Below are 144179 nucleotides of genomic sequence, written 5' to 3'. Positions count from 1 at the left end.
TGGTGTGGAGCAAGACGCAACAGCAGAAGAGGACTCAGCCGAGGAGGTTAGCATAGAGGATGGAGTAGGAGGAGTAGAGGAGGTGGCAGCAGGCCTGCCTGCAAGTCGTGGCGGTGTCACCAACTCCTCTGCAGCAGAGCCACGCATTCCATGCTTGGCAGCCGCCAGCAGGTTTACCCAATGCGCAGTGTACGTTATATACCTGCCCTGACCGTGCTTTGCAGACCAGCTATCAGTGGTCAGATGGACCCTTGCCCCAACACTGTGTGCCAGACGTGACATGATTTCTTTTTCCACAATAGAGTACAGGTTGGGGATTGCCTTTTGTGAAAAATAATTTCGGCCGGGTACCTTCCACTGCGGTGTCCCAATAGCGACAAATTTTTTGAAGGCCTCAGACTCCACCAGCTTGTATGGTAAAAGCTGGCGGGCTAAGAGTTCCGACAAGCCAGCTGTCAGACGCCGGGCAAGGGGGTGACTCTGCGAGATTGGCTTTTTGCGCTCAAACATTTCCTTCACAGACACCTGACTGTGGGCAGGTGACGAGCAGGAACTGCTGAAGGTGAGAGGCGGAGGGGCGGGTTGTTGATAGGGGGCATGGAGGACAGCAGTGGTTGACGTGGCTGAAGATGCTGGACCAGGAGGAGGATGGTGGCTTTCAGTTTGTGTGCTGCTTTTACTCATGTGTTGATCCCATAGGCGTTTGTGATGTGAGATCATGTGCCTTCGCAAAGCAGTTGTACCTAGGTGGGTGTTGGACTTCCCACGACTCAGTTTCTTTTGGCACAGGTTACAAATGGCATCGCTGATATCAGAGGCAGACACACAAAAAAAATGCCACACTGCTGAGCTTTGCAAGGACGGCATTCTGGTGGTGGCAACAGCTTGCGTTGATTGGCGTGCTGTCTGGCTGACCCCGGGTGCCGAATCTACATGCTGTCTGACTGCGCCACTAGCTCCTTGCGATGACCTCCTCCCCCTGCTTCCAACTCGTCTCCTCCTCCTCTCTGTCTCCCCATCTGAACTTTCCCCCTCTTCTTCTGCTCTTCGAGCAGGCACCCAGGTGACATCCACAGACACATCGTCATCATCAGCCGCTTCACTTGACAACTCAGCAAAGGCAGCAGCAGCAGGTACAACATCATCATCATCATCATCACAATGTACGTCCATGTGTATAATGCTGCCTGACTGAGACATATCCCCGTTATCTACATCCTCTGGCACTAATAGTTGCGCATCACTTATTTCTTCCAACTGATGTGAAAATAACTCCTCTGACGGATCAAGTGAAGCGGCTGTGGTGCTAGTGTTGGTGGTGGTGCCGGCGGGCTGGCGAGTGGTAAATTGAGAGGTGCCCGAAGCTGAGCTGGAGGAGGATGGTGCATTAAGGTTCCGAGCGGAAGCTGTAGACGATTGGGTGTCCTGTGTAAGCCAGTCAACTATGGCCTCAGAATTTTTTGAGTTCAGGGTCTGTGGTGGCCTCTGAACACTGGGCATTATTCTAGGGCCTAAGGAAATCACAGCACCACGACCACGACGGCCCTTGCGGGGGTGGCCTGCCTCTGCCTGTCATTTTTTTTAATGTGTTGTTACTGTTGTACTATGAGTGCAAGCTGCTGTGCCACCTTATATATCAGTGGTGGGTGTGCAGTGGCACAGTACACTCTCTGTGGACCTGACAGCAGTCACTGGCACCCAGGCAACTGCAATTTAAAAAAATATATATATTTTTTTTACTTTGCAAGCTGCTGTGCCACCTTATATATCAGTGGTGGGTGGGCACACAGTGGCACTGCAGTGGGCACAGTACACTCTGTGGACCTGACAGTCACTGGCAGCCCAGGCAACTGCAATAATAAAAAATATATTTTTTTTCAATTTATTGCAACAAGATGCTGTGCCAACGTATATATATCAGTGGTGGGCAGTGCACTGCAGTGGGTACAGTGCACTCTGTGGACCTGACACAGCACTCACTGCAATTATGACAGAGAAAAAAAAAATATTTTTTAAAATGCCAGGTACTGTGCCTGTGCCACCCGAAATGAGTGTGGTGTGCACACAGTACAGTCTGTGGTAGGTCTGTGGCCTCTCACACACAGCGGGCAGGCAACTGCAGTGTACAATAGATATATATATATATATATATATATATAAAGAAAAAAATCTATTACCTTACCAGCCCTTGAAAGGGCTTTTGGGGACACTATATATATATATATATATATATATATGTATATATATATAAATAAAAAAATCCTCAATTACCAGCCCTTAAAAGGGCTTTTGGGGACACTAGATAGATATAGATATATATATATATGAAGAAACAACTCAATTACCAGCCCTTAAAAGGGCTTTTGGGGACACTAGATAGATATAGATATATATATATATATATGAAGAAACAACTCAATTACCAGCCCTTAAAAGGGCTTTTGGGGACGCTAGGTATATATATATATATATATATATATATAAAAAAAAAAAAAACCACAAATACCAGCCCTTAGAAGGGCTTTTTGGGGTGCTGATATTACAGCAGTAGTGGACCAAGAACACTGCAAGACCAGGAACACTGACTAACTGTCCCTAGCTTAACAGCAGCAGCAGCAGCAGCAGCAGCAGCAGCTCTCCCTACTCTCACTACACACACTGCTTCAGAATGATCTAAGGTGGATGCTGCCCTTGCTTATTTATAGGAGGTGGGAGGGTGTGGGAGGGAGGTACGCTGATTGGCTGGAAATGTGTCTGCTGACTGTAAAGTTCAGGGTCAAAGTTTGCCTCAATGATGTCTTATGGGGGGCGGACCGAACATGGCATATGTTCGCCGGCAGCGGCGAACGCGAACATGCTAAGTTTGCCGGGAACTGTTCGCCGGCGAACAGTTCTATACATCTCTAATAGGGAGATGGGGGAGAGCAATGGGATCATAGGCAGATGGGGAAAAGGATGGGGTAATAGGGAAATGGGGGACAAGAATGGGGTCAAAAGAAGATGGAGGACAGGAATTGGGGGATGGGGGAGAGGAATGAGGTCATAGGAAGATGGGGGACAGAAATGGGGCCAAAGGGGGAGAGGAATGAGGTCATAGGAAGATGGGGGACAGGAATGGGGCCAAAGGGGGATGGGGACAGGAATGGAATCATAGGGGGAAGGGGGACAGGAATGGTGTCATAGGGGGATGGGGGACAGGAATGGGATCATAGGGGGATGGGGGACAGGAATGGGGTCATAGGGAGAAGGGAGATGTAAATGAGGTCATAAGAAGATGGGGGACAGGAATAGGGTCATAGGGAGATGGTGGACAAGAATGGGGTCATAGAGAGATGGGGGACATGAATGGGGTCATAGGGTGGTGGGGGACAGGAATAGAGTCACAGGGGTATGGGGGACAGGAATGGTTTCAAAGGGAGATGGGGGACAGGAAGTGGGTCATAGGGTGATGGGGACAGGAATTGGGTCATGGGGGGATGGGGGATAGGAATGGGGTCACAGGGAGATGGGGCACAGGAATGGGGTCATAGGGTGATGGGGGGGGATATAAATGGGGGTCACAGGAATATGGGGGACAGGAATAGGGGTCATAGGGGGATGAAAGACAGGAATGGGGTTATAGGGAGTTGGGGCATAAATGGGGTCACAGGAAGATGGGGACAGGAATTGGGTCGTGGGGATATGGGGGACAAGAATGGGGTCATAGGGAGATGGGGGACAGGAATGGGGTCATAGGGGGATAGGGGTAAGGAATGGGATCATAGGCAGATGGGGAAAAGAAATGGGGTCATAGGGTGATGGGGGACAGGAATGGGGTCAAAGGAGGATGGGGGACAGGAATGGGGTCATAGGGAGATGGGAGACATAAATGGGGTCAAAGGAAGAAGGGGGACAGGAATGGAGTCATAGGAAGATGGAGACAGGAATGGGGTCAAAGGAAGATGGGGGACAGGAATGGGGTCAAAGGAGAATGGGGGACAGGAATGGGGTCATAGGGAGATGGGAGACATAAATGAGGTCAAAGGAAGATGGGGGACGGGAATGGAGTCATAGGAAGATGGAGACAGGAATGGGGTCAAAGGAAGATGGGGGACAGGAATGAGGTCATAGTGGGATGGGGACAGAAAAGGGGTCATAGGAAGATGGGGGAAAGGAATGGGGTCATAGGGGATGGGGGACAGGAATGGTTTCATAGGGAGATGGGGACAGGAATTGGTTCATGGGGGGATGGGAGATAGGAATGGGATTACCAGAAGATGGCGGACAGGAATAGGGACACAGGGAGATGGGGGACAGGAATGGGGTCATAGAGATATGTGGGACAGGAATGGGGTCATAGGGAGATAGGGGACAGGAAAAGGGTCATAGTGGGATGGGGACAAGAATGGGGTCATAGGGAGATGGGGGACCGGAATGGGGTCATAGGGAGATGGGAGACATAAATGGGGTCATATGAAGATGGGGGACAGGAATAGGGTCATAGGGGGATGGGGACAAGAATGGTTTCCTAGGGAGATGGGGAACAGGAATGGGGTCATAGGGGGATTGTGGACAGAAATTGGGTCATAGGGGTATGTGGGACAGAAAAATGGTCATGGGTGATTGGGGGACAGGAATGAGGTCATAGTGGGATGGGGACAGGAAAGGGGTCATAGGAAGATGGGGGAAAGGAATGGGGTCATAGGGGATGGGGACAGGAATGGTTTCATAGGGAGATGGGGACAGGAATGGTTTCATAGGGAGATGGGGACAGGAATTGGGTCATGGGGGGATGGGAGATAGGTATGGGATTACCAGAAGATGGCGGACAGGAATAGGGACACAGGGAGATGGGGGACAGGAATAGGGTCACAGGGGGATGGGGACAAGAATGGTTTCCTAGGGAGATGGGGAACAGGAATGGGGTCATAGGGGGATTGTGGACAGAAATTGGGTCATAGGGGTATGTGGGACAGGAATCTGGTCATGGGTGATTGGGGGACAGGAATGGGGTCATAGGGGGATGGGGGACAGGAATGGGATCATAGGGGGATGGGGGACAGGAATGGGGTCATAGGGAGAAGGGAGATGTAAATGAGGTCATAAGAAGATGGGGGACAGGAATAGGGTCATAGGGAGATGGTGGACAAGAATGGGGTCATAGAGAGATGGGGGACATGAATGGGGTCATAGGGTGGTGGGGGACAGGAATAGAGTCACAGGGGTATGGGGGACAGGAATGGTTTCAAAGGGAGATGGGGGACAGGAAGTGGGTCATAGGGTGATGGGGACAGGAATTGGGTCATGGGGGGATGGGGGATAGGAATGGGGTCACAGGGAGATGGGGCACAGGAATGGGGTCATAGGGTGATGGGGGGGGATATAAATGGGGGTCACAGGAATATGGGGGACAGGAATAGGGGTCATAGGGGGATGAAAGACAGGAATGGGGTTATAGGGAGTTGGGGCATAAATGGGGTCACAGGAAGATGGGGACAGGAATTGGGTCGTGGGGATATGGGGGACAAGAATGGGGTCATAGGGAGATGGGGGACAGGAATGGGGTCATAGGGGGATAGGGGTAAGGAATGGGATCATAGGCAGATGGGGAAAAGAAATGGGGTCATAGGGTGATGGGGGACAGGAATGGGGTCAAAGGAGGATGGGGGACAGGAATGGGGTCATAGGGAGATGGGAGACATAAATGGGGTCAAAGGAAGAAGGGGGACAGGAATGGAGTCATAGGAAGATGGAGACAGGAATGGGGTCAAAGGAAGATGGGGGACAGGAATGGGGTCAAAGGAGAATGGGGGACAGGAATGGGGTCATAGGGAGATGGGAGACATAAATGAGGTCAAAGGAAGATGGGGGACGGGAATGGAGTCATAGGAAGATGGAGACAGGAATGGGGTCAAAGGAAGATGGGGGACAGGAATGAGGTCATAGTGGGATGGGGACAGAAAAGGGGTCATAGGAAGATGGGGGAAAGGAATGGGGTCATAGGGGATGGGGGACAGGAATGGTTTCATAGGGAGATGGGGACAGGAATTGGTTCATGGGGGGATGGGAGATAGGAATGGGATTACCAGAAGATGGCGGACAGGAATAGGGACACAGGGAGATGGGGGACAGGAATGGGGTCATAGAGATATGTGGGACAGGAATGGGGTCATAGGGAGATAGGGGACAGGAAAAGGGTCATAGTGGGATGGGGACAAGAATGGGGTCATAGGGAGATGGGGGACCGGAATGGGGTCATAGGGAGATGGGAGACATAAATGGGGTCATATGAAGATGGGGGACAGGAATAGGGTCATAGGGGGATGGGGACAAGAATGGTTTCCTAGGGAGATGGGGAACAGGAATGGGGTCATAGGGGGATTGTGGACAGAAATTGGGTCATAGGGGTATGTGGGACAGAAAAATGGTCATGGGTGATTGGGGGACAGGAATGAGGTCATAGTGGGACGGGGACAGGAAAGGGGTCATAGGAAGATGGGGGAAAGGAATGGGGTCATAGGGGATGGGGACAGGAATGGTTTCATAGGGAGATGGGGACAGGAATGGTTTCATAGGGAGATGGGGACAGGAATTGGGTCATGGGGGGATGGGAGATAGGTATGGGATTACCAGAAGATGGCGGACAGGAATAGGGACACAGGGAGATGGGGGACAGGAATAGGGTCACAGGGGGATGGGGACAAGAATGGTTTCCTAGGGAGATGGGGAACAGGAATGGGGTCATAGGGGGATTGTGGACAGAAATTGGGTCATAGGGGTATGTGGGACAGGAATCTGGTCATGGGTGATTGGGGGACAGGAATGGGGTCATAGGGGGATGGGGGACAGGAATGGGATCATAGGGGGATGGGGGACAGGAATGGGGTCATAGGGAGAAGGGAGATGTAAATGAGGTCATAAGAAGATGGGGGACAGGAATAGGGTCATAGGGAGATGGTGGACAAGAATGGGGTCATAGAGAGATGGGGGACATGAATGGGGTCATAGGGTGGTGGGGGACAGGAATAGAGTCACAGGGGTATGGGGGACAGGAATGGTTTCAAAGGGAGATGGGGGACAGGAAGTGGGTCATAGGGTGATGGGGACAGGAATTGGGTCATGGGGGGATGGGGGATAGGAATGGGGTCACAGGGAGATGGGGGACAGGAATGGGGGGGTCACAGGTAGATGGGGCACAGGAATGGGGTCATAGGGTGATGGGGGGGATATAAATGGGGGTCACAGGAATATGGGGGACAGGAATAGGGGTCATAGGGGGATGAAAGACAGGAATGGGGTTATAGGGAGTTGGGGCATAAATGGGGTCACAGGAAGATGGGGACAGGAATTGGGTCGTGGGGATATGGGGGACAAGAATGGGGTCATAGGGAGATGGGGGACAGGAATGGGGTCATAGGGGGATAGGGGTAAGGAATGGGATCATAGGCAGATGGGGAAAAGAAATGGGGTCATAGGGTGATGGGGGACAGGAATGGGGTCAAAGGAGGATGGGGGACAGGAATGGGGTCATAGGGAGATGGGAGACATAAATGGGGTCAAAGGAAGAAGGGGGACAGGAATGGAGTCATAGGAAGATGGAGACAGGAATGGGGTCAAAGGAAGATGGGGGACAGGAATGGGGTCAAAGGAGAATGGGGGACAGGAATGGGGTCATAGGGAGATGGGAGACATAAATGAGGTCAAAGGAAGATGGGGGACAGGAATGGAGTCATAGGAAGATGGAGACAGGAATGGGGTCAAAGGAAGATGGGGGACAGGAATGAGGTCATAGTGGGATGGGGACAGAAAAGGGGTCATAGGAAGATGGGGGAAAGGAATGGGGTCATAGGGGATGGGGGACAGGAATGGTTTCATAGGGAGATGGGGACAGGAATTGGTTCATGGGGGGATGGGAGATAGGAATGGGATTACCAGAAGATGGCGGACAGGAATAGGGACACAGGGAGATGGGGGACAGGAATGGGGTCATAGAGATATGTGGGACAGGAATGGGGTCATAGGGAGATGGGGGACAGGAAAAGGGTCATAGTGGGATGGGGACAAGAATGGGGTCATAGGGAGATGGGGGACCGGAATGGGGTCATAGGGAGATGGGAGACATAAATGGGGTCATATGAAGATGGGGGACAGGAATAGGGTCATAGGGGGATGGGGACAAGAATGGTTTCCTAGGGAGATGGGGAACAGGAATGGGGTCATAGGGGGATTGTGGACAGAAATTGGGTCATAGGGGTATGTGGGACAGAAAAATGGTCATGGGTGATTGGGGGACAGGAATGAGGTCATAGTGGGATGGGGACAGGAAAGGGGTCATAGGAAGATGGGGGAAAGGAATGGGGTCATAGGGGATGGGGACAGGAATGGTTTCATAGGGAGATGGGGACAGGAATGGTTTCATAGGGAGATGGGGACAGGAATTGGGTCATGGGGGGATGGGAGATAGGAATGGGATTACCAGAAGATGGCGGACAGGAATAGGGACACAGGGAGATGGGGGACAGGAATGGGGTCATAGAGATATGGGGGACAGTAATGGGGTCATAGGGAGATGGGGGACAGGAAAAGGGTCATAGTGGGATGGGGACAAGAATGGGGTCATAGGGAGATGGGGGACCGGAATGGGGTCATAGGGAGATGGGAGACATAAATGGGGTCATATGAAGATGGGGGACAGGAATAGGGTCACAGGGGGATGGGGACAAGAATGGTTTCCTAGGGAGATGGGGAACAGGAATGGGGTCATAGGGGGATTGTGGACAGAAATTGGGTCATAGGGGTATGTGGGACAGGAATCTGGTCATGGGTGATTGGGGGACAGGAATGGGGTCACAGGAAGATGGCAGACAGGAATAGGGTCATAGGGAGATGGGGGAAAGGAATGAGGTCAAAGGAAGTTGGGGGACAGGAATGGGGTCATAGGGAGATGGGGGACATAAATGGGTTCACAGAAGGTTGGGGACAAATTGGGTCATAGGGAGATGGGGGGCAGGAATGGTGTCATAGAGAGATGGGGGACAAGAATGGGGTTATAGGGAGATGGGGGACAGGAATGGGGTCATAGGGGGAATGGGGGAAAGGAATGGGGTCATAGGTAAAAGGGTCATAGTGGGATTGGGAAAAGGAATGGGGTCATAGGTAGATGGGGGACAGGAATGGGGTCATAGGGGGTTGGGGGATGGGATTGGGGTTATAGGGAGATGGGGGACAGATATTGGGTTATGGGGGGATGGGGGGAAGGAATGGGCTCACAGGAAGATGGCAGACAGAAATGGGATCATAGGGAGATGGGGGACAGGAATAGGGTCATAGAGAGATGGGGAACAGGAATGGGGTCATAGGGAGATGGGGGACAAGAATGGGGTCATACTTAGAACTGATTCAGGGGGCGGCTCAGGAGAGGGGGATCTAACCCCCTTCTTCCCTTCATGTGGAGCTGCAATCGTGTCAGCAATCCTACCCTCTAGGCTGGCTAATGCCGATGCCAAATCGTCCTTGGTAACATAGGCTGTGGCAGAAGTACACGGAGTAGCTACTATGCCTGAAAACCGTAATGGCTCAGATTGGCTAGTTGCCTCTGGCTTATCAGGAGGAGTAGACACAGTGGAAGCATGACTAGGGCCTTCAGGGCCTGACGGTGGCATCACACTGCCCTTTCCAACTGTGCTCCCTCCAGCCCTCTATTGGGCAGACATTGCTTTATAGCACGACAAGCTTGAGGTACTACCTTTAAAGTGTACCCAAGGTCTGTGCCAAGCTTATACAGCATAATGCACACAGCACTGATTACCTAAGATACAGGACCTATCAGTGCCAGTAACATACACCCACAGTGACTCACGCAACCCAACTGCTGCTGCTCTGTGCCCCTTTCAGCCTGACAGAGGCTAGTGTGTTGGAAACAGTTCTTTGCAGAACGTGCCCCTTTATGCATGTGCGGCGTGGTGTGTGCCATCCACGTGCACGCCAAATTGCGTTAGAACACGCCCACCACGCGGGGTACGCCTGTACTTAAACGCGAAGATTCCCACGCTCGTGCAAATAGGTCTACGCCATAGACACACGATCGAGCAGAGGCGACCATGCGAAAATGGGGTGAGAGAAGTTTAGGCTGAATCTTGTTTGTCACAGCTGATACCTTTCAGGTGATCAGCTCAGCGTAAGAAACAGTGTAACAATATGCTTTAAACATACTTTGCATAAACCTGCTACAATGTAATACAAGCAGAAATACACCTGGCACAAGTCTCTGTAATCTAATTAAAGGGAACAGTGCATAAAATATTCTCAATTTTTAACTGTTTTTGTTTGCTGTGTAAATATTTAAAATGGACTCACCAGCCCTGCCGCAGGAAACTGCTATAAGCAAGAATCCAATCTTCACTCCTCACGGTGAGCATTGTTTTAGAGACCTTCAAGGACTGGGTCCCCTATATAAAAGGGGCCACGGCCTTGGACCTGTAGAGCACCCTGCACAGAGCGCCTTTGGGGTTTGGTATTCCAAGGGTACGGATCCCAGGGTCCAGCGCCTAAAAAGGACAACATTACAGGCAAAACCTTGTATCTGCTTCCCGAGGCTCGGGTGCCATCTTTTTAGTCCAATGACTGTGACTGTTATTCGATGGATCCGATATCTAACCCCTTAGATCCAGTGATCTTTGATTGGGCTATGATAGCAAAATCTTCTTACTCCTTCTTTGAAACATAACAAACATGTGGAGCTCCTCTCCACAGCGACCTTCACCTTTTAGACACTGGTGAAAAAACTGAGGTACTTCCTGTGTGGGAGGGCTTATAAAGGGGTCATCAATTCTGATTGGTTGCCAGGGTCCTTCACCTATAGGTGGCTATATAACCCATATGTTATGATTTATGGCTGTGTGTCCTGTGATGTTCAAGAAGAAGAAAGCTTTCAAGCAGACTGTGATTGGCTATAAGCAATGTACAAAGAACTGACGTTGATGATCCATCATACCAACAAGAACAGAACAGTGCATATTGGCTGCACATAGCAGGAACGGAATGCTGAAGAGAAGACAGGAAGAGATCTGCCCGGGTGGAAAGCGACCCGTCTCCCCGGTGTAATCAGCTGTGTCTCGGTGGTGTACTGCATGGCCCTCTGTGATGTCTCAGTGAGTGATGGTGGGTGCCGAGAAGGAGAGTGGCTGTGCCCCACTAGCTGTGTGTCCCTGGAGCCCTGTCCTAGATGCTGCGGCGGCAGACCCATGATGTACACTGGGGCTGGGAAGTGAGTGTGGGTGCCAGATGTCAGTGGAATTCCAGGAAGGGAATTGGTCAGACTAGACAGCTGCACCCGTGCTCGCCAGTGAACATGCAGTGTAGGTCAGGGATGATGGATCCAATGCCTAGCCGTCTGTCACAAGGCCTTCACCATAAGTCTATTGACACAGAAAGCTGAACTCAGCTCCCCAGCGTCACAGAAATGTATTGCGAGCAGCAGGAGCCAACGGCATCTGGGGGAAGAGCTGCAGCACAGAAGGTTTTTTCACCTTATTGCATAGAATACACCCCTTGAGACTTTACAACCACTTTGAATAAGCAGCTGAATTTTTTTCAGCCCTGGCCAATCCCTGGGGAGAGGTGCCCAGATGGTGGTGGGGAAAGAGTATACATACTCTGAGACTGGAAAAAGAGGGGTTCTTGTCCTAGAGGAAGAGATCCCGGCCTGTAAGGCTGCTGCCCTTCCAGGCAGGCTTGCTGTGAGTCTAAGGGACTCGGGAGCAAGCACACACAGGTGCCCCCAGGTAAAGCGGCTTTCCGCTGGGGCACCCAATGAAGAGGAGGGGCTTGGAGTGCTGGCAGGGGATCTCAGAAGAGGAAAAATGGGGCTGTTCTGTGCAGAACCATTACACAGAGCAGGGGAGTATAACATGTTTGTTATTTCTATTAAAAAAAATAAATCGATTGAGTGTTCACAATCACTTTAATGCCAATGCTGAAAAAGGGTGGAAACGTTACAACTTTTTTGGCAGAGTGTAAGAAGAGGTTTTGTCAGAAAGGCTCTGGCAGAGGATGAGTTAAACTCACAGGCTAATCCTGGCTCCACCCTTCTCATCAGGAAGAGCACTATTTAAGCTGGATCAGCACACTGGTTCAGTGCTGCTTTGTCTTCAGCCTTGTTGACCTGAACCTGCTACCTGTATCCTGTTTACCAGTACCAGACCCGGCTTGTCCTGACTATCCTCTGCTCTCCGCCTGCACCGACCTCGGCTTGTCCCTTGACCTCCGCTCCAGTCTGCTCCTTCTGGCTCCTGTATGACCGTTTGGCTTCTGACCCGGCTTGTCTCACTACGCTCCTGCCACCCGCACTAGTTGCCTGCATACCTGCTCTGGACCTACCCAGCTATCCCTGTCTGTGGACATCAGCCTGCTTCCAGCTACATCAGGCACTCGTGCTACTCTATACTCGGCACCTCCTGTCTGCACTATCAGGGGTCCCGAGTCAGAGGCGTAAGAGAGGCCTTCCTCACCGTTCAGGCTCACCTCCGGGTACGTGATAGTACAAAGCAGCCAATGTCAGAGCCCGAACGAGGAACCTCTCCAATGGACGAATTATGCCATCACCTGGCAGCACTTACACAGTCTGTCAAGGACCTGCAAGAGGGCTATAACCGACTTGAGGGACGTGTCCAGTCATTAACCTTGTCATCTCCTGCAGCTACTGCATCTCCTGCTCCTGGAGGATCTTCTGCCTCACCGGCTGTAATGTTTTTGCCACCAGAACCCCGGGTACCAACCCCGGAAAGGTTTTCAGGCGATCGCAGCAAATTTAGATCCTTCCATAATGCCTGTGAGCTATACTTTGCCCTACAGCCCCGTACCTTCTCCCTGGAGGCTACCAAAGTAGGCTATGTTATTTCTCTTCTGCAAGGAGAACCCCAGTCCTGGGCCCACCGTCTACTTGAACATAAGGATCCTTGCCTATCAAATCTGAACTTATTCTTCGGAGCTATGGATGAGTTGTATGAGGACCCTCAGAAGACCAATGCTGCCGAAGCGGTCCTTCATACCCTTCAGCAAGGCCGCAGAACGGCAGAAGATTATGCGTCAGACTTCAGACGCTGGAGTGCTGACACCGATTGGAATGACGCCGCCCTCTGCTATCAATTCCGATTGGGACTTTCCAATCCTCTAAAGGACGAATTGGCCCGTGTGGGGGTGCCAGGTTCTCTGGAAGCTCTAATTAATCTGGCTATCCAGATCGATCGGCGCCTAAGAGAACGCCATTCAGAAAGGGCTGGTGAGCAACTTCGACCTATGTGGATGATGCCGCGAGTCTTCCGCCCTTCAGGGCCTACACCCTCAGTCTCTGCCACACCTGCTGCTGACACTCCAGAGCCGATGCAGCTCGGCATGCTTCGGCCTTCTCTCTCTCCAGAAGAACGCCAACGCCATCGGTTGAACAATCTATGCCTGTACTGCGGAGATAGTGGACACTATGTGAGATCCTGCCCCGCCAAGAGCCGTAAGTGCTTAACTCTCTCTTCTATCAACCAGGAATCGAGTTCCCATAACTCCTCTCACCTGACTGTCCTTGTCTCCTTACAGCTTCCAAAAGGGGCTATCCGGGTACCCGCCATTATTGACTCTGGAGCCTGTAGCTGCTTCATCGACCAAGAATTTGCTAACCAACTCAAGGTCCCTTTAAAGCTGAGATCTAATGGAATGGCAATCCATTTGGCAGATGGGTCACGTATAAAATCTGGGCCTGTCACTCAAGAGACTTTTCCCTTACCTGCCACCATATCTGGCAACCACAAGGAACTTCTACGCCTGGATGTTATCACTTCCCCCTTATTCCCTTATTGGGAATGCCATGGCTACAGGCGCACAACCCCTGTATCAACTGGAAAACAGGAGAAATTGAGTTCCTATCCCCTTACTGTCGACAGCTTTGCTTCTTCCAACAACCTCTTCAACCACCTTCACTGCTATGCATGGAGTCTGATAAAGAAGTTCGTTCCTCTGTTCCTGTGGTCTATCATGACTTTCTAGACGTCTTCAGTAAAAGAGGAGCAGAGACTCTTCCTCCCCACAGACCATACGACTGTCCAATCGAGCTCCTCCCTGGAGCCGAAATACCTTTTGGATGAATTTTTCCCCTCACAGAGCTTGAACTCACAGCTTTAAAGGAGTACATCGATGACAGCCTGAGGAAAGGTTTTATTTACCCTTCCACGTCCCCGGCAGGAGCAGGGATTTTCTTTGTGGAGAAGAAAGACCACTCTCTCCGACCCTGTGTGGATTACCGGGACTTAAATAAGATCACAATCAAAAACCGTTACCCCTTACCCCTGGTACCAGAACTATTCCAGAGACTTCGTTCTGCTACCGTGTTTACCAAGTTGGATCTACGTGGAGCATATAATCTGGTGCGAATCCGGGAAGGTGACGAGTGGAAGACTGCATTTCGCACTCGTTTTGGGCACTTCGAGTACCTTGTAATGCCCTTCGGACTCTGTAATGCCCCGGCCACCTTCCAGCATTTCATAAATGACATTTTTCGAGACTTTCTGGACTTATTTGTCATTGTATATCTTGATGATATCCTGATCTTTTCTGTTACCTTGGAGGATCATCATGGGCATGTAAAGAGTGTTTTGGCCCGACTTAGGCAACATGGCTTATATGCAAAATCCGAAAAATTTGAGTTTAGCCGACAGGACATTCAATTCTTGGGTCTGGTTCTTTCCACAAAGGGCATCAAGATGGATCCGCAAAAAGTGTCTGCCATTTTAGACTGGCCAACCCCCACAGACAAGAAAGGGGTACAGCGGTTTGTGGGTTTTGCAAACTTTTATCGGAAATTCATCAAGAACTTTCCTGCAATTATTTCTCCTATCACCCAGTTGACCAGACAGGGTATTCGGTTTCAGTGGACTCCTGAGGCACAAGCCGCTTTTGAAACCCTGAAGACCCTATTTACCTCCGCACCTGTGCTCCGACATCCTGACCCCGCTCTACCTTATGTCCTGGAGGTAGTCAGCGGTTGGAGCAGTATTATCCCAACGCCAAGGAGCCAAGGCCCTGTTGCATCCCGTTGCCTTTTTCTCATGTAAACTGTCTCCTGCAGAGAGGAATTACAACGTGGGTGATCGTGAACTCTTGGCAATTAAAGCAGCTCTAGAAGAATGGAGGTATCTTCTAGAAGGAGCAGCTCATCCAATCCTGGTATACACAGACCATAAAAATCTGGAATACCTGCGAGCTGTGAAACGTTTAAGACCACGTCAGGCCAGGTGGGCTCTTTTTTTTTCAAGATTTTCTTTCCACGTTACCTATAGGCCGGGATCAAAGAACACTAAACCCGATGCGCTCTACCGCATGTTCTGTGAGGCGGAAGAATCTGTGATTCCAGATACGATCCTGTCTTCGGGGAACTTCCTGTTGCTACAAGAGGACTTACTATCCCAAATCAAACAGGCGTCTAGAGGAATGCCGCCTCTTCCCGGAATTACTCTACAAATTAAGGATGGACTTCTTTGGCACAACAATAAAATCTTTATTCCCGAAAGATTCCGGGTCAATATTCTGGGCCTCTGCCACGATCACACACTCGCTGGTCACTTTGGTATCCACAAGACTACTGAACTGCTCCAGCGTACCTTCTGGTGGCCTAGCCTGGAGAAGGACTGTAGGAAATATGTTGAGACCTGTGTCACCTGAATTCGGAACAAGACAACCAGAACTAAGTCTTGGGGTCTACTCAGACCTTTGCCAATTCCAGACAGGGCCTGGAAAATGATATCCATGGATTTCATTGTGGAACTGCCCCCATCCGAGGGTCACACTACCATCTTTGTAGTCGTAGATCGACTATCCAAGATGGCACATTTCCTGCCAATGAAGGGTACACCATCAGCCGCAGATACTGCCAAAATGTTCATCAAGGAGATTGTAAGATTGCATGGAGTTCCTACTAACATAGTGTCTGATCGTGGGGTCCAATTTACCTCCAAGTTTTGGAAATCCCTTTGTGAAAAATTGAGAATTCAACTATCCTTTTCTTCAGCTTACCACCCACAGACCAATGGCCAGACAGAAAGGACTAATCAGACCTTGGAGCAGTATTTACGCTGTTTTTCCTCTTATTCACAGGATGATTGGGTAACGCTGTTACCACTGGCCGAGTTTGCCTACAATAATTCTGAACATTCTGCTATTAAGCAAACCCCGTTCTTTGCCAATTATGGCTACCATCCTTCCTTCCTGGTCACCACAGTTCGCGAAGGCCCTGTTCCTGCTGTCCAGGACACGGTTAATTTTTTTACTTCCAATAACAGATTACTACAGGAAACTATGGCCAAAGCTCAAGAATGTAACAAGAGGTTCTATGACAGAAAGAGAAGAGGAGAACTGATCTTGGAACCTGGTGACAAGGTATGGCTGGCCACAACCAACCTAAAACTAACCTGCCCGTCAAGAAAACTTGGGCCCAAGTTCATAGGCCCCTTTCCAGTTAAAAGGAAAATTAATGATGTGACCTATGAATTACTGTTACCTGAGTCTTTTAAAATCCACCCTGTCTTCCACGTATCATTTCGGAAATCTACATTTCCGGACCCTTTCCCTGGACGGATCAATGGGCCTCCTGAACCCGTGCTAATCGATGGAGAAGAGGAATTCGAAGTAGAATCCATTATTGATTGCAGGAAAAGGGGCAACCTAGTCCAATACTTAATTAAATGGAAAGGTTATGGACCTGAAGATAATTCCTGGGAGCCAGTAACCAATATTCATGCAAAGGACCTAATCCAACCATTCAAACATAATCACCCTGAGAAACTAGCCCGTTTGGGCATTCGGAGGCTGCCACTTGGGAGGGGGCAATGTAAGAAGAGGTTTTGTCGGGAAGGCTCTGGCAGAGGAGGAGTTAAACTCACAGGCTAATCCTGGCTCCACCCTTCTCATCAAGGAAGAGCACTATTTAAGCTGGATCAGCACACAGATTCAGTGCTGCTTTGTCTTCAGCCTTGTTGACCTGAACCTGCTACCTGTATCCTGTTTACCAGTACCAGACCCGGCTTGTCCTGACTATCCTCTGCTCTCCGCCTGCACCGACCTCGGCTTGTCCCTTGACCTCCGCTCCAGTCTGCTCCTTCTGGCTCCTGTATGACCGTTTGGCTTCTGACCCGGCTTGTCTCACTACGCTCCTGCCACCAGCACTAGCTGCCTGCATACCTGCTCTGGACCTACCCGGCTATCCCTGTCTGTGGACATCAGCCTGCTTCCAGCTACATCAGGCACTCGTGATACTCTATACTCTGCACCTCCTGTCTGCACTATCAGGGGTCCCGAGTCAGAGGCGTAAGAGAGGCCTTCCTCACCGTTCAGGCTCACCTCAAGGTACGTGATACAGAGTTTATAGAAGCCCCAACTAGAAATGCTGCTCTACTGGACCTGATAACCTCAGAATTAATCATAAATCTTTATAGAAAGGAAACTGTGACAGGACTTTAATTCATCTGAAGCCGAACTCCAGGTTCACTTTCACTTTAAATAGTTTGAAGGAAATTGGTCATTTCGGTATACATTGTATAAAGTGTAGCACTGTCCCCATACGGCTTCATGGGGTCTGCTCTGATTACCTGCAGACAGTTGCTGGGGATTTTTCACACTTCCATCCTTGCCTGTTGGTATTGGGAATTGGATAGCCTGGAATCCTCCTGTGTGTGCTCCGTTTTCTCCTCCCCAGGGTTTAGTAGAGAAGTGGAGTCCTAGTGGCTCCAGATCATATGCAAAAAGAGGCCATCATGGTGTAGTATATCGATTACTTTTTTATAAGAACATTAAAACCACTCACATTTTAGTCTCTTAGCCAGCGATTTTGCATAGAGGACACTCCGTTCATGTCCCGATACGTGACTTCTGGTATCTTGTAACCGCTCTACGCGTTACGTCACGGGTCAGGTGACTTCCTCAGGAGATTTTTCACACATCCATCCTTACTCCATCTTTACACCTTTACAAAACGGAAAAAACTTTGAATGAACAGAGAAATCCTAAAAAGTGTCAAATAAAACCCCCGCATTGTGAACTCACCTTCTTCAGTTGTGGGTAAGGGGGTCCCAAAAACACAAGGAATGGCCCGCTGGACTTTTAAAGAGACAGATACCAAATATTAATTACACAAATTTATTGCACATCATAATTTAAAAATAATGATAACAACATGGTGAATTCATCAGAAGAGAAAACATCAATAAATAATGAAATAGACATTCATACTATATACAGCTTCATATGCGGATAATGATTTGCATTGTATAGATTCTGTTGTACCCAAAATATATAGAAGCGACAGTCTGTGCCGCATAAATACCAATGCGTCTGCCCAAATGTTAAATTCGCCTCATTAGTGGAAGCAGAGATGTGTATAAATAATGCAGCAATACGGATCTTTGCAAATGACCCAACAAGAACTTTGTATTATTTTAATATTTGGTTTCTGTCTCTTTAAAAGTCCTTCAGGCCATTCCTTGTGTTTTTGTGTTCACATTTGGGACTGAGACACATTCCACATATATCAGCATTTTTCTCTTATGTGTAAGGGGGTCCTCCGCCCATGCTGTTCACTACACGTCTTCTCTTCTTTCAGTACCGAGGAGTCACAAATATTCACCCATTGTCTCGGGTTACACTGAGGGGTTCATCCTCCCAGGGACCCATTGTCTTAGGTCACACTGAGGGGTTCATCCTCCCAGGGACCCATTGTCTTAGGTCACACTGAGAGGTTCATCCTCCCAGGGACCCATTGTCTTAGGTCACACTGAGGGGTTCATCCTCCCAGGGACCCATTGTCTCGGGTTACACTGAGGGGTTCATCCTCCCAGGGACCCATTGTCTCGGGTCACACTGAGGGGTTCATCCTCCCAGCGACCCATTGTCCCAGGTCACAAAGAGGGGTCTATCCTCCCAGGGACCCATTGTCCCGGGTCACACAGAGGGGTCTATCCTCCCAGGGACCCATTGTCCCGGGTCACACAGAGGGGTTTATCCTCCCAGGGACCCATTGTCTCAGGTCACACTGAGGGGTTCATCCTCCCAGAGACCCATTGTCCCGGGTCACACAGAGTGGTCCATCCTCCCAGGGACCCATTGTCCCGGGTCAAACAGAGGGGTCTATCCTTCCAGGGACCCATTGTCCTCTGCTGCATAGGAACCAATCAGAAATAGGAAGGGACTGGTAGTGGGAGGTTGCACCTGAAATTACGTATATGGAGTGCACCAAGTTAATGGCGTAAAAAGGTGACTCCATCCGAGTTCATCCATCTCATTTAATCAGCTAATCTGAGAACCCTTCACTGGGCTGGACATTATCCAAGATGTTGGTATGTTAGGACTTAGTAGGTTAAAGTCCAACTCCAGTCCAAATGTGTTCCTCTGTTTGGATGGAGTGAGGGTTGGATGGAGCAAGGGTTGGATGGAGCGAGGGTTGGATGGAGCGAGGGTTGGATGAAGTGAGGGTTGGATGGAGCTAGGATTGGATGGAGCGAGGGTTGGATGGAGCGAGGGTTGGATGGAGAGAGGGTTGGATGGAGCGAGGGTTGGATGGAGCGATGGTTGGATGGAGCGAGGGTTGGATGGAGCGAGGGTTGGATGGTGTGATGGTTGGATAAAGCGAGGGTTGGATGGAGCGAGGATTGGATGGAGCAAGGGTTGGATGGAGCGAGGGTTGGATGGAGCGAGGGTTGGATGGTGTGAGGGTTGGATAAAGCGAGGGTTGAATGGAGCGAGGGTTGGATAGAGCGAGGGTTGGATGGAGCGAGGGTTGGATGGAGCGAGGGTTGGATGGAGCGAGGATTGGATTGAGCGAGGGTCGGATGGAGCGAGGGTTGGATGGAGCGAGGGTTGGATGGAGCAAGGATTGGATGGAGCGAGGGTTGGATGGAGCGAGGGTTGGATGGAGCGAGTGTTGGATGGAGCGAGGATTGGATTGAGCGAGGGTCGGATGGAGCGAGGGTTGGATGGAGCGAGGGTTGGATGGAGCGAGGGTTGGATGGAGCGAGGGTTGGATGGAGCGAGGATTGGATTGAGCGAGGGTCGGATGGAGCGAGGGTTGGATGGAGTGAGGACTGGATGGAGCGAGGATTGGATGGAGCGAGGTTTGGATGGAGCGAGGATTGGATGGAGCGAGGGTTGGATGGAGCGAGGGTTGGATGGAGCGAGGATTGGATTGAGCGAGGGTTGGATGGAGCGAGGGTTGGATGGAGCGAGGATTGGATTGAGCGAGGGTCGGATGGAGCGAGGGTTGGATGGAGCGAGGACTGGATGGAGCGAGGATTGGATGGAGCGAGGGTTGGATGGAGCGAGGACTGGATGGAGCGAGGGTTGGATGGAGCGAGGGTTGGATGGAGCGAGGATTGGATTGAGCGAGGGTCGGATGGAGCGAGGGTTGGATGGAGTGAGGACTGGATGGAGCGAGGATTGGATGGAGCGAGGTTTGGATGGAGCGAGGATTGGATGGAGCGAGGGTTGGATGGAGCGAGGGTTGGATGGAGCGAGGATTGGATTGAGCGAGGGTTGGATGGAGCGAGGGTTGGATGGAGCGAGGATTGGATTGAGCGAGGGTCGGATGGAGCGAGGGTTGGATGGAGCGAGGACTGGATGGAGCGAGGATTGGATGGAGCGAGGGTTGGATGGAGCGAGGATTGGATGGAGCGAGGGTTGGATGGAGCGAGGGTTGGATGGAGCGAGGATCGCGGTCAGGACAGATTCTTCCACATTTTATTGCTCTCTGTGTCACTATTTTCCCTCCAGTTCCTGTCTGGGCTCTGACCAATCAGGGACACAGACAAAAAAACAATTTTTTGGTGGTTGGTGAAAGATTAGAACTCCTAACAATGTTTTTACTGCCCCAGAGCCAACCACACCCTTCACTTCTAGGTTACCCTAATAAGAAATCCAATTTTGGCTAGAGTCGCTCTTTAATAAAGTTTTGTCATGTGGATTGTGAATCTGGGGTTTTATTGACCAAAGAAACCGAGGGGCACCAGAGTTCCCTCAGAAGAATGTGGAGAGCCTCTTTGGTATCGGGGGGAATAGAGAGACCCAGGTGTGGGGGAGGGTAAAACACATCGGGTTTCACAGCTACAGAGAGACCTCCTATTCTGTATCCTTCAATCCATGGACGGCTCCCGGAACCGATAGAGGACTCCAGCATTCATGGGCTCCAGTCTCTATGTTTTGTGGTCCCAATATACTTGTGCAGCAGTAGTAGTTGTAGGGGAAGTTCCCTGGATGCCAGGGGGTAGGGATACCTATAATCAATACACAGAGGGTCTGATAGGTAAATGGCAAACTGCAATACACCCAGAATTCAGCATGCAGGACATTCGGTCGATGCAATCGGTGTGAAGAGACTCTGCTGATCTCATAGATTTTATCATTTTCATGTACTTTGTCTGCACTGGAAAATAAATGATGTGATTTGGTGTTCTTCGGCACCAAGTAATTCTTCTCCCACAGACATTGGTGGATTGTTGCCTCCAAATGATGACCTTCTATCTCTTGTACCTCAGGTTACCTAAAGGGACTCTCCTAAGGAGCTGGCTCACCAAATCCCGTCCGCGGCTTCTCCTGTTCATTGCTGGGCTAAAGAGACCTCAAGTCACCCTTATGAGGAGGAAGAGGATGAAACGTACCAAAGTTGCAAAGGCCACGTAAGCGGTAAATAGAGTAATGGTTAGAGGAAGAACTAAGGCTATGCCAAGAGTGGCCCACATGGTAAAGAGAGTCATGGTTAGAGGAAGAACTAAGGCTATGCCAAGAGTGGCCCATATGGTAAATAGAGTCATGGTTAGAGGAAGAACTAAGGCTATGCCAAGAATGGCCCACATGGTAAAGAGAGTCATGGTTAGAGGAAGAACTAAGTCTATGCCAAGAGTGGCCCTCATGGTAAAGAGAGTCGTGGTTAGATGAAGAACTAAGGCTATGCCAAGAATGGCCCACATGGTAAAGAGAGTCATGGTTAGAGGAAGAACTAAGTCTATGCCAAGAGTGGCCCTCATGGTAAAGAGAGTCGTGGTTAGATGAAGAACTAAGGCTATGCCAAGAATGGCCCACATGGTAAAGAGAGTCAAGGTTAGAGGAAGAACTAAGGCTATGCCAAGAGTGGCCCACATGGTAAAGAGAGTCAATGTTAGAGGAAGAACTAAGTCTATGCCAAGAGTGGCCAACATGGTAAAGAGAGTCGTGGTTAGAGGAAGGACTAAGTCTATGCCAAGAGTGGCCCACATGGTAAAGAGAGTCGTGGTTAGAGGAAGAACTAAGGCTATGCCAAGAGTGGCCCACATGGTAAAGAGAGTCGTGGTTAGAGGAAGGACTAAGTCTATGCCAAGAGTGGCCCACATGGTAAAGAGAGTCATGGTTAGAGGAAGAACTAAGTCTATGCCAAGAGTGGCCCACATGGTAAAGAGAGTCTTGGTTAGAGGAAGAACTAAGTCTATGCCAAGAGTGGCCCACATGGTAAAGAGAGTCGTGGTTAGAGGAAGGACTAAGGCTATGCCAAGAGTGGCCCACATGGTAAAGAGAGTCATTGCTAGATGAAGGACTAAGTCTATGCCAAGAGTGGCCCACATGGTAAAGAGAGTCATTGCTAGATGAGGGACTAAGTCTATGCCAAGAATGGCCCTAATGGTAAAGAGAGTCTTGGTTAGAGGAAGAACTAAGGCTATGCCAAGAGTGGCCCACATGGTAAAGAGAGTCATTGCTAGATGAGGGACTAAGTCTATGCCAAGAGTGGCCCACATGGTAAAGAGAGTCATCGTTAGAGGAAGGACTAAGGCTATGCCAAGAGTGGCCCACATGGTAAAGAGAGTCATTGCTAGATGAAGGACTAAGTCTATGCCAAGAGTGGCCCACATGGTAAAGAGAGTCATCGTTAGAGGAAGGACTAAGGCTATGCCAAGAGTGGCCCACATGGTAAAGAGAGTCATGGTTAGAGGAAGAACTAAGGCTATGCCAAGAGTGGCCCTCATGGTAAAGAGAGTCATGGTTAGAGGAAGAACTAAGGCTATGCCAAGAGTGGCCCACATGGTAATCCCAGATGGGCCAGAGACAGCTGGAGTGTAGAAGAGGGGCTCAGGACTGAAATATTATGGGAGGGGGGGGGGGAGAATGGCCAGAACATGAATTTGTGAGTAATTTCTGGGAATTGTATTCTCTTTGATCTGACAAATTTTGGACAGGTTAGCAGTTAGAAAATGTTGGCATTCACCCCTAATGCCCCACACAGCCTTTGACTCTTATCAGCAGCCAATATTTGGTGGGGGGGGGGGGCAATAACCCAACAACCCCAAGTATAAAAGGGACAGCTGAGCACAGTTTATTGCTGGCCATACATGGTTCATGGTTTCTACATTCCACCAGCCAGTGATTGGATGTGGATGGGGGATTCCTCCCCGCTGTGTCATTGTATTCTGACAGTGAGACTCCCCCCTCCCCCCTCCACCAGAATACACCGATTAATCAAACATTTACCAACAAGCCGATTCATGAGAAGTCAGTCGATAGATAGATGAACGGCTGGCTATTCGTGGTTTAGGATTTAGGTGGTTCCTGCGGAGTTCATGAATGTATGGTCAGTGTGCTGGAGCCACGCGTTTTATTTAACCACTTGCCGACTGCCGCACGACTATATACTGCGGCAGTCAGCCCCCTACAGGCAAAGTGACGTACCGGTACGTCGCTCGCCCATGAGCCTGTAGGGGGCGAGTGCACTCCGCCGGCGGCACACTCCCACCCCCGCTCGTTCCCTGCCATCCCCACGCGTGTGACTGGCGGCTCCGATGTCCGCCGGCCAATCGCGATCTCCCGCAGGAGAGGGAGAAAGACAGACGGCTGATGTAAACACAACCATCTGTCATTCTCCCTTAGATCATCACTGAGGCTATGTGATCCTGCTATATAGAATCGTATGTCTCTGTAATGATCTAACAAGCCACACCCCCTGACAGTTAGAATCACGCCCCTAGGGACATACTTAACCCCTTCATCACCAATAAAGTTAACCCCTTCCCTGCCAGTGTCATTAGTACAGTGACAGTGCATATTTATAGCACTGATTACTGCAGTAATGTCACTGGTACCCCAAAAGTGTCAAAAACGTCCGATCTGTCCGCCGCAATGTCGCAGTCCCGTTAAAAAAAAATTGTAAAAATGACAGAAATCTTTCCCTTAGTTAGTAAACGCAATAACCTTTGCGCAAACCAATCAAAATACGCTTATTGTGATTTTTTTACGAAAAATATGTAACAGAAAACAAATTGGCCTAAAATGTTAAAAAATTAGATTTTTACATTTTTGTTTTTGAGAATTTCATATAGAAAAATGTGAAAAATATTGTTATTTTTTCAGAATTGTCGCTCTTTTTTTGTTTATAGCGCAAAAAATAAAAATCGCACAGGTGATCAAATACCACCAAAAGAAAGCTCTGTTTGTGGGAAAAAAGGACGTAAATTTCGTTTGGGCACAGAGTCGCACGACCGCGCAATTGTCAGTTAAAATCACGCAGTGCCGAATCGCAAAATAGGGCCTGGTCTTTGAGCAGCCAAATCCCTTGGGGCTGAAGTGGTTAAGGAACTTCAGTCTCTTTGTTTTTTTTTAGTCAGCTGCTACAAATACTGGAGCTGGAATTTGGATACTGGGTGACTTTTATAAAATAAGGTACTCAGCAGTTCCTGGGATCCAGCGCTGTCTTTCTGCAGTTTTCAGTCTGCTGTGGGCCTCCAGTGCCACCATTTTGGATACGGATGCCGGCTTTTCCATCCTGAGGAATCCCAGCCGTCTCCCAATCATGCACACATAAGATGGGGGGCTGATCCTGCAGCCTCCGAGTTCTGGGACATGTCCTAGAAGGCTGTGGGTGTGGGGGGGGGCATGCCTAAATGTATGTCTTTCTTGTCTAGGTGGTGAGAATTGAGGAAGTAGGAGAGGGTAGGAGAGGGTACCGGTCAGAACAGATACCCACTCCCCTTAAAAAATTGTGAAGTGTGAGGGATGGTGGTGGGGAGTTTCACCTTTGAGTGAGGGACGAGCTGTAGTACTCAGAAGTCTAGAAATCTGCATCCTCCATCTTTCTGCCTCTATCCGGGTTTTCAGTTAGAAAGTTGGAGGAGTGACAATGGACTACAAGGGTGCTGACCATTGACCTCGTAGTCCGTTGAGAACTGCAAGTCACCTGCCGTGGTGACAGACGGACTTGTAGTTTATTCATTCACAGATCCCACTGAATTACTAGACTGCAGGCGGAGCCCCACACAGCCTTGTCCATTTTAAATGCGACAGCAGCTGCATGGGAGAGGACCCCCTTCCCACTGTCACAGGAGATGGGGGGGCTCAGGGTGTGAGGGAGAGAATTTTGGAACTTGATGCATGTTACTCCCTAAATACAGGTGTAACTTGTTCCTTAAACCCTCTGTATAAAAAATATATATATATATATATATTATATTGTCGAGGGGCTCAGACTTGGCTGCTTACTCTTCCTTCCATCCCTTTCTGTTTAAACAGTCATTTCAAACTAGCTAGACAAGTTAATTAGCTTAAAAAAAAAAAAGATGAAGCCCAGCCCACCTTAACCCTTTACCTTACAGATAGCAACTAAAATGGTATTTCATACACCATAATAACAAAAGTGTTGGGACGCCAGCCTTTACACACACATGAATTTTAATGACATCCCAGTCTTAGGCCGTAGGGTTCAATATTGGGTTGGCCCCGCCCTTTGCAGCTATAACAGCTTCAACTCTTCTGGGAAGGAGGTCCACAAGGTTTAGGAGTGTCTATGGGAATGTTTCACCATTCTTCCAGAAGTGCATTTGTGAGGTCAGGCACTGATGTTGGATGAGAAGGCCTGGCTCACAGTCTCTGATCCAATTCATCCCAAAGGTGTTCTATCGGGTTGATGTCAGGACTGTGCAAGCCAGCCAAGTTCCTTCACCCCAAACTCGATCATCCAAGTCTTTATGGACCTTGCTTTGTGCATTGGTGGGCAGTCATTTCGGAACAGGAATTGGCCATCCCCAAACTCCTCCCACAAAGTTGGGAGCATGAAATTGTTTAAAATGTCTTGGTATGCTGATGCCTTAACAGTTCCCTTCACTGGAACTAAGGGGCCAAACCCAAATCCAGAAAAACACCCCCACACCATATTCCCCCCTCCACCAAATGATTTGGACCAGTGCTGCAGCTGCAAAGGGTGGAGCCAACTCAATATTGAACCCTGCGGACTAACACTGGGATGCCATTAAAATGTATGTGTGTGTAAAGGCCGGCGTCCCAATACTTTTAGTAATATTGTGTATTTGCTCCAAAAAAAATCACTAACATGGCCATAACACATTGCTTTGGTGAGGGGATGGGGAGAGCAGATTGGCAGCGGAGGGGAGATTTGATTGGTTGGTCAGTTGTACTTGAGTCCTGTGAATTGGATTGTAATCGGCCAGCCTAAGGCACACCTGTGCAATAAGCATGCTGTCCAATCAGCATCTTGATATGCCACACCTGTGAGGGGGACGGATTATCTCAGCAAAGGAGAAGTGATCACTAACACAGATTTACACAGATTAGTGAAGAATATTGGGGAGAAATCGGCCTTTTGTGTACATAGAAAAAGTCTGAGATCTTTGAGTTCCGCTCATGAAAAATGCGGGCAAAAACAAAAAGTGTTCATTTATAATGTTGTTCGGTGTATCTAAAATATGAACGTAAGAAAACAGCTTATGGGACATTTCTGGTGCTGTAGTGATATGCCAGAGGAACTAGTTTGCAGGGGATGATTTGTTGCAAAAACACCACACCAGCCCCCGCCCCACCCCACCCCAATATTACCCCATACCCTACTATCCATAATCCTTTCATTGAAAATAAACCCAAAATGGCAGACAGACCTAACAGAGGGGGTGGCACTGAGTCTGGAAGTAGTAGTGAGCAATTGGCCCCACAAGCTGCCATTACATGACAAAGCAGTGGTAGGGCCGGGTAGGAATATCTGCAATTCCTTGGCCCGGGAGGCGAACCTATCCAGCCACAGCAGAGACTGGCTGGCTCCAAAGCCTGCTTTTCCTTTCTTCTCAGGAGGAGGATTGGCAGTGGCAAAGGGAGGAAGAGGGCCGGTTATGTGAATCACAGAAATTGATGCCCCAGGTTGGGGACAGCAGGCATGCAGTAGCAGCAACAGGCATTGGAGTGTGACTTTCTGCAAAGTCGGCTCCAGTGAGGAAGGGGCGGTGGAATATGACGTGGCAGACCATGTTGTGCCATGGATGGGATAGCTGGAGGATTCTGAGGGAGAGGTAGAAGCGTGAAAAGCAGAGACCCTTTGCAACAGAGAGATGGGAACAGGTCTAAAAAATCATCTGATAGGACAGGCAAAGCAAAGAAGCTCCACATTAGGGCTGACTTGGACCCTAGCGCTATGGTTCTCTGGGAGCACCGCCTTGCAGAGAGAACTTGGCTGAACAATAAAGCCATCCTCTTCCTGCTGCATTTAATGAGCGTCAGACAAGGTATACTGGGGGGCTCAAACAAGGTATACTGGGGGGGCTCAGACAAGGTATACTGGGGGGCTCAGACAAGGTATACTGGGGGGGCTCAGACAAGGTATACTGGGGGGGCTCAGACAAGGTATACTGGGGGGCTCTGACAAGGTATACTGGGGGGGCCCTGGGAGGGATCCCCCTGATGACACGGGGCCTAGTGAGGAGGAGGTGGAGGACCTGTCTGTGGGTCCAGGCCCCGGTGAGAATGCGGATGTCTTCAGCCAGAAGATTATCAATCATTTTAGGGCAATTGGAAGAGCTGAAGAAAAACTCAAAGTTTTGAAGGCTGAACACAAATCCTTCTGTGACGGGAGTCACTTTGGGCATAGGGGTTGTGGACCCCAAATTCCTTTAGAGAGGTCAGGGGGCACCATGCCCAGCCTTATGGGGTTCTCTTATGTTTAAGTCACCCTGCATCTGTTATGGATGCAGGGTGACCAGGAGGGTGGTGAACACTGAAAATATGGTTTGGACTACTACAAATGGGACAGTCATATTCAGGAATAATGTCTCCCTTGTAATATGACGATTTTATTCCCTGTACAGTATGAGGTCTCTGACCAGGAAGTCCAACTCCTAATATGGTCATTCCAGGAAGTTCAATGTGGAGACGGGCTGGCTAACAATGTTGCTTTTTGTCTGAGGTGGCTTTCCATTCACCTATTGTCAGGTGTGCTAATGACCTCACCTGTTGTCTGCTAAGGGATGTATTGACACTCAGAGTAATGTGTATTGAGGGCTCGTTAGGGAACCATTGTTCTGCGTCTGACTATTGTGTACATTGATTGTCACCCTGGGGCTTCTGTCTCATGGCAGTCCTTCTGGTCAACCTATCTGACCAATCACTGCTGACTCATTTTCAATTCCTCATTTGCATGGCTAAGGAGGACCAGAAGGGGAACTGCAGGTACTTTACAATTGACCAATAGGAAAGCGGTTGTTGGGGGCAGGATGTTCCAAATTCTGTATAAAAGTGTGCTGTGTTCTTCCAATAAATGGTCTTCCTGTTTGAACTTACATTCAGCCTGCTTGGTGTTTGTTATAATGGATTCCGGATGGCACATAGCTGTAGTTCGGATCCCGGAGCCTTGGTTGACCGAACCTTCAGACGTTGTGATCTGCAAGCTGACTGACTAGAAACAGAGGAGTGTCGGGAGAGCGGAAGCGAGCGAGCAAGGGTCTCGTCACACCTTCAAAACCAAGTATTTCCAGGCCTGGAGTAAAAATCGCACAGCCATGAAGCCTGAGTTACAGGAATCGGAGGAAAAGGTAAAGAAGCAATCTTTATTATTGGAAAAGCTGAAAGACAGAAGTGGAGCATTTAAAGAAAAGTTTGACAATGAGAGGAGATTTACCAGCCAGACACCAGCAAGTTCCATGGATCAGCAGTCTCAGTTAATGGATGACCAGGCTCCATCTGCCTCTGCACCTCTCCCCCCATGTCAGGCCTGGGAATCGCCAGCGGCAACCAGCCAGGGGGTTGAGAGTGGACATGGATCCCTGACATTCATCCAGGAGATGGAGTCACCCCTGAGAGCAGAAAAGTTTGTCTTTTCTGATGATCCATCAGAAGTCCCTGAGGATGGGCAGAGGAGATTCAAGCCAGCAAAGCCAGTTCTGGTGGAGAAATCCCAGTACACCATGCTGCCTTCCAGCATGTCTGCCCCATCTGCTGTAGTGGATGGTGTCCCAGGTGAGAAGGAGCTCTGCAAACAGCTGCCTATTGGAGATTCTGCTGTGGAGAAATCCAGTGCAGACATGCAGGGAAAACCCCTGACAGAGGAGTCACCAGACCATCAGAGGAATGTGGATGGACCTGCATCTAACACCCCAGGCATGGATGTTCAAGGTCCTGTTGGGACCAGTAGTCCCTCTGAAAGCAAAATGGCTGCCAGCTCCAAAGAGCCTGCTTCATGTTCATCTGAGCCTCCCAGTCTTCCAGTGCTGATTGACCAGCTGATTTCTGGTGGGGGAGGGGATCAACATGGTGCTGCAATTGGAGTGGAAGCAGCTATGGAAGTCTCCTGCAATGTTTCACCTGTTGCTGTGTTAAAACAGAATGCCATTTCCACAGCAGAAAACCCTGTCTTAGTGGAAGAGAAGATGACCGCTGAAACTCTTAACAGTGCAGCAGCGACTATGGATTCTGCTGTGAAGACAACAGGAATAATAAATATCCCAGCAAGTATAAAAAATGACATTAATGTTAAAGCAATGAATGTGGTGGGTGGTGGTGAAGGGGTTAGTAATGCTGGGAAAAATAGAAATTACATTTCTCCCCCTGCTCAGCAAAGGAAAGATTAATCGATTGCACAGATCAATCCCGAATCTGTGCAATCGTTATCTGCTAAGTCTGTGTCAGATAATTTAAAACAAACTGATGGATTTTCTGCTGGAAGGAATGTTGGCAGCTATGCTTCAGTTTTGGGGAGTTGCACCAGGGTGGGTGGTGGGAATTCTGTTAATAATCACAATTCAGGGAGGTTTATTGGGGGGCTGGTTAGTGGGTATAGGAGGAGGAATGTGGTTCAGTTGAGGTGGGACGGGATGGGGGGATGGAACTCCACCAGTAAGGGGGAGGGTGGCTGAGTTAATTTTGGAAATGGGGTTTAAAGCTTGTGATATTTTTGCTTTGATTTGCCCGGTGGGGAGTTATGAATTTGATTTGTCTTTTGTAAAACCTGAAAGTTTGGATCTCTTCTGGGAGAGATATAGGAGGTGCAAGGGCCTTCAGCAGTGGAGTGGTTTGGTGCCAAAGGTGATTTCAAGGCAGCCTTTGATAAAACCAGTGACAATCTTGGTGCGTAACGAATCCATACCAGAGGCTGATTTAATGGTATGGCTACGCCGATATGGTGAGGTCCTCACTCCACTGCGGAAGGTCCTTGATGAGCATGGGATATGGACAGGGGCCTGGACAGTGTCATTAAAATTGGGGGTGCTGGGCGATGTAGTTCAGCACCTTCCCTGCTCAGCCTTTCTGGGTAGGGATAGGCTGACCATTTTCTACCAAGGTCAGCCTAAGGTGTGTAATAAATGTGGTGATAAAGGCCACTTTGCATCGTCCTGCACCCACAAGAAGTGCTCACTGTGCCAGGATTTAGGCCATTTGGCCAGAGAATGCACCCAGATTCGGTGCAATTTGTGCCAGCAGCTGGGTCATCCATATAGCCAGTGCCCAGAGGCACTGCATAACTTGCCAGGATTGGAGACTGAGCTGCAGAGGCTTAATAAAGAAGATGAAGCAGCTGAAGTTAGGGAGGAAATTGTTGTTGCCCCTCCTGTGTCTGTTGTGTCAGATTCTGTTTCCCCTGGTGATGTGGTCCCTGAGTCTGTCCCTCCTGTTGTTGTTCCTACATCTACTGTACGTAGATCCTCCAGACTAGCGGAAGCTGCTGGGGGGGCAGGTATAGTGGATCTTCCCCCTCTGCCTACTCCACCTCCAGTCCCTGTCTCTCGACACCGCAAACGTGGCCAAGAGGGTGCAGGGGTGCTGGATGGTGGTGGGGTCGATGGGGTTGAGGGAGGGGTGTCCATGTCCCATGTCTCACCCTCTGTTGTGGAGGATTCAGATGAGGAGGGGTGGGAGAGGACTAGGAGGAAGAAAAAGAAGAAGAGGAAGACCAGTAAAGCGGTCGTTTCCTCCTTACAGTCAGACCCAGGAGAGGTTCCTCTTGGCAACACATTTTCTGTTTTATCAGGGGAGGAGTTGGTGTTGGATTTATCTATTTCTTTATCATCTATGGATGAGGGGGAGTCACATAGTGTAAAGAGAGCTGTTTCGGATGATGAGAGTGTGGTAGAGGTTAAGAAACGACTACCCCAATCATTCTGATGGCAGTTCCCGCTCTGATAAAGGTGGCGACCATTAATGTCGCCAGCGTGAAATCTGCAAGAGCTCGTGATATTGCCTTATTTTTGCCCAGTGAGTTTGATGCTGAGATTTTATTTTTGCAAGAGACCTGGCTCAATACTTTGGCCGATGTCCATCTAGCAAAAAGGGAGTGGAGATGCGGTCCCTCCTTTTGGTCTCTTGCGGCTGAGCCTTGCAGCGGAGTTGCGGTTCTTTTTAAAACCGATATGGTAACGTGCCGGCGGGTAATTGAGGTAGAAATGGGGAGATGCATGGTCTTAGACGTCTCTGTTAGGGGGCAGGACCTGCGCCTGATCAATATCTATGGACCGCAGTCAAAATGGGACAGGAAATGCCTCCTCACAAAGATCAAGCCCTTCCTTTTTACATCCCAGCAGGTTGTCTTTGGAGGTGACTTTAACACCATAATTAGGCCTGAAGACAGGAGGGTCTCCATAGACAGGCTGGGTTATGATAGCGTTTTTCTTATGGTTATATATATGGTTAGACAAGCAGGCCTGGTAGATGTGCACATTAAGCACTGCCCTGGCAGCACGGGATTCACATTTCAGAGAGGAAATAGTCAGAGTAGGATAGACAGGTTTTTTTTAAAGGAGAACTCTGCTTTCTCGGGTCCTGAGTTGAGGGCGGTGGAGTTCTCTGACCACTGTGTGCTGTCTGTGACTCTGAATGCCTCGGACACTCCACCCAGGGGAAGGGGTACCTGGAAACTGAATTCGGCTCTCCTGGAAGATGTAGAGGTAAGACAATCCTTTGAGGATTTTTTTCAGGCACAGGTTTCTATTCTGGACTTTTGCAGCAGTAAGTCAGAGTGGTGGGAGCTTGTGAAACAAAGGGTGATTGGACTTTTCAAGGCCATAAGTAAGAAGAAGCAGCTTGGTATGTATATTGCCTACCAGCATTTGCGGAGGAAGCTTGATCGTCTTGTCTCGTATGGAGGAGATCCAGGGGAGATCTCGGAGGTAAAGCTTCTTCTTAGGAAGTGTCAATACGACCGGCATGCCTCCTTGGTTCTGGAGAGAGATTATGGGAAATATCACTCGCCTGATCCTTACCAGAACTGTAAGAAAGGCATAGCAGTTAAGACAGTCATAGGTCTAAAGGGATAGTACAGGTTCCCTGGTGAAGTCCAGATCAGGGATCCTGGAGATCTTCAGGTCATATTACGCAGACCTTCTGGGAAGAAAGGACCTTAGTCGGGACAGGATGGAAAGCTTTCTGGATTCTACTCCAGGATTGGGAAATGGTACATTGCCTTTGATGGATTTGACAGAACCAATTTCAGCGGATGAGGTAGTTCGTGCTATAGAGAAGCTGGCTACAAAAAAATTGCCTGGGCCAGATGGGTTGACAGCTGAATTTTACAAGTGTTTTAAGTCCATTCTGGCTCCCTTTTTAGCGGAGGTTTATAACAGCTGTTTAGAAGAGGGTTCTCTCCCTCCCTCCATGAGGCAATCCGCTGTGATTCTTCTGTCAAAAGGTAAAGACCCCTCAATAATTGAGAACTGGCGCCCCATCAGTCTTCTCAATGTTGATAGAAAGATCTTGGCGAAGATTCTTTTTTGTGCTTGTCGTCAGTAGCAGGCGATTTGTTGTCCAATCATCAGCACTGCTCGGTCCAGGGCAGAAGTACCTATTCAGCAGTTTTAGTAGTCAGGGAGGCTTTGGAGCGATGCAGGGCTGCTGGATGGAGAAAGTACTTGCCGGTATTTGATCAGGCGAAGGCTTTTGATCGAGTCAATCATGAGTACCTGTATTTGCTACAGCCCCCTGCTATATGCATTTGCAATCGACCCCTTCATAAGAAGGTTAGAGGGTGGATCATTGTGTGAAGTGCCTTTGGGCACTGCTGGTGTGCTGCCTTTGAAGGTCGTGGCCTATGCCGATGATATGACTGTTATTATCTCTGGGATGGAGGAGGCGCAGGAGGTGATCTCTGTGATAGAGCAGTACACTGAGGCTTCTGGCTCTAAAGTCAACCATGAAAAGAGTGAAGTTTTCTGGATGGGTGAGGAGGGTGAAAGCTTCAAACTTCCGGATGCCTTTCCAGAGCCCCAGCAGGAAGTGTTGGGCATCAAATTTGGTCCTGGTGACTATGGTCATCGAAATTGGGAAAGCAGGTTGTTGAATGCCAATGCCAAAGTAGCAAGCTGGAAGAAATGGAAACTTTCTTTGAGGGAAAGGGTTAACTTGATTAAAACTTACCTGATCCCAATCTTTATTTGTCAGCTTTGTCTGTATCTTGCCGGAATCTCTCTATGCAAGGGTGTACAGCTGCTTTTTCCAACTGTTATGGGGAAATAGGCTGAACCTGATAAAACGCTCTTTTCACTGCTCTTTTTAAAGTACAATCTTAGTAATATGTTAGCAGAGACCCAGCCGGGATGGGTGGGAAATTTTCAATCTTGGTTTAGGCCTTTTCTGTGATGCTGGGAAGATGGCGGGCCAGTGAAAAGTCTGACAGTCCGACATGGCAAGCTTCCGGCTTATGTTCCCCCATGTCTGAAAATGATTCGGCAGTGGCAGGTGACAGTGGGGGATATCAAGTCCCTTCCAAGGAAGCTTCTGGAGAAGAGGATTTTGGGCTCTGCTTTCAGTATGTCACTGACCTTAAGCATCGCCCTGTGGATGATCGGGATTGTGTTAAAGCATAATGTGTTGGTAAAGTGGATTCTATGGACCATTTTTGCTCCAGGGTCCCTTTGTATAAAAGGGTGGGGAGGGCTTCTCAGCATCCCCTTTCTCCATCGCATGAGTTATGCAGAGTGGGTGTATGGGGCATTCCTAACTGAGGTTGGGAAGATTCGGGGTCTTGAGAAGGGCAGGGAGCCTTGAGTGGTCTGGATAAGGGCGTGGAGGAATATCAGACCTGCCTTTGGTGAACTGTCCATCTCTGGGTGAGGAGCTCTTTTCCTATGCTATTTCTTTCACGCCCTTAGCTTTTGTTGGTTAATATCTTCTTTTTGAAGAAGGGCTGCATGCATAATGGGGGTGGTTTTGTTTCTTGACCTCGCAGGTTGGATGTCTGGTGTGGTGGTGTGAGTCTTACTAAGATTATTTTCCCCGGGGGCGTGGCCTGAAGCGCGATGGAGTAAGACGCACTGACCGAGAGCTCCGCCGGCATCATCCTGTCTCCGTGATCCTGACTTTTACCAGACCCAGTACTTACCTTCCCTTGGCCCCGGTTCTCTTCTGGAGTTGGTGGCGGTATGTCTCCTCCTGGTAAGAAGTCCGAGGCGGTCGTGAAGCTGGAGAAATTTAGGCACAAAGACAAGAGAGCTCCGTCGGAAGATGGCGCTGGCCAGTCTGGGCCGCCGTAAGTTCCCGCCGCTACCCTTGCTCAAATCCTGGATGCCATCTCTAACTGCCAGGTGACGCTGACCGCTAAAATCGAGGAAGTAAAGGTAAATGTGTCCCTTATCCGCCAAGATTTGCAGCGGCTGCGAGACCGGGTGTCCGAGACCGATCGCCGCTTGGGCCATGTAGAGGACGCGGTTCCTCTCCTGCAGGCATCCTCCGACCAGGCCGAGCGCCATATTGCCCAGCTCCTTGCCAAGTAGGACGATCTGGAGAATCGTATGCGCCGCAATAACTTGCGGTTTGTCGGCCTTCCTTAGGGCGCAGAGGGTGCATCTCCAGCCACCTTTTTAGAAAACCTGCTCATCACTACCTATGGCCATGAGCCCTTCTCCCAGTCCTTCGTGGTGGAACGGGCTCATCGCGTACAAGCTAAACCGCCGCCCCCGGGGGCCCCTGTGCTCATTGCCAAATTTCTCAACTACAGGGATCGGGATGCTATCCTCCGCTTGGCTTGTGATAAGGGGAATATCCCTCAGCTCAACACCCAGGTGCTTGCCTTGCCAGGTTTTTCCGCAGAGGTCCAGAGGCGTCGGGGCAAGTTTACTGATGTTAAACGTAAATTGCGCGCTCGCAACCTTAAATACGCCATGTTGTTCCCGGCCCGGCTCTGTGTGGTTGGTGAGGACAGGGTGCATTTTTTTGAAGATCCGGATGAGGCTATGATGTGGCTGGACAGACCGCTACCTGCATAGGGTGTGAGTACTCTCCCTCTGGGCCACATTTCCTACTCTGCCATGCATGTGCTCCTTTGTTGCTGGCCCATGAAAGAGATGGCCCTTTACCGCCCTGTGTACTTGGCTTTGTGTGGCCCTCCTATGTGCCCCTGTTCCCCCTTCTTCCCCTCGTATCCTGCCGCATTAATATTACTGCCCATTGTTATTTTTATACTGGAACAGTTCTGGGTGGACTAATCTCCCCGCTTGCTTTTTTTGTACTCCTGCTTTGATGGAACTTTATCAGACTGCCGTGCGGCTACCTTCTCTCACCTGATCGGCTCCTGGATGTTCTGTCCCCTGGTAGTTGATTGCCGGTTGCGTCACATATACTCTTTTGACCTTCAGAGATAGGTTGTCCCCGCACTACATGACAACCATGCTGTTCATATTGGTTCTGATGTCTGTTTTTTTATGCCTGGTACCCCAGCTGTGGTTGAGAAAGGTTGTTAGGCCGCTCTGCCATGGCTGGTGCAATTTTTGTCATGTTTTTGCAACTTTTTGTTCGGGGATATATGCTCGCACAAGTTGGAGTCGGTGCAGAGCTGGGTGGGTTGGGGTTATGTTCTCTGTGGTTCTTTTTTGTGTACTGCATACAATATTTTTCCTTTGCTGCTATATTTGCTTATTATGTTTTATGGAGCTAATTCTGTGTTTCCTATATGCCTTTTCTGTTTTTTCACTATTTTACGGTCTATTCCTCTGCTGTATGTTTGTGCAGGCTTGGTCTCCACTAACGCTTATTGCCCCTGTGATATGATTTTTTCCCTCTTGCCATGGCTCCCCTGAAGCTGTTACTTTGGAATGTCCGTGGCGCTAGGGACAAGGTTAAACGTACGGCCCTTTTCATTTTTCTAAAGGCCCAATCTGCTGATGTTATAGTGTTAGTTGAAACTCATGCCACTGGTTCCCTGGTCCGAGCTCTCCGGAAACCTTGGGTGGGGTGGGCGTATCATGCCACGTATAGTTCCCATTCCTGTGGTGTTTTGATTTTGGTTGCCAAGTCCCTCCCCTTTGCCGTTTGCTCAGTGGAGACCAATCCGCAAGGTCGATATGTATTTATCTGTGCTACTATAGCTGGGTCACCTATTTTGTTATTGGCTTATTATGTACCTCCCCCGTTCACTGGTGCAAGTTTGGCGCCGGGTTTTGATTATTTGGCCCGACACCCCTCGGTACCCGCTGTGTGGTTGGGGGTTTTCAACATGATGATTAATCCCGCCATGGACAGGGTTGGCTCAGATCCCTCCACGCTCCCTTCGGGCGGACTGACCCGATTCGGTCGGGTTATGGCTCAATTTTCCCTGATTGACACGTGGCGCCACTTGTAACCTGAATGGAGGGCTTATTCCTGCTTCTCCGCTTCGCATGCTATAGACTATATATTTGTTTCTGCCCAGCTTACTCCTCAATTGAGTGCGGCAGGTTTTTGCTCCCGCATCCTATCGGATCACGCCCCCTACTGGGTGGTCCTCGATGTTTTGTCGAGGCCTCCACGCGGTAATTGGCATCTCAATCCGTTCTGGCTCACCGTGCTCCTGGACTCTGCGGCCATGGAGGAGGAGTGGGATTCTTTCTTTGCGACGAATGACGGTACCTCAGATACTCTAACGGTGTGGGATGCGTTTAAGTCGCATCTGTCCGATTGCATATCAAAATTTAAACGACAAACACGGGCCTCCTATACGCAGGTGTTGGGGAATCTGACCTCTTTGGAGGATACATATGCCCGTGCGCCGTCCCCAGAGGCTCTCGCTAGACTTTGCCTGCAGACGCGGGTGGCTGGGCAGCTTAGTTATGAGAGGGCCCGACACAAACTGTTTTTTGCCAAGCAGCGTATATTTGAGCAGGGGGACCGCCCGGGTAGGCTGTTGGCCTATTTGGCGCATTTGGACACTCGCCCCCCCCCCCGTTGTAATTTCCTTGGCTGTCCCGGATGGTTCTTTGGTCAGTGATGCTGCTACGGTTGCCCGTATGTATGCTGACTTTTTTCGGGACACTTATTCCTCTAGGGGAGCATATGAACCCCCTGAGCTTGCCGCTCTAATGGCTGACCTTCTACTTCCCCAGTTGTCGGCGGATCAGGTGGAGGCCTTGGAGGCTCCCCTCACCGCTGAGGAGGTCCAGGCTGCCATTTCTAGCTTTGCCCGTTGTAAGGCCCCAGGCCTTGATGGGCTCCCCACCGAATTTTACACGCATTCTTCCTCTGCCCTTGTCCCTCGACTCCTGGCCCTTTATCAGACAATCTTTGAGGAGGGAGCCCTGCCGGACTCTATAAGTGAGGCTCTTATTGTGCTGCTTCCTAAGCCAGGGAAGGATCTACTTCAACCTGAATCGTACAGACCCATCTCGCTGTTGCAGACTGATGTTAAAATTTTGGCCAAAATTCTGGCTCTCTGCCTGAACAAAGTGATCCTCACATTGATACACTCTGATCAGACGGGTTTTATGCCCACGAAAAACACTGCGTATAACACTAGACGACTTTTCATGAATCTGCAGGCCTCACATGTTCACATCGGTTCTCGGGTGGTGGTTGGACTTCAGACGAGTTTCCCCTATCTCGGGGCACGCGTCAGGGGTGCCCCATTTCCCCTTTACTGTACGCCCTTGCGGTTGAACCGCTAGCGGAGGCACTTTGCTCCCATCCGGGGGTTGAGGGTCTCTGTGCTGGCCCTTTGGTGGAGAAGATTATTTTCCCCGGTAATGATGTGTTTCATGATGTGAGTTTTGTTTTTGCTGTAAAGCCATTCTTTATTTGAGAGCAGAATTTGCTATGTATTTTTTTTCCCCTTTTCATGTAAATATGTATATATTTATTTATGTATATTGATTTTATGCTTACTGATTGCATGACTTTTAATAAACAAAAATTGAGAAGAATGCCCCTTACATTGGTGGTCAGTGGGAAGAATGTTCCTTACATTGGTGGTCAGTGGGAAGAATGCTCCTTACATTGGTGGTCAGTGGGAAGAATGTCCCTTACATTGGTGGTCAGTGGGAAGAATGCTCCTTACATTGGTGGTCAGTGGGAAGAATGTCCCTTACATAGGTGGTCAGTGAGAAGAATGTTCCTTACATTGGTGGTCAGTGGGAAGAATGTCCCTTACATTGGTGGTCAGTGGGAAGAATGTCCCTTACATTGGTGGTCAGTGAGAAGAATGTCAATTACATTGGTGGTCAGTGGGAGGAATGTCCCTTACATTGGTGGTCAGTGGGAAGAATGTTCCTTACATTGCTGGTCAGTGGGAAGAATGTTCCTTACATTGGAGGTCAGTGGGAAGAATGTCCCTTACATTGGTGGTCAGTGGGAAGAATGTCCCTTACATTGGAGGTCAGTGGGAAGAATGTCCCTTACATTGGTGGTCAGTGGAAAGAATGTCCCTTACATTGGTGGTCAGTGGGAAGAATGTCCCTTACATTGGTGGTCAGTGGGAAGAATGTCCCTTACATTGGTGGTCAGTGGGAAGAATGTCCCTTACATTGGTGGTCAGTGGGAAGAATGTTCCTTACATTGGTGGTCAGTGAGAAGAATGTCCCTTACATTGGTGGTTAGTAGGAAGAATGTCCCTTACATTGGTGGTCAGTGGGAAGAATGCTCCTTACATTGGTGATCAGTGAGAAGAATGTTCCTTACATTGGTGGTCAGTGGGAAGAAGGAGGAGGACACACCCAAGGAGCTCTCTGAGAACCAGCCCTTTTCAAGCCTGGGCCTTGCTTGCTAGCTTGGCCCAGGAACAATGCCTGATCCTGGGGGAGGCCCTGGGAGGGACCCCCCTGATGACACGGGGCCTAGTGAGGAGGAGGTGGAGGACCTGTCTGTGGGTCCAGGCCCTGGTGAGAATGCGGATGTCTTCAGCCAGAAGGTTATCAATCGTTTTAGGGCGATTGGAAGAGCTGAAGAAAAGCTTAAAGTTTTGAAGGCTGAACACAAATCCTTCAGAGCCAAATACTGCCAGGCCTGGAGTAAAAATCGCACAGCCATGAAGCCTGAGTTGCAGGAATTGGAAGATAAGGTAAAGAAACAATCTTTATTATTGGAAAAGTTAAAAGACAGAAGCGGAGTGTTTAAAGAAAAATTTGACAATGAGAGGCGATTTGCCAGCCAAGCATCAGCATCTGTGGATCAGCAGCCTCCGTTAATGGATGACCCGGCTCCATCTGCCTCTGCACCTCTCCCCCCATATCAGGACTGGGAATCGCCAGCGGTAACCAGCCAGGGGGTTGAGAGTGGACATGGATCCCTGACATTCATCCAGGAGATGGAGTCACCCCTGAAAGCAGACAAGTTTGTCTTTTCTGATGATCCATCAGAAATCCCTGAGGATGAGCAGAGGAGATTCAAGTCAGCAAAGCCAGTAATGGTGGAGAAATCCCAGTACATCATTATGCCTTCCAGCATGTCTGCCCCACCTGCTGTAGTGGATGGTGTCCCAGGTGAGAAGGAGCTCTGCATACAGCTACCTATTGGAGATTCTGCTGTGGAGAAACCGAGTGCAGACATGCCAGGAAAATCCCTGACCAAGGAATCCCTGGACCATCAGATGAATGTGGATGGACCTGCATCTAACACCCCAGGCATGGATTTTGCTGGTCTGGCTGAGACCAGTAGTCCCACAGCAAGCAAAATGGCTGCCAGCTCCAAAGAGCATGCTTCATGTTCACCTGAGCCTCCCAGTCTTCCAGTGCTGATTGACCAGCTGATTTCTGGTGGGGGAGGGGATCAACATAGTGCTGGAAGTGAAGTGGAAGTAGCAATGGAAGTATCCTGCAATGCTTTACCTGCTGCTGTGTTAAAACAGAATGCTATTTCCACAGCTGAAAACCCTGTCCTAGTGGAAGAGAAGATGACAGCTGGAGTTCTTACCAGTGCAGCAGCAACTATGGATTCTGCTGTGAAGACAACAGCAATAATAAATATCCCAGCAAGTATAAAAAATGACATTAATGTTAAAGCAATGAATGTGGTGGGTGGTGGTGAAGGGGTTAGTAATGCTGGGAAAAATAAAAATGACATTTCTCCTCCTGCTCAGCAGAGGAAAGATTCGATTGCACAGATCAATCCCGAATCTGTGCAATCGTTATCTGCTAAGTGTGTGTCAGATAATTTAAAAAAAACTGATGGATTTTCTGCTGGGAGGAATGTTGGAAGCTATGCTTCAGCTTTGGGGAGTCACACCAGGGTGGGTGGTGGGAATTCTGTTATTAGTCAAAATTCAGGGAGGTTTGGTGGGTATAGGAGGAGGAATGTGGTACAGTTGAGGTGGGTGGGGGATGGAACTCCACCAGTAAGGGGGAGGGTGGCTGAGTTGATTTTGGAAATGGGGTTTAAAGCCTGTGATATTTTTGCTTTAATTTGCCCGGTGGGGAGTTATGAATTTGATTTGTCGTTTGTAAAACCTGAAAGTTTGGATCTCTTCTGGGAGAGATTTAGGAGGTGCAAGGGCCTTCAGCAGTGGAGAGGTTTGGTGCCAAAAGTGATTTCAAGGCAGCCTCTGATAAAATCAGTGACCATTTTGGTGCGTAACGAATCCATACCAGAGGATGATTTATTAGTATGGCTACGCCGATATGGCGAGGTCCTCACTCCACTGCGGAAGGTCCTTGATGAGCATGGGATATGGACAGGGGCCTGGACAGTGTCACTAAAATTGGGGGTGCTGGGCGATGTAGTTCAGCACCTTCCCTGCTCAGCCTTTCTGGGTAGGGATAGGCTGACCATTTTCTACCAAGGTCAGCCTAAGGTGTGTAATAAATGTGGTGATAAAGGCCACTTTGCATCGTCCTGCACCCACAAGAAGTACTCACTGTGCCAGGATTTAGGCCATTTGGCCAGAGAATGCACCCAGATTCGGTGCAATTTGTGCCAGCAGCTGGGTCATCCATATAGCCAGTGCCCAGAGGCACTGCATAACTTGCCAGGATTGGAGACTGAGCTGCAGAGGCTTGATAAAGAAGATGAAGCAGCTGAAGTTAGAGAGGAAATTGTTGTTGCCCCTCCTGTGTCTGCTGTGTCAGATTCTGTTTCCCCTAGTGATGTGGTCCCTGAGTCTGTCCCTCCTGTGTCTGTTGTGTCAGATTTTGTTTCCCCTAGTGAGGTGGTCCCTGAGTCTGTCCTTCCTGTGTCTGTTGTGTCAGATTTTGTTTCCCCTAGTGAGGTGGTCCCTGAGTCTGTCCTTCCTGTGTCTGTTGTGTCAGATTTTGTTTCCCCTGGTGATGTGGTCCCTGAGTCTGTCCTTCCTGTGTCTGTTGTGTCAGATTTTGTTTCCCCTAGTGAGGTGGTCCCTGAGTCTGTCCTTCCTGTGTCTGTTGTGTCAGATTTTGTTTCCCCTGGTGATGTGGTCCCTGAGTCTGTCCTTCCTGTGTCTGTTGTGTCAGATTCTGTTTCCCCTAGTGAGTTGGTCCCTGAGTCTGTCCTTCCTGTGTCTGTTGTGTCAGATTTTGTTTCCCCTGGTGATGTGGTCCCTGAGTCTGTCCTTCCTGTGTCTGTTGTGTCAGATTCTGTTTCCCCTAGTGAGGTGGTCCCTGAGTCTGTCCCTCCTGTGGTTGTTCCTACATCTACTGTGCGTAGATCCTCCAGACTAGCAGAAGCTGCTGGGGGGGGCGGGTATAGTGGATCTTCCCCCTCGGCCTACTCCACCTCCAGTCCCTGTCTCTCGACACCGCAAACGCGGCCAAGAGGGTGCAGGGGTGCTGGATGGTGGTGGGGTCGATGGGGTTGAGGGAGGGGTGTCCATGTCCCATGTCGGCTACTGGCTCTTTAGTAAGGATGGGCTGCACCTTAATGGGGACGGTACAGCTCTTTTGGGGAGAAAGATGGCCACCAAGTTGGAGGAGCTTTTAAACTAGGAGACGGGGGGGAGGGCTCAGAAGTAGAGTCAGTCAGGAGGGAGCAGAGGACTGAAGGCAGCTGTAGGGTCAGCAGCGACAGTAGGTCCACAATGTCAATTGACAGGTCTGTGCAGGAAAATCTCAGACCAAACAGGAATAAACATAACCGCCAATTGCGCTTAACTTCCGTAAAACTAAGAGGGGTATATGCTAATGCCAGGAGCCTAGCTAATAAAATGGATGAGTTGGAAATATTGGTACATGAGGAGGACATAGACCTTGTGGGAATAACAGAGACTTGGTTCGACCCCTCACATGACTGGCTGGCCAATATCCAAGGGTATTCGGTGTACCGGAAGGACAGGGTAGGAAAAAGAGGGGGAGGGGTATGTCTCTATGTCAAGAACAATATAAAGGTGATAGAAAGGAGTGACATTACGGATGGGATGAGCATAGATTTAGAATCTGTGTGGGTTGAACTCCATAGGGAAGGAGAAAAGGGGAAAGTAATTGTGGGGGTTTGCTATAGGCCACCTAACCAAGGGGAGGAGGTAGAGCTGGAATTCTTAGCACTAATGAGTAAAGTGGCAAAATTGGGATCAGTCGTCATATTGGGGGACTTCAATTATCCCGACATTGACTGGGACGAGGGGACTGCACACTCACAGAAGGCCCGCCTATTCACTGAAACCTTACAGGATAATTACATGTCACAGTTGGTGGATTCTCCGACTAGAGAAAATGCAGTCCTGGATCTATTGATCACTAATGACCCAGACCTAATCTCGCAGGTAGGAGTCCAGGACAATCTGGGCTCTAGCGATCACAGGATGATCACATTTAGTATAAATAACAATATAACAAGGCAAGTGGGGAACATAAGAACCCTAAACTTCAGAAGGGCAAACTTTCCAAAATTGTACTCATTGATGGAAAGGGTAAACTGGGACCAAACCCTGGGATCCCTTACCACAGAGGAAAAATGGGAATGCTTTAGGAACATATTAGGCAAAGGCATCTTGCAGTGCATTCCTATGGGAAATAAATTTAGAAGAGACAAAGCCAAACCTGGCTGGCTAAACCGTAGCGTCAAAAAACTTATTAGGGGAAAAAAATTGGCCTTCAAGAAGTATAAATCAGAGGGCACAGTATCGGCTTTCGAGCAATACAAGGAGGCAAATAAGAAAAGTAAACAAGAAATCAAGATGGCTAAAATCAACTTTGAGAGACAAATAGCGGAGGATAGTAAAAAAAACCCAAAGAAATTCTTTAAATATATCAACAGCAAAAAAACTAGGGCAGAGCATATTGCACACATAATTAACAATGATGGGAGGATGGTTACAGAGGACACTGAAAAAGCAACCGTGCTGAATGCTTTTTTCTCGTCAGTCTTTACACAGGAAACGGCGGGGTACACTGACCATGACTGTATGGGGTACACTGACCATGACTGTATGGGGTACACTGACCATGACTGTATGTTTAGTAGTAATGCACAGGACTTGCCACTATGGCTAACAGAGGGTGAAATCAGGGAAAGGCTGGATAAACTCAACACAAACAAATCACCAGGCCCGGATGGCGTACATCCGAGAGTACTCAAGGAACTCAGTAAGGTTATATCCAGACCACTGTTCCTGATCTTTGCTGACAGTATTAGGACAGGAGATGTACCAGGGGATTGGAAGAAAGCTAACGTGATTCCGATATTCAAAAAGGGCCAGAGGCATATCCCGGGAAATTATAGGCCTGTCAGTTTGACATCAATAGTATGTAAACTTCTGGAGGGGATGATAAGGGACTATATCGTAGAGTTTGCTAAAGACAACAACATCATCAGCAGTAATCAGCACGGGTTTACAAATGGGCGTTCTTGTCAAACCAATCTATTAACATTTTACGAGGAGGTGAGCTGTGAGCTAGATAGGGGGAGACCAGTGGATGTGGTGTACTTGGATTTCGCTAAGGCGTTTGATACAGTTCCCCACAAGCGCTTAATTTATAAAATAAGATCTGCAGGTATCGACAGCAGGGTTTGCTCTTGGATACGGAATTGGCTTAAAGGGCGTGTCCAAAGAGTGGTAATAAACAGCGCATACTCAGACTGGGCTGAGGTAGTAAGTGGGGTCCCCCAAGGCTCAGTCCTGGGACCAACCTTGTTCAATTTATTCATAAACAACATTGAGGTCGGGATCAGTAGTTCGATATCAGTTTTTGCAGATGACACAAAATTGGCCAGAGCAATAACTGCACAGCATGAAGCAGATATCCTACAGAATGACCTGGACAAAATTACAGAGTGGGCACGGACATGGCAAATGAGGTTTAACGTGGAGAAGTGTAAGGTTTTGCACTTGGGGACTAAAAACATAAAAGCACAATACACGTTAGGAGGGGAACCCTTGGGGGAATCAAAAATGGAGAAAGATCTGGGAGTCTTGGTTGATGATAGATTAGGCAACAGCATGCAATGTCAAGCGGCAGCTGCCAAAGCCAGCAGAATATTGGCATGCATAAAGAAAGGGATGTATTCCAGAGATAAGACTATAATCCTTCCACTTTATAAAACTCTGGTCCGACCGCATCTGGAGTATTCTGTCCAGTTCTGGTCGCCAGTCCTCAGGAGGGATGTGTTGGAGCTGGAGAGAGTCCAGAGAAGGGCAACTAAACTAATTAGGGGATTGGAGGACCTTGACTATGAAGAGCGTCTACAATCGCTCGATTTATTCTCCCTGGAGAAGAGACGTCTGAGGGGGGACATGATAGCAATTTATAAATATCTTAATGGGGATCCCAGCTTAGAAAAAAAGCTGTTCATTCGAAGGGATTGCATGAGGACTCGAGGGCATACAATGCGATTAGAGGAGAAGCGTTTTAACCTCAGGCAACGTGGGGGGTTCTTTACTGTTAGGGCTACAAGATTGTGGAATTCTCTACCACAAGAGGTGGTTTCTGCGGGTAGTATGGTGGCTTTCAAAAGACTCTTAGACTTACATCTCAAGGATCAGAACATTCAGGGGTATGTGAGATGATTACAGCCACACACACCTACACAGGTTGAACTGGATGGACTATTGTCTTTATTCAACCTCACCTACTATGTAACTATGTAACTATGTAACTATGTCTCACCCTCTGTTGTGGAGGATTCGGATGAGGAGGGGTGGGAGAGGACGAAGAGGAAGAAAAAGAAGAAGAGGAAGACCAGTAAAGCGGTCATTTCTTCCTTACAGTTAGAGCCAGGAGGGGTTCCTCTTGGCAACACATTTTCGGTTTTATCAGGGGAGGAGTTAGTATCTGATTTATCCATTCCTTTATCATCTATGGATGAGGGGGAGTCACATAGTGTAAAGAGAGCTGTTTCGGGTGATGAGAGTGTGGTGGAGGTTAAGAAACGACTACCCCAATCATCCTGATGGCAGTTTCCGCTCTGATAAAGGTGGCGACCATTAATGTCGCCAGCGTGAAATCTGCAAGAGCTCGTGATATTGCCTTATTTTTGCTCAGTGAGTTTGATGCTGAGATTTTATTTTTGCAGGAGACCTGGCTCAATACTTTGGCCGATGTCCATCTAGCAAAAAGGGAGTGGAGATGCGGTCCCTCCTTTTGGTCTCTTGCGGCTGAGCCTTGCAGCGGAGTTGCGGTTCTTTTTAAAACCGATATGGTAACGTGTCGGCGGATAATTGAGGTAGAAATGGGGAGATGCATGGTCTTAGACGTCTCTGTTAGGGGGCAGGACCTGCGCCTGATCAATATCTATGGACCGCAGTCAAAATGGGACAGGAAATGCCTCTTCACAAAGATCAAGCCCTTCCTTTTTACATCCCAGCAGGTTGTCTTTGGAGGTGACTTTAACACCATAATTAGGCCTGAAGACAGGAGGGTCTCCATAGACAGGCTGGGTTATGATAGCGTTTTTCTTAGAGATATGGTTAGACAAGCAGGCCTGGTAGATGTGCACATTAAGCACTGCCCTGGCAGCACGGGATTCACGTTTCAGAGAGGGAATAGTCAGAGTAGGATAGATAGGTTTTTTTTAAAGGAGAACTCTGCTTTCTCGGCTCCTGAGTTGAGGGCGGTGGAGTTCTCTGACCACTGTATGCTGTCTGTGACTCTGAATGCCTCGGACACTCCACCCAGGGGAAGGGGTACCTGGAAACTGAATTTGGCTCTCCTGGAAGATGTAGAGGTAAGACAATCCTTTGAGGATTTTTTTCAGGCACAGGTTTCTATTCTGGACTTTTGCAGCAGTAAGTCAGAGTGGTGGGAGCTTGTGAAACAAAGGGCGATTGGACTTTTCAAGGCCATAAGTAAGAAGAAGCAGCTTGGTATGTATATTGCCTACCAGCATTTGCGGAGGAAGCTTGATCGTCTTGTCTCGTATGGAGGAGATCCAGGGGAGATCTCGGAGGTAAAGCTTCTTCTTAGGAAGTGTCAATACGACCGGCATGCCTCCTTGGTTCTGGAGAGAGATTATGGGAAATATCACTCGCCTGATCCTTACCAGAACTGTAAGAAAGGCATAGCAGTTAAGACAGTCATAGGTCTGAGGGATAGTACGGGTTCCCTGGTGAAGTCCAGATCAGGGATCCTGGAGATCTTCAGGTCATATTACGCAGACCTTCTGGGAAGAAAGGACCTTAGTCGGGACAGGATGGAAAGCTTTCTGGATTCTACTCCAGGATTGGGAAATGATACATTGCCTTTGATGGATTTGACAAAACCAATTTCAGCGGATGAGGTAGTTCGTGCTATAGAGAAGCTGGCTACCAAAAAGTCGCCTGGGCCAGATGGGTTGACAGCTGAATTTTACAAGTGTTTTAAGTCCATTCTGGCTCCCTTTTTAGCGGAGGTTTATAACAGCTGTTTAGAAGAGGGTTCTCTCCCTCCCTCCATGAGGCAATCCGCTGTGATTCTTCTGTCAAAAGGTAAAGACCCCTCAATAATTGAGAACTGGCGCCCCATCAGTCTTCTCAATGTTGATAGAAAGATTTTGGCGAAGATTCTTTTTTGGCGCTTGTCGTCAGTAGCAGGCGATTTGTTGTCCAATCATCAGCACTGCTCGGTCCAGGGCAGAAGTACCTTTTCAGCAATTTTAGCTGTCCGGGAGGCTTTGGAGCGATGCAGGGCTGCTGGATGGAGAAAGTACTTGCTGGCATTGGATCAGGCGAAGGCTTTTGATCGAGTCAATGATGAGTACCTGTATTTGCTACTTGGTAGATACGGTCTGCAGGGGAGGTTTATTGATTGGCTGAAAACATTATATAAAGGGGCTGAGAGCTTCCCACTTGTTAATGGTTGGGTTGGACGGCCTTTTGAGGTTGGCTCTGGTGTGCGCCAGGGGTGTCCTTTGAGCCCCCTGCTATATGTATTCACAATCGACCCCTTCATAAGAAGGTTAGAGAGTGGGTCGTTGTGTGGGGTGCCTTTGGGCATTGCTGGTGTGCCGCCTTTGAAGGTTGTGGCCTATGCCGATGATGTGTCTGTTATTATCTCTGGGATGGAGGAGGCGCAGGAGGTGGTCTCTGTGATAGAGCAGTACACTGAGGCTTCTGGCTCTAAAATCAATCATGAAAAGAGTGAAGTTTTCTGGATGGGTGAGGAGGGTGAAAGCTTTGAACTTCCGGATGCCTTCCCAGAGCCCCAGCAGGAAATTAAAGTGTTGGGCATCAAATTTGGTCCTGGTGACTATGGTCATCGAAATTGGGAAAGCAGGTTGTTGAATGCCAATGCCAAGGTGGCAAGCTGGAAGAAATGGAAACTTTCCTTGAGGGAAAGGGTTGACTTGATTAAAACTTACCTGATCCCAATCTTTTTATATGTCAGCTTTGTCTGTATCTTGCCGGAATCTCTCTATGCAAGGGTGTACAGCTGCTTTTTCCAACTGTTATGGGGAAATAGGCTGAACCTGATCAAACGCAATGTAACTTACCTGTCCAGGCGGGAGGGTGGTCTAGGAATGGTCAACCCTATAGTTTTCTTTTCTCTGCTTTTTTTAAAGTATAATCTTGGTAATATGTTAGCAGAGACCCCGCCGGGATGGGTGGGTATTTTTCAATCTTGGTTTAGGCCTTTTCTGCGATGCTGGGAAGATGGCGGGCCAGTGAAAAGTCTGAGAGTCCGACATGGCAAGCTTCCGGCTTATGTTGCCCCGTGTCTGAAAATACTTAGGCAGTGGCAGGTGACAGTGGGGGATATCAAGTCCCTCCCCAGAAAGCTTCTGGAGAAGAGGATTTTGGGCTCTGCTTTCAGTGTGTCGCTGACCTTAAGGGATTGCCCAGGCCCCGTAATGAGGGAGGGGTTGCGTTTAATTAACTTAGGAAGAATCCCTTTGAAGTTTAGGGATCAAGCCTGGCTCGCTTTCCATGGAAGGCTCTATGTGAGAGGGAACCTGAAGCATCGCCCTGTGGATGATCGGGATTGTCCTAGAGCGGAGTGTGTTGGTAAAGTGGAGTCTATGGACCACTTTTTGCTCCAGTGTCCCTTTAACATAGAGGTGTATAAAAGGGTGGGGAGGGCTCTAGGCATCCCCTTTCTCTATCGCATGAGTTATGCGGAGTGGGTGTACGGGGCATTCCCGACTCGCTGGGATTTTGATTTGGATACACTTTTTCTAGTTAGTATAGTTGTCCGTTACTTCACGTGGAATGCACGGTGCCAGATCACCCTGCGGAAGAAAGTCCTCCCTGTCGAGGTGGTGGTGTACGATATTCTGGGTGAGGTTGAGAAGATTCGGGGTCTTGAGAAGGGCAGGGAGCCTCGAGCGGTCTGGATAAAGGCGTGGAGGAATATCAGACCTGCTTTTGGTGAACTGTCCATCTCTGGGTGAAAAGCTTTTTTCCTATGCTATTTCTTTCACGCCCTTAGCTTTTGTTAGTTAATATCTTCATTTTTGAAGAAGGGCTGCATGCATAATGGGAGTGGTTTTGTTTCTTGACCTCACAGGTTTGATGTCTGGTGTGGTGCTGTGAGTCTTATTAAGATTATTTTTCCCGGTAATGATGTGTTTCATGATGTGAGTTTTGTTTTTGCTGTAAAGGCAGTCTTTATTTGAGAGCAGAATTTGCTATGTATTTTTTTCCCCTTTTCATGTAAATATGTATATATTTATTTATGTATATTGATTTTATGCTTATTGATTGCAAGACTTTTAATAAACAAAATTGGGAAGAATGTCCCTTACATTGGAGGTCAGTGGGAAGAATGTCCCTTACATTGGTGGTCAGTGGGAAGAATGTCCCTTACATTGGAGGTCAGTGGGAAGAATGTCTCCTTACATTGGAGGTCAGTGGGAAGAATGTCCCTTACATTGGTGGTCAGTGGGAAGAATGTCCCTTACATTGGTGGTCAGTGAGAAGAATGTCCCTTACATTGGTGATCAGTGGGAAGAATGTCCCTTACATTGGAGGTCAGTGGGAAGAATGTCCCTTACATTGGAGGTCAGTGGGAAGAATGTCTCCTTACATTGGAGGTCAGTGGGAAGAATGTCCCTTACATTGGTGGTCAGTGGGAAGAATGTCCCTTACATTGGTGGTCAGTGGGAAGAATGTCCCTTACATTGGTGGTCAGTGGGAAGAATGTCCCTTACATTGGTGGTCAGTGAGAAGAATGTCCCTTACATTGGTGGTCAGTGGGAAGAATGTCCCTTACATTGGTGGTCAGTGGGAAGAATGTCCCTTGTACAGGTCCCTCTCAAAAAACTTGCATATTGTGATAAAGTTGATTATTTTCTGTAATGTACTGATAAACATTAGACTTTCATATATTTTACATTCATTACACACAACTGAAGTAGTGCAAGCCTTTTATTGGGTTAATATTGATGATTTTGGCATACAGCTCATGAAAAACCAAAATTCCTATCTCAAAAAATTAGCATATTTCATCCGACCAATAAAAGAAAAGTGTTTTTAATACAAAAAAAGTCAACCTTCAAATAATGATGTTCAGTTCTGCACTCAATACTTGGTCGGGAATCCTTTTGCAGAAATGAATGCTTCAATGCGGCGTGGCATGGAGGCGATCAGCCTGTGGCACTGCTGAGGTGTTATGGAGGCCCAGGATGCTTCCATAGCGGCCTTCAGCTCATCCAGAGTGTTGGGTCTTGCGTCTCTCAACTTTCTCTTCACAACATCCCACAGATTCTCTATGGGGTTCAGGTCAGGCCAATTGAGCACAGTAATACCATGGTCAGTAAACCATTTACCAGTGGTTTTGGCACTGTGAGCAGGTGCCAGGTCGTGCTGAAAAATGAAATCTTCATCTCCATAAAGCTTTTCAGCAGATGGAAGCATGAAGTGCTCCAAAATCTCCTGATAGCTAGCTGCATTGATAAAACACAGTGGACCAACACCAGCAGCTGACATGGCACCCCAGACCATCACTGACTGTGGGTACTTGACACTGGACTTCAGGCATTTCCCTCTCCCCGGTCTTCCTCCAGACTCTGGCACCTTGATTTCCGAATGACATACAAAATTTGCTTTCATCCGAAAAAAGTACTTTGGACCACTGAGCAACAGTCCAGTGCTGCTTCTCTGTAGCCCAGGTCAGGCGCTTCTGCTGCTGTTTCTGGTTCAAAAGTGGCTTGACCTGGGGAATGCGGCACCTGTAGCCCATTTCCTGCACACGCCTGTACACGGTGGCTCTAGATGTTTCTACTCCAGACTGGCAGGTAGGCAGTTCTATGGCAGGTAGGCAGTTCTATGGCAGGTAGGCGGTTCTATGGCAGGTAGGTGGTTCTATGGCAGGTAGGTGTTTCTATGGCAGGTAGGCGGTTCTATGGCAGGTAGGTTGTTCTATGGCAGGTAGGTGGCTCTATGGCAGGTAGGCGGTTCTATGGCAGGTAGGTGGTTCTATGGCAGGTAGGTGTTTCTATGGCAGGTAGGCGGTTCTATGGGAGGTAGGTGGTTCTATGGCAGGTAGGTGGTTCTATGGCAGGTAGGCGGTTCTATGGCAGGTAGGTGGTTCTATGGCAGGTAGGCAGTTCTATGGCAGGTAGGTGGTTCTATGGCAGGTAGGTGGTTCTATGGCAGGTAGGCGGTTCTATGGCAGGTAGGTGGTTCTATGGCAGGTAGGCGGTTCTATGGCAGGTAGGTGGTTCTATGGCAGGTAGGTGGTTCTATGGCAGGTAGGCGGTTCTATGGCAGGTAGGCCATTCTATGGCAGGTAGGTGGTTCTATGGCAGGTAGGTGGTTCTATGGCAGGTAGGCGGTTCTATGGCAGGCAGGTTGTTCTATGGCAGGTAGGTTGTTCTATGGCAGGTAGGTGGTTCTATGGCAGGTAGGCGGTTCTATGGCAGGTAGGTTGTTCTATGGCAGGTAGGTTGTTCTATGGCAGGTAGGTGGTTCTATGGCAGGTAGGTTGTTCTATGGCAGGTAGGTGGTTCTATGGCAGGTAGGCGGTTCTATGGCAGGTAGGTTGTTCTATGGCAGGTAGGTTGTTCTATGGCAGGTAGGTGGTTCTATGGCAGGTAGGCGGTTCTATGGCAGGTAGGCGGTTCTATGGCAGGTAGGCGGTTCTATGGCAGGTAGGTGGTTCTATGGCAGGTAGGTTGTTCTATGTACATCTTGGAGAACTAAGCACTGATCTTTTGTGGTTATTGGCTGCTTCCAATCCTTCATCCCTGACAGATTTCATGATGGTGAGATCAGGGCTCTGTGGGGGCCAAACCATCCCTTCTAGGACTCCTTCTTTACACTGAAGATAGTTCTTAATGACATTGGCTGGATGTTCTGGGGGGAGGGGGTGTCCTGCTGCAGAATAAATTTGGGGTCAATCACACGTCTCACTGATGGTATGGCATGATGGAGAAGTATCTGCATGGATTCCTAGAATTGATGTTGTTTTGAAGGGGGTGGGGCGGGGGGGCTCCCCAAATATTGATTGGATTTCTCTTCATTTACTTTCAATTTTGTTCATTGATAAAAATAATCTATTAACTCTTCGATGTCTGGAAACATTCTTCATTTACAGCACCACACCTGCCTAAGACTTTTATAATGCGTTCCAATGACAGATCATCGCACACAGAAATCCGCGGGTGTCATATAATGGAGGGTAGTGTGTGTGAGTATTGTTACCTTTGTTATATAACGTATGGTCTCAGAATAGAATTGTCTCCGCAGAGTCAGCGCCCGGTCCCCACATTTTCCGGAAGAAGTGCTGGCGAGGCCCCGCGGAGATGTCTGCAGCTGCCACCAGAAGACCAGAAGAGAAACCTGAAGGACAACCTGGAGCCTGGACTTTTCACTCCCCAACCTTTGTCTGAAACCCAAATAATACAAATCTATTCTATGTACTTCAGCCTGAGAGGAGTCATTACTGCACTCTGGAAAGAGTGGGGGGAGGGGAGGGGAGGCGGCATTAAGGTGTAAAAAAATTAATCTGTTTGACACCAAAAATAAAGTTTATTAGAGCCCCACAGAAAGGGTCCAAACAACGGCACCAGAGAAAGATGGCCGCTCCTTGACATCAAGACACGCCTATAACCGCCTATAACCGCCTATAACTAGAGATGGTCTGCTCAAACTTTGCAAAGTCAGTTAGAAAGCGTAATACGCTCCTCTCCAGATTCCTCTCCTACATCCACCCGATACGTTTACAGCGCTCCTCTCACACGCGCCCAATACGTTTACAACGCTCCTCTCACATGCGCCCAATACGTTTACAACGCTCCTCTCACACGCGCCCAATACGTTTACAACGCTCCTCTCACACGCGCCCAATACGTTTACAACGCTCCTCTCACACGCGACCAATACATTTACAACGCTCTTCTCACACGCGCCCAATACGTTTACAACGCTCCTCTCACACGCGCCCAATACGTTTACAACGCTCTTCTCACACGCGCCCAATACGTTTACAACGCTCTTCTCACATCCACCCAATACGTTTACAACGCTCTTCTCACACGCGCCCGATACGTTTACAACGCTCTTCTCACACGCGCCCAATACGTTTACAACGCTCCTCTCACACGCACCCAATACGTTTACAACGCTCATCTCACACACCCAATACGTTTACAACGCTCCTCTCACACGCACCCAATACGTTTACAACGCTCCTCTCACACGCGCCCAATACGTTTACAACGCTCATCTCACACACCCAATACGTTTACAACGCTCCTCTCACACGCACCCAATACGTTTACAACGCTCCTCTCACACGCGCCCAATACGTTTACAACGCTCCTCTCACACGCGCCCAATACGTTTACAACGCTCCTCTCACACGCACCCAATGCGTTTACAACGCTCCTCTCACACGCACCCAATGCGTTTACACAATGCTTCTCAAGTTTTCCTTCTTAAACTACTCAAAAGTGTCTTTTACTTTTCACAGCAGTTTGGATCACAATATGCAGGAACCCAATGGCGTCTGTTCTCCTGCCGCTCTCCATGCTTTAATGGCACCAGGGCTGCAGCAATGTTTATTGGAGGGATTAAAAGCCCCCAGAGTCTGATGAACCTAATCAAACTGAGAAAACAGGAAAATGGTGACTGGAATCCAGGAGTGAGGACATAATACCCCTGTACCCTGCAATCCAGCACCATCGGTTGTTGGGCTGCTCTTGTATCTATTACAATGATGGGCATGCGTTGTCTACCACAAATTCCAATTTCAATGTAATAATACACGGAGAGCGTATGTTTCCCAACATAACATTCTACGATAGTGAAGATCTGCAACATTTCCCTGGTGCCCCTACTTGAAGTTGTGTCCCAAATGCTGCACACCCCAAATCTACAACTATAAAAGAGGATTAGGACATGGTGGAGGATTAGGACAGGGTGGAGGATTAGGACAGGGTGGAGGATTAGGACATGGTGGAGGATTAGGACAGGGTGGAGGATTAGGACATGGTGGAGGATTAGGACATGGTGGAGGATTAGGACATGGTGGAGGAATAGGACATGGGGGAGGATTAGGACATGGTGGAGGAATAGGACATGGTGGAGGATTAGGATATGGTGGAGGAATAGGACATGGTGGAGGAAGGACATGGTGGAGGATTAGGACATGGTGGAGGATTAGGACATGGTGGAGGAAGGACATGGTGGAGGATTAGGATATGGTGGAGGATTAGGACATGGTGGAGGATTAGGACAGGGTGGAGGATTAGGACATGGTGGAGGATTAGGACATGGTGGAGGATTAGGACATGGTGGAGGATTAGGACATGGTGGAGGATTAGGACAGGGTGGAGGATTAGGACATGGTGGAGGATTAGGACATGGTGGAGGATTAGGACAGGGTGGAGGATTAGGACATGGTGGAGGATTAGGACATGGTGGAGGATTAGGACATGGTGGAGGAATAGGACATGGGGGAGGATTAGGACATGGTGGAGGAATAGGACATGGTGGAGGATTAGGATATGGTGGAGGAATAGGACATGGTGGAGGAAGGACATGGTGGAGGATTAGGACATGGTGGAGGATTAGGACAGGGTGGAGGATTAGGACATGGTGGAGGATTAGGACATGGTGGAGGATTAGGACATGGTGGAAGATTAGGACATGGTGAAGGATTAGGACATGGTGGAGGAATAGGACATGGTGGAGGATTAGGATATGGTGGAGGAATAGGACATGGTGGAGGAAGGACATGGTGGAGGATTAGGACATGGTGGAGGATTAGGACAGGGTGGAGGATTAGGACATGGTGGAGGATTAGGACATGGTGGAGGATTAGGACAGGGTGGAGGATTAGGATATGGTGGAGGATTAGGACATGGTGGATGATTTGGAAATGGTGGAGGATTAGGACATGGTGAAGGATTAGGACATGGTGGAGGATTAGGACATGGTGGAGGATTAGGACATGGTGGAGGAATAGGATATGGCGGAGGAAGGACATGGTGGAGGATTAGGACATGGTGGAGGAATAGGACATGGTGGAGGAAGGACATGGTGGAGGATTAGGACATGGTGGAGGATTAGGACAGGGTGGAGGATTAGGACATGGTGGAGGATTAGGACATGGTGGAGGATTAGGACATGGTGGAGGAATAGGACATGGTGGAGGATTAGGACATGGTGGAGGATTAGGACATGGTGGAGGATTAGGATATGGTGGAGGATTAGGACATGGTGGATGATTTGGAAATGGTGGAGGATTAGGACATGGTGGAGGATTAGGACATGGTGGAGGATTAGGACATGGTGGAGGAATAGGATATGGCGGAGGAAGGACATGGTGGAGGATTAGGACATGGTGGAGGAATAGGATATGGTGGAGGAATAGGACATGGTGGAGGATTAGGACATGGTGGAGGAATAGGATATGGCGGAGGAAGGACATGGTGGAGGATTAGGACATGGTGGAGGAATAGGATATGGTGGAGGAATAGGACATGGTGGAGGATTAGGACATGGTGGAGGAATAGGATATGGCGGAGGAAGGACATGGTGGAGGATTAGGACAGGGTGGAGGAATAGGACATGGTGGAGGAATAGGACATGGTGGAGGATTAGGACATGGTGGAGGAATAGGATATGGTGGAGGATTAGGACGTGGTGGAGGATTAGAACGTGGTGGAGGATTAGGACATGGTGGAGGATTAGGACATGGTGGAGGAAGGACATGGTGCAGGATTAGAACGTGGTGGAGGATTAGGACATGGTGGAGGATTAGGACATGGTGGAGGAAGGACATGGTGGAGGAATAGGACATGGTGGAATGGAGAGAGATGCGCTAATAGTAAAATGTTTTACCTTCTCAGATCTACAGGTGGTTGAGCTGTATTTTACATTGTGTTAATGATTCGCGTCAACATTCAGGACAGTATTCACCCCGGGTGAAAGCCCAGAACACAAGAAGTTCCCGTTCTGGACGTTCCTCCCTGGACGCTGCCCTCAGTGTTCATAGCGCCGGGTCCCCTGTCCTACGCAGCAGTTGTTAGAGTTTCAGGTTGCCAGCAGTGGCCCTCACAGGACACGTGTCCCCTCCATAGATTCAGAAGACCCCCGCTGAGGCAACTCATCACATCCCATTGGTTTATTCCAGGTATTTATACACTGAACAAAATTATAAACGCACACTTTTGTTTTTGCCCAATTTTTCATGAGCTGAACTCAAAGATCTCAGACTTTTTCTATGAACACAAAAGGCCGATTTCTCTCAAATATCGTTCACAAATCTATTGAAATCTGTGTTAGTGATCACTTCTCCTTTGCCGAGGTGTGGCATATCAAGATGCTGATTGGACGGCATGATTATTACACAGGTGTGCCTTAGGCTGCCCACAATAAAAGGCCGCTCTAAAATGTGCAGTTTTATCACCCAGCACAATGCCACAGATGTCACAAGTTTTGAGGGAGCGTGCAATTGGCTGACTGCACTCCCGGCTTCATAGAAATAAAGAGCACCTTACTCCATCCTTATATGGACTATAGAACTTTATGATTTCTGTACCAGCTCTGATTGCACTATTTTTGGACAATTTTAAAATACACAGAACCTGCTTTTTGAGCCTTTGAATTTATATGGTTCTCACTTTCACAATTTATATAGTTATTTGCACGGCTGCACTTATTTATTTACTAGTGTTTATATTGTCACCAGTGTGGGATGCACATAGTTCACCCACTTATTTATTTTCATTGCTTATGAGTATGCAGTTGCACTTTATTGAATAGATGGTTATGACTATTCGGAATGCACTTTATTTAGTGTGATTAGTGCACTATATTTATTTTTCAGCACCTTTGCACACTAACTCTCTATATCACCATAATTTATTAATACTATCTTTATATGCTTTTATATTTTTATACCTACATTTACATATATTTGCATATTTATGTTGAGTCTCAATAAGCCGTTTAGGTATTGAACACATTTATTTATTTATTGATTTGGTATCAGCACATAGTGTTAATTTTACACACATATTACACACCCATTGTGTTTTTATATCCTATTACTTATATAGTTCTCATTCCCACATACATTCTATGTGCATTTGCATGTGTTGAACTTGGTCTTGAACTATAGGAGCCTAACCCAGATTTCCCACTTCCCTTTTTGACATTTGCTGCAACAATTGGTTTGCATAACCAAAGAATTTCTGCACAAACTGTCAGAAAGCGTCTCAGGGAAGCTCATTTGCACGCTCTCCTCCTCATCGGGGTCTCCACCTGACTGCAGTTCCTCGTCCTAACCGACTTGAGTGGGCAAATGCTCACATTGGATGGGGTCTGGCACTTTGGAGAGGTGTTCTCTTCACGGATGAATCCCAGTTTTCACTGTACAGGGCAGATGGCAGACAGCGTGTATGGCATTGTGTGGGTGAGCAGTTTGCTGATGTCCACGTTGTGGATGGAGTTGCCCATGGTGGCGGTGGGGTTATGGTATGGGCAGGCGCACGTTGTGGATGGAGTGGCCCATGGTGGCGGTGGGGTTATGGTATGGGCAGGCGTATATTGTGGATGGAGTGGCCCATGGTGGCGTTGGGGTTATGGTATGGGCAGGCGTACGTTGTGGATGGAGTGGCCCATGGTGGCGGTGGGGTTATGGTATGGGCAGGCGTATGTTATGGATGGAGTGGCCCATGGTGGCGGTGGGGTTATGGTATGGGCAGGCGTATGTTATGGATGGAGTGGCCCATGGTGGCGGTGGGGTTATGGTATGGGCAGGAGTACGTTGTGGATGGAGTGGCCCATGGTGGCGGTGGGGTTATGGTATGGGCAGGCGCACGTTGTGGATGGAGTGGCCCATGGTGGCGGTGGGGTTATGGTATGGGCAGGCGTATATTGTGGATGGAGTGGCCCATGGTGGCGTTGGGGTTATGGTATGGGCAGGCGTACGTTGTGGATGGAGTGGCCCATGGTGGCGGTGGGGTTATGGTATGGGCAGGCGTATGTTGTGGATGGAGTGGCCCATGGTGGCGGTGGGGTTATGGTATGGGCAGGCGTTTGTTATGGATGGAGTGGCCCATGGTGGCGGTGGGGTTATGGTATGGGCAGGCGTACGTTGTGGATGGAGTGGCCCATGGTAGCGGTGGGGTTATGGTATGGGCAGGCGTATGTTATGGATGGAGTGGCCCATGGTGGCGGTGGGGTTATGGTATGGGCAGGAGTACGTTGTGGATGGAGTGGCCCATGGTGGCGGTGGGGTTATGGTATGGGCAGTCGCACGTTGTGGATGGAGTGGCCCATGGTGGCGGTGGGGTTATGGTATGGGCAGGCGTATATTGTGGATGGAGTGGCCCATGGTGGCGGTGGGGTTATGGTATGGGCAGGCGTACGTTGTGGATGGAGTGGCCCATGGTGGCGGTGGGGTTATGGTATGGGCAGGCGTATGTTATGGATGGAGTGGCCCATGGTGGCGGTGGGGTTATGGTATGGGCAGGCGTACATTGTGGATGGAGTGGCCCATGGTGGGGGTGGGGTTAGGGTATGGGCAGGCGTATGTTGTGGATGGAGTGGCCCATGGTGGCGGTGGGGTTATGGCATGGGCAGGCGTACATTGTGGATGAAGTGGCCCATGGTGGCGGTGGGGTTATGGGATGGGCAGGCGTATGTTGTGGATGGAGTGGCCCATGGTGGCAGTGGGGTTATGGTATGGGCAGGCGTATGTTATGGATGGAGTGGCCCATGGTGGCGGTGGGGTTATGGTATGGGCAGGCGTACGTTGTGGATGGAGTGGCCCATGGTGGCGGTGGGGTTATGGTATGGGCAGGCGTATGTTATGGATGGAGTGGCCCATGGTGGCGGTGGGGTTATGGTATGGGCAGGCGTATGTTGTGGATGGAGTGGCCCATGGTGGCGGTGGGGTTATGGTATGGGCAGGAGTACGTTGTGGATGGAGTGGCCCATGGTGGCGGTGGGGTTATGGTATGGGCAGTCGCACGTTGTGGATGGAGTGGCCCATGGTGGCGGTGGGGTTATGGTATGGGCAGGCGTATGTTGTGGATGGAGTGGCCCATGGTGGCGGTGGGGTTATGGTATGGGCAGGCGTACGTTGTGGATGGAGTGGCCCATGGTGGCGGTGGGGTTATGGTATGGGCAGGCGTATGTTATGGATGGAGTGGCCCATGGTGGCGGTGGGGTTATGGTATGGGCAGGCGTACGTTGTGGATGGAGTGGTCCATGGTGGGGGTGGGGTTATGGTATGGGCAGGCGTATGTTGTGGATAGAGTGGCCCATGGTGGGGGTGGGGTTATGGTATGGGCAGGCGTACGTTGTGGATGGAGTGGCCCATGGTGGCGGTGGGGTTATGGTATGGGCAGGCGTATGTTATGGATGGAGTGGCCCATGGTGGCGGTGGGGTTATGGTATGGGCAGGCGTATGTTGTGGATGGAGTGGCCCATGGTGGCGGTGGGGTTATGGAATGGGCAGGAGTAGGTTGTGGATGGAGTGGCCCATGGTGGGGGTGGGGTTATGGTATGGGCAGGCGTATGTTGTGGATGGAGTGGCCCATGGTGGCGGTGGGGGTTATGGTATGGGCAGGCGTATGTTGTGGATGGAGTGGCCCATGGTGGCGGTGGGGTTATGGTATGGGCAGGCGTACGTTGTGGATGGAGTGGCCCATGGTGGCGGTGGGGTTATGGTATGGGCAGGCGTATGTTATGGATGGAGTGGCCCATGGTGGCGGTGGGGTTATGGTATGGGCAGGCGTATGTTGTGGATGGAGTGGCCCATGGTGGCGGTGGGATTATGGGATGGGCAGGAGTAGGTTGTGGATGGAGTGGCCCATGGTGGGGGTGGGGTTATGGTATGGGCAGGCGTATGTTGTGGATGGAGTGGCCCATGGTGGCGGTGGGGTTATGGTATGGGCAGGCGTACGTTGTGGATGGAGTGGCCCATGGTGGGGGTGGGGTTATGGTATGGGCAGGCGTACGTTGTGGATGGAGTTGCCCATGGTGGCGGTGGGGTTATGGTATGGGCAGGCGTATGTTGTGGATGGAGTGGCCCATGGTGGCGGTGGGGTTATGGAATGGGCAGGCGTACGTTGTGGATGGAGTGGCCCATGGTGGCGGTGGGGTTATGGTATGGGCAGGCGTATGTTGTGGATGGAGTGGCCCATGGTGGCGGTGGGGTTATGGTATGGGCAGGCGTATGTTGTGGATGGAGTGGCCCATGGTGGGGGTGGGGTTATGGTATGGGCAGGTGTACGTTGTGGATGGGGTGGCCCATGGTGGCGGTAGGGTTATGGTATGGGCAGGCGTACGTTGTGGATGGAGTGGCCCATGGTGGGGGTGGGGTTATGGTATGGGCAGGCGTACGTTGTGGATGGAGTTGCCCATGGTGGCGGTGGGGTTATGGTATGGGCAGGCGTATGTTGTGGATGGAGTGGCCCATGGTGGCGGTGGGGTTATGGTATGGGCAGGCGTACGTTGTGGATGGAGTGGCCCATGGTGGGGGTGGGGTTATGGTATGGGCAGGCGTACGTTGTGGATGGAGTGGCCCATGGTGGGGGTGGGGTTATGGTATGGGCAGGCGTATGTTATGGACAAGGAACACCGGTGCATTTTATTGATGACATTTTGAATGCACAGAGATACTGGGACGAGATCCTGAGGCCCATTGTTGTGCTCATGTCACCCATTGAGCATGTTTGGGACGCTCTGGATCGGCGTATAGGACAGCGTGTTCCAGGTCCTGCCAATATCCAGAAATTTTGCACAGCCATTGAAGAGGAGTGGACCAACATTCCACAGGAACCAATCACCAACCAGATCAACTCTATGCCAAGGAGATGTGATGCACTGTGTGAGGCAAATGGTGGTCACACCAGATACTGACTGGTTTTCGGACCCCCCCCCCCCCTCCCATACAGTAAAACTGCACATTTTAGGCTCCTTTCACACGGTCTGCATTCCGTTGCGGACCGTTCTCTTCTCAGCGGGGAATGATCCGCCAATCACCGCTGAGCAGGCGGATGACAGCTCTGTCTCCGCACTGTGTGCAGAGAGGGAGGTGTCAGACCCCAGCTGCTCTCTATGGGGAATCGGATGAGAGCGGACCGCCTGCCCGCTCTCATCCGATCCCATCTCCTGGACGGATGGAAAAAAGGGTTTCCCTCTGTCCGGATTTCACGGACAGGATCGGAGGCGGATGCAGCGGACCTGTCTCCACTGACATCCGCTCCCCCATAGGGATGCATGGAGGATCTGATCGGATCCGCCTAAAAAACTGACAGGCGGATCTGATCAGATCGTTCGTGTGAAAGGACCCTTTTATTGTGGCCAGCCTAATGGTCGGAATACACAATTAGAATATCGCCCGATCATTCGACCACCGACTTATGAAAAAGTGTTCGTTGCCAACATACACGGTCCGCATATCACCCGACCGTTGACTGCCGACCATCGAAACAGTCTTCATCGGTCGAAAACGTTGCCAACATTACCGATCCAAAAAAAAATATTTACGGGCATGCGTGATGAGGTTCTACAGATTTCAAATGACCGACCTCAACACCAACGTATAGAACAGGGGTCCTCAAACTTTTTAAACAGGGGGCCAGTTCACGGTCCCTCAGACACTGTTGGGGGCCGGACTATAGTTTGAAAAAAAATATGAACGAATTCCAATGCGCGTATTTTTTTTGTAGTGCACAAAAAAACAGGAAAAACAATACAATATTTATTGTTTTATTTATATATATATATATATGACCACAGCGTGCCCCCTTTCAATGCAGAATGACCACAGTGTGCCCCCATCAATGCAGAGTGACCACAGCGTGCTCCCTTTCAATGCAGAGTGACCACAGCGTGCTCCTTTTCAATGCAGAGTGACCACAGCGTGCCCCCATCAATGCAGAGTGACCACAGCGTGCTCCCTTTCAATGCAGAGTGACCACAGCGTGCTCCTTTTCAATGCAGAGTGACCACAGCGTGCTCCCTTTCAATGCAGAGTGACCACAGCGTGCCCCCATCAATGCAGAGTGACCACAGCGTGCTCCCTTTCAATGCAGAGTGACCACAGTGTGCCCCCTTTCAACGCAAAGTGACCACAGCGTGCCCCCGTCAATGCAGAGTGACCACAGCGTGCCCCCATCAATGCAGAGTGACCACAGCGTGCTCCCTTTCAATGCAGAGTGACCACAGCGTGCCCCCTTTCAACGCAAAGTGACCACAGCGTGCCCCCGTCAATGCAGAGTGACCACAGCGTGCCCCCTTTCAATGCAGAGTGACCACAGCGTGCCCCCATCAATGCAGAGTGACCACAGCATGCCCCCTTACAATGCAGAGTGACCACAGCGTGCCCCCTTACAATGCAGAGTGACCACAGCGTGCCCCCTTTCAATGCAGAGTGACCACAGCGTGTCCCCTTTCAATGCAGAGTGACCACAACCTGCCCCCATTAATGCAGAGTGACCACAGCATGTCCCAATCAATGCAGAGTGACCACAGCGTGCCCCCTTTCAATGCAGAGTGACCACAGCGTGCCCCCTTTCAATGCAGAGTGACCACAGCGTGCCGTGCCCCTTTCAATGCAGAGTGACCACAGCGTGCCCCCTTTCAATGCAGAGTGACCACAGCGTGCCCCCATCAATGCAGAGTGACCACAGCGTGCCCCCTTTCAATGCAGAGTGACCACAGCGTGCCCCTTTTCAATGCAGAGTGACCACAGCGTGCCCCCATCAATGCAGAGTGACCACAGCGTGCCCCCATCAATGTAGAGTGACCACAGCGTGCCCCCTTCAATGCAGAGTGACCACAGCATGCCCCCATCAATGCAGAGTGACCACAGCATGCCCCCATCAATGCAGAGTGACCACAGCGTGCCCCCATCAATGCAGAGTGACCACAGCGTGCCCCCATCAATGCAGAGTGACCACAGCGTGCCCCCTTCAATGCAGAGTGACCACAGCGTGCCCCCTTTCAATGCAGAGTGAGCACAGCGTGCCCCTTTCAATGCAGAGTGACCACAGCGTGCCCATTTCAATGCAGAGTGACCACAACCTGCCCCCATTAATGCAGAGTGACCACAGCATGTCCCAATCAATGCAGAGTGACCACAGCGTGCCCCCTTTCAATGCAGAGTGACCACAGCGTGCCCCCTTTCAATGCAGAGTGACCACAGCGTGCCCCCTTTCAATGCAGAGTGACCACAGCGTGCCCCCTTTCAATGCAGAGTGACCACAGCGTGCCCCCATCAATGCAGAGTGACCACAGCGTGCCCCCTTTCAATGCAGAGTGACCACAGCGTGCCCCTTTTCAATGCAGAGTGACCACAGCGTGCCCCCATCAATGCAGAGTGACCACAGCGTGCCCCCATCAATGTAGAGTGACCACAGCGTGCCCCCTTCAATGCAGAGTGACCACAGCATGCCCCCATCAATGCAGAGTGACCACAGCGTGCCCCCATCAATGCAGAGTGACCACAGCGTGCCCCCATCAATGCAGAGTGACCACAGCGTGCCCCCATCAATGCAGAGTGACCACAGCGTGCCCCCTTCAATGCAGAGTGACCACAGCGTGCCCCCTTTCAATGCAGAGTGAGCACAGCGTGCCCCTTTCAATGCAGAGTGAGCACAGCGTGCCCCCATCAATGCAGAGTGACCACAGTGTGCCCCCTTCAATGCAGAGAGACCAGTGCACTCACCTGCAGCGGCGGCTTCTCCTCAGTCACCTGCATCTCCTCGAGTCCTCCAGGTTCCTCCTCGGCCAATAGCATGGGTTCGTCTTTCGGCCCGCTTCTTGATTGGCCAGGAGGAGGATCCATGTGACAATAGGGAATTTTCATTCCCTATTGTCACACAAATGGGTGGGCTAGGGCGCAGTGCTCTGTGCCCCGGGTCCACCCTTTTCTGAAGCCTATTAGAGCTTCAGTGAGTGACAGGCAGTCAGCCCTATGCCGATCCCGGCCGGTGGGCCGCATGCGTAGTTTGAGGACCCCTGGTATAGAATATCATTCATTCGCAAACGAGACAATAGAACTTTTCAGGTTTTTCAAACTGCATTTTTCGTTAACAATATCGATATCGTTTATTGATGGCTGGGCATTACTGAGTAGAATATTGGCCGATCGCTCGCGGAGCGGAAATTTTAGGCCGATTTTCTTATCGTGTATTCCAGCCATAAGGCATACCTGTGCAATAATCATGCTGTCTAATCACCTGTGAGGTGGGTGGATTATCTCAGCAAAGGAGAAGCGCTCACTAACACAGATTTACACAGATTTGTGAACAATATTTGAGAGAAATCGGCCTTTTGTGTTCATAGAAAAAGTCTGAGATCTTTTGAGTTCAGCTCATGAAAAATGGGGGCAAAAACTACAGTAATGTGTTTATAATTTTGTTCCAAATGTAAACCATCAGCTGTTCCTTCTACGCAGGAGCACATCCAGTGATTCGGAACCCGAGACAAGGGACAGCTGATGGTTTACAAACTGGAGAGTGTCCAAGTTCCAAATGTAAACCATCAGCTGTTCCTTATACGCAGGAGCAGATCCAGTGATTCGGAACCCGAGACAAGGGACAGCTGATGGTTTACAAACTGGAGAGTGTCCAAGTTCCAAATGTAAACCATCAGCTCTTCCTTCTACTCAGGAGCAGATCCAGTGATTCGGAACCCGGGACAGGGTGATAGAAAGCAGAGCCATGCATTCAAATGTATACAATACAGATGGGGAGATTTACTAAAACTGGAAAGTGAAAACCTGGTGCAGCTCTGCATGGCAGCCAATCAGCTTCTAACTTCACCTTCTTCAATTAAGCTTTGAAAATAAAACCTGGAAGCTTATTGGCTGCCATGCAGAGCTGCACCAGATTTTCACTTTCCAGTTTTAGTAAATCTCCCCATCTGTATTGTATACATTTGTATGCATGGCTCTGCTTTCTATCACCCTGTCCCGGGTTCCGAATCACTGGATGTGCTCCTGAGTAGAAGGAAGAGCTGATGGTTTACATTTGGAACTTGGACACTCTCCAGTTTGAGTAAATCAATCCAATTGCCATGGATGGAAAGTTGCTAACACTAAAGAGAAGAGAAGAGTTTGCACATGGCTTAGGATCTCTCACACTAGGAGGCCATCCTGAGATAAATGACCAATCCTACCACACAGTCTATAGGAGAATGGAGCCGTCATCTACTGCTCAGTTCTTCAGGTCTAGCGCAGCAGTAAGAATTTTCCATTGTGGTCGTATGAAGTCACTCAGCTAGAATGAGAGCTTCCATAGGTGGGATCAGTATAATATGGAAAGAGACAATACAGATTCATCTATTATATGAGCGAAAAAGCTTCAGAGGAACTGTAAGAGCCAACAGAGGAAAGGGGTATCAGTGGAGTGTAAGCTCCTGTGCATTCATCATTAAATTATGAATTCAGTAACTTAAAACCTCAAACTGGCATCTAATGGGGACTCAATATCCAAAATGATTACAATTCATCTTCCAAAACACATTCCTTGCATACACCCTCATCTCATTTTTCTTCTGGTTCCAATGGCCACAGTGCCCTATGGACGATCCCACTTTTTTATGTTACCCATAATTCTCCCAACAATGAGCTGTCATCCCACAAAGTGACACTTACTCCACCAGCAAGGTGCATGGACCAGGCTATATACACCTGTATAGAATACCCACAAGGAGATTATATCCCCTTATTACATTCTACAGACAAATGGAGGTAAAGTAGTTGTAAAAATGGGATTTTTGACTTACCATAAAATCCATTTCTCTGATGTTCATTGACGGACACAGCTCCTCATCTTCTTGACTACGTGGCTTATACTGCCCCCTACAGGAGTAAAACACTAGCTAGAAAAGAACCTGACAACGCTTATGGGGCAGTGCCAGGGGGTATAATTCCACTCTTGCTATAGGTACTCAGTTTTGTTAGAAGCAGTGTCAGAAGAAAAAACCCAACTCCATAGAGGGGTGAGTGCTATATCCGTCAATGAACATCAGGGAAATGGATTTTAAGGTAAGTCAAAAATCCCATTTTCTCTTTAGTTCCTTGATGGACACAGCTCCTCATCTTCTTGACTATGTGGGACGTCCCAAAGCAGTGTCAAACATGAGGGGTGGGAACAGCAAGAAAAAAATACTTCCCAAGGCTAAACATAGCCAACCAGGTAACATGGAGCTCAACCATAAAACAACTGGAACTCACCTGAAAAAAATTAAAAACACCCTCAAATGGGACCAAGTCCTCTAAACAGCAGCCTGTAAAACTTTGCGTACAAAGGAAGCATCTGCAGATGCCAACACATCCACCTTATAAAACGTTGTGAACGTGTGCACAGACGACCAGGTAGCCGTTTTGCAAACCTGAATCACAGACCTGATGGTGGAAGGCCCAGGAGGCACTAAGCACCCGAGCAGAATGCGCCTTAACAAGGAAAGGAGGAACCTGACCTTTAATGGAATAAGCCTGAATCACAGTCTATCTGATCCATCTGGAAATGGTCGCAGCAGAAGCAGCCAACCTTTTGCGAGGTCCATCCGTGAGGACAAATAGTGAGTCTGACTTCCTAAAAGACTCTGTAGCTGCCAGGTACACCCTGATTGCCCGAACCACATCCAGGGAATGCAAGGCAATTTCCTTAGGATGCTGAGTCCTGGGACACAGGGAAGGCAACACAATGTCTTCATTCAAATGGAAATCAGAAACGACCTTTGGAGGGAACGCCGGACAGGGACAAAGAACCATCTTATCCCTGTGAACCACCAGGTAAGGTGAATGCCAAGACAGCGCCGACAGCTCCGACACCCTGCGCGCAGAAGTAATAGCCACCAAAAAGGCCACCTTCTGGGACAACCTTAGCAGAGGAACCTCCCAAATATTTTCAAAAGGAGGCTTCTGGAGAACTGACAACACCAAATTGAGATCCCATGACGGCAATGGAGACCGCACTGGAGGAGCCAAGTGTCGAACTCCCTGAATAAAGGTACGCACCAAGGAATGTGTGGCCAATGGACGTTGAAAGAACCGCTAAGGCCGAAACCTTGCCCCTGTTGGTACACAAGGCCAGGCGCTGTTCAACCCCCCATTAGAGGAAAGCCAAGATCCGATCCGCCGAAAAGGAGAGAGGGTGAACCCCAAGAGACTCACATCACACAATGTACGTCTTCCAAGTGCGATGGTAAATATTCCTAGAGGTAGATTTTCTAGCCTTTACGAGAGTAGGAATCACAGATTCAGACAAACCTCTATCCTTCAGCACCTGGCTTTCAACAGCCAAGCCATTAAAGCTAGCGACTGTAAAGCAGGATGGAAGATTGGCACTCGGGCCAGCAGATCTTCCCTGAGAGGAAGTCTCCAAGAAGCATCGGCGAACAACCATACCAGGAATGGCATACCAAATCCAGTGAGGCCAGTCTGGAGCCACTAGAATGACCGCAATCCCTTCTGCCTGGATCCTGCACAGAGAAGGGCAACAAAAATAATTAGAGGAATGGAGGATATCAGCTATGAGGAAAGACTACAAGCACTGAACTTATTCTCTCTGGAGAAGAGACAATTGAGGGGGGATATGATATCAATGTACAAATACTGTACTGGCAACCCTAGCATAAGGAACAAACTATTCAGAGTAAGGGAATACAATAAGACATGTGGCCACTCACTAAAACTAGAGGATGTGGAATTCTCTTCCACAAGCAGTGGTATCAGCGGGGAGCATTGATGGTTTCAAAAAACTATTAGATGGGCACCTTAAAGACCACAACATACAGGGGTATACAATGTACAACATACAGGGGTATACAATGTACGGTTAACAGCAAACACACACACACATCATAGGTTGAACTGGATGGACTGATGTCTTTTTTCAACCTCACTAACTATGTAACTATGAAGTTTGAGAAGAGGAAAGGAAAGGCCTAAATCAGACGATACCAATGCCAAGGAGCCACTAAGGCTAGAGGATCCCGAGACCGTGCCACAAACCTCTGTACTTTCCTGTAGAGATGAGCGGCCAACAGATCAGACCTCGGGAGTACCCCACTAGAGACACAGCTGATGAAACACCTCCAGATGAAGTGACCATTCCCCTTCTCCAACACCTGTCTACTGAGGTAATCCGCTTGCCAATTTTCCACCCCTGGAATGTGCACAGCAGGAAGGGCTGGAACGAAACGGCCTGCCCACCTTAGAATACCGGCTTCTTCCCGAGCCGCCAAGGCACTTCTTGTGCCCCTTTGGTGATTGACATAAGCCACGGCCGTGGCATTGTTCTACTGAATTCGTACCTGACACCGCTGAAGACAAATCATCCAATGATCCAGACAATGTCTGATCGCTCGGAGTTCCAGTACATTGATCGGTAGCCTGGACTCTTCCTAAGTCCAGACCTCCAGAGCACAATCTGTGCCGAGGACGCCTCCCCACCTGGACAGGCTGGCATCCGTGGTGATGACCATCCAGTACAGGGGAAGAAAAGATTTTCCCTGACAAAGTGCCAGAGAACAAAGCCACCAAATCAGGGACCCTCTCATACTCCAGCTCAACAGGATCAGATTGTCTAGAGACTGAGGATTCTTGTTCTATTTTACCAGGATCTCTTTTTGCAGAGATCTCGTGTGGAACTGAGCAAACTGAACCGCCTCGAAGGTAGACACCTTTAGGCAGAGCACCTGCATGCAGGTTCGAAGAGATGACCGTCTGCTGGACAGCAGAAGCTGAATTGCCTCATCCGGCTTCAAAAACATGGCCGCCGCTATTTTCAATGGGAAACCACAAGAAAATGCCTGCCTGAGGCTACACAAACATGGTCGCCGATCTGTAGCATAAAAAGCTACACGAAAATGGTGGCACCATGCGCCTCCTGGGGGGGGGGACCCCAGGAGCATTTTTAAATGATCGCAACAGGAAGGGGGCCCTGGAAGGCGCTCCCAATAGGCCCAGCCCCTCCCAAAGTTCGATCGTCTGGTCACCGGCGGTGCGCTCCCCACCCACCCCCATCGCTAGCTCAACACCCCAGACCGACCTAAAACGGTATGTCCACCCCATGGGGGGGGGGGTCAGATGGGGGGTGACCAAGGCCTGCGGAAGACCACAGAGAAGGGGGGCACCCAGGGGTCGACCATCCCAGGGAGGGGCCCACATCCACCCCAAAACCCTCCAGGAACAGGATGGGCACCTCTCCGGACAGACCACCGCTCCATCGTAATGTGGGTGCTGTCGACCAGGAGGAACACTGTGACTCAGGCCAAAGCCAGGTCGTATGCGCCCTCGCGAGAAGTTTAACTGACAGGCCAGCCCCTGTCCAGTAATGCTATGTCATGGCCTACCTAGCGTGGAGCTGCTGTCTGCACGCGCTCACTGGCCAGACTGGGAGGACCCTCTAGATTATCCAGTCTGTCGCCCAGTCCGGCAATTAATTGTAGATTCTCATCAGGAACAAAATAATAAAGAGAGGAAAAAATTAAATTTAAAAAGAAAAACAAACATCGCCAGGACCAGAGATCCCAGCAAGGAACTGAGTACCTATAGCAGAGAGTGGGAGTATACCCCCTGGGACTGCCCCATAGGCGTAGTGAAGTTCTTTTCTGCCTATCTTTTCTGTTCTCTCCTGTAGGGGGCAGTATGACCAACGTTGTCAAGAAGATGAGGAGCTGTCTCTGTCAATGAACGAAAGAGAAAACTGAGTGGCTATAGCAGAGAGAGAGTATACCCCCTGGCACTGCCTATGGGAGAAGCCAGAATTTTTTTCTGCCTAGTGTCCTACTCCTGTAGGGGGCAGCATAACCCAATGACTATGAATACCAGGAGATGTGTCCGTCAATGAACGAAAGCGAAAGTATTATTTTTGATAAAATAATAAACATGTTATACTTACCAACTCTATATAATGGGACTGCACAAATCGGCCCTGAACCTTCTCTTCTCCCTCCCCCCGCTGGCTCTCACCACTCTTCTTCTCTGTGCTCCCCTATAGGAAGCCGCTTACTTTGGGGGCACTTATGTGGGCGTGCTCCCAATTCAGCTGTGTGCATCCATAGATAGACAAAGCGTGTCTTGACGCTGCTCCCTCCTCACAGAAAATGATTGACAGCTGCAGGAGCCAATGGCTCCCAATACTATCTCTGCGTCCTGTGAGGAGACAAAGAGAGAGCAGCACTGCTGCAGATGGGCACAGTGCTGAAGCCAAGTAAGCATGTAAATGGGTCTCGGGGGAGCTGTTCATGGAAGGTTTTTTACCTTAATGGAGAGAATGTATTAAGGTAAAAATCCCCCCTATGCCTTTCGAACCACTTTAACAAATCAACACCCAGCAACAATGATTCACACTCAGAGCACATAAAAACAAACCTGAATTCCATGCAGATGGTAATCTACCATTTCATCTAGTTCTGTATAAACCAAAAATTATTAAAACACAATTTTGACTTATCGTAAAAAAATTATTTTCTTGGAATATATTAGGAATCCAGGATAAAGTATTCAAATATGCCAGGTTCTTCAGGGGATTGGACACTGGCAAACAAAGCTGGAAGGTGGACCCAGTAAAACCCCTCCTAACACCAGAATTTCTCAGTTTTGAAGCAAACAATAGTAGGATTGGATCAAAAGAACAGAAGGGAGGGACCCATGTCCCTTAATGTACTCCAAGAAAAGGATTTTATGGCAAGTCAAAAATCTTTTTTTCCTAATCGTACATCAAAGGACACGAGACAAAGTATTCAGGTAAATCGGGAAATCCAAAAGCAGTCCAACTGAGGGGAGGGTGGACAACGCAGTAAGAAATTCTAACAAACACAATAGCCAACAGGTTAAAGAATAGCTCAGCACAACCTACAGAGATGCCTAAAGAACCTTCTGATCGAAGCCAACATAAGCTGAGGCCTGAACATACACCTGGGGAAACCAAAGAAAGGTCTGGACGGAAGACCAGATATCAGTCTTGCATATCTGAGAAACAATGCTTTTGGGATTTCAGCATCAGGCATCTAGGTGATCTGGTGTAATGACAGGGAATGATGGAACCTTGCTCTTGAGGTCATAGGCTTAAATGAGATCTCAAATCCATCTGATGATCGTGGAATATGAAGCAGGTTGTTCCCTATGGGGACCCTCAGGAATGAAAAACAAACAGTCAGACCATTAAAAGGAAGCCAAAGCTGAGAGATTAACTCAAACAGTGTGAACTACATCCAGACAACATATAAACCAAATCATCTTAGAATGTTTAGGAGTAAGACAGAGATATGGTAGAAAATGTCCTGGTTAACGTGAAAGGAAGAAATAACCTTGGAAAGAAAAGAGGTCTTAGAGGGCCTTAAGACAACATATGTGTATCACAAGAAAGGGTTCTTTACAAATTAAGGCCACCGACTCACAGATTTGCTATGCTGAAGTGATGGCAATGAGAAAGGAAACCCTGCATGTAAGGGAAGATAAAGGAATATCCCTAATAGGGTCAAAGGTGAAGTATCTGAAGAACCAACAGAACCAGTTTGAGATCTCACTGAATCACTGGGGAACATACAGGAGGGATAATGTAAGTGTAACCCTGTTCCAAGGCCTTCACTAAGAAATGAGAGGCAATCAGGTTCTGAAGATAACTGCTAAAGCTGAAATTTGACCCTTGATGATACTCAGCTGTTGATCCAGAGCAGACTGCACAAACACAGGATTTGTCCAATGGAGAACTTCCTGTGATGGAATTTCCTTGTCTTCCACCAAGAGAAATATGCCTTCCAGATGCAATGGAAGACTTCGCAAGAAGTCGATTTCCCAACCTTAGGAGCAAAGGCTTACCAAACCCAACAGGCTCCCATCCTTTGGAGACTTGAGCTTGAACAGCTAGGTCATTAAGCCAGTAACTGAAAAGTAGCGTGTTGTTGAAACTAAAAGCAAGGAGGTCCATGTCGAGCATCTCTTACCCGTGACAGAACTCCTAAAGCACCTCAGGGTTAAGAGACCCATCTCTGGAGTCCAGTCCTTGGCAACTGAGGAAGCCTTATGGTGCCAATTTTTCACACCTGGAATATGCATGGTAGACAGGACTGTAACGTGAATTCTGCCAAAGCCAGAATCAGATCTGCTTCTCTGTGACACCTCTGCTTCCTTCCTGGTGATTGCTATTAGCCACTGCTGTGGTGTTGTCCAGCTGAATCCTGATTCAATGACAAAGCCGAGAGGTCCAGTGTTGAAGGGATAACTAAATCATCCTAAACCCAGAATATTGTTTGGGAAGAGGGTTGTCTCTGATGACCAAGTCTACTGAGAGAGTATCTAGCACTCCACCCAGGTCCAACAGACTGGCATACATTGTGAGAAACTGCTAAACCATTGGGAGGAAGGAAGGATTTTCCTAATTCCAGTGCAGAACTTGTGACACAATGTGCCAGGGCAAGCCTAGTTTTGCTGGTCAGATGTACCAGATGATCCAGAGACTACACCCTCTTGTCTCACACTGACAAAACATATGAGTTGCAACAGTCTGAAGGGAAATTGGGCATATGGAACTACCTCGAAGGAGACTATCCTGTAAAAGGGAATGCTTCATTGGCTCCCGAATTGTACACTTTGAACTTGGGAGTGGACTCTGGGGTTTGCACAAGGGACAGAAAACCTTGGAAAGGCCATATCTAAGTTCTGACCCAGACACTCAAGCAATGAGACAGTTGCAGTGCTGATGTCTGGATAGTTAGGATCCCACTGAACCTCTGAGGGGTCTAGCACCTTGGGGAAGACTTGAGGTGCATTGGACAGGCCAAAGATAAAGGGAAACAAATTGGTAATTGTCGTGTACCTACAACAAAACACATGTAGTTTAAATGAAGTAGGTAGATGGGGATATGCAAGTAGGCATCCTTGATGTCCCCAGAGGCTGGAAGGTCTCCTGGGTAGAGGGAAGCAATGACCGACCTTGCAGATTTCATGTAAAATTACTGCCCATGGAGGAAGGTGCTGAGATCCTTTAGGGGACAGTGAACAGTTTTTCATAGAAACCTTGGAAACTCATGTTTTCTGGGACAATGGGCATGACACCTTGGGAGAGAAGCTGTGCCACAGCAGCATGAAGATACACCAATCTTTCTGGGGATGCTAGAAGGTTTGACACCATAAAACAGGGTGAAGGTAGAGACTGAAATTCCAGCTTGAAGCCTCTGGCTACAACATTTTAGACCTAAAGGCCTATAATGTCCCCTGGTGACCTCCTTGATAAATGTATCTAGGGATTCCCTGCCAAACAGCATTCACAAGAAGAGTTTTTTTGCACTGCTGCTGACCAACATTTGAGCCAAAGAATCCTCCACATGTGATGGATAAACCCCTTAGTGGGTAATTGTGCACAAGCAGGGTCATTGTATGTAAGGGCCAAAGTCCTACTCACTGCAGATGGCATTGACAGGGTGCCCAGGAGGGCTCTATCAGGGGATAGAGGGGAAGGATCCCATTGCCGCTCCCACTGGTCTTTGTCCCTCTTCAGCTTCTGTAGAAACTTGCTGGATAAAAAAGGAATCTTGAAACGATTTTTGTTATCTCACAGAGAAGGCGCTTGTTCTCCTAGAACACCAACAAAAAAATGTAGGCAGGATGGGAGAGGTTACACTGGGCTCTCCTTACAGCTTTGTTTGCTAGTGTCTACTCTCCTGAAGGCAGCAGCATAACCCAATGTTCCTGATTACCTTGTTAATTGTCCCTTAATATATGATTAAAAAATGTGCCTGAATATGAATCAATATCAACCTCCTGAAAACACCTTCATAGCAGGACTCACAATGGGAAGGGAGTGGCAACATTCTGAGCCAATCAGACTCTACTGCATTGCACAGTTCTATCAATCTCCAACAAGAATATGAATGATGATCCCACCACAGTGCTGCTGCTCCTCCTCACTGTCCAATCAGTAATCTGATCCAGACTGGTGAACACATTCTATTGCTTATATACAGGGACGTTATCAACATTGCTATGCTGTCTGGTAGGGGTGTCAAACACAAAATTTGCTAAACAATTTCTGCAGGAAAGGCAAATCACGCACATGTGTTTCCACTTTGCTTTTGGCAGATTATATATACAAATGGGTATCTCCCACCTACAAAAATAACACCTCTACATGTGAAATATCACATCTGGATGCCAACAAGGTCGATTAGGACATCCAGATTACATACAGCCATAGTGTCTAATACAGGTCTCCATCAAAGCATTCAATTTGATATAACACATATAGTAGACAATGGATCACCAAAGCAAAGGGTTATGGGACATTTTCTGGCAGCAGTGCCTCGGTTCAGTTCAGTGCTGCAAACATTTCTGGAGTCGGATCTATAGGTCACCTACAGAGTAAAGCTGCATATGACAGCTTTAGGCCTTTTCTATTGTCCTGGGAAGCTTGCCCCTATGACTTACTAAAACTGAGTTAACCAACTGGCTCCCGGATTTTACTTCAATTTGCTCAGCAATTATACGTGTGGCGCAGGGGGGTGGTAAAAAATGTCATTAATAAAAACTCCCAAACCTAAATCAGAAGATTGTGAATTAAATGTGAATTCCTTAACAGCAAGCAACATAATCTGCCGTTATCCATGAAACCCTACCAGGCCTTATGAATCTATGGGAAACGGGCCTTGGATAGACAGTAATGTATTGAACAGTAGTTGCATTTGATTCCCATGAGAGCCCTCTAGGCTTCCAGGTGGCTGTCCGTTCTCACTCTGATTGGACCCTGTTACCTACCTTTGCCTGATACCCTGGATTTGATCACTTGCTTGACCCAAACTTACATTTGCAGCTGGAGGTATACCCAGGGTGAATGGGGCTGCACTGCAACCACCCCACAACTGTGTGCATTGCATGGTTGCGATGCGGTAATGCTGCATTTATGGGCTTAAAACAGGTGGTGAGGAGGCAACATATTGCCTCTTTACTACCTGTTAATGCTTCTGAAAAGTGATCTGAGCATGGATTGCTTTTCCGAGTAGCAGCAGTCCTTGCTGCTATCACAAACAAGCCCTACAAAAGCAGTTCTGACGGTACAGGAATAGGGGGGTCAGGATTAAAACATACACACACACACAAACACACACATGTACACATACATACACACACAAACATGTACATACGCACACACATGTACACACACAAACATGTACATACGCACACACATGTACACATACACACACAAACATGTACATACGCGCACACATGTACACACACAAACATGTACATACGCACACACATGTACACATACACACACAAACATGTACATACGCACACACATGTACACACACACACACAAACATGTACATACGCACACACATGTACACATACATACACACAAATATATAAAGCCTTTTGAAACATTCTAGTACAGTATCTTTTTCATTTAGCCGGGTTCTGCACTGTAGGGGGAAGCAGAGAGCACAGAATACTCCCCCTCCCTTTACTTTCACTTTTGAGACTGACCGAGCTCTCAGTGCCGATATACCGGTCGGCAGGGGATCGGGAGATCGGGCTCATCTGACAGCCCTTCTCTCCCATGATCCCGTGGCACCTGAGGACCTCTGGTGGTTTACTAGTGTGCCGCGGCACACTGGTTGAGAAAGGCTGATTTCGATGATAATCTCTTTCATTTGCTGTTGGTTACATAGAACATAAACTCCTTCACAGCAATCCATCTACATGGAGTGAAATTTATGGTAAGGAATCTGCCAAAATGTGCGGTTTGAATTTCCATTTACTTCATGACAGTCATTCCACCTGCTGTATAAAATGTCTCCAAAGCCTGGAGGATAGATACCTCATTAGATGCCTCCTAAGACAATACTAAAAAAAATCCCCAGAGCACTGAGCCTACAATCTCTTCTTCATACAGCCGTCTTCTACTGTTTAGTTTCTCCTTTCAGCCTAAAATATACAATCTATAGAGAGAACATACGGCTACAAACCCAGACTCCGGCCACAGTCATAAGTGATTGGTTATGTGAGTCCATGCCTAATACTTTTGGGGGAGAAGTCACAATTGTGCGTCTGGCATCTTTGTATAATAGATAGGTGATATATAATAGCCTACTCTATGACATGGCTGCATATTTCATACTGACACCTAATAGCGGCACCTGCTGAACAACGTTGTTCTATAGAGCAGTGGTCTCCAAACTTTCTAAACAAAGAGCCAGTTTACTGTTCTTCAGATTTTGGGGGGGCGAGTGTGGTGTAGAAGTAGAAAGTGGGGGTAAACAATAATCAATCTTTAGTATTAGGGGGAGGAATAATGCTTCAAGGGGGTGGATAAAGGCAAGCAAAGGGCTGCAGCCGCCTGTTATAGAGTGATGTGAGACAACAACCCCCTTTGTGTGTTGTCTTTTTTCTCCTATTCAATCACCAGAATGTGGTGGAATCCCTTCTCACGTTATTTGGAAGAGAGGTGGGGTTCCTGGGAGGAAGAGAGAAGGAGCTCCCGGCACTCACTGTGGCCTGAGCGGAGATATTGCCATCTTCCAGCAAGTTCTCTGATCTGCGCCATGGTCCCAGCATGCTACATTCAGATTGTAAAGGTGAACTTGAGACAAAAGTATTCAGAAGAAAGGACACAAAGATCTATACAAGAATGCCATAATGGGGAACCAGAAACCCCTCACATCTACAGGGCACTACAGGTTTTGTCTTTTTAGTCGGTCACTGCCACTGTCAGCTGCATGGACATAGAGACTGACGATCCACCTACCTATATATCTATTCTCATAGAGTGACCGACGATCCACCTACCTATATATCTATTCTCATAGAGTGCCCGACGATCCACCTACCTATATATCTATTCTCATAGAGTGACCGACGATCCACCTACTTATATATATATTCTCATAGAGTGACCGACGATCCACCTACCTATATATCTATTCTCATAGAGTGACCGACGATCCACCTACCTATATATCTATTCTCATAGAGTGACCGACGATCCACCTACCTATATATATCTATTCTCATAGAGTGACCGACGATCAACCTACCTATATATCTATTCTAATCTGTTTTCAACATTTGTTGAAGTGGAAATAAAACAACATGAGAAAATGTAGATACTCTCCTTTAAGATTTAGGAATTCCACAGTTAGGGTTTGCATGACACATCCACAATCCTCCAGGTATGGCTCAGGGCTCTGAATGTGACATTTTACTTTATCATGGAATGTTGAAAAAACAACACAAACACGGGCGATTGGTGATAAGATGATGACCTGTCTATGGAGGCGCTCCACTATGAGAGGTTCTGAGGTATCTCTGGTAAGATGATGACCTGTCTATGGAGGCGCTCCACTATGAGAGGTTCTGAGGTATCTCTGGTAAGATGATGACCTGTCTATGGAGGCGCTCCACTACAAGAGGTTCTGAGGTATCTCTGGTAAGGTGATGACCTGTCTATGGAGGCGCTCCACTGCTGGAGGTTCCGGGGTATCTCTGGTAAGATGATGACTTGTCTATGGAGGCGCTCCACTACAAGAGGTTCTGAGGTATCTCTGGTAAGATGATGACCTGTCTATGGAGGCGCTCCACTGCTGGAGGTTCCGGGGTATCTCTGGTAAGATGATGACCTGTCTATGGAGGCCCTCCACTATGAGAGGTTCTGTGGTTTCTCTGGTAAGATGATGACCTGTCTATGGAGGTGCTCCACTACAAGAGGTTCTGAGGTATCTCTTGTAAGATGATGACCTGTCTATGGAGGCGCTCCACTGCTGGAGGTTCTGAGGTATCTCTGGTAAGATGATGACTTGTCTATGGAGGCGCTCCACTGCTGGAGGTTCTGAGGTATCTCTGGTAAGATGATGACCTGTCTATGGAGGCACTCCACTGCAGAAGGTTCCGGGGTATCTCTGGTAAGATGATGACCTGTCTATGGAGGTTCTGAGGTATCTCTGGTAAGATGATGACCTGTCTATGGAGGTTCCGGGGTTTCTCTGGCAAGATGTTGACCTGTCTATGGAGGTGCTCCACTACAAGAGGTTCTGAGGTATCTCTTGTAAGATGATGACCTGTCTATGGAGGCGCTTCACTGCTGGAGGTTCTGAGGTATCTCTGGTAAGATGATGACCTGTCTATGGAGGCGCTCCACTGTGGGAGGTTCTGAGGTATCGCTGGTAAGATGATGACCTGTCTATGGAGGCGCTCCACTGCTGGAGGTTCTGAGGTATCTCTGGTAAGATGATGACCTGTCTATGGAGGTTCCGGGGTTTCTCTGGTAAGATGATGACCTGTCTATGGATGTGCTCCACTATGAGAGGTCCTGAGGTATCTCTGGTAAGATGATGACCTGTCTATGGAGGTTCCGGGGTATTTCTGGTAAGATGATGACCTGTCTATGGAGGTTCCGGGGTATCTCTGGTAAGATGATGACCTGTCTATGGAGGTTCTGAGGTATCTCTGGTAAGATGATGACGTGTCTATGGAGGTTCTGAGGTATCTCTGGTAAGATGATGACCTGTCTATGGAGGTTCCGGGGTATTTCTGGTAAGATGATGACCTGTCTATGGAGGTTCCGGGGTTTCTCTGGTAAGATGATGACCTGTCTATGGAGGTTCCGGGGTTTCTCTGGTAAGATGATGACCTGTCTATGGAGGTTCTGAGGTATCTCTGGTAAGATGATGACCTGTCTATGGAGGTTCCGGTGTTTCTCTGGTAAGATGATGACCTGTCTATGGAGGTTCCGGGGTTTCTCTGGTAAGATGATGACCTGTCTATGGAGGTTCTGAGGTATCTCTGGTAAGATGATGACGTGTCTATGGAGGTTCTGAGGTATCTCTGGTAAGATGATGACCTGTCTATGGAGTTATTGAATATTATAAAATAATGTTTGGTAAAGATCTCCACAGAGTCCGGAAGTTTTAGGAAATAAAAACTTTATACAGAATGGGATGGCAGTTCCTGGAATTTTTGAAGGCAGTAACCATATATCTACATCATAAACCGCAGGAATAAAAGACCTCACACAGGTTCTGCAGGTAGCCGAGCCCCAAATATTACCAAATAATATATTTGATTATTATAGATATTTAGACATAAATTAACATCTGAGTTCATTATAATACAGAATATCCAGATCCACAAACATTTCTATTCGGCACCTCACCAGTCCTTAGATGCGATGGCTGCATTGGTTTTCAGTTTTTAGGCTAAGGACATATTCTACAGAAAATTATTTATTGATCACAGCAGAATCTTTATTCAGCAATCCACCGCGTAATGGAGATGAGGAAAGGTGGAAATGGTAAAAGTCCAGCCAGGAGCCCCTCCACAGAGAAAGGATTGGAGACATAATGGAAGTGTGTTATACACAGAACCACCAGGTGAAAATGAAAACAAGCCTGAAAAAAGAAAGCCAATGCAGCCACCACATCTAAGGACGGGTTAGCTGCAATATATGACATTTTATGTTTTAATTGTGAACTCCAGGGAAATAAAAAACTAACATATCTGTTCTCAGCAATGGCAGTTTGGTGTAAGAAGTTTCTGCTGCGGAGTGCCTGGCTCTGAGGACCAGTGAGAATGGTGGATTGCCAGGATTTCCTCCTCTACACAAGGGGCCTCAAACTTTCTAAACAAATGGCCAGTTCACTGCCCTGGGGGGGGGGGGGGGGCAGACTGTGGCCAGGGAGAGTGTTTACTCTTACTGACAACTGATGATGGGGCATTTTCCAAAGCCATGTGCTCAATGGGAGCGATCAACAAGCCAGGCTTGATGGTCGGTGGAAGTAAAAGAATGAACGAGAACCTGGTTAGTGAGAGCAGACATCGTGCCCCATTGTTGGTCTAAGTGGGAGGAATTATGCCCCAATAATGGTGTCAGTGAACTAAAATGTGCCCCACGGCCAGCAAGGTGTTGCAGTTTGGGGACCACTGCCATAAACTAAACCAAATCCCAAACTGGACACTTACCCCACCAAAACTGAATACAGTACTTACCCCTTTACTACCTGAACACTTCCCCCAGCATGTGATTGGGAACATGTGGTCTATACATGTCATGGTGGTATGTAATGGTCTACATGGAGATTCACTTTTAGTGTTACAATGTAATTATTGAGAATCACAGAGATGAGTTCAGCAGAGAAAGGGTCTCCTATAAATTAGGGGGGGATGAGGCCGAGAACTGCGCCCGGATCTTCTCATATCGCTGTAACTCCTGCTGGGACACGGATGACTGAAGACGACCGGCCGCCTGTAGCAAATGCTCCATGCGCAGCACCAGCTCTGTAGAATGTTCCTTGGCACCTACAGGATGAAAGGAGAAGTAACAACGTAACACCCACTTCTATCATCTGATCCCGAGGGTCAAAGATACCATGAGAAGATATCTGATTCTAGAGAGAGCACAACCGGCCTTTCAGTCCTCAGAAATAATCAGATAACCCAGAGAAGTCAATTTTACTCTTCCATTCCCATATTATGCACGAAAAGTAAGACAAAGACTGCAGTCCTCACAATGACCTCTCCCATTCATTGTCACCTCTTCTGTAACCTCCATCCACTTTGACCTCACCAAGACAAGTCCTTTCAACTTTCCCCTCTCCCCTTCCACTGTGTACTTCACAATGACCTCCTCATCTGACATCTCCCATTCCATCGTCCTCATCTACCACAGCCTCTCCCCCCTCATCATCCTCCTCTGCCACAGCCTCTCCCCCCTCATCTACCACAGCCTCTCCCCCCTCATCGTCCTCCTCTGCCACAGCCTCTCCCCCCTCATCTACCACAGCCTCTCCCCCCTCATCGTCCTCCTCTACCATGGCCTCTCCCCCCTCATCATCCTTATCTACCACAGCCTCTCTCCCTCATCGTCCTTATCTACCACAGCCTCTCCCCCTCATCGCCCTCCTCTACCATGGCCTCTCCCCCCTCATCTTCCTCATCTACCACAGCCTCTCCCCCTCATCGTCCTTATCTACCACAGCCTCTCCCCCCTCATCGTCCTTATCTACCACAGCCTCTCCCCCTCATCGTCCTCCTCTACCATGGCCTCTCCCCCCTCATCTTCCTCATCTACCACAGCCTCTCCCCCTCATCATCCTTATCTACCACAGCCTCTCTCCCTCATCGTCCTTATCTACCACAGCCTCTCCCCTCTCATCATCCTCATTTACCACAGCCTCTCCCCCTCATCGCCCTCCTCTACCATGGCCTCTCCCCCCTCATCTTCCTCATCTACCACAGCCTCTCCCCCTCATCGTCCTTATCTACCACAGCCTCTCCCCCTCATCGTCCTCCTCTACCATGGCCTCTCCCCCCTCATCTTCCTCATCTACCACAGCCTCTCCCCCTCATCGTCCTTATCTACCACAGCCTCTCCCCCCTCATCGTCCTCATCTACCACAGCCTCTCCCCCTCATCGTCCTCATCTACCACAGCCTCTCCCCCTCATCGTCCTTATCTACCACAGCCTCTCCCCCTCATCGTCCTCCTCTACCACAGCCTCTCCCCCCTCATCATCCTTATCTACCACAGCCTCTCCCCCTCATCGTCCTCATCTACCACAGCCTCTCCCCCTCATCGTCCTTATCTACCACAGCCTCTCCCTCTTATCGTCCTCATCTACCACAGCCTCTCCCCCCTCATCGTCCTCCTCTACCATGGCATCTCCCCGCTCATCGTCCTTATCTACCATGGCTTCTCCCGCTCATCGTCCTTATCTACCATGGCCTCTCCCCCTCATCGTCCTTATCTACCACAGCCTCTCCCCCTCATCGTCCTTATCTACCACAGCCTCTCCCTCTTATCGTCCTCATCTACCACAGCCTCTCCCCCCTCATCGTCCTCCTCTACCATGGCATCTCCCCGCTCATCGTCCTTATCTACCATGGCTTCTCCCGCTCATCGTCCTTATCTACCACGGCTTCTCCCCCTCATCGTCCTTATCTACCACAGCCTCTCCCCCTCATCGTCCTTATCTACCACAGCCTCTCTCCCCTCATCATCCTCATCTACCACAGCCTCTCCCTCTCATCGTCCTCATCTACCACAGCCTCTCCCCCTCATCTTCCTCATCTACCACAGCCTCTCCCCCTCATCGTCCTCCTCTACCATGGCCTCTCCCCCCTCATCTTCCTCATCTACCACAGCCTCTCCCCCTCATCGTCCTTATCTACCACAGCCTCTCCCCCTCATTGTCCTTATCTACCACGGCTTCTCCCCCTCATCGTCCTTATCTACCATGGCTTTTCCCTCTTATCCTGCTCATCTACCAGGGCCTCTCCCCCTCATCGTCCTTCTCTGCCACAGCCTCTCCCCCCTCATCTACCACAGCCTCTCCCCCCTCATCGTCCTCCTCTGCCACAGCCTCTCCCCCCTCATCTACCACAGCCTCTCCCCCCTCATCGTCCTCCTCTACCATGGCCTCTCCCCCCTCATCATCCTTATCTACCACAGCCTCTCTCCCTCATCGTCCTTATCTACCACAGCCTCTCCCCTCTCATCATCCTCATTTACCACAGCCTCTCCCCCTCATCGTCCTCCTCTACCATGGCCTCTCCCCCCTCATCTTCCTCATCTACCACAGCCTCTCCCCCTCATCGTCCTTATCTACCACAGCCTCTCCCCCCTCATCGTCCTTATCTACCACAGCCTCTCCCCCTCATCGTCCTCCTCTACCATGGCCTCTCCCCCCTCATCTTCCTCATCTACCACAGCCTCTCCCCCTCATCGTCCTTATCTACCACAGCCTCACCCCCCTCATCGTCCTCATCTACCACAGCCTCTCCCCCTCATCGTCCTCATCTACCACAGCCTCTCCCCCTCATCTTCCTCATCTACCACAGCCTCTCCCCCTCATCGTCCTCCTCTACCACGGCCTCTCCTCCCTCATCGTCCTTATCTACCACAGCCTCTCCCCCCTCATCGTCCTTATCTACTATGGCTTCTCCCCCTCATCGTCCTTATCTACCATGGCTTCTCCCCCTCATCGTCCTTATCTACCACAGCCTCTCCCCCTCATCGTCCTCCTATACCACAGCCTCTCCCCCCTCATCATCCTTATCTACCACAGCCTCTCCCCCTCATCCTCCTTATCTACCATGGCCTCTCCCCCTCATCGTCCTCATCTACCACAGCCTCTCCCCCTCATCTTCCTCATCTACCACAGCCTCTCCCCCTCATCGTCCTCATCTACCACAGCCTCTCCCCCTCATCGTCCTTATCTACCACAGCCTCTCCCCCTCATCGTCCTTATCTACCACAGCCTCTCCCCCTCATCGTCCTTATCTACCACAGCCTCTCCACCTCATCCTCCTCATCTACCATGGCCTCTCCCGCCTCATCCTCCTCATCTACCACGGCCTCTCCCCCCTCATCTTCCTCATCTACCACGATCATTCCACCTCATCGTCCTCATCTATCACAGCCTTTCCACCTTATCTTCCTCATCTACCACGGCCGCTCCCCCTCATCCTCCTCATCTACCACAGCCTCTCCCCCTCATCTACCACAGCCTTTCCACCTCATCCTTATCTATCACGGCCTCTCCCCCTCATCCTCCTCATCTACCACAGCCACTCCACCTTCTCTTCCGCATCTACCATGGTGTCTCCACCTCATCTACCATGTGCTGGTGACGTCACCGGCTGCTGCTCACTGGAATATTTCCTAGATGTTTAGGAGATAATCATTTTACCTTCCTTTATTTTAAGCTTACCTGTAGGTAATGATCAAAATGTGGATTTTACTACCACTTTAAATAGCTGCAAATGGGGACAGCAGTAAGAAAACACTAAAAATAATCCATGAACTCGTGTTAAATCTCACCTCTCCCCCTCATCCTCCTCGTCTACCACAGCCTTTCCACCTCATTGTCCTCATCTACCACCGCCTCTCCCCCTCATCCTCCTCATCTACCACAGCCATTCCACCTTATTATCCTCATCTACCACAGCCTCTCCCCCTCATCTACCACGGCCTCTCCCCCTCATCGCCCTCATCGTTCTCATCCACCACGGCCTCTCCCCCTCATCGCCCTCATCGTTCTCATCTACCACGGCCTCTCCCTCTCATAATCCATGAACCTGTGTTAAATCTCACTGGTGTTCAGTGCATCGGCCTCCGCTCACCTTCTTGAAGGCGTTGAACCTTCTCTTTAATGGCCGCCATCATGGCATCTGCACACAGAGCATAGAGGTCGGCTCCAGTCAGGGCAGGTGGACAGTATTCTAATACAAGAGACAATTCCACTGCTGGGTCCAGACAGAACCTATAAAACAGGACGCAGAGAGGAGATCACCAAACCCGCAGCAAGCCCAGGGACAACCATTACTCATTAAGGTGATAATATATAACCGACCACCAGAGGAGGATTATGGGGCCCCAACTCTGGCTATCAGGATTCCACATTTTATCAAATGGCTCTAGAAGGGAACTTGTCAACATTCAAAACACATTTATTACAATCCTCTAAGCTGCTTCTCCGTGGATCCTTGGGAGAGAAAATGGCGTCTTGGACCGGGGGCTCCACTATCAGAAATGAAACGCGTTACCTTCGAGCCATCAGCTCATTCATAGCTGTGTGTCGGGATCACTCTTCTCCAGAAAAGGCTCTTCACTGCTTCATCTCACACAGCTTTCAGCTTGCTATAGCTACTCGACCCCCCCCCCCCACATGAGAAGCGAGTCCTTCTGTCCAATGACAGTGCATCTACCACCCATAAGGGACATCTCCATGGAAGGGGGATTGGTAGGGTGATGGGGAAAAGTGCTGAGAGAGGTTGGAGCTTAAGCCTAAGTGGAAGAATTCATGACTAAAGTCAGTGAGGGGCCGTCTCTGGATGAGGAACCTCCCACTGCCAGCTCTGGTCACATGGCCAATCTCAGTCACAAAAAACAATTCTAAACAGCGTTAAATACGAATTACAACTAAACGGATGAGGTCCACCACCATCTATACCTAAAAATGGTGGAGGTAGGCCACGTTGCCATGGTGAGTGGGATGAAGGTGTCGGAGATCCTCCTTTCAGGTTGACTTTATACCTGGATATCACTGATATGAAGACATAATAATGGGAACTCACTTGTGTGTTATGGCTTCCAGGACCCGCAGCTGGGACTCCCGATTATCATTAATGCCAACATAAACTAATTTATCAAACCTGGAAGAGAAGACACCAAATATTGAACGTGTCAAATTCCTAGAATGTTCTGCAGCAGAAAAATGTTTAATATACAATGAGCCACGAACTGCGCTCAACTGGTGGGTTAGAATCTGCCATTTGTTAGATGTTGGTTCCCCACTGGGGAATATGGGGTCTCTGAATGGATCTTCATTATTATAAATCTGAAGCCCTTTCATTGTATTTCAGTTGAGCAGAGGAAGGCTGAATCGGCTGCCACCTTTGTCTCATTGGGGAGATTTCCCTTCACTTCCTGTCCTGTACACAGGAAGTGAGCGCAGACCTTTCCAATGTGAGGGAAATGTCCTCAGTTGTCACAGGAAAAAGTGTCCCCATTGGAAGATTCCCCCTGTATTTCTGGTCTGGTGGCAACCTGAAATAAAGATCTTACCCTCACTTCTATAACGGGAGACATTGGTAAACCGGACAATTGGAGAGAGTGAATCCCCCTACTGAGGACAGAGACTGCAAAATAAAGAGCTGACAGTGGTTCTAACCCCCCCCCCCCCCCCATACAAATCTAGAGGAAATGGTTTGCCCTTAGTTAAAGTATCACTCGGAGTGTCCAGTGGTGCGGATGTGTGCCGCCCCTGGTGTGCCCGGCACCGCTTCATTACCATCACTAACCCTGGATGGGTATAGAGTTGTCTATTGGAATTCCATCAGAGAGATGCACAGAGTGGAGGAATTGGGTCACCTCTTCATTATATTTCAGGTGGGGGTGGAAGAATAGGGTCATCTCCTCATTATATTGCAGGTGGGGATGGAGGAATGGTGTCATCTCCTCATTATATTGCAGGTGGGGGTGGAGGAATGGTGTCATCTCCTCATTATATTGCAGGTGGGGTGAAGGAATGGTGTCACCCCCCCATTATATTGCAGGTGGGGGTGGAGGAATGGTGTCATCTCCTCATTATATTGCAGATGGGGGGTGGAGGAATGGTGTCATCTCCTCATTATATTGCAGGTGGGGATGGAGGAATGGTGTCATCTCCTCATTATATTGCAGGTGGGGGTGGAGGAATGGTGTCATCTCCTCATTATATTGCAGGTGGGGATGGAGGAATTGGGTCACCTCTTCATTATATTTCAGGTGGGGGTGGAAGAATAGGGTCATCTCCTCATTATATTGCAGGTGGGGTGAAGGAATGGTGTCATCTCCTCATTATATTGCAGGTGGGGGTGGAGGAATGGTGTCACCCCCTCATTATATTGCAGGTGGGGGTGGAGGAATAGGGTCACCTTCTCATTATATTGCATGTGGAGGGTGGAAGAATAGGGTCACCTTCTTATTATATTGCATGTGGAGGGTGGAAGAATAGGGTCACCTTCTCATTATATTTCAGATGGGGGCGGAAGAATAGGGAAATCTTCTCATTTTATTGTAGGTGGGAATGGAGAAATGGTGTCATCTCCTCATTGTATTGCAGGTGGGGGTGGAGGAATGGTGTCATCTCCTCATTATATTGCAGATGGGGGTGGAGGAATGGTGTCATCTCCTCATTATATTTCAGGTGGGGTGGAGGAATGGTGTAATCTCCTCATTATATTGCAGGTGGGGGTGAAGGAATGGTGTCATCTCCTCATTATATTTCAGGTGGGGTGGAGGAATGGTGTAATCTCCTCATTATATTTCAGGTGGGGTGGAGGAATGGTGTAATCTCCTCATTATATTTCAGGTGGGGTGGAGGAATGGTGTCACCCCCCCATTATATTGCAGGTGGGGGTGGAGGAATGGTGTCATCTCCTCATTATATTTCAGGTGGGGTGGAGGAATGGTGTAATCTCCTCATTATATTTCAGGTGGGGTGGAGGAATGGTGTCACCCCCCCATTATATTGCAGGTGGGGGTGGAGGAATGGTGTCATCTCCCCATTATATTGCAGGTGGGGGGTGGAGGAATGGTGTCATCTCCTCATTATATTGCAGGTGGGGGTGGAGGAAAGGTGTCACCTTCTCATTAGAAGAATCTCTTTATATTGCAGGTGACAGTCTGAACCTAGGTGGACCGGTTTCTTGTCTAGGGATGGACATGAATAGCTCAGGACCATCTCACCCCCCCCCCCCCCCCTACCAGCATGCCTCAGTCTTGTAGTAAAGCAGCTCTGACCAGAACCACATGGTGGTAGGACCGGCAAACTCAACTAGAGAAGTACAAAAATCCTATTTCTTTATCATCCATTGAGGGGCACCGGGGTCACAGAGGAACGGACGGGGGAGCTGCATAAGAGACCCCCTGTACAAAGGTCTTACAGTCAGTGTAAACCCTCCATATCTCCAGTAAAGGGACTATCCTCAGGTGATACACAGAGATGAACCAGATCCTCCTACAGAAGTTGTATTTGTTTGTCTGCAGCCCTCTCTCCTGTAGACGGGAGTCACTTTGGTTGGGGGGCCTGTGGAACACAGCTTACCTTAGAGAGGTTGGGGAATCCCTGTCTCAGCTCCCTAGACCCCTCTTATGTGTAAGTCACCCTGTGTCTATTATGGGCACAGGGTGGCCAAGAAAATTATACTCAAATGGGAGAGTAATATTTATCAACAATATATCTCAAGAAATATGAAGATTTAATCCCACTTTACAATGTGAGACCTATAGCCTGTTGCCATGAAGTCTGTGACTCCTAATAATCAAAGCAATGCTTAGATGTGTATTCCATGTACTTCAATGAAGGAGACAGACAGTCTGTCACTGATGGTCTCTTCCTATTGTCTGTATAATAAGGTGTTCTGTTTTTATACTTATAATAATGTGTCATTTTGTATTTTGTTTTAGCCTTGTTGCCGGCAGTCTGGTCTTCCAGTCTGGTTTAAGTGTGCTGAGTCAATTCGCATGTGAATGATAACCTTGTCTAGATGGGATTAGCCATGAGTCAGCTGGACCTCATTATCTAACCATTGTGTGATGTTTTGGGTAAATATTCGGCTCATTGTTCATGTAGTGACTGACATACTTCTCAAGTGTATAAAAGTCTGTTTCTTGTTCAATAAAGGAGTTGTTGTTTTCAGACACATACAAGCTAAGTTGTCGGCTAGCTTTGTATGTAGGGTGGAATCTCTATATATGTTCAGACTGTAGGAAGCCATATACTGACGGAAACCCACAAACACGGTGTGGGTCAGCGATTCTGTTACACTGGTTGGCAGCGGTCCCAACAGCACTGGGAGTGGAGACAGTCGGTCCCACTACCCAGCACCAGCCAGCGTTACGAGGAGATTGTAGGTCTCTCGTTCCAGCTGCAGCCAACAGCACTGGGAGTGGAGATGGTCAGTCCCACTACCCAGCACAAGCCAGCGTTACTGGGAGAGGAGATTGTAGGTCCCTCGTCCCAGCAGCAGCCAACTGAACTGGGGGTGGAGATGGTCAGTCCCCCTACCCAGCCCCAGCCACGGATTACAGATTTAATTGACTTTTCATCGGAGGATGATATGGATGATAAATCCCCTGCCAAAGTGTTGGCACTGGGCCCGAGTGCAACCAGCCCATGCCCTGGACTTTCAGCAATTCCAGAGACTGAGGATTTAATAGACTTTTCTGCTGAGGAGGAACCTCCCAGTGAGCTTACAGCAGAAGAGCGGGCATTCAGGCATAGCGCTGCTGACCTCTGCCTGCAACAATTGGTGACCCAGGAAGATGTGTGCAAGGCCACTGACTTTTCAGTTTACTTCCCTGCAGAACAGCTGGCATCAGGGCCTAACATCACTGAGCTCTGCCCAACACCAACAGCAGCTTCAGAATCCCTGAGAGAAGAGGCAGCCGGCCTTTCTGCTACACCACTGACAGGGACCTGGGATTTCCTGCCAGCAGCATCTGTGGAGTTAAAAAAAAATTTCTCCAGCTGAAGCGCTGACAACTTATGCGTAAGTCACCCTGTGTCTATTATGGGCACAGGGTGACCAAGAAAATTATGGACTTAATGGACACAGAATATGGTTTGGATTACTCTAATTGCAGAGTAATATTTATCAACCATATATCTCAAGAAATATGAAGAGTTAATCCCACTTTACACTGTGAGACCTATAGCCTGTTGCCATGAAGTCTGACTCCTAAATAATCAAAGCAATGCTTAGATGTGTATTCCATGTACTTCAATGTAGGAGACAGACAGATGATACTGGTGGTCTCTTGCTATTGTCTGTATGATAAGGTGTTCTGGGTTTATACTTAGGATAATGTGTAATTTTGTATTTTGTTTTAGCCTTGTTGCCTGCAGTCTGGTCTTCCAGGCTGGTGTAAGTGTGCTGAGTTAATTAGCATGTTAATGATAACCTTGTCTAGATGGGATTAGCCATGAGTCAGCTGTACCTCGTTATCTAACCATTGTGTGATGTTTTGGGTAAATATTCGGGTCATTGTTCATGTAGTGACTGACATACTTCTCAAGTGTATAAAAGTCTGTTTCTTGTTCAATAAAAGAGTTAGTTGTTTTTCAGACACATACAAGCTAAGTTATCGGCTAGTTTTGTATGGGGGGCGACTGGAATATCTGATATCTAAGTTCTAGACTGGAGGAAGCCGTATACTGATGGAAGCCCACAAACACAGTGTGGGTAGCGGTTCTGTTACAACACTGATCAAAGGATTTTTCTCAGCTCTAAAAGAAGGGGGTGGGGATCGGATGTCGCTGAGTGTAACCTGAGAACTGAGTGAAGGGAAAGGAAACATAGAAACTCACAGAGCTGAGAGGTAAGGAGTCCCCTTCTGTGTGCTGGGGAGGGGGGAGGGGCATCTCCCTTGAGACAGTTGTGTCAGCTTAGAGCTGTGATGGAACCGCTTGGGCACCCCGACTACGTGCTTCCGTCCGTCAAACAGCGCCTCCTGCCCTTCAAACCGTTCTGAGCAGATCGAGAACGAATACCAGCCATTTTTACCCCACTCATTGTACACAGACAAGATGTGAGGTAAAAACCAAAGGAAAGACTGTTTACTGAACAAGAATACAGGCTTTTATACACTTGAGAAGTATGTCAGTCACTACATGAACAATGAGCCGAATATTTACCCAAAACATCACAGAATGGTTAGATAACGACGTACAGCTGACTCCTGGCTAATCCCATCATACAAGATCCTCCAAGAGTTCATCAAATTAGTCAACATATACTAGAAACATTATGGTAAACAACGAGGCACCTGGACAATCAGATATCCCCACTTCAGATCAGACTGTCCGGCATCGAGCTCACAAAGTACAATACACATTATCACAAGTACAAACCCATCCCCCAATACTTTGCTAGCAGACAATAGGTGAGTTAATTAGCACAATTAACAATACAAACAGTGATCTCCCCCCTCCTCAGACTAGTAGGGAACAGACTATAGCAGGAGACCTACTTACAATAAACACATTATGGCCGGGGACCCCAGTGGTCTGAGCGGATTACATCTACAGTCATTGCTGGTTTGAGGCCCCCAAATATGGAACTTCCAGGTCCCAGAGTCTCTGTGTTTCGGGGAGACATGAACTTAAATCAGCAACAAGACCACTCCACGAATCCTCCAGGCATACACCTTCCAAAGAGCGGCGTTCCCTTAAATGTCAATGCCCATAGTCAGTGGGTAAGAGGCTTTCTCCCAGTCCTCCCCAAAAGTCTCTGTCCTGGCGAGGTCTGTCACACATGAAAGTCTCTGCCCTGGCTAGGTCTGTCTCACATGGAAGTCTCTGTCCTGGCTCTGTCACACATGAAAGTCTCTGCCCTGGCTAGATCTGTCACACATGGAAGTCTCTGTCCTGGCTCTGTCACACATTAAAGTCTCTGTCCTGGTTAGGTCTGTCACATGAAAGTCTCTGTCCTGGTTAGGTCTGTCACACATGGAAGTCTCTGTCCTGGCTAGGTCTGTCACACATGAAAGCCCCTGTCCTGGCTAGGTCTGTCACACATGAGAGCCCCTGTCCTGGCTAGGTCTGTCACACATCAAAGTCTCTGTCCTGGCTAGGTCTGTCACACATGAAAGTCTCTGTCCTGGCTAGGTCTGTCACACATGGAAGTCTCTGTCCTGGCTAGGTCTGTCACACATCAAAGTCTCTGTCCTGGCAAGGTCTGTCACACATGGAAGTCTCTGTCCTGGCTAGGTCTGTCACACATGGAAGTCTCTGTCCTGGCTAGGTCTGTCACATGAAAGGGAGAAGACAATGACTCGGCAGGAGGGATTCCCCTGTCAGCGCTGTCTGTGCCGATGGGAGAATCCTGCAGTTTTATTTCCTGCAACATGTGGCTGCAGGAAAGAAATGTGCACCGTCTATGCCCAGCCTAAGCCAAAAACACAGCCGGATCCCCCGAGGGGTTTGACAACTTCTGCACAAAATCCTCACCAAATTAATACAAGGCTAATACGTGTTAAGGGGGTCAAATAAAACGTCAGGATGAAGAAAGAAACACAGTTGAGAGCAAGGGAAAGTCTTTGTGGTCTTATGAGTTTGAATGGACCGAGGACTGGAATGGACCGAGGACTGGAATGGCCCCAGCAGGAGAAATTGGCTGATCCTCGAGTATCAGAACGGTGTGCACTGCATAAATGACATGGACTCCTTTCATCTGGGAGACATAGGACTACGACTCCTCAGAGGAACTCATTACTCAAGGACTGAAGTGAATGAGAGTCAGAGTCTCTGCAGGTGATGGCTCAGAAGTCACTAAGGTCAGATAAAGAATCCTAACCCTAAATATCCCATCCCCCAGCTAATAAAATCCACCCCCAGTTTTTATATCCTACCACCATCTTATTTATTACATCCCCACTTCATATGTATTACTCCCTCAGCAGATATCCAACCGGGACAGGGGCTTTTGGAGAGGACTACAGGGTAGCCTCTTGCCTATTGACTATGGGGCCTGGTTTTTGAGCGCTGGCAGCCGCACAGAGGGTCCACAACCTCTGCCCCACAGCTACTGATGACAACCCTTCCCTGCGGCCCAGAGGGTCGAGACCAAGTGGGGGTCTGGGACCTTGTTAGTCTCATTTTGCAGCGGAAAAAATGTGACAGACCTAACCTGGACAGGGGCTTTTGGAGGGGACTACGGGGTGGCCTCTTACCCACTGACTATGGGTCGGGGCTCTATTCTTTAGGAGGCGTGTTTGCCTTGAGGACCTTTGTAGTGGTTTTGCTTCGGATTTGGGTCCTGAAACACACAGACTCCGAGAAATTGGGGACCTGGATACAGATTTGGGGCCTTTATGCCCAAACCAGCATTGACTGTTTTAACCCCCCTTCCCTAGACTCAGAGCAGATGTTAACATAATCAGCTCAAAAGCAACCTGAGGCTGGGGTCTCTTGCTATAATCTGTATAGGAAGGGGTCTTTCTCTCATAGTATAATTCCCCCATTATGTGCCTTCTAGGTGTGCATTCCCATTGGTAATTGGGTCACCTATTGCTTCTGTCTGTCTGCTAGTATTGTGTGCACTCCGCCTTGTTAGCAAACTATTGTGGGATGTTATATGTTTATGTACTGTTTATGGTAGCTGTTCAGATGTCAGATATATTGCTATTACCGTTTACATATATAGTCTGTATGAATTTACAATAAGAAGTCAGTTCCAGTTTGCACCTAAGCTAGTGTCATCTAGTTCTTGGGTGCAATTCTCAGCTATAATATCTGGTTCCTACTTCCAGCGTGGAGGAAGCTGTATACTGACAGAGGCACCCAGGCTGGCGGCCAGGCGGTTTTTCACACATATATAGTTTCTCACAAAAGTAAGTACACCCCTCATATTTTTTAAAAAAAATTATTCTAACTTTTCATGTGACAACACTGAAGAAATGACGCTTTGCTACAATGTAAAGTAGTGAGTGTACAGCTTGTCTAACAGTTTAAATTTGCTGTCCCCTCAAAATAACTCAACACACAGCCATTAATGTCTAAACCGCTGGCAACAAAAGTGAGTACACCCCTAAGTGACAATGTCCAAATTGGGCCCAAAGTGTCAATATTTTGTGTTGCCACCATTATTTTCCAGCACTGCCTTAACCCTCTTGGACATGAAGTTCACCAGAGCTTCACAGGTTGCCACTAGAGTCCTCTTCCCCTCCTCCATGATGACATCACAGAGCTGGTGGATGTTAGAGACCTTGCGCTCCTCCACCTTCTGTTTGAGGATCCCCACAGATGCTTAATAGGGTTTAGGTCTGGAGACATGCTTGGCCAGTCCATCACCTTTACCCTCAGCTTCTTTAGCAAGGCAGTGGTCATCTTGGAGGTGTTTGGGGTCGTTCTGTTGGAATATTGCCCTGCGGCCCAGTCGCTGAAGGGAGGGATCATGCTCTGCTTCAGTATGTCACAGTACATGTTGGCATTCATGGTTCCCTCAATGAGTTGTAACTCCCCAATGCCGGCAGCACTCATGCAGCCCCAAACCATGACACTCCCACCACCATGCTTGACTGTAGGAAGACACACTTGTCTTTGTACTCCTCACCTGGTTGCCGCCAGACACGCCTGACACCATCTGACACCAAATAAGTTTATCTTGGTCTCTTTAGAGCACAGGAGATGGTTCCAATAATCCATGTTGTTAGTCTGCTTGTCTTCAGCAAACTGTTTGCAGCTTTCTTGTCCATCATCTTTAGAAGAGGCTTCCTTCTGGGACGACAGCCATGCAGACCAATTTAAAGCGGTGTGCGGCGTATGGTCTGAGCACTGACAGGCTGACCCCCCACCCCTTCAACCTCTGCAGCAATGCTGGCAGCACTCATACGTCTATTTCCCAAAGACAACCTCTGGATATGACGCTGAGCATGTGCACTCAACTTCTTCGGTCCACCATGGTGAGGCCTGTTCTGAGTGGAAGCTATCCTGTTAAACCGTTGCATGGTCTAGGCCACCGTGCTGCAGCTCAGTTTCAGGGTCTTGGCAATCTTCTTATAGTCTAGGCCATCTTTATGTAGAGCAACAATTCTTTTTTTCAGATCCTCAGAGAGTTCTTTGCCATGAGGAACCATGTTGAACTTCCAGTGACCAGTATGAGAGAGTGAGAGCGATAACACCAAATTTAACACACCTGCTCCCCATTCACACCTGAGACCTTGTAACACTAACGAGTCACATGACACCGGGGAGGGAAAATGGCTAATTGGGCCCAATTTGGAGATTGTCACTTAGGGGTGTACTGACTTTTGTTGCCAGCGGTTTAGACATTAATGGCTGTGTGTTGAGTTATTTTGAGGGGACAGTAAATTTACACTGTTATACAAGCTGTACACTCACTACTTTACATTGTAGCAAAGTCTCATTTCTTCAGTGTTGTCACATGAAAAGATAGAATAAAATATTTACAAAAATGTGATGGGTGTACTTACTTTTGTGAGATACTGTATATACCATTGCAAATTGAAATCCGATCTATTGAAACCGGCACAGGAGTTTTTGTACGAATTCTCCAAATTCTGTCCGGGATCAGCAAAAACAATAAGAGACGATTGCTCACCTCCCCGGTCGTAGCAGAGCAGAGTCCAAAAGATCCGGCCGATTCGTGGCTCCAATAACAAAGACATCATTTGAGGAGTGCAATCCGTCCATCTCTGCCAGCAGCTGGGACACCACCCTGCAAGAAAAATGGGATTTTTGACTTACAATAAAATCCATTTCTCTGATGTACATTGACAGACACAGCTCATGATCTTCTTGACCATTGGGGTTATACTGCCCCCTACAGGAATAGGACACTAGGCAGAAAAATAACTTGACTACGCCTATGGCAGTCCCAGGAGGAATACTTCCCCCTCTCTGCTATAGGTACTCAGTTTTGTTACAAGCAGTGTCAGAAGTAATACTCCACAGAGGGGTGGGTGCTGTGTCCACCAATGAACATCAGAGAAATGGATTTTAAGGTAAGTTAAAAATCCGATTTTCTCTTTCATTCATTGACGGACACAGCTCCTGATCTTCAAAACCATTGGGACGTCCCAAAGCAGTATTAAACATGAGGGGTGGGAACAGCAAGATAAAAATTCCCAAGGCTAAACATTAGCCAACCAGGTAACAGGAGCTCAACCAAAACAACTGGAGCTCACCTGAAAAACATTACCCCCCCCCCCCCAAAGAGGGAAGAAGCCCCCTAAACTGCAGCCTGCAAAACCTTGCGGCCAAAAGAGGCATCTGCAGATGCCAACACATCCACTTTACAACATTTTGTGAAAGTGTGCAACGACGACTAAGTAAGAGCCTTGCACACCCGCGTCACTGGCGCCTGATGATGGAAGGCCCAAGAAGCATTAATCGCCCTCATAGAGTGCGCCTTCACAGGGAAAGGAGGAACCTGACCCTTAAACGAATAGGCCTGCACCACCGTCTGTCTGATCCATCTAAAAATGGTTGCAGATGAAGCGGATAGTCCTTTTCAAGGCCAATCTGTGAGCACAAATAGGGAGTCTGACTTCCTAAAACACTCCGTAGCTGCCAGGTACACCTGAATAACCCGAACCACATCCAGGGAATGTAACGCAATTTCCTTAAGATGTTTAGGCCTGGGACACAGGGAAGGCAACACAATGTCTCTGATTTCCATCCGAATGAACGGACAGGGACGAAGAACCACCTTATCCTTGTGGATCACCAAATAAGGGGAATGACAAGACAACGCCGCCAATTCCGACACCCTGTGTGCAGAGATGATAGCCACCAAAACGGTTACCTTCTGAGACAGCATAAGCAGGGGAATCTCCTGAATGTTCTTAAAGGGAGGCTTCTGGAGAGCTGAAAGCACCAAATTGAGATCCCAAGGCAGTAGTGGGGACCGCAATGGTGGAGTCAAATGTCGAACCCCTTGAATAAAAATATGCACCAGGGAGTGCGTGGCCAAGGGTCATTGAAAGAAGACCGCCAAGGCAGACACCTTATGCTACTCAAGGCCAATTTCTGCTCAACCCCTCATTGAAGAAAGGTCAAGACCCAAGCCACAGAAAAAGAACGAGGATGAACACCACACCACGAAATGTGTCCTTTCCATGTACAATGGTAGATCTTCCTAGAAGAAGACTTCCTAGTCTTCAGTAGTGAGGAAATAAACGACCCAGACATACCTCTATCCTTCAACACCTGGCTTTCAACAGCCAAGCTGTCAAAGCCAGCAACTGTAAAGCAGGATGGAAGATCGGTCCTTGGGACAGCAGATCCTCCCTGAGAGGAAGTCTCCAAAGGGACGTCGGCGACCAGCCACACCAAGTCAGAGTACAAAGACCGGCAAAACCAATCCGGGACCACTAGAATGACTAGAATTCCTTCTGCCTCGATCCTGCGCAAGAGTCTCAGCAGGGGGCCACCAGTGTGTCTATGGTGTCTGCTAGCAGATCCTGTGACAGTGCCACAAACCTGTGCACCTTCCTGTTGAGCCGAGACACCAACAGATCCACCTCAGGGGGGGGTGCCCCTCCGGAGACACAGCTGATGAAACCCCTCCAGATGTAGGGACCACTACCCTTGGTGCAACACCTGCTGACTGAGATAATGCCAATTTTCCACCCCTGGAATGTGTACGGTGGAGAGGGCCGGAACAAAACATGCTGCCCACCGAAGAATGCCGGCTACCTCCAGAGCTGTCAGTACACTCCTTGTTCAACCCTGGTGATTGACATATACAAAAAGAGTTCCCCTTGTGGTATGGGACTATAAATGCCGCTGAGCACTGTATACTGCATAAAATAATCTTTATTGATACAAAATAGAACAAATCATAAAAAACAATATATAGAAAAAGACACAATTGCACATACAGGGCATTAAAATTGCATGCATTTGACAGACCGAATACCGAACCAGGATGGGGACGCTAGGTACATAGGGCAATCGTGGAACCGGAACCGACCCTACGCGTTTCGGGCATGGAATCAGCCCTTCCTCAGGGGTCACCCAGAGTTCCAGGTAGAGCGCCTAGTGTATCTAAAAAAGTAAAGCGATTTAATATATTGTAAAGCAAATATCTATGTGGCTGTATTTCGCCTAGTATATCTAGGAAAACAATTGTTTCGATATGCTTTAGAACAGACATTTGTACAATTGTATATTTACAAGCCGACAGTTGTGTACTCTGTCTTCTAACATACGCTCTATATCAATCAACCTACCCTTTGTGTCCAACCAGTGGATTGTATCGGTCTGTCGAATAAAAACGGTATTGCTACCGTGTGGAGGGATGCCCAAGTTTCCCAGAGCCCGTTCAGGGCAAGAGAACTCCGTGAGAGTATGGAAAGTATAGTAGCAGTAGCTGCCCGGAGGGACCAGCAGGGCACCACGATGACCAGTCAGTAATGGCTCAGCATGGACCGCTCACATAAAAGAGAGTATAATCATTTGTGATACCTAATGCAAAAAATATAAAAATATAAAACACAAGGGTTGAAATGACCAGGGGTAATAATTCCCTGTAGATTGGTCACTGATCCCTTTAAGACCATGAAAACATTTACCTTTAGTATGTGAAGTAAATGTGACCGCAGAGGGTCAAATGAAGTGGCTATGGTACAGGTCTTATGTTGGCGTAGACATAATTGTGATAGTTGTCTGAAAAATATTAAGGGGGGGGTATGGAGGCTGTTACAACCCCATTAAATTGCAGAAAAGTGCAAATAGAAAGAGAGGGGGGGAGGGGTTTGTGATGTGATCAAATCCCAGATCCGTGCAAAGAGCCGAGGAATCCATGAAAGACACACAGTAATGCAAACAAGTGAAAAAGATGCAGAGAAAGTGCATTAAATTTAGTTTTGTATAGGTATATATATCATGCACACAGCAGGGGGCATGGACGCATACATGCCTATGTGAATCCACAGTATACAGCGTAATAATGTGCTATATGCCATATTAACATGACTTACAGGTAATAAGAGAAGAAAAAAAAACTGAAACTGTCCACATTGATGTGTGCCATAAAAACGTGACCAGACCGCCGTGGACAGTCTTAGAATTGGTTTTTCGGCAGTGTGCATATATAACCACATACAAATAAGGCGTGCCATATACCTATATAGTGGTGAGAAGATAGCCCATAAGATAGATAAGAATATGGGGAGGAAGGTGTGTTGGGCAATTGCAGGGGAGAGATTATATGGTGAATGAGAGAATGCATGGTAAGTAGTGGTAGAGAGCTTATACCAGATCGTGCAAATAATCAACATGCAGAAATATAGTAGGAACGTATAAGTGAAGGGCAAAGTTAATGGCAAAATGACATGCAGCAAAGAAGTTTATATAGCTTACTGTCCCTGAGTGTTCGTGGGCTTGGCATCCTCTGCGGATAGCCATAAGCCCAGACTGTTTTAAAAGGCATCGTATGACGCCGGCGCCTGCGCAGCAAGGACGTGTGACGTCAATGAGAGCAGTCCCGAGAGCCAATCCGGTCATCCGCCCGGGGAGCGCGGGCCCCGCCCATCCCGGAAGGAGAGGCCGGGTCCGCGCTCCACGGGCACCAGCGCGGGAAACCAGCTACTCAGGAAGAGAGCTGGAGTAAGTGGGGAGCCAGCACAGCTAGCGCCCCCTACCCGCGCCGGGGGAGCCTGCAGCCATCGAGGGCAGCCAAAGTAAAGCCAGCGAGACGCTGGTGAGCAAAGAAGAGCGACCAAAGAAACGGAAGTATAGAAAGAGAAGGGAAGGATATAGGAAAAGCCACAGGGGGAGATGAAAAGGAGAGAAGGGAAAAAGGAAAAAGAAAAGGATAATAAGAAAGAAAAAAGAAGAAAATAGGTGAGCAGGGAGAAGGAACCCCGAAAGGAATAAAGTATATGGAGCTAATATGACAAAAAGTTAATATGAAGAATTGTATAAAGGAAAAAGCAAATTTGACTCCATTAACCCCTACTAAGCAAAAATGAAGAAAAAAGGGGAGGGAAAAAAAGGACAAGATATATATGTATATATACTTGTCCATCGCGGTGGCACAGTATTGGTCTCTCAATTGCATGTTACAACCAATATACATCGTATAAACATAGCCTGTGTGATGATGAATAAGGCCGTATTTCCACACCATATACTAGCCAGAAGGGTCCATTAGACCATCGTAGATAAAATTGTACAAAACCCTGCTTAAGGTCAAAGCAGAACATGTCAGGTCGTCCACAAAAAATATGGCATATTATGTCTATCTTAATATAGAGTCCTGGACATGAGTACTATATCATAGACCTAATCTTTAACCCCATAGAATTATATGATACTATTCGTTTAGCCACACCCAGAACCATCTACCTGGGCGGTCCATTTGAGATTTGATGATAAAAGTTGGGTGGTGAAGGAAATGGAGCTGAGTAATAGGGGGTTTGTGGTTAGTCATCTTAACTGGAAGTGAGAACACAGCCTTTAGAGGGGGACATAGTCGTGATCATTGTTCCCAGCCGCCTGAGGAGAAACCCTCCAAAAATGGTCTGAAACTGATCACGTCGTTCAGGCCCGGGGCTGTGGTGGCATTTAAGTCCAGGATCCAACGTGTTTCCCGCTGTAGAAGGGTCTTATTCCAGTCCCCACCACGGGGACTGGGGTGGACCCTATCTAGAGCGAAAAACTTTGGAACAGGGGGGATACCTGTGTGCATATCACGTACGTGTCTACCAAGTGGTAGATCAGGATCTCGTTTTTGCATACTCAATACGTGTCGGTAGATGCGTTTATGGAAGGGCAGTTGGGTCTTCCCTACATAGTAGGACCCACATGGACAGGAAAGCAAATACACCACCCCTGCCGTTTTGCAATTAACGAAGTGGTGTGCCTTGAATGTCCTTCCATTGGGGAGACAAATGTTGGAGTCTCTATTAATATACTGGCAATAATTACACCCCCCACATGTAAACGTTCCGAATCTTTTACATGGGTCTTTACGATATTTGCCAACAAATTCACTCCGTGTAAGATAGTCTTTTAAAGCTTTGGTTCTACGATACGTAATAGCCGGTCTCTGTGTAATATGTGGGCTGATATTGGGGTCACAACTCAACATATGCCAATATTTTTGGATCGCTTTAAATACCTGTTGGTGCTGTTCTGAATATTGCATTATGATGCGAGGGAAATTCGCATCCACAATGCCTGATTTGGTTTTATTCTTGTTTTTAAACAGCAGTTCTTGTCGCGTAAATGAGTTTGCTCTGTTAAACGCTTTTTTGAGGCAAGTTTTCAAATAACCTCTTTTTCGTAGGCGTGCCCTCAGGTTATTTGCCTCGATATTGAATTGTGTATCATTTGAGCAAATTCTACGAATACGGAGGTATTGGCTGAAGGGTATAGATCTGACTAGTGGTGCCGGGTGTGAACTGGACGCATGCAGGATAGTGTTCGCGGATGTGGGCTTGCGGTATGATGGTGATTGACATAAGCCACGGCCATGGCATTGTCTGATTGGATTTGCACCAGACACCCCTAATGACGATCCGTCCAGTGATTCAGGCACAGCCTGATCGCTCGGAGTTACGGGATATTGATCGGGAGTCTGGACTCTTCCAGTGTCCAAACTTCCTGAGTGGAGTTCTCACCCAGGACACCTCCCCACCCGGACAGACTGGCATCTGTGGTGACCACTGTCCAATACAGGGGGAGAAAAGATTTACCCTGGCGAAGAGCTGGAGAGCTAAGCCACCAGATCAGAGACTCTTGTTTTTCGGCTGTCCAGAGACTTCAGACACTTGTCCCATTTGGCCAGTTGGTTGGTTAGTTTTGTATGGGGGCGGCTGGAATATCTGATATCTATGTTCAAGACTGTAGGAAGCCGTATACTAACGAAAGCCCACAAGTTGCAGAACACTTGTCAGCCGACTCTGAGGGGCAAAAAAACTTCTTGTGAGCCGAGAAGGACAGGCCAGGTCTGAGATGAGGTTCCTTACCCTTACTAGCCTGCATAAGAAAGGTGCTCTTCCCCCCTGTGAGACTCTTAATGATGTCATCCAGGGTAGCTCCAAACAGGCGATCTCATTGAAAAAGAAGATGAGTTAAGGCTTTTTAGAGGTCTGGTCTGCAGACCAACATTTGAGCCACAAAACACGCCTAAGGACCACTGCCGAAACAGACAGTGTAGAAATCAGGGGAGCCGCATCCCAGATAAACTGCAGCCCCTGGACCAGCTGGTCCACCATCTTCACAAAGGCAGGGGGGAGCTGCTCACCCTCCAGGTCACAGCGTAAAAGCTTAGCCCACTTGGACAGAGTTTGTGACACCAGGGCAATGGTGAAGACCGGCCTGAGTGCCGAGCCGGCCACAGCGTACATACTGCAAGCCACAGCCTCCGCCTGTCAACCAGATCCTTAAAATCCGGCAATCCTTCTACCGGAACCATGGTTGCCTTATTCAACCTGGAAAACGGGGGATCCACCACCAGTGGAACAGTCCACTTTTTAAGGAGGGACTCTTCAAATGGGTACCTCATTACGAAATGCTTAGGGACCACAAAGAGGCGTTTTGGATGTTCCCACTATTTTGCGACAAATCTGTCAAAATGTCTGTCAAACAAAAATCAGTGCGTCCACCAGCGGCTTTTCGTGTGCAGCTACAGGTGGAGGGATCATCCTCACTATCTGAGAACTCAGGGCGCATGGCTGCAGACCCCTCAGGATGGGCCCCCGTTTGCGATCAGATTCAGAATCTGAGGAGACAAATGAATCAGGGGAAGGCGGGGGTTGCTTTTTACTACCCCATCACCCAAAGGCCACCTCCACCCGGGACACAAAGGACTCCAGGACTGTGGGCAGTGCATTAATGAATGGTTGGGACCCGGAGGGCCCCGCAGGCTCTGAGAGGGGGTTAGGTGTGGAAATGTGCTCCAAGGACTCCATTAGGAATAAGGGTACCCCACAAAAGTGCAAAAAAACACTGCTAAGGGACACCCCTACCGCTCTGGTTGCCAGCCTCAGAGCACCCCCTGATCCTGCAGCAGAGAGAGGGAGAGAACCCCACCAGACTCACCACCCCACCTGGCAATCACCGGGAGCACCAGGATCAAAGCACTCCACATGCGGCATCCGGGAAGGAAAGAGACCCAGGAGTCAGCACCAAGGGATAAGGAGGGACTCCCACAGCTAAAATGAACACCCAGAAGGCTCAACAATAATGGCCGCTATTCAATTCAATTCAATTCAATGCAATGCCGGGCTATCGCAAAATGGGCGCCACGGCTACACAAACATGGCCGCCAGCCTATACAGTTAATAGGCTACAACAAAATGGCGGCCCCGCGTGGCTCCAAAGGACCCAGGAGAGATCCCTGGGCCCAGGCAAGACACAGAACAAGAAGAGGGGGCCGTGGCAGGAGCCCCCCCACAGCCGGTCACTGGCGGTGCACCCCCCGCCAGTATGGCATACTGCCCCAGCCCCAGGAGGCAGACAGACCACCATACAACCCCAGTATAGGTGGAGGGGGGATAGATGACCCACAGGACCATCAGACACAAGGGGGGGCCTAATGGGAAGAAGGGGAACCCGGGGTCCGACCGTCCCAGGGAGGGGCCTGAATCCACCCCAAATCCCTCCAGGGGGAGAGGGGGGTCACTTACCATACCAGGCGGGCACTGCTCCAGACAGTACCTCCTTGTCATCGAAATGTGGGTGCGGTCGGCCAGGTAGATTATCCAGCCCATCGCCCAGTCCGGCAGTTGATTGTAGTTTGTTGTCTCACAGGAAAAAAAAACAGCAGAAAAAAGAAAAAAATCTAAGAAAAGAAAGAATTGCCGGGATCTGAACTCGGGTACCTATAGAAGAGAGGGGGAGTGTACCTCCTGGGACTGCCCATAGGCGTAGTCAAGTTCTTTTTCTGCCTAGTGTTCTATTCCTGTAGGGGGCAGTATAACCCCAATGGTCAAGAAGATCAGGAGCTGTGTCCGTGAATGAACGAAAGGGAAACGAAAAATTATCAGAGGGCACAGACGCTGAGCACCCCTCATTACACTGGGGCACCACCCTGTACACCCCCCATCATACTGAGACACCACCCTGTACACCCCCCATCATACTGAGACACCAACCTGTACACCCCACATCATACTAGGACACCACCCTGTACACCCCACATCATACTAGGACACCACCCTGTACACCCCCATCATACTGAGACACCACCCTGTACACCCCACTTCATACTGGGGCACCACCCTGTACACCCCCCATCATACTAGGACACCACCCTGTACACCCCCCATCATACTGAGACACCACCCTGTACACCCCACTTCATACTGGGACACCACCCTGTACACCCCACTTCATACTGGGACACCACCCTGTACACCCCACATCATACTGGGACACTACCCTGTACACCCCCCATCATACTAGGACACCACCCTGTACACCCCACTTCATACTGGGGCACCACCCTGTACACCCCCCATCATACTGGGACACCACCCTGTACACCCCACATCATACTGGGACACCACCCTGTACACCCCACATCATACTGGGACACCACCCTGTACACCCCACATCATACTGGGACACCACCCTGTACACCCCACATCATACTGGGACACCACCCTGTACACCCCACTTCATACTGGGGCACCACCCTGTACACCCCACTTCATACTAGGACACCACCCTGTACACCCCACTTCATACTGGGACACCACCCTGTACACCCCACATCATACTGGGGCACCACCCTGTACACCCCACTTCATACTGGGGCACCACCCTGTACACCTCACATCATACTGGGACACCACCCTGTACACCCCCCATCATACTGGGACACCACCCTGTACACCCCACATCATACTGGGACACCACCCTGTACACCCCACATCATACTGGGACACCACCCTGTACACCCCACATCATACTGGGACACCACCCTGTACACCCCACATCATACTGGGACACCACCCTGTACACCCCACTTCATACTGGGGCACCACCCTGTACACCCCACTTCATACTAGGACACCACCCTGTACACCCCACTTCATACTGGGACACCACCCTGTACACCCCACATCATACTGGGGCACCACCCTGTACACCCCACTTCATACTGGGGCACCACCCTGTACACCTCACATCATACTGGGACACCACCCTGTACACCCCACTTCATACTGGGACACCACCCTGTACACCCCACATCATACTGAGACACCACCCTGTACACCCCACATCATACTGGGACACCAACCTGTACAACCCACTTCATACTGGGGCACCACCCTGTACACCCCACATCATACTGGGACACTACCCTGTACACCCCACATCATACTGGGACACCACCCTGTACACCCCCCATCATACTGGGACACTACCCTGTACACCCCACATCATACTGGGACACTACCCTGTACACCCCCCATCATACTGGGACACTACCCTGTACACCCCACATCATACTGGGACACCACCCTGTACACCCCACATCATACTGGGACACCACCCTGTACACCCCACATCATACTAGGACACCACCCTGTACACCCCACTTCATACTGGGACACTACCCTGTACACCCCCCATCATACTGGGACACCACCCTGTACACCCCACTTCATACTGGGACACCACCCTGTACACCCCACATCATACTGGGACACCACCCTGTACACCCCACTTCATACTGGGACACCACCCTGTACACCCCCCATCATACTAGGACACCACCCTGTACACCCCACTTCATACTGGGACACCACCCTGTACACCCCACATCATACTAGGACACCACCCTGTACACCCCACTTCACACTGGGACACCCCCCTGTACACCCCACTTCATACTGGGACACCACCCTGTACACCCCACATCATACTGGGACACCACCCTGTACACCCCACTTCATACTGGGACACTACCCTGTACACCCCCCATCATACTGGGACACCACCCTGTACACCCCACATCATACTGGGACACCCCCCTGTACACCCCCCATCATACTGGGACACCACCCTGTACACCCCCCATCATACTGGGACACCACCCTGTACACCCCCCATCATACTGGGACACCACCCTGTACACCCCACATCACACTGGGACACCAACCTGTACACCCCCCATCATACTGGGGCACCACCCTACAAATCAGAGGAAAAAGAACGATGAGTGTGACAGACCCACTCAGGACAGGGGCTTTGGGCCCTGGCTTTTAAGGGGACACTACTCTTTGGGAGGTGTGTGCCTGGGAGCCCCCTGGAGTTGTCTTTCTTCTGATTCAAGTCCATGTCTCCTCAAAACACATAGACTCTGGGAACTGGAGGACCCAGATACATACAGTGCATTGCGAAAGTTTTCAGCCCCCTTGAACTTTTCGACCTTTTGCCACATTTCAGGCTTCAAACATAAAGATATAAAACTGTAATTTTTTGTGAAGAATCAACAACAAGTGGGACACAATCATGGAGTGGAACGAAATTTATTGGATATAACAAATAAAAAACTGAAAAATTGGGTGTGCAAAATTATTCAGACCCCTTAAGTTAATACTTTGTAGCGCCACCTTTTGCTGTGATTACAGCTGTAAGTAGCTTGGGGTATGTCTCTATCAGTTTTGCACATCGAGAGACTGAAAGTTTTGCCCATTCCTCCTTGCAAAACAGCTGGAGCTCAGTGAGGTTGGATGGAGAGCGTTTGTGAACAGCAGTTTTCAGTTCTTTCCACAGATTCTCGATTGGATTCAGGTCTGGACTTTGACTTGGCCATTCTAACACCTGGATATGTTTATTTGTGAACCATTCCATTGTAGATTTTGCTTTATGTTTTGGATCATTGTCTTGTTGGAAGACAAATCTCCGTCCCAGTCTCAGGTCTTTTGCAGACTCCATCAGGTTTTCTTCCAGAATGGTCCTGTATTTGGCTCCATCCATCTTCCCATCAATTTTAACCATCTTCCCTGTCCCTGCTGAAGAAAAGCAGGCCCAAACCATGATGCTGCCACCACCATGTTTCACAGTGGGGATGGTGTGTTCAGGGTGATGAGCTGTGGTGCTTTTACGCCAAACATGAAGTTTTGCATTGTTGCCAAAAAGTTTGATTTTGGTTTCATCTGAGCAGAGCCCCTTCTTCCACATGTTTGGTGTCTCCCAGGTGGCTTTTGGCAAACTTTAAACAACACTTTTTATGGATATCTTTAAGAAATGGCTTTCTTCTTGCCACTCTTCCATAAAGGGCAGATTTGTGCAGTATACGACTGATTGTTGTCCTATGGACAGAGTCTCCCACCTCAGCTGTAGATCTCTGCAGTTCATCCAGAGTGATCATGGGCCTCTTGGCTGCATCTCTGATCAGTCTTCTCCTTGTATGAGCTGAAAGTTTAGAGGGACGGCCAGGTCTTCGTAGATTTGCAGTGGTCTGATACTCCTTCCATTTCAATATTATCGCTTGCACAGTGCTCCTTGGGATGTTTAAAGCTTGGGAAATCTTTTTGTATCCAAATCTGGCTTTAAACTTCTCCACAATAGTATCTCGGACCTGCCTGGTGTGTTCCTTGTTCTTCATGATGCTCTCTGCACTTTAAACGGACCTCTGAGACTATCACAGTGCAGGTGCATTTATACGGAGACTTGATTACACATAGGTGGATTCTATTTATCATCATTAGTCATTTAGGTCAACATTGGATCATTCAGAGATCCTCACTGAACTTCTGGAGAGAGTTTGCTGCACTGAAAGTAAAGGGGCTGAATAATTTTGCACGCCCAATTTTTCAATTTTTTATTTGTTAACAAAGTTTGAAATATTCAATAAATTTCATTCCACTTCATGATTGTGCCCCACTTGTTGTTGATTCTTCACAAAAAATTACAGTTTTATATCTTTATGTTTGAAGCCTGAAATGTGGCAAAAGGTCGAAAAGTTCAAGGGGGCCGAATACTTTCGCAATGCACTGTATTTGGGGCCTGTATGACCAAAACCAGCAATGACTGCTTTAGACTGTGAGACTCACAGCAGATGTTAATATAATCAACTCAAGCAACGTGATACTGGGGTCTCCTGATATGTGTTTATGGTAAGTAGGTCTCTCCCATTGTGTGCCTCCTAGGTGTGAATTCCCATTGTTAATTGAGTCACCTATTGTTTCTGTCTGTCTGATCATTACTTGGAGATGTGATTAATAGTGTGTCCACTTTACCTTGTCATGGAACTGAAGAGGCATGACAGGCATGTGCGCCTCCATTTTGTTTTTTGCCACCATTTTCTAGCTTGACCTGTGACACACATTTCATTATATATTGTTTCAGGAACCATTGTGTGGTGTTATGTGTTTATGCTTATAATAATGTGTAATGTACTTTGTATTCAAGGTTGTAGGTGCCGGGTGGCCTGGTCACCTAGGCTGGTTTAAGTGGGTAGTTGTTAATTAGGTAATGTTAATTAGATCACTGTCAGCTATTAGTTGGTAGAGGTGGATTAGCCTTATGTGTATGTTGGCTGTTCCTTCGTTTTGGTAATCATCTTACTATTTGCATAATGTGATCAAATTCTTATACTACCTGGTGTGCTAAAAATTCTGTGTGAGTTTTCAATGAAGAGTTCCAGTTTGCATCTAAGCTATTGTGGGCTATTCTTGTATGGTCAGCTATAAAATCTAGTTCCTGGTTCCAAACTGGAGGAAGCTATATCTCGATGGAAGTACCCAAGCTGCGTGCTGGACGGTTCCATCACAATGAGCACCCCACATCACACTGGACACCACCTTGTACATAGAAGACCCATCATCACACTGGGGCGCCACCCTGTACACAGAAGACCCATCATCACACTGGGGCACCACCCTGTACACAGAAGACCCGTCATCACACTGGGGCGCCACCCTGTACACAGAAGACCCATCATCACACTGGGGCACCACCCTGTACATAGAAGACCCGTCATCACACTGGGGCGCCACCCTGTACACAGAAGACCCGTCATCTCACTGGGGCACCACCCTATAAACAGAAGACCCCGTCATCACACTGGGGCACCACCCTGTAAACAGAAGACCCCGTCATCACACTGGGGCACCACCCTGTATACAGAAGACCCGTCATCACACTGGGGCACCACCCTGTACACAGAGGACCCGTCATCACACTGGGGCACCACCCTGTAAACAGAAGACCCCGTCATCACACTGGGGCACCACCCTGTATACAGAAGACCTGTCATCACACTGAGGCACCACCCTGTACACAGAGGACCCGTCATCACACTGGGGCGCCACCCTGTACACAGAAGACCCGTCATCACACTGGGGCACCACCCTGTAAACAGAAGACCCGTCATCACACTGGGGCACCACCCTGTAAACAGAAGACCCCGTCATCACACTGGGGCACCATCCTGTAAACAGAAGACCCCGTCATCACAATGGGGCGTCACCCTGTACACAGAAGACCCGTCATCACACTGGGGCACCACCCTGTACACAGAAGACCCGTCATCACACTGGGGCGCCACCCTGTACACAGAAGATCAGTCATCACACTGGGGCACCACCCTGTAAACAGAAGACCCCGTCATCACACTGGGGCACCATCCTGTAAACAGAAGACCCCGTCATCACACTGGGGCACCATCCTGTATACAGAAGACCCGTCATCACACTGGGGCACCACCCTGTACACAGAAGACCCCGTCATCACACTGGGGCACCACCCTGTATACAGAAGACCTGTCATCACACTGGGGCACCACCCTGTATACAGAAGACCTGTCATCTCACTGGGGCACCACCCTGTACACAGAAGACCTGTCATCACACTGGGGCACCACCCTGTATACAGAAGACCTGTCATCTCACTGGGGCACCACCCTGTACACAGAAGACCCCATCATCACACTGGGGCACCACCCTGTATACAGAAGACCCGTCATCACACTGGGGACACCACCCTGTATACAGAAGACCTGTCATCTCACTGGGGCACCACCCTGTACACAGAAGACCTGTCATCACACTGGGGCACCACCCTGTATACAGAAGACCCGTCATCACACTGGGGACACCACCCTGTATACAGAAGACCTGTCATCTCACTGGGGCACCACCCTGTATACAGAAGACCCGTCATCACACTGGGGCACCACCCTGTATTCAGAAGACCCGTCATCACACTGGGGCACCACCCTGTACACAGAAGACCCGTCATCACACTGGGGCACCACCCTGTATACAGAAGACCCGTCATCACACTGGGGCGCCACCCTGTACACAGAAGACCCGTCATCACACTGGGGCACCACCCTGTATACAGAAGACCTGTCATCTCACTGGGGCACCACCCTGTACACAGAAGACCTGTCATCACGCTGGGGCACCACCCTGTATACAGAAGACCTGTCATCACACTGGGGCGTCACCCTGTACACAGAAGACCCGTCATCACACTGGGACACCACCCTGTACATCATCATGCAACCATTTGTATTTCTACCATGGAGAGGGATAAAGAAGCCATGCAGATGAGACGCGTATCACCAACAGATAAAGTACATCCATTAGACAGGAATAATCAATGTTAGAGCTATACGGCACATCCACCAGAGCTATATAGTGCATGCTGTGAGATCTGATGTCCGACTTTCTGGATGGAAGAATTCAGAGGTTCTATTAGACAAAGTTGATCAGCTCACCGGTCCATGACACCTCCGGAATCTCCACTCCTTCCACGATTGGGAGCCAATGAATCCAGTTCATCAAAAAATATAATACACGGAGCAGCAGCCCGAGCCCGGGAAAATACTGAAACCACAGAATAAATCAGGATGATGGTTAGGGGGTTGTATTGAGGGAGGGATGAGAAAGAGAGACAGAGAGAAGAAATGGAAAAGAGAGAAGAGAGAGTGACAAGGACAGAGATATGAAACAGATGGAGAGAGAGAAGAGAGAGGAAGGAAGACTGGGGAAGAGGAGAGACGAGAGAGAGAAGAGAGAGGAAGGAAGACTGGGGAAGAGGAGAGAAGAGAGAGAGAAGAGAGAGGAAGGAAGACTGGGGAAGAGGAGAGACGAGAGAGAGAAGAGAGAGAGGAAAGAAGACTGGGGAAGAGGAGAGACGAGAGAGAGAGAAGAGAGAGGAAAGAAGACTGGAGAAGAGGAGAGACGAGAGAGAGAGAAGAGAGAGGAAGGAAGACTGGGGAAGAGGAGACACGAGAGAGAGAGAAGAGAGAGGAAAGAAGACTGGAGAAGAGGAGAGACGAGAGAGAGAGAAGAGAGAGTGACAAGGACAGAGATATGAAACAGATGGAGAGAGAGAAGAGAGAGGAAGGAAGACTGGGGAAGAGGAGAGACGAGAGAGAGAAGAGAGAGGAAGGAAGACTGGGGAAGAGGAGAGACGAGAGAGAGAAGAGAGAGAGGAAAGAAGACTGGAGAAGAGGAGAGACGAGAGAGAGAAGAGAGAGAGGAAAGAAGACTGGAGAAGAGGAGAGACGAGAGAGAGAGAAGAGAGAGGAAAGAAGACTGGAGAAGAGGAGAGACGAGAGAGAGAGAGGAGAGAGAGGAAGGAAGACTGGAGAAGAGGAGAGACGAGAGAGAGAGAAGAGAGAAGAGAGAGGAAGGAAGACTGGGGAAGAGGAGAGACGAGAGAGAGAGAAGAGAGAGTGACAAGGACAGAGATATGAAACAGATGGAGAGTAGGGAAAAGAAAGGCAGAATGAGGTGAGGGAAGGAAGAGGAGACACGAGAGAGAGAGAGAGAAGAGAGAGGAAGGAAGACTGGGGAAGAGGAGACACGAGAGAGAGAGAGAGAGAGAAGAGAGAGAAAGGAAGACTGGGGAAGAGAAGACACGAGAGAGAGAGAGAGAGGAAGGAAGACTGGAGAAGAGGAGAGATGAGAGAGAGAGAGAAGAGAGAGGAAGGAAGACTGGGGAAGAGGAGAGAAGAGAGAGAGAAGAGAGAGGAAGGAAGACTGGGGAAGAGGAGAGAAGAGAGAGAGAAGAGAGAGGAAGGAAGACTGGGGAAGAGGAGAGACGAGAGAGAGAGAAGAGAGAGGAAGGAAGACTGGAGAAGAGGAGAGACGAGAGAGAGAAGAGAGAGGAAGGAAGACTGGGGAAGAGGAGACACGAGAGAGAGAGAGAGAAGAGAGAGAAAGGAAGACTGGGGAAGAGGAGACACGAGAGAGAGAGAGAGGAAGGAAGACTGGAGAAGAGGAGAGATGAGAGAGAGAGAGAAGAGAGAGGAAGGAAGACTGGGGAAGAGGAGAGAAGAGAGAGAGAAGAGAGAGGAAGGAAGACTGGGGAAGAGGAGAGAAGAGAGAGAGAAGAGAGAGGAAGGAAGACTGGGGAAGAGGAGAGACGAGAGAGAGAGAAGAGAGAGGAAGGAAGACTGGAGAAGAGGAGAGACGAGAGAGAGAAGAGAGAGGAAGGAAGACTGGGGAAGAGGAGACACGAGAGAGAGAGAGAGAAGAGAGAGAAAGGAAGACTGGGGAAGAGGAGACACGAGAGAGAGAAGAGAGAGAAAGGAAGACTGGGGAAGAGGAGACACGAGAGAGAGAGAAGAGAGAGGAAGGAAGACTGGGGAAGAGGAGAGACGAGAGAGAGAGAAGAGAGAGAAAGGAAGACTGGGGAAGAGGAGACACGAGAGAGAGAGAGAGAGAGAAGAGAGAGGAAGGAAGACTGGGGAAGAGGAGAGACGAGAGAGAGAGGAAGGAAGACTGGGGAAGAGACGAGACGAGAGAGAGAAGAGAGAGGAAAGAAGACTGGGGAAGAGGAGAGACGAGAGAGAGAGAAGAGAGAGGAAGGAAGACTGGAGAAGAGGAGAGAGACGAGAGAGAGAGAAGAGAGAGGAAAGAAGACTGGGGAAGAGGAGAGACGAGAGAGAGAAGAGAGAGAGAAGAGAGAGGAAGGAAGACTGGAGAAGAGGAGAGACGAGAGAGAGAGAAGAGAGAGGAAAGAAGACTGGGGAAGAGGAGAGACGAGAGAGAGAAGAGAGAGAAAGGAAGAATGGGGAAGAGAAGACACGAGAGAGAAGAGAGAGAAAGGAAGACTGGGGATAAGGAGAGACGAGAGAGAGAGAAGAGAGAGGAAGGAAGACTGGGGAAGAGGAGACACGAGAGAGAGAGAAGAGAGAGGAAGGAAGACTGGGGAAGAGGAGAGACGAGAGAGAGAAGAGAGAGGAAAGAAGACTGGGGAAGAGGAGAGACGAGAGAGAGAGAAGAGAGAGGAAGGAAGACTGGGGAAGAGGAGAGACGAGAGAGAGAAGAGAGATGAAGGAAGACTGGGGAAGAGGAGAGACGAGAGAGAGAAGAGAGAGGAAGGAAGACTGGGAAGGAGGAGAGACGAGAGAGAGAAGAGAGATGAAGGAAGACTGGGGAAGAGGAGAGACGAGAGAGAAGAGAGAGAAAGGAAGACTGGGGAAGAGGAGAGACGAGAGAGGGAAGAGAGAGGAAGGAAGACTGGGGAAGAGGAGAGACGAGAGAGAAGAGAGAGAAAGGAAGACTGGGGAAGAGGAGACAGGAGAGAGAAGAGAGAGGAAAGAAGAACGAGGAAGAGGAGAGACGAGAGAGAAGAGAGAGGCAGGAAGGAGAGATGAGAAAGACATGATAGAGAAGAGAGAGAAATGAGAGATGAGGAAGAGGAGACACGAGAGAGAAGAGAGCGTCAGAAACAAGAGATGAGGAAAAGGAGATGGTGGGAGAGGGTGGGGGATGGTGGGAGATGGTGGGAGAGGGTGGGGGATGGTGGGAGATAGTGGGAGAGGGTGGGGGATGGTGGGAGATAGTGGGAGATGGAGGGAGATGGTGGGAGATAGTGGGAGATGGAGGCAGATGGTGGCAGATGGTGGGAGATGGTGGCAGATGGTGGCAGATGGTGGCAGATGGTGGCAGATGGTGGTCGGTGGTGGGAGATGGTGGGAGATGGTAGGAGATGGTGAGAGATGGAGGGAGATGGTGGTAGGTGGAGGGAGATGGAGGGAGATGGTGGTAGGTGGTGGGAGATGGTGGGAGATGGTGGGAAATGGTGGGAGATGGTGGCAGATGGTGGGAGATGGTGGTCGGTGGTGGGAGATGGTGGGAGATGGTAGGAGATGGTGAGAGATGGTGAGAGATGGAGGGAGATGGTGGTAGGTGGAGGGAGATGGAGGGAGATGGTGGTAGGTGGTGGGAGATGGTGGGAGATGGTGGGAAATGGTGGGAGATGGTGGCAGATGGTGGGAGATGGTGGTCGGTGGTGGGAGATGGTGGGAGATGGTAGGAGATGGTGAGAGATGGTGAGAGATGGAGGGAGATGGTGGTAGGTGGAGGGAGATGGAGGGAGATGGTGGTAGGTGGTGGGAGATGGTGGGAGATGGTGGGAAATGGTGGGAGATGGTAGGAGGTGGTGGGAGATGGTGGTAGGTGGTGGGAGATGGTGGGAGATGGTGGTAGATGGTAGGAGGTGATAGGAGATGGTGGGAGATGGTAGGAGATGGTGAGAGATGGTGAGAGATGGAGGGAGATGGTGGTAGGTGGAGGGAGATGGAGGGAGATGGTGGTAGGTGGTGGGAGATGGTGGGAGATGGTGGGAAATGGTGGGAGATGGTAGGAGGTGGTGGGAGATGGTGGTAGGTGGTGGGAGATGGTGGGAGATGGTAGGAGATGGTAGGAGATGGTAGGAGATGGTGGGAAATGGTGGGAGATGGTAGGAGGTGGTGGGAGATGGTGGTAGGTGGTGGGAGATGGTAGGAGATGGTAGGAGATGGTAGGAGATGGTGGGAGATGGTGGGAAATGGTGGGAGATGGTAGGAGGTGGTGGGAGATGGTGGTAGGTGGTGGGAGATGGTGGTAGGTGGTGGGAGATGGTGGGAGATGGTGGTAGATGGTAGGAGGTGATAGGAGATGGTGGGAGATGGTGGGAGATGGTGGGAGATGGTGGGAAATGGTGGGAGATGGTAGGAGGTGGTGGGAGATGGTGGTAGGTGGTGGGAGATGGTGGGAGATGGTAGGAGATGGTAGGAGATGGTAGGAGGTGGTGGTAGGTGGTGGGAGATGGTGGGAGGTGGTGGGAAATGGTGGTAGGTGGTGGGAGATGGTGGTAGGTCAGACTTACCTTCTCGGACGTTTTCCTCACTTTGACCCACATACATGTTGATGAGCTCCGGCCCTTTCACACTGGAGGAAGAGGAGAAGGGACACCATTGGACATCTTATATTTCTATTTATGGATGAGCTTTGGGTTTGGGTCAGCAATGAGTTGGACCTGTTCTGCTAACTCTGTCCAACATACAGGATTAGCTCCGCCCACGGGTCCCGCATTTCTCTGTGTGGGTGGTTTTGGCTGCTGGTATTTGTGTGGGGAGGGGGAAGTTCCGGAGTCCCTTATAAAGGACTCTATGTGGAAGTGGCATGAAGGCGTGTGATGGGAGGAGGGGTGGAATATCTGGGGCTAAGCTCTGATTGGTGGACATTTTACCACCAAATCCGACAATTTATACCCTCCATCAGAGAATACAGAAACCCGAATCCTGGAATTCTCATCTGTTTAATGTCCCTGTATAAGTCCTGACTCCTCCTATCACAGCGAGTGTTCTATGTCCCTGTATAAGTCCTGACTCCTCCTATCACAGCGAGTGTTCTATGTCCCTGTATAAGTCCTGACTCCTCCTATCACAGCGAGTGTTCTATGTCCCTGTATAAGTCCTGACTCCTCCTATCACAGCGAGTGTTCTATGTCCCTGTATAAGTCCTGACTCCTCCTATCACAGCGAGTGTTCTATGTCCCTGTATAAGTCCTGACTCGTCCTATCACAGGGAGTGTTCTATGTCCCTGTATAAGTCCTGACTTCTCCTATCACAGCGAGTGTTCTATGTCCCTGTATAAGTCCTGACTTCTCCTATCACAGCGAGTGTTCTATGTCCCTGTATAAGTCCTGACCCCTCCTATCACAGTGGGTGTACCCCCAGAGAGGTCGGCGGGGGACCCCCAGGATTGGACCTGTATAGGATGGTGCCAGGGGTCCCGAAGTAAGCACTCAGGCAGGACTCAGTACATGAAGCCACATTACAGGCCACTCCCTCAGTACGAGGTCTGGGTTCCAATGGTTGTCCCGGTCCGGATACACGGCTTCCATTCTTGTAGTGGAAGGCAGTGAAGGGCTGACTGAGCAATATACATTTCCATTACCTGCAGGACACCCGCACTGAGGTCTCCCAGGATAAAGGGTATAGCCAAAGAGAAAGGGGGGATATCCAAAGAAAAATGGGGGGAGGGTATATCCAAAGAGAAATGGGGGGTATATCCAAAGAGAAATGGGGGGTATATCCAAAGAGAAATGGGGGGTGAAGAATATCCAAAGAGAAATGGGGGGGGGGGGAATATCCAAAGAGAAATGGGGGGTGGGGAATATCCAAAGAGAAATGGGGGGGTATATCCAAAGAGAAATGAGGGGTATCCAAAGAGAAATGGGGGGTATACCCAAAGAGAAATGGGGGGAGGGTATAGCCAAAGAGAAATGGGGGGAGGGTATAGCCAAAGAGAAATGGGGGGTATATCCAAAGAGAAATGGGGGGGGAATATCCAAAGAGAAATGGGGGGGAATATCCAAAGAGAAATGGGGGGGGGGGAATATCCAAATAGAAATGGGGGGGGGGAATATCCAAAAAGAACTGCGGGGTATATCCAAAGAGAAATGGGGGGTATACCCAAAGAGAAATGGGGGGAGGGTATAGCCAAAGAGAAATGGGGGGTATATCCAAAGAGAAATGGGGGGGGGGGGGAATATCCAAAGAGAAATGGGGGGGGAATATCCAAAGAGAAATGGGGGGGAATATCCAAAGAGAAATGGAGGGGGGGTAATATCCAAAGAGAAATGGGGGGGGAATATCCAAAAAGAACTGCGGGGTATATCCAAAGAGAAATGGGGGGGGAATATCCAAATAGAAATGGGGGGGGGGAATATCCAAAAAGAACTGCGGGGTATATCCAAAGAGAAATGGGGGGGGGTATATCCAAAGAGAAATAGGGGGATATATCCAAAGAGAAATGGGGGGGGGATATTCAAAGAGAAAGGCGGGGGGGATATGTCCAAAAGCTTTGCTAGTGTCCAATCTCCTGAAGGTAGCAGCCTATAACCTGAGGTTCATGAATATTTGGCCCTTACTCCTTGATTTACATAGGAAATATTCCTCCTAGGTTTGCTTCCAATGCCCAGTCTATTAAACCCAGAAGATTGGCACATTCAGGGGCCCCATAGTCACCCATCCCCCACAGCTCCACATACCTGACGAATGTCATGACACATTCAGGAGCCCCATAGTCACCCATCCCCCACAGCTCCACATACCTGAGGAATGTCATGGCAAATTCAGGGGCCCCATAGCCACCCATCCCCACAGCTCCACATAACTGAGGAATGTCATGGCACATTTAGGGGCCTGTAAGGGGTTGGCTCGGTAGCGGGTGTGGGTGACCCCTTGGGGGGGTTCGTTACACAGAGAGATAGCCGAGGAGTGGTTGAAAACAACGGTCTATGGTTTATTCTTCCAATTTGCTGGAAACAAGTGCAAGCATCCAAACAGCATAAATCGAACAAACATAAAATAAACCCTGGCCACTTGGGGCGTCTACCTTCACAAACACAGGAACCTACCTATGGAGTCTGTCCCAACCTACTGCTGGGCAGACACTGCTGGTCATACAGCAGAAGACCAATAGTCTATTTGTTTTTCTTTTCACACAGAAAAAGTCACCACCACCTCACCTTCAGAAGTCTCTCAGCTCACTGCTCTCCTTAACACACACAGCCTCAGGATGCAGCAATCAGGAGTCATCCTCTGGATAACTTATAGAGGCCTTAATTGTCTCATTCTGAATAGCTGAAGCTTTCCAACGTCCTTAAACCTTTCTGGCTACCTCTGCAGCCGACACCTGATAGTAATTGGTGAATTGTCTAAACAAGGCAGAAATGTATCTCACGTCTGTGACAACACCCACAGATTTACCTGACTTCCTGTCACAGGCCCCATAGTCACCCATCCCCCACAGCTCCACATACCTGAGGAATGTCATGGCACATTCAGTAGCCACAGCTTTAGCAAGCAAAGTTTTCCCAGTTCCTGGTGGCCCATAAAGTAAGACTCCAGACCTACGAAGACCCAGGGAAAGTATCTCGGGGTGCTCAAGAGGAAGCTGTACTGTGTCCAAGAGCTGACGCTTTGCTTCATTAAGTCCTCCGACATCCTTCCAACGCACTGAAGGGACCTGGAGGATCAGGGAGACAGTTCAGTGACTAAGAGTGACACTTTATGACCCTCCACCCTCAGCAGGACCTTCCCCTCTATGACCTTCCATCCCCATCAGGAACTTCCCTTCTATGAATCACCGCTCCCAGCAGGACCTTCCCCTCTATGATCCTCCATCCTAGCAGGAACTTCCCCTCTTTGACCCTCCACTCCCAGCAGGAACTTTCCCTCTCTGACCCTCTGCTCCCAGCAAGACCTTTCCCTCCATGACTCTCCACTCGTAGCAGGACCTTTCCCTCCATGACCCTCTGCTCCCAGCAAGACCTTCCCCTCCATGACTCTCCACTCGTAGCAGGACCTTTCCCTCCATGACCCTCTGCTCCCAGCAAGACCTTCCCCTCCATGACTCTCCACTCGTAGCAGGACCTTTTCCTCCATGACCCTCCACTCCCAGCAGGACCTTCCCCTCCATGACCCTCCACCCCTAGCAGGACCTTCCCCTCCATAACCCTCCGCACCCAGCAGGACCTTTCCCCTACATGATCCTCCGCTCCCAGCAGGACCTTCCCCTCTATGACACTCCACTCTATGACAGGACCTTCTCCTCTATGACCCTCCACTCCCAGCAGGACCTTCTCCCTTATGACCCTCTGCTCCCAGCAAGACCTTCCCCTCCATGACTCTCCACTCCCAGCAGGACCTTTCCCTCCATGACCCTCCGCACCCAGCAGGACCTTTCCCTCCATGACCCTCCACTCCCAGCAAAACCTTCCCCTCCATGACCCTCGGTTCCCAGCAGGACCTTCCCCTCTTTGATGCTCCACTCTATGCCATGACCTTCTCTTCTATGACCCTCCGCTCCCAGCAGGACCTTCCCCTCTATGATGCTCCACTCTATGCCATGACCTTCTCTTCTATGACCCTCCACTCCCTTCAGGACCTTCCCCTCTTTGCACCTCCATGCCCTCTGCGACACCACTCTGTGGGTTTCTTTGTGGCTGGTGTGCATGACCATTCCTTTCGTATTTATCAATATAAAATATAAAATCAAAAAGAAGTACCGCCTGTGGATCTATACATCCAGCTGCTACCTCCCTGTTTGGTTCGGAACTATTGATAAGGGACTGACAAGTCGGAGAATTTTCACCTTTTTGGCAGAACAGAAATATTAGCTCTGTTTGCTCGATTACACTGAGAAAGCCTATGGGGCGAATATACACCGTGGATGCGACTTCACTGCGACACTTGTAGCTACTTTTTAAAACCTTACTTCAATACCTTCATCCTCCGGAGGAAGTCGTATTCTGGGGAATTTCAGACTTCCCCCTAGTCTCTTATTTCACCATCTGAAGTAATGGCCGATACGGCCTTTGGACGTGCCTTGGGATCTCTCATACAGGGGGACCTACATACACTATTTACACATTGAGGAAGGAACGTCAGCTTCTTGTTTGTAGCTTGAATCATTTGGACTGAGATTTTTACATGTGACCTGGGTCTTTTACCTATCTACATACCACACCTGTGACCTGGGTCCTCCCACCTATCTACATACCACACCTGTGACCTGGGTCCTCCCACCTATCTACATACCACACCTGTGACCTGGGTCCTCCCACCTATCTACATACCACACCTGTGACCTGGGTCCTCCCACCTATCTACATACCACACCTGTGACCTGGGTCCTCCCACCTATCTACATACCACACCTGTGACCTGGGTCCTCCCACCTATCTACATACCACACCTGTGACCTGGGTCCTCCCACCTATCTACATACCACACCTGTGACCTGGGTCCTCCCACCTATCTACATACCACACCTGTGACCTGGGTCCTCCCACCTATCTACATACCACACCTGTGACCTGGGTCCTCCCAGCTATCTACATACCACACCTGTGACCTGGGTCCTCCCACCTGTCTACATACCACACCTGTGACCTGGGTCCTCCCACCTATCTACATACCACACCTGTGACCTGGGTCCTCCCACCTATCTACATACCACACCTGTGACCTGGGTCCTCCCAGCTATCTACATACCACACCTGTGACCTGGGTCCTCCCAGCTATCTACATACCACACCTGTGACCTCCCACCTATCTACATACCATACCTGTGACCTGGGTCCTCCCACCTATCTACATACCACACCTGTGACCTGGGTCCTCCCACCTATCTACATACCACACCTGTGACCTCCCACCTATCTACATACCACACCTGTGACCTGGGTCCTCCCACCTATCTACATACCACACCTGTGACCTGGGTCCTCCCACCTATCTACATACCACACCTGTGACCTGGGTCCTCCCAGCTATCTACATACCACACCTGTGACCTGGGTCCTCCCACCTATCTACATACCACACCTGTGACCTGGGTCCTCCCACCTATCTACATACCACACCTGTGACCTGGGTCCTCCCACCTATCTACATACCACACCTGTGACCTGGGTCCTCCCACCTATCTACATACCACACCTGTGACCTGGGTCCTCCCACCTGTCTACATACCACACCTGTGACCTGGGTCCTCCCACCTATCTACATACCACACCTGTGACCTGGGTCCTCCCACCTATCTACATACCACACCTGTGACCTGGGTCCTCCCACCTATCTACATACCACACCTGTGACCTGGGTCCTCCCACCTATCTACATACCACACCTGTGACCTCCCACCTATCTACATACCACACCTGTGACCTGGGTCCTCCCACCTATCTACATACCACACCTGTGACCTGGGTCCTCCCAGCTATCTACATACCACACCTGTGACCTGGGTCCTCCCACCTGTCTACATACCACACCTGTGACCTGGGTCCTCCCACCTATCTACATACCACACCTGTGACCTGGGTCCTCCCACCTATCTACATACCACACCTGTGACCTGGGTCCTCCCACCTATCTACATACCACACCTGTGACCTGGGTCCTCCCACCTATCTACATACCACACCTGTGACCTGGGTCCTCCCACCTATCTACATACCACACCTGTGACCTGGGTCCTCCCACCTATCTACATACCACACCTGTGACCTGGGTCCTCCCACCTATCTACATACCACACCTGTGACCTGGGTCCTCCCACCTATCTACATACCACACCTGTGACCTCCCACCTATCTACATACCACACCTGTGACCTGGGTCCTCCCACCTATCTACATACCACACCTGTGACCTGGGTCCTCCCACCTATCTACATACCACACCTGTGACCTGGGTCCTCCCAGCTATCTACATACCACACCTGTGACCTGGGTCCTCCCACCTGTCTACATACCACACCTGTGACCTGGGTCCTCCCACCTATCTACATACCACACCTGTGACCTGGGTCCTCCCACCTATCTACATACCACACCTGTGACCTGGGTCCTCCCACCTATCTACATACCACATCTGTGACCTGGGTCTTTTACCTGTCTATATACTACACCTGTGACCTGGGCCCTCCCACTTACCTACATACCACACCTGTGACCTGGGTCCTCCCACCTATCTACATACCACACCTATGACCTGGGTCCTCCCACCTATCTACATACCACACCTGTGACCTGGGCCCTCCAACTTACCTACATACCACACCTGTGACCTGGGTCCTCCCACCTATCTACATACCACACCTGTGACCTGGGTCCTCCCACCTGTCTACATACCACACCTGTGACCTGGGTCCTCCCACCTATCTACATACCACACCTGTGACCTGGGTCCTCCCACCTATCTACATACCACACCTGTGACCTGGGTCCTCCCACCTATCTACATACCACACCTGTGACCTGGGTCCTCCCACCTATCTACATACCACACCTGTGACCTCCCACCTATCTACATACCACACCTGTGACCTGGGTCCTCCCACCTATCTACATACCACACCTGTGACCTGGGTCCTCCCAGCTATCTACATACCACACCTGTGACCTGGGTCCTCCCACCTGTCTACATACCACACCTGTGACCTGGGTCCTCCCACCTATCTACATACCACACCTGTGACCTGGGTCCTCCCACCTATCTACATACCACACCTGTGACCTGGGTCCTCCCACCTATCTACATACCACACCTGTGACCTGGGTCCTCCCACCTATCTACATACCACACCTGTGACCTGGGTCCTCCCACCTATCTACATACCACACCTGTGACCTGGGTCCTCCCACCTATCTACATACCACACCTGTGACCTGGGTCCTCCCACCTATCTACATACCACACCTGTGACCTGGGTCCTCCCACCTATCTACATACCACACCTGTGACCTGGGTCCTCCCACCTATCTACATACCACACCTGTGACCTCCCACCTATCTACATACCACACCTGTGACCTGGGTCCTCCCACCTATCTACATACCACACCTGTGACCTGGGTCCTCCCACCTATCTACATACCACACCTGTGACCTGGGTCCTCCCAGCTATCTACATACCACACCTGTGACCTGGGTCCTCCCACCTGTCTACATACCACACCTGTGACCTGGGTCCTCCCACCTATCTACATACCACACCTGTGACCTGGGTCCTCCCACCTATCTACATACCACACCTGTGACCTGGGTCCTCCCACCTGTCTACATACCACACCTGTGACCTGGGTCCTCCCACCTATCTACATACCACACCTGTGACCTGGGTCCTCCCACCTATCTACATACCACACCTGTGACCTGGGTCCTCCCACCTATCTACATACCACACCTGTGACCTGGGTCCTCCCACCTATCTACATACCACACCTGTGACCTGGGTCCTCCCACCTATCTACATACCACACCTGTGACCTGGGTCCTCCCACCTATCTACATACCACACCTGTGACCTGGGTCTTTTACCTGTCTATATACTACACCTGTGACCTGGGCCCTCCCACTTACCTACATACCACACCTGTGACCTGGGTCCTCCCACCTATCTACATACCACACCTATGACCTGGGTCCTCCCACCTATCTACATACCACACCTGTGACCTGGGCCCTCCAACTTACCTACATACCACACCTGTGACCTGGGTCCTCCCACCTATCTACATACCACACCTGTGACCTGGGTCCTCCCACCTATCTACATACCACACCTGTGACCTGGGTCCTCCCACCTACCTACATACCACACCTGTGACCTGGGTCCTCCCACCTATCTACATACCACACCTGTGACCTGGGTCCTCCCAGCTATCTACATGCCACACCTGTGACCTGGGTCCTCCCACCTATCTACATACCACACCTGTGACCTGGGTCCTCCCACCTACCTACATACCACACCTGTGACCTGGGTCCTCCCACCTATCTACATACCACACCTGTGACCTGGGTCCTCCCAGTTATCTACATACCACACCTGTGACCTGGGTCCTCCCACCTATCTACATACCACACCTGTGACCTGGGTCCTCCCACCTATCTACATACCACACCTGTGACCTGGGTCCTCCCACCTATCTACATACCACACCTGTGACCTGGGTCCTCCCACCTATCTACATACCACACCTGTGACCTGGGTCCTCCCAGCTATCTACATACCACACCTGTGACCTGGGTCCTCCCACCTATCTACATACCACACCTGTGACCTGGGTCCTCCCACCTATCTACATACCACACCTGTGACCTGGGTCCTCCCACCTATCTACATACCACACCTGTGACCTGGGTCCTCCCACCTATCTACATACCACACCTGTGACCTGGGTCCTCCCACCTGTCTACATACCACACCTGTGACCTGGGTCCTCCCACCTATCTACATACCACACCTGTGACCTGGGTCCTCCCACCTATCTACATACCACACCTGTGACCTGGGTCCTCCCACCTATCTACATACCACACCTGTGACCTGGGTCCTCCCACCTATCTACATACCACACCTGTGACCTGGGTCCTCCCACCTATCTACATACCACACCTGTGACCTCCCACCTATCTACATACCACACCTGTGACCTGGGTCCTCCCACCTATCTACATACCACACCTGTGACCTGGGTCCTCCCAGCTATCTACATACCACACCTGTGACCTGGGTCCTCCCACCTGTCTACATACCACACCTGTGACCTGGGTCCTCCCACCTATCTACATACCACACCTGTGACCTGGGTCCTCCCACCTATCTACATACCACACCTGTGACCTGGGTCCTCCCACCTATCTACATACCACACCTGTGACCTGGGTCCTCCCACCTATCTACATACCACACCTGTGACCTCCCACCTATCTACATACCACACCTGTGACCTGGGTCCTCCCACCTATCTACATACCACACCTGTGACCTGGGTCCTCCCACCTATCTACATACCACACCTGTGACCTGGGTCCTCCCACCTATCTACATACCACACCTGTGACCTGGGTCCTCCCACCTATCTACATACCACACCTGTGACCTGGGTCTTTTACCTGTCTATATACTACACCTGTGACCTGGGCCCTCCCACTTACCTACATACCACACCTGTGACCTGGGTCCTCCCACCTATCTACATACCACACCTATGACCTGGGTCCTCCCACCTATCTACATACCACACCTGTGACCTGGGTCCTCCCACCTATCTACATACCACACCTGTGACCTGGGTCCTCCCACCTATCTACATACCACACCTGTGACCTGGGTCCTCCCACCTATCTACATACCACACCTGTGACCTGGGTCCTCCCACCTATCTACATACCACACCTGTGACCTGGGTCCTCCCACCTATCTACATACCACACCTGTGACCTGGGTCCTCCCACCTATCTACATACCACACCTGTGACCTGGGTCCTCCCACCTATCTACATACCACACCTGTGACCTGGGTCCTCCCACCTATCTACATACCACACCTGTGACCTGGGTCCTCCCACCTATCTACATACCACACCTGTGACCTGGGTCCTCCCACCTACCTACATACCACACCTGTGACCTGGGTCCTCCCACCTACCTACATACCACACCTGTGAATTACAACAGTTTGTATTTGTGCCTCCCACTTTTTAAGGGACCAAAAGTAATGGGACAGATTAAGAATCATAAATCAAACTTTCACTTTTTAATACTTGGTTGCAAATCCTTTGCAGTAAATTACAGCCTGAAGTGTGGAACGCATAGACATCACCAGACGCTGGGTTTCATCCCTGGTGATGCTCTGCCAGGCCTCTACTGCAACTGTCTTCAGTTCCTGCTTGTTCTTGGGGGATTTTCCCTTCAGTTTTGTCTTCAGCAAGTGAAATGCATGCTCAATCCGATTCAGGTCAGGTGATTGACTTGGCCATTGCAGAACATTCCACTTCTTTCCCTTAATAAACTCTTTGGTTTCTTTCGCAGTATGCTTCCGGTCATTGTCCATCTGCACTGTGAAGCGCCGTCCAATGAGTTCTGAATCATTTGGCTGAATATGAGCCGATAATATTCCCGAAACACTTCAGAATTCATCCTGCTGCTTCTGTCAGCAGTCACATCATCAATAAATACAAGAGAAGCAGTTCCATTGGCAGCCATACATGCCCACACCATGACACTACCACCACCATGCTTCACTGATGAGGTGGTATGCTTTGGATCATGAGCAGTTCCTTTCCTTCTCCATACTCTTCTCTTCCCATCACTCTGCTACAAGTTGATCTTGGTCTCATCTGTCCATAGGATGTTCCAGAACTGTGAAGGCTTTTTTAGATGATGTTTGGCAAACTCTAATCTGGCCTTCCTGTTTTTGAGGCTCACCAATGGTTTACATCTTGTGGTGAACCCTCTGTATTCACTCTGGTGAAGTCTTCTCTTGATTGTTGACTTTGAAACACATACACCTACCTCCTGGAGAGTGTTCCTGACCTGACACACATACACCTACCTCCTGGAGAGTGTTCTTCATCTGACACACATACACCTACCTCCTGGAGAGTGTTCTTCATCTGACACACATACACCTACCTCCTGGAGAGTGTTCCTGACCTGACACACATACACCTACCTCCTGGAGAGTGTTCCTGACCTGACACACATACACCTACCTCCTGGAGAGTGTTCCTGATCTGACACACATACACCTACCTCCTGGAGAGTGTTCCTGATCTGACACACATACACCTACCTCCTGGAGAGTGTTCCTGATCTGACACACATACACCTACCTCCTGGAGAGTGTTCCTGATCTGACACACATACACCTACCTCCTGGAGAGTGTTCCTGATCTGACACACATACACCTACCTCCTGGAGAGTGTTCCTGACCTGACACACATACACCTACCTCCTGGAGAGTGTTCCTGACCTGACACACATACACCTACCTCCTGGAGAGTGTTCCTGACCTGACACACATACACCTACCTCCTGGAGAGTGTTCCTGATCTGACACACATACACCTACCTCCTGGAGAGTGTTCCTGACCTGACACACATACACCTACCTCCTGGAGAGTGTTCCTGATCTGACACACATACACCTACCTCCTGGAGAGTGATCCTGATCTGATACATATACACCTACCTCCTGGAGAGTGTTCCTGATCTGACACACATACACCTACCTCCTGGAGAGTGATCTTCATCTGACACACATACACCTACCTCCTGGAGAGTGTTCCTGATCTGATACACATACACCTACCTCCTGGAGAGTGTTCTTGATCTGACACACATACACCTACCTCCTGGAGAGTGTTCCTGATCTGACACACATACACCTACCTCCTGGAGAGTGTTCCTGATCTGACACACATACACCTACCTCCTGGAGAGTGATCTTCATCTGATACACATACACCTACCTCCTGGAGAGTGTTCTTCATCTGACACACATACACCTACCTCCTGGAGAGTGTTCCTGATCTGACACACATACACCTACCTCCTGGAGAGTGTTCCTGATCTGACACACATACACCTACCTCCTGGAGAGTGTTCCTGATCTGACACACATACACCTACCTCCTGGAGAGTGTTCCTGACCTGACACACATACACCTACCTCCTGGAGAGTGTTCCTGATCTGACACACATACACCTACCTCCTGGAGAGTGTTCTTGATCTGGCACACATACACCTACCTCCTGGAGAGTGTTCTTGATCTGACACACATACACCTACCTCCTGGAGAGTGTTCCTGATCTGACACACATACACCTACCTACTGGAGAGTGTTCCTGATCTGACACGCATACACCTACCTCCTGGAGAGTGTTCTTGATCCGACACACATACACCTACCTCCTGGAGAGTGTTCTTGATCTGACACACATACACCTACCTCCTGGAGAGTGTTCCTGATCTGACACACATACACCTACCTCCTGGAGAGTGTTCCTGATCTGACACACATACACCTACCTCCTGGAGAGTGTTCCTGATCTGACACACATACACCTACCTCCTGGAGAGTGTTCCTGACCTGACACACATACACCTACCTCCTGGAGAGTGTTCCTGATCTGACACACATACACCTACCTCCTGGAGAGTGTTCTTGATCTGGCACACATACACCTACCTCCTGGAGAGTGATCCTGATCTGACACACATACACCTACCTCCTGGAGAGCGTTCTTGATCTGACACACATACACCTACCTCCTGGAGAGTGTTCTTCATCTGACACACATACACCTACCTCCTGGAGAGTGTTCCTGATCTGACACACATACACCTACCTCCTGGAGAGTGTTCTTGATCTGACACACATACACCTACCTCCTGGAGAGTGTTCCTGATCTGACACACATACACCTACCTCCTGGAGAGTGTTCTTCATCTGACACACATACACCTACCTCCTGGAGAGTGTTCCTGATCTGACACACATACACCTACCTCCTGGAGAGTGTTCCTGATCTGACACACATACACCTACCTCCTGGAGAGTGTTCCTGATCTGACACACATACACCTACCTCCTGGAGAGTGTTCCTGATCTGATACATATACACCTACCTCCTGGAGAGTGATCTTCATCTGACACACATACACCTACCTCCTGGAGAGTGTTCCTGATCTGATACACATACACCTACCTCCTGGAGAGTGTTCTTGATCTGACACACATACACCTACCTCCTGGAGAGTGTTCTTCATCTGACACACATACACCTACCTCCTGGAGAGTGTTCCTGACCTGACACACATACACCTACCTCCTGGAGAGTGTTCCTGATCTGACACACATACACCTACCTCCTGGAGAGTGATCTTCATCTGACACACATACACCTACCTCCTGGAGAGTGTTCCTGATCTGATACACATACACCTACCTACTGGAGAGTGTTCCTGATCTGACACACATACACCTACCTCCTGGAGAGTGTTCCTGATCTGACACACATACACCTACCTACTGGAGAGTGTTCCTGATCTGACACACATACACCTACCTCCTGGAGAGTGTTCTTGATCTGACACACATACACCTACCTCCTGGAGAGTGTTCCTGATCTGACACACATACACCTACCTCCTGGAGAGTGTTCCTGATCTGACACACATACACCTACCTCCTGGAGAGTGTTCCTGATCTGACACACATACACCTACCTCCTGGAGAGTGTTCCTGATCTGACACACATACACCTACCTCCTGGAGAGTGTTCCTGATCTGACACACATACACCTACCTCCTGGAGAGTGTTCCTGATCTGACACACATACACCTACCTCCTGGAGAGTGTTCCTGACCTGACACACATACACCTACCTCCTGGAGAGTGTTCCTGATCTGACACACATACACCTACCTCCTGGAGAGTGTTCTTGATCTGGCACACATACACCTACCTCCTGGAGAGTGTTCTTGATCTGACACACATACACCTACCTCCTGGAGAGTGTTCCTGATCTGACACACATACACCTACCTACTGGAGAGTGTTCCTGATCTGACACGCATACACCTACCTCCTGGAGAGTGTTCTTGATCTGACACGCATACACCTACCTCCTGGAGAGTGTTCTTCATCTGACACACATACACCTACCTCCTGGAGAGTGTTCTTGATCTGACACACATACACCTACCTCCTGGAGAGTGTTCCTGATCTGACACACATACACCTACCTCCTGGAGAGCGTTCCTGATCTGACACACATACACCTACCTCCTGGAGAGTGTTCCTGATCTGACACACATACACCTACCTCCTGGAGAGCGTTCCTGATCTGACACTCATACACCTACCTCCTGGAGAGTGTTCCTGATCTGACACACATACACCTACCTCCTGGAGAGTGTTCCTGATCTGACACACATACACCTACCTCCTGGAGAGTGTTCCTGATCTGACACACATACACCTACCTCCTGGAGAGTGTTCCTGACCTGACACACATACACCTACCTCCTGGAGAGTGTTCTTCATCTGACACACATACACCTACCTCCTGGAGAGTGATCCTGATCTGACACACATACACCTACCTCCTGGAGAGCGTTCTTGATCTGACACACATACACCTACCTCCTGGAGAGTGTTCTTCATCTGACACACATACACCTACCTCCTGGAGAGTGTTCCTGATCTGACACACATACACCTACCTCCTGGAGAGTGTTCTTGATCTGACACGCATACACCTACCTCCTGGAGAGTGTTCTTCATCTGACACACATACACCTACCTCCTGGAGAGTGTTCTTGATCTGACACACATACACCTACCTCCTGGAGAGTGTTCCTGATCTGACACACATACACCTACCTCCTGGAGAGTGTTCCTGATCTGACACACATACACCTACCTCCTGGAGAGTGTTCCTGATCTGACACACATACACCTACCTCCTGGAGAGTGTTCTTGATCTGGCACACATACACCTACCTCCTGGAGAGTGTTCCTGATCTGACACACATACACCTACCTCCTGGAGAGTGTTCCTGATCTGACACACATACACCTACCTCCTGGAGAGTGTTCTTGATCTGGCACACATACACCTACCTCCTGGAGAGTGTTCTTGATCTGACACACATACACCTACCTCCTGGAGAGTGTTCCTGATCTGACACACATACACCTACCTCCTGGAGAGTGTTCTTGATCTGACACACATACACCTACCTCCTGGAGAGTGATCCTGATCTGACACACATACACCTACCTCCTGGAGAGCGTTCTTGATCTGACACACATACACCTACCTCCTGGAGAGTGTTCTTCATCTGACACACATACACCTACCTCCTGGAGAGTGATCCTGACCTGACACATACACCTACCTCCTGGAGAGTGTTCTTGATCTGACACCCATACACCTACCTCCTGGAGAGTGTTCTTGATCTGACACACATACACCTACCTCCTGGAGAGTGTTCTTCATCTGACACACATACACCTACCTCCTGGAGAGTGTTCTTGATCTGACACACATACACCTACCTCCTGGAGAGCGTTCCTGATCTGACACACATACACCTAGCTCCTGGAGAGTGTTCCTGATCTGACACACATACACCTACCTCCTGGAGAGTGTTCCTGATTTGACACACATACACCTACCTCCTGGAGAGTGTTCCTGACCTGACACACATACACCTACCTCCTGGAGAGTGTTCCTGATCTGACACATATACACCTACCTCCTGGAGAGCGTTCCTGATCTGACACACATACACCTACCTCCTGGAGAGCGTTCCTGATCTGACACACATACACCTACCTCCTGGAGAGTGATCTTGATCTGACACACATACACCTACCTCCTGGAGAGTGATCCTGACCTGACACATACACCTACCTCCTGGAGAGTGTTCTTGATTTGACACACATACACCTACCTCCTGGAGAGTGTTCTTGATCTGGCACACATACACCTACCTCCTGGAGAGTGATCCTGATCTGACACACATACACCTACCTCCTGGAGAGCGTTCTTGATCTGACACACATACACCTACCTCCTGGAGAGTGTTCTTCATCTGACACACATACACCTACCTCCTGGAGAGTGTTCCTGATCTGACACACATACACCTACCTCCTGGAGAGTGTTCCTGATCTGACACACATACACCTACCTCCTGGAGAGTGTTCCTGACCTGACACACATACACCTACCTCCTGGAGAGTGTTCTTGTTCTGACACACATACACCTACCTCCTGGAGAGTGTTCTTCATCTGACACACATACACCTACCTCCTGGAGAGTGTTCCTGATCTGACACACATACACCTACCTCCTGGAGAGTGTTCCTGATCTGACACACATACACCTACCTCCTGGAGAGTGTTCCTGATCTGACACACATACACCTACCTCCTGGAGAGTGTTCCTGATCTGACACACATACACCTACCTCCTGAAGAGTGTTCCTGATCTGACACACACACACCTACCTCCTGGAGAGTGTTCTTGATCTGACACCCATACACCTACCTCCTGGAGAGTGTTCTTGATCTGACACACATACACCTACCTCCTGGAGAGTGTTCTTCATCTGACACACATACACCTACCTCCTGGAGAGTGTTCTTCATCTGACACACATACACCTACCTCCTGGAGAGTGTTCTTGATCTGACACACATACACCTACCTCCTGGAGAGTGTTCTTCATCTGACACACATACACCTACCTCCTGGAGAGTGTTCTTGATCTGACACACATACACCTACCTCCTGGAGAGCGTTCCTGATCTGACACACATACACCTACCTCCTGGAGAGTGTTCCTGATTTGACACACATACACCTACCTCCTGGAGAGTGTTCCTGACCTGACACACATACACCTACCTCCTGGAGAGTGTTCTTGATCTGACACACATACACCTACCTCCTGGAGAGCGTTCCTGATCTGACACACATACACCTACCTCCTGGAGAGTGTTCTTGATCTGACACCCATACACCTACCTCCTGGAGAGTGTTCCTGATCTGACACACATACACCTACCTCCTGGAGAGTGATCCTGACCTGACACATACACCTACCTCCTGGAGAGTGTTCTTGATTTGACACGCATACACCTACCTCCTGGAGAGTGTTCCTGATCTGACACACATACACCCACCTCCTGGAGAGTGATCCTGATCTGACACACATACACCTACCTCCTGGAGAGCGTTCTTGATCTGACACGCATACACCTACCTCCTGGAGAGTGTTCCTGATCTGACACACATACACCTACCTCCTGGAGAGTGATCCTGATCTGACACACATACACCTACCTCCTGGAGAGCGTTCTTGATCTGACACACATACACCTACCTCCTGGAGAGTGTTCCTGATCTGACACACATACACCTACCTCCTGGAGAGTGTTCTTCATCTGACACACATACACCTACCTCCTGGAGAGTGTTCCTGATCTGACACACATACACCTACCTCCTGGAGAGTGTTCTTGATCTGACACACATACACCTACCTCCTGGAGAGTGTTCCTGACCTGACACACATACACCTACCTCCTGGAGAGTGTTCCTGATCTGACACACATACACCTACCTCCTGGAGAGTGTTCTTGATCTGGCACACATACACCTACCTCCTGGAGAGTGTTCTTGATCTGACACACACACACCTACCTCCTGGAGAGCGTTCCTGATCTGACACACATACACCTACCTCCTGGAGAGTGTTCCTGATCTGACACACATACACCTACCTCCTGGAGAGTGTTCTTGATCTGGCACACATACACCTACCTCCTGGAGAGTGTTCTTGATCTGACACACATACACCTACCTCCTGGAGAGCGTTCCTGATCTGACACACATACACCTACCTCCTGGAGAGTGTTCCTGATCTGACACACATACACCTACCTCCTGGAGAGTGTTCTTGATCTGACACACATACACCTACCTCCTGGAGAGTGTTCCTGATCTGACACACATACACCTACCTCCTGGAGAGTGTTCTTGATCTGACACACATACACCTACCTCCTGGAGAGTGTTCCTGATCTGACACACATACACCTACCTCCTGGAGAGCGTTCCTGATCTGACACACATACACCTACCTCCTGGAGAGTGTTCCTGATCTGGCACACATACACCTACCTCCTGGAGAGTGATCCTGATCTGACACACATACACCTACCTCCTGGAGAGCGTTCTTGATCTGACACACATACACCTACCTCCTGGAGAGTGTTCTTGATCTGACACACATACACCTACCTCCTGGAGAGCGTTCCTGATCTGACACACATACACCTACCTCCTGGAGAGTGTTCCTGATCTGACACACATACACCTACCTCCTGGAGAGTGTTCCTGATCTGACACACATACACCTACCTCCTGGAGAGTGTTCCTGACCTGACACACATACACCTACCTCCTGGAGAGTGTTCTTGATCTGACACACATACACCTACCTCCTGGAGAGCGTTCCTGATCTGACACACATACACCTACCTCCTGGAGAGTGTTCCTGATCTGACACACATACACCTACCTCCTGGAGAGTGTTCCTGATCTGACACACATACACCTACCTCCTGGAGAGTGTTCCTGACCTGACACACATACACCTACCTCCTGGAGAGTGTTCCTGATCTGACACACATACACCTACCTCCTGGAGAGTGTTCTTGTTCTGACACACATACACCTACCTCCTGGAGAGCGTTCCTGATCTGACACACATACACCTACCTCCTGGAGAGTGTTCTTGATCTGACACCCATACACCTACCTCCTGGAGAGTGATCCTGACCTGACACATACACCTACCTCCTGGAGAGTGTTCCTGATCTGACACACATACACCTACCTCCTGGAGAGTGTTCTTGATTTGACACACATACACCCACCTCCTGGAGAGTGTTCTTGATCTGACACACATACACCCACCTCCTGGAGAGTGTTCCTGATCTGACACACATACACCTACCTCCTGGAGAGTGTTCTTGATCTGACACACATACACCTACCTCCTGGAGAGTGTTCTTGATCTGACACACATACACCTACCTCCTGGAGAGTGTTCCTGATCTGACACACATACACCTACCTCCTGGAGAGTGTTCCTGATCTGACACACATACACCTACCTCCTGGAGAGTGTTCTTGTTCTGACACACATACACCTACCTCCTGGAGAGTGTTCCTGATCTGACACACATACACCTACCTCCTGGAGAGTGTTCTTGATCTGACTCACATACACCTACCTCCTGGAGAGTGTTCTTGTTCTGACACACATACACCTACCTCCAGGAGAGTGTTCTTGATCTGACTCACATACACCTACCTCCTGGAGAGTGTTCCTGATCTGACACACATACACCTACCTCCTGGAGAGTGTTCCTGATCTGACACACATACACCTACCTCCTGGAGAGTGTTCCTGATCTGACACACATACACCTACCTCCTGGAGAGTGTTCTTGTTCTGACACACATACACCTACCTCCTGGAGAGTGTTCCTGATCTGACACACATACACCTACCTCCTGGAGAGTGTTCTTGATCTGACTCACATACACCTACCTCCTGGAGAGTGTTCTTGTTCTGACACACATACACCTACCTCCAGGAGAGTGTTCTTGATCTGACTCACATACACCTACCTCCTGGAGAGTGTTCCTGATCTGACACACATACACCTACCTCCTGGAGAGTGTTCTTCATCTGACACAAACACACCTACCTCCTGGAGAGCGTTCCTGATCTGACACACACACACCTACCTCCTGGAGAGCGTTCCTGATCTGACACACATACACCTACCTCCAGGAGAGTGTTCTTGATCTGACTCACATACACCTACCTCCTGGAGAGTGTTCCTGATCTGACACACATACACCTACCTCCTGGAGAGTGTTCCTGATCTGACACACATACACCTACCTCCTGGAGAGTGATCTTGATTTGACACACATACACCTACCTCCTGGAGAGTGATCTTGATCTGACACACATACACCTACCTCCTGGAGAGCGTTCTTGATTTGACACACATACACCTACCTCCTGGAGAGTGTTCCTGATCTGGCCAACTGTTGTGAAGGGTGTTTTCTTCACCAGGGAAAGAATTCTTCGGTCATCCACCACAGTTGTTTTCCGTGGTCTTCCGGGTCTTTTGGTGTTGCTGAGCTCACCGGCGCGTTCTCTCTTTTTTAGGAATGTTCCAAACAGTTGATTTGGCCACACCTAATGTTTTTGCTATCTCTCTGATGAGATTGTTTTGTTTTTTCAGCCTAATGATGGCTTGCTTCACTGATAGTGACAGCTCTTTGGATCTCATATTGAGAGTTGACAGCAACAGATTCCAAATGCAAATAACACACTTGAAATGAACTCTGGACCTTTTATCTGCTCCTTGTAAATGGGATAATGAGGGAATAACACACACCTGGCCATGGAACAGCTGAGCAGCCAATTGTCCCATTACTTTTTGTCCCTTAAAAAGTGGGAGGCACATATACAAACTGTTGTAATTCCTACACCTTTCACCTGATTTGGATGTAAATTCCCTCAAATTAAAGCTGAAAGTCTGCAGGTAAAGCACATCTTGTTTGTTTCATTTTAAATCCATTGTGGTGGTGTATAGAGCCAAAAAGATTAGAATTGTGTCCATGTCCCGATATTTTTGGACCTGACTGTACATACCACACCTGTGACCTGGGTCCTCCCAGCTATCTACAGGAAAAGGCCCAGATGGGGAGAATGCAAAGTTTACCTTTGGGGCACCAATGGCTTGAGAATGAGAATTCTGCAGCTCAGCGAGGGCGGTTTCAAAATCCTTTAAGGTGATTGGAAAACCGGTAGATAAAAGTTCCTCTTCATCCTCCTGGGTGAGAGCGCTAAAACCAAATGCTGAATTAGGAAAGGGGGAAATAATACGATATACAGCAAAGGCACAAAGTGAGGAGCAAAGGTGCACGAGTGAGGAGGAAGGGAGTACAGGAAAGGACACAGGGTGTGGGGGGAGGGAGTACAGGAAAGGACACAGGGTGTGGGGGGAGGGTGTACAGGAAAGGACACAGGGTGTGGGGGGAGGGTGTACAGGAAAGGACACAGGGTGTGGGGGGAGGGAGTACAGGAAAGGACACAGGGTGTGGGGGGAGGGTGTACAGGAAAGGACACAGGGTGTGGGGGGAGGGTGTACAGGAAAGGACACAGGGTGTGGGGGGAGGGAGTACAGGAAAGGACACAGGGTGTGGGGGGAGGGTGTACAGGAAAGGACACAGGGTGTGGGGGGAGGGTGTACAGGTAAGGACACAGGGTGTGGGGGGAGGGTGTACAGGTAAGGACACAGGGTGTGGGGGGGAGGGAGTACAGGAAAGGACACAGGGTGTCGGGGGAGGGTGTACAGGAAAGGACACAGGGTGTGGGGGGGGGGTGTACAGGAAAGGACACAGGGTGTGGGGGGAGGGTGTACAGGAAAGGACACAGGGTGTCGGGGGAGGGTGTACAGGAAAGGACACAGGGTGTCGGGGGAGGGAGTACAGGAAAGGACACAGGGTGTGGGGGGAGGGAGTACAGGAAAGGACACAGGGTGTGGGGGGAGGGTGTACAGGAAAGGACACAGGGTGTGGGGGGAGGGAGTACAGGAAAGGACACAGGGTGTCGGGGGAGGGTGTACAGGAAAGGACACAGGGTGTCGGGGGAGGGTGTACAGGAAAGGACACAGGGTGTGGGGGGAGGGAGTACAGGAAAGGACACAGGGTGTGGGGGGAGGGTGTACAGGAAAGGACACAGGGTGTGGGGGGAGGGTGTACAGGAAAGGACACAGGGTGTGGGGGGAGGGAGTACAGGAAAGGACACAGGGTGTGGGGGGAGGGTGTACAGGAAAGGACACAGGGTGTGGGGGGAGGGTGTACAGGAAAGGACACAGGGTGTGGGGGGAGGGAGTACAGGAAAGGACACAGGGTGTGGGGGGAGGGTGTACAGGAAAGGACACAGGGTGTGGGGGGAGGGTGTACAGGTAAGGACACAGGGTGTGGGGGGAGGGTGTACAGGTAAGGACACAGGGTGTGGGGGGGAGGGAGTACAGGAAAGGACACAGGGTGTCGGGGGAGGGTGTACAGGAAAGGACACAGGGTGTGGGGGGGGGGTGTACAGGAAAGGACACAGGGTGTGGGGGGAGGGTGTACAGGAAAGGACACAGGGTGTCGGGGGAGGGTGTACAGGAAAGGACACAGGGTGTCGGGGGAGGGAGTACAGGAAAGGACACAGGGTGTGGGGGGAGGGAGTACAGGAAAGGACACAGGGTGTGGGGGGAGGGTGTACAGGAAAGGACACAGGGTGTGGGGGGAGGGAGTACAGGAAAGGACACAGGGTGTCGGGGGAGGGTGTACAGGAAAGGACACAGGGTGTCGGGGGAGGGTGTACAGGAAAGGACACAGGGTGTGGGGGGAGGGAGTACAGGAAAGGACACAGGGTGTGGGGGGAGGGTGTACAGGAAAGGACACAGGGTGTGGGGGGAGGGTGTACAGGAAAGGACACAGGGTGTGGGGGGAGGGAGTACAGGAAAGGACACAGGGTGTGGGGGAGGGTGTACAGGAAAGGACACAGGGTGTGGGGGGAGGGTGTACAGGAAAGGACACAGGGTGTGGGGGGAGGGAGTACAGGAAAGGACACAGGGTGTGGGGGGAGGGAGTACAGGAAAGGACACAGGGTGTGGGGGAGGGTGTACAGGAAAGGACACAGGGTGTGGGGGGAGGGTGTACAGGAAAGGACACAGGGTGTGGGGGGAGGGAGTACAGGAAAGGACACAGGGTGTGGGGGGAGGGTGTACAGGAAAGGACACAGGGTGTCGGGGGAGGGTGTACAGGAAAGGACACAGGGTGTCGGGGGAGGGTGTACAGGAAAGGACACAGGGTGTGGGGGGAGGGAGTACAGGAAAGGACACAGGGTGTGGGGGAGGGTGTACAGGAAAGGACACAGGGTGTGGGGGGAGGGTGTACAGGAAAGGACACAGGGTGTGGGGGGAGGGAGTACAGGAAAGGACACAGGGTGTGGGGGGAGGGTGTACAGGAAAGGACACAGGGTGTCGGGGGAGGGTGTACAGGAAAGGACACAGGGTGTGGGGGGAGGGTGTACAGGAAAGGACACAGGGTGTGGGGGGAGGGTGTACAGGAAAGGACACAGGGTGTGGGGGGAGGGAGTACAGGAAAGGACACAGGGTGTGGGGGGAGGGAGTACAGGAAAGGACACAGGGTGTGGGGGGAGGGAGTACAGGAAAGGACACAGGGTGTGGGGGGAGGGTGTACAGGAAAGGACACAGGGTGTGGGGGGGGGGGAGTACAGGAAAGGACACAGGGTGTGGGGGGAGGGTGTACAGGAAAGGACACAGGGTGTGGGGGGAGGGTGTACAGGAAAGGACACAGGGTGTGGGGGGGAGGGTGTACAGGAAAGGACACAGGGTGTGGGGGGAGGGTGTACAGGAAAGGACACAGGGTGTGGGGGGAGGGTGTACAGGAAAGGACACAGGGTGTGGGGGGGAGGGTGTACAGGAAAGGACACAGGGTGTGGGGGGAGGGAGTACAGGAAAGGACACAGGGTGTGGGGGGAGGGTGTACAGGAAAGGACACAGGGTGTCGGGGGAGGGTGTACAGGAAAGGACACAGGGTGTGGGGGAGGGTGTACAGGAAAGGACACAGGGTGTCGGGGGAGGGTGTACAGGAAAGGACACAGGGTGTGGGGGGAGGGAGTACAGGAAAGGACACAGGGTGTGGGGGGGGGGTGTACAGGAAAGGACACAGGGTGTGGGGGGAGGGTGTACAGGAAAGGACACAGGGTGTGGGGGGGAGGGTGTACAGGAAAGGACACAGGGTGTGGGGGGAGGGAGTACAGGAAAGGACACAGGGTGTGGGGGGAGGGTGTACAGGAAAGGACACAGGGTGTGGGGGGAGGGTGTACAGGAAAGGACACAGGGTGTCGGGGGAGGGTGTACAGGAAAGGACACAGGGTGTGGGGGGAGGGAGTACAGGAAAGGACACAGGGTGTCGGGGGAGGGTGTACAGGAAAGGACACAGGGTGTGGGGGGAGGGTGTACAGGAAAGGACACAGGGTGTCGGGGGAGGGTGTACAGGAAAGGACATAGGGTGTGGGGGGAGGGTGTACAGGAAAGGACACAGGGTGTGGGGGGAGGGTGTACAGGAAAGGACACAGGGTGTGGGGGGAGTACAGGAAAGGACATAGGGTGTGGGGGGAGGGTGTACAGGAAAGGACACAGGGTGTGGGGGGAGGGTGTACAGGAAAGGACACAGGGTGTGGGGGGAGGGAGTACAGGAAAGGACACAGGGTGTGGGGGGAGGGTGTACAGGAAAGGACACAGGGTGTGGGGGGAGGGTGTACAGGAAAGGACACAGGGTGTGGGGGGAGGGAGTACAGGAAAGGACACAGGGTGTGGGGGGAGGGTGTACAGGAAAGGACACAGGGTGTGGGGGGAGGGTGTACAGGAAAGGACACAGGGTGTGGGGGGAGGGTGTAAAGGAAAGGACACAGGGTGTGGGGGGAGTACAGGAAAGGACACAGGGTGTGGGGGGAGGGTGTAAAGGAAAGGACACAGGGTGTGGGGGGAGTACAGGAAAGGACACAGGGTGTCGGGGGAGGGTGTACAGGAAAGGACACAGGGTGTGGGGGGAGGGTGTACAGGAAAGGACACAGGGTGTGGGGGGAGGGTGTACAGGAAAGGACACAGGGTGTGGGGGGAGGGTGTACAGGAAAGGACACAGGGTGTGGGGGGAGGGTGTACAGGAAAGGACACAGGGTGTGGGGGGAGGGTGTACAGGAAAGGACACAGGGTGTGGGGGGAGGGAGTACAGGAAAGGACACAGGGTGTGGGGGGAGGGTGTACAGGAAAGGACACAGGGTGTGGGGGGGAGGGAGTACAGGAAAGGACACAGGGTGTCGGGGGAGGGTGTACAGGAAAGGACACAGGGTGTGGGGGGAGGGTGTACAGGAAAGGACACAGGGTGTGGGGGGAGGGTGTACAGGTAAGGACACAGGGTGTGGGGGGAGGGAGTACAGGAAAGGACACAGGGTGTGGGGGGAGGGAGTACAGGAAAGGACACAGGGTGTGGGGGGAGGGTGTACAGGAAAGGACACAGGGTGTGGGGGGGTGTACAGGAAAGGACACAGGGTGTGGGGGGAGGGTGTACAGGAAAGGACACAGGGTGTGGGGGGAGGGAGTACAGGAAAGGACACAGGGTGTGGGGGGAGGGAGTACAGGAAAGGACACAGGGTGTGGGGGGAGGGTGTACAGGAAAGGACACAGGGTGTGGGGGGGTGTACAGGAAAGGACACAGGGTGTGGGGGGAGGGTGTACAGGAAAGGACACAGGGTGTGGGGGGAGGGAGTACAGGAAAGGACACAGGGTGTGGGGGGGGTGTACAGGAAAGGACACAGGGTGAGGAGGAAGGGAGTACAGGAAAGGACACAGGGTGTGGGGGGAGGGAGTACAGGAAAGGACACAGGGTGTCGGGGGAGGGTGTACAGGAAAGGACACAGGGTGTGGGGGGAGGGAGTACAGGAAAGGACACAGGGTGTGGGGGGAGGGTGTACAGGAAAGGACACAGGGTGTGGGGGGGGGGGGAGTACAGGAAAGGACACAGGGTGTGGGGGGAGGGTGTACAGGAAAGGACACAGGGTGTGGGGGGAGGGTGTACAGGAAAGGACACAGGGTGTGGGGGGAGGGTGTACAGGAAAGGACACAGGGTGTGGGGGGAAGGGAGTACAGGAAAGGACACAGGGTGTGGGGGGAGGGTGTACAGGAAAGGACACAGGGTGTGGGGGGAGGGTGTACAGGAAAGGACACAGGGTGTGGGGGGAGGGAGTACAGGAAAGGACACAGGGTGTGGGGGGAGGGTGTACAGGAAAGGACACAGGGTGTGGGGGGAGGGTGTACAGGAAAGGACACAGGGTGTGGGGGGAGGGTGTACAGGAAAGGACACAGGGTGTGGGGGGAGGGTGTACAGGAAAGGACACAGGGTGTGGGGGGAGGGAGTACAGGAAAGGACACAGGGTGTGGGGGGAGGGAGTACAGGAAAGGACACAGGGTGTGGGGGGAGGGTGTACAGGAAAGGACACAGGGTGTGGGGGGAGGGTGTACAGGAAAGGACACAGGGTGTGGGGGGAGGGTGTACAGGAAAGGACACAGGGTGTGGGGGGAGGGTGTACAGGAAAGGACACAGGGTGTGGGGGGAGGGTGTACAGGAAAGGACACAGGGTGTGGGGGGAGGGTGTACAGGAAAGGACACAGGGTGTGGGGGGAGGGAGTACAGGAAAGGACACAGGGTGTCGGGGGAGGGTGTACAGGAAAGGACACAGGGTGTGGGGGGGAGGGTGTACAGGAAAGGACATAGGGTGTGGGGGGGGGGTGTACAGGAAAGGACACAGGGTGTGGGGGGAGGGTGTACAGGAAAGGACACAGGGTGTGGGGGGAGGGAGTACAGGAAAGGACACAGGGTGTGGGGGGAGGGAGTACAGGAAAGGACACAGGGTGTGGGGGGAGGGTGTACAGGAAAGGACACAGGGTGTGGGGGGAGGGAGTACAGGAAAGGACACAGGGTGTCGGGGGAGGGTGTACAGGAAAGGACACAGGGTGTGGGGGGAGGGTGTACAGGAAAGGACACAGGGTGTGGGGGGAGGGAGTACAGGAAAGGACACAGGGTGTGGGGGGAGGGAGTACAGGAAAGGACACAGGGTGTGGGGGGAGGGAGTACAGGAAAGGACACAGGGTGTGGGGGGAGGGTGTACAGGAAAGGACACAGGGTGTGGGGGGGGGGAGTACAGGAAAGGACACAGGGTGTGGGGGGAGGGTGTACAGGAAAGGACACAGGGTGTGGGGGGAGGGTGTACAGGAAAGGACACAGGGTGTGGGGGGAGGGTGTACAGGAAAGGACACAGGGTGTGGGGGGAGGGAGTACAGGAAAGGACACAGGGTGTGGGGGGAGGGTGTACAGGAAAGGACACAGGGTGTGGGGGGAGGGTGTACAGGAAAGGACACAGGGTGAGGAGGAAGGGAGTACAGGAAAGGACACAGGGTGTGGGGGGAGGGAGTACAGGAAAGGACACAGGGTGTGGGGGGAGGGTGTACAGGAAAGGACACAGGGTGTGGGGGGAGGGTGTACAGGAAAGGACACAGGGTGTGGGGGGAGGGAGTACAGGAAAGGACACAGGGTGTGGGGGGAGGGTGTACAGGAAAGGACACAGGGTGTGGGGGGAGGGTGTACAGGAAAGGACACAGGGTGTGGGGGGAGGGTGTACAGGAAAGGACACAGGGTGTGGGGGGAGGGTGTACAGGAAAGGACACAGGGTGTGGGGGGAGGGTGTACAGGAAAGGACACAGGGTGTGGGGGGAGGGTGTACAGGAAAGGACACAGGGTGTGGGGGGAGGGTGTACAGGAAAGGACACAGGGTGTGGGGGGAGGGAGTACAGGAAAGGACACAGGGTGTGGGGGGAGGGTGTACAGGAAAGGACACAGGGTGTGGGGGGAGGGTGTACAGGAAAGGACACAGGGTGTGGGGGGAGGGTGTACAGGAAAGGACACAGGGTGTGGGGGGAGGGTGTACAGGAAAGGACACAGGGTGTGGGGGGAGGGTGTACAGGAAAGGACACAGGGTGTGGGGGGAGGGAGTACAGGAAAGGACACAGGGTGTGGGGGGAGGGAGTACAGGAAAGGACACAGGGTGTGGGGGGAGGGTGTACAGGAAAGGACACAGGGTGTGGGGGGAGGGAGTACAGGAAAGGACACAGGGTGTCGGGGGAGGGTGTACAGGAAAGGACACAGGGTGTGGGGGGAGGGTGTACAGGAAAGGACACAGGGTGTGGGGGGAGGGTGTACAGGTAAGGACACAGGGTGTGGGGGGAGGGTGTACAGGTAAGGACACAGGGTGTGGGGGGGAGGGAGTACAGGAAAGGACACAGGGTGTCGGGGGAGGGTGTACAGGAAAGGACACAGGGTGTGGGGGGGGGGTGTACAGGAAAGGACATAGGGTGTGGGGGGAGGGTGTACAGGAAAGGACACAGGGTGTGGGGGGAGGGTGTACAGGAAAGGACACAGGGTGTGGGGGGGGGGGGGGTGTACAGGAAAGGACACAGGGTGTGGGGGGAGGGTGTACAGGAAAGGACACAGGGTGTGGGGGGGGGGGGTACAGGAAAGGACACAGGGTGTGGGGGGAGGGTGTACAGGAAAGGACACAGGGTGTGGGGGGAGGGTGTACAGGAAAGGACACAGGGTGTGGGGGGAGGGTGTACAGGAAAGGACACAGGGTGTCGGGGGAGGGTGTACAGGAAAGGACACAGGGTGTCGGGGGAGGGTGTACAGGAAAGGACACAGGGTGTGGGGGGAGGGTGTACAGGAAAGGACACAGGGTGTGGGGGGAGGGAGTACAGGAAAGGACACAGGGTGTGGGGGGAGGGTGTACAGGAAAGGACACAGGGTGTGGGGGGAGGGTGTACAGGAAAGGACACAGGGTGTGGGGGGGGGGGGAGTACAGGAAAGGACACAGGGTGTGGGGGGAGGGTGTACAGGAAAGGACACAGGGTGTGGGGGGAGGGAGTACAGGAAAGGACACAGGGTGTCGGGGAGGGTGTACAGGAAAGGACACAGGGTGTCGGGGGAGGGTGTACAGGAAAGGACACAGGGTGTGGGGGGAGGGAGTACAGGAAAGGACACAGGGTGTGGGGGGAGGGTGTACAGGAAAGGACACAGGGTGTGGGGGGGGGGTGTACAGGAAAGGACACAGGGTGTGGGGGGAGGGAGTACAGGAAAGGACACAGGGTGTGGGGGGAGGGTGTACAGGAAAGGACACAGGGTGTGGGGGGAGGGTGTACAGGAAAGGACACAGGGTGTGGGGGGAGGGAGTACAGGAAAGGACACAGGGTGTGGGGGGAGGGAGTACAGGAAAGGACACAGGGTGTGGGGGGAGGGTGTACAGGAAAGGACACAGGGTGTGGGGGGGGGGGAGTACAGGAAAGGACACAGGGTGTGGGGGGGTGTACAGGAAAGGACACAGGGTGTGGGGGGAGGGTGTACAGGAAAGGACACAGGGTGTGGGGGGAGGGTGTACAGGAAAGGACACAGGGTGTGGGGGGAGGGTGTACAGGAAAGGACACAGGGTGTGGGGGGAGGGTGTACAGGAAAGGACACAGGGTGTGGGGGGAGGGTGTACAGGAAAGGACACAGGGTGTGGGGGGAGGGAGTACAGGAAAGGACACAGGGTGTGGGGGGAGGGAGTACAGGAAAGGACACAGGGTGTGGGGGGAGGGTGTACAGGAAAGGACACAGGGTGTGGGGGGAGGGAGTACAGGAAAGGACACAGGGTGTGGGGGGAGGGTGTACAGGAAAGGACACAGGGTGTGGGGGGAGGGTGTACAGGAAAGGACACAGGGTGTGGGGGGAGGGTGTACAGGAAAGGACACAGGGTGTGGGGGGAGGGTGTACAGGAAAGGACACAGGGTGTGGGGGGAGGGTGTACAGGTAAGGACACAGGGTGTGGGGGGAGGGTGTACAGGTAAGGACACAGGGTGTGGGGGGGAGGGAGTACAGGAAAGGACACAGGGTGTCGGGGGAGGGTGTACAGGAAAGGACACAGGGTGTGGGGGGGGGGTGTACAGGAAAGGACATAGGGTGTGGGGGGAGGGTGTACAGGAAAGGACACAGGGTGTGGGGGGAGGGTGTACAGGAAAGGACACAGGGTGTGGGGGGGGGGGTGTACAGGAAAGGACACAGGGTGTGGGGGGAGGGTGTACAGGAAAGGACACAGGGTGTGGGGGGAGGGTGTACAGGAAAGGACACAGGGTGTG

At 50.0% G+C, this 144179-nt stretch overlaps 1 protein-coding gene across 1 annotated transcript; it reads right to left on the bottom strand.

Annotated features, from left to right (window-relative positions):
- Positions 1–80196: 80196 nt before the first annotated feature.
- On the bottom strand, positions 80197–135238 carry PEX6 (peroxisomal biogenesis factor 6; the record flags this gene model as incomplete). Its single annotated transcript, XM_082275977.1, has 8 exons — positions 80197–80489; positions 84314–84453; positions 85268–85345; positions 94799–94915; positions 109895–110003; positions 114283–114344; positions 117227–117432; positions 135102–135238. Coding segments are annotated over 8 exons (1001 nt in total), but the record flags the coding sequence as incomplete, so codon positions are not given.
- Between the last annotated feature and the right edge of the window lie 8941 nt (positions 135239–144179).

This window comes from Pelophylax lessonae, assembly GCF_965119305.1.
Source record: "Pelophylax lessonae genome assembly, contig: HAP1_SCAFFOLD_138, whole genome shotgun sequence".
In the NCBI taxonomy this organism is placed as follows: Eukaryota; Metazoa; Chordata; class Amphibia; order Anura; family Ranidae; genus Pelophylax; species Pelophylax lessonae.
The sequence above is the reverse complement of the archived record's forward strand: the minus strand, read 5'-3'. Positions and strand labels throughout refer to the sequence as shown.